Source organism: Bacillus rossius, chromosome 16, assembly GCF_032445375.1.
Source record: "Bacillus rossius redtenbacheri isolate Brsri chromosome 16, Brsri_v3, whole genome shotgun sequence".
In the NCBI taxonomy this organism is placed as follows: Eukaryota; Metazoa; Arthropoda; class Insecta; order Phasmatodea; family Bacillidae; genus Bacillus; species Bacillus rossius.
In genome coordinates this window covers 36,163,324-36,293,828 of record NC_086343.1, presented here as the reverse complement: position 1 = coordinate 36,293,828, position 130,505 = coordinate 36,163,324, and the positions used below count along the sequence as shown (strand labels likewise).

The following is a 130,505-nucleotide window of genomic DNA, read 5'->3' as shown; positions in this document are numbered from 1 at the left end:
TATTCCTTACAACAAACAAATCCGTACAGGTACTTGAGTCACCTAGATAGCCGACTTCATGAAGTATTACTTATATCAATAAATAAGCAAGGCTTATTTGATTATGAATACTTGCGAAACAAGGCAAACTTATTTCATGACTGTGAATTCGTATTGAGCAGTAGGTAGCCTACTTATTTGACGCAGTGCTTCGTGAAGTATTAAGTTACTTGAAGTAGTCCTAATAAGCAGTGCTCTTTTTGTTCGCTATGAATTTAATGCCATACTTAAGCATGCATACTATAAGCTTTACTTTTTTCAAGTATTGCTTATATCACCACTATGAATTCCGCCCTTAGACAATTTTTGAAAAAAAAAAAAAATTAGTAAGTAAAAAAAAAGACACTTTGAAATTTACTTTGTAGAATAGTGGCTTTCATTCAGTATTTATAATGGTTTAATCAACAAAAAAGTTCTAACCAAATACAGCACAGTCCAAGATTTTTTTAATGCTATTAATGGAATTCCAAATTTATATCCTTGACGTGTTGATTTCAGGTAAACAAAGGAAAAAAACCTGTGGAGAAAATATTACGGGAAGCCTACGATGTACGAGGGTTATTTTTTTTTCAACCTCCCATCGGCTGTAATAAAAAAACGGGAATGAATTGGGAAATTATTTTAATGTCAAAAGAAACGTACATATTTACTCTATTTTTCCACATAATCACCGTGCAGATTGAGGCATTTGTCGTACCGATGCACCAGCGTTCCAATACCCTCTGCATAAAATGATGCCTCCTGCCTATTCAGCCACGTTTTAACAGTGCCCTGCAGTGTGATTACAGTTTAATTTCTCCATTACATGCTCATTAATAGATACCCTAATCGCTCGTACACGAATCGACACGTCTCGTAGTGTTTACCCCCTTACACCAACCATGTGGAGCGGCCAACTCACACCTAAATTGAAGCTTGGTTATGGGAATGTCAACATGGCTGCAACGATAAACTGTACGGCTAAATGCGCGCTGCGTGGAGTCATCCGTTTCTTACAGGCAGAAGGGCACACTGCAGCAGAAATCCATCGCCGAATGAGTGTTTTGTACGGTGAAAACATTATGAGCGATGGCGTTGTGTGAGAGTGGTGTCGGAAATTCCGCGAAGGCCGTATTGATGTTCATGATGAAGGTGGCCAAGGAAGAAAGTCGGTAGCAACAGATGAAACAGTTCAGAGAGTTGATGTAGTTGTTCATTGTGACAGGTGATGAAACATGGATTCATTTCAATAATGAAGAAACAAAACTTCAATCACAACAGTGGATGCACACCTATTCTCCAAACAAGCCGAAAAAGTTCAAACGGACATTCAGCACCAAGAAACAGATGGCTACAGTGTTCTGGGATCACCAAGGTGTGCTACTGGTTGATTTCATGGAGCCAGGGACAACAATCAATGCTGCTGCATACTGCGCGACACTACGACGGCTAAGACAGTCGATACGCAACACGCGGAGAGGAATGCTGACATCTGGTGTTGTCTTGCTTCATGACAACGCCCGACCGCATAGTGCCGCCGTAACACAACAACTCCTTGCAAGATTTCGATGGGAAGTGTTTGATCACCCTCCTTACAGTCCGGATTTGGCACCGAGTGACTATCACCTTTTCCCCACGTTGAAAAAGTGGCTTGGAGGACGACGCTTCAACACCAATGATGAACTGCAGAGCACTGTTAAAACGTGGCTGAATAGGCAGGAGGCATCATTTTATGCAGAGGGTATTGGAAAGCTGGTGCATCGGTACGACAAATGCCTCAATCTGCACGATGATTATGTGGAAAAATAGAGTAAAGATGTACGTTTCTTTTGACATTAAAATAATTTCCCAATTCATTCCCGTTTTTTTATTACAGCAGATCGGAGGTTGAAAAAAAAAATAACCCTCGTACGTTCTGTATTGCACAGACCCGAATACTCACGTTGGCAAGCCATCTTTTCACAGACGAGAGAGCCACACCCGAAGTTCCCAGGAGTTCATGCTCGCTTTTTTTTTTTTTCGTTCTATCTCATTGTATAAACAGGCGTGGCATTAAATTTTGCGGTCGATTAGGATAGGTTAGCTACATTATAAATAGGCTACTTTAAAACATTGTGTATAGTTGGTTATACTAGGTAAGTATAGCTACATTAAAAATACTGTAAAATAATTTTATGGTTGCTTAGTAAATAACTTTTTAATATGTAGCTATCCAGGGCTAGGAAACTGTTTACATGATTTCACAGTATCTTTAATGTAGCTATCCTAACCAAATCAACCGTCCACAATGTTTTAAAGTATTTATAATGTAGCTAACCTAACTAAATTGATAATTAGTAGTCATGAATTGTATATTTATTTATTAACAATGAACAAAAAAAAACCGAAGATGCTTGATCGGGAGTTTAGCTCTCTCGTCTGTTGAAAGAAGGCTTGCCAACATGAGTATTCGGGTCTGTGCAATACAGGCTTCCCAAATATTACCGACCACGCCAAAACACAACCACGGAATAAGCAAATGTGAAATTTGGGCTTCCCAAGTGAAAATGATATCACCAAAGAATAAATACTAAAGAAGCGTACGTACACTTATAAATTGTACACTTATAAATTGTATAAACTAAAAAAAAACTATGAACAAAACAATCGAACACTGGTAAATCCACTGCATTGTCCTGCAATAACGCTAATTATACATTCTTCTTTGCAAGAGCGAATTTTGTTATGTGCCACAAGTCAATGTCCTAATTACAGTATAAACTAAAACGCGTGTAAACATTTCAGTGTCAAAATTTTTGAAGTAATATCAATTTCACTATGTTTGGCTTGCAGCGGGTACGTAAGATGAAAATATTCTTATAATAATTAAAATTTTGTTATAAAATCTTGCTTAAAATAATGTGTGATCGGTTTAAATGTTGATATATTTTTTTGTTACAGTAACCTTAAAATCGGGGTTGTTTGCGATACATTTTTTAATTATATGTTTAGTAATTTTCTGGAAAGTAGGAAGGTAAATTACGCAATAATTACAGCTACGTCTTGAATGTTCGCAAAAAAATGTGATATTTAGCAATTTTTATCTAAAGTTAAATACTAGATTGAGAAAAATAAAAATATAGCTGTAAGTCATTGCATTTAATAGTTAATATCAGCGATGGCCGAACAAAATATTTACAAAAAAACATTGAATGAGGATTTATTTTTACAAAATATACCTATAAATAATTTAACAACACCATATTGTAAAAAAATTGTTGAAAATATTTGGGAAAGCTTTTTCCTATAACTGCTACTTCTCCTTTCAAAAATAAGAAAATGTTATTTTTATATAATATTTGTCGTCAAAAACCATGTTAAGTATTGAAATACACTTATTTATCCAAAAACACCACAATAAAAAGCGGTAGTTTGACTGTAGCTAAACTAATCTAATATACTTACTTATAGCTTATAATTTTAATAGTTATTTTATGAAGCTCAAAAAATGCAACCATATTTCTAAAAATTTTGAAGAAATTTAAATATAGCTCAAGTAAAAGAACCAACTTTATAACTATTAAGTACGGGTACACTACATTAACTATAACAAGTAGTTATTAAGAATTATCACAGACGTACATTAAATAGAACACAAAAATAATATTATAATTTATTTTCAAAAGTTAATTTATTGTAAAAAAACCTAAACAGTGACAGCTTAGGCCTGGTATTATTAAAAAAAGGTAAAATATTTATAATATGAAGATTTTAAATTTTATGACATATTACATGTCAGATATTTGCATTTTATTGAATACATAGGGTACAAAACCGATATTTAATGTAAGTCATCTAGCGAAAATTATTAATATTGATGATAATTATGATATATAGAATGTAAAGTAAAATAAGTAAAATAATTTAAGAATTTAATATTCTTGAAGCCAATAATACATTAGTAAAGATCGTAAGCTTTCAAGCCCGTTATCTGGAGTTGCTTGGCTTCTGGGTTGTAGCCGCGTTGAAGGTGAAGACATCACCCGACGATTCGGTCGACTTTTCAGTAGCCATCACCAGGAGGTCAACTACTCCTTGATGATGGCAACTGAAACTTTGACCGAAACGTCGGTGGTGTCTTCGGGTTCGACTCGGCCACAACCCAGAAGCCAAGCAAACCGAATAATAAATAATTATTGTCAAACTCTAAATATTCGATAGAATTAAGAACAATGCTCTCATGCAGAGAAATTACAAAAATGAAAATGAATTGACGGCCATGACCACTAGACGGTCGAGAGAATGAGGGCGTCGCTGATTGGTGGACTTGCTGGCTGCGCAGTGGTCCCTGCGCAGAGGCCAAGGCAAGGCGTCGGCCCGCACGAGGGACCCCTGCTTCTTCGCGGAGTTGGGCGGCTCTGCAGCCCAGGACCTCTGCCGCCAGCCCAAGGCAGGCATTCCAAGACGCAGTGTTTCACAAGCTACACCTGAACCCTTAACGTAATCATAAGGGGCATGTACTTTTCGCAAAATAACCTGACCGCTCATTAGACTGCAGCAAGGTATGCCAGCGCTACGGATAGTTACCTTGTGATTGGCAGCCGTCTGCAAGAGAAGCCATTGTCATGTTGGACCGAGGCCATTCAGGACGCGTTTGCTTCCGCACAGACTGGCTGTAGTTGGTGTGCTGACAGTCGACATGCACCTAAAACAAACCCAGCCAACCACGAATCACAGACAATACTACAAGGTTTTAATTCATGGCTGGTCTGAAAATCTTTTCGCGAAAAGTACATGGCCCTAGTAATCATAGTTAAAGACCGGAAAAATTCGCGTATTCATTTGGCGATATGATAGAATCCAAACAACTGTACCTTTATTTTGCTCCTCTGATTGGCTCATAGTTTATGTGAAGGACTTTGAGCCAATGAAAAACCTTCAACCAAAAATGTATCGACTCGCAAGCGTCCCACTTGACGGGTGTCACGAGTCAGTAGCCAATGAGCGGGTGGCATTTGCCCGAGTGTATAGGGGATTGTGGATTATATCCTAGAGGTCATCCAAAGCGCGAATATTTCCAGTCTCTAATCATAGTGCATGGCAGGACAAGGCCAGTCCTTTTAATTCTCACGTAACGGATTTCGATGGCCCGTCCATTGCCGATTTTCTGCCCAAACTTCCGCGCATGCGCAGAGCTCACTTTATCGGTGACTTCGTGCAGATAACGGACCCACGTCTGACGCCATTAACCCGACCTATATAGACTTTTTTTTTGTGATCATGGGGGTACGTACCAATAGTGTTGGCATGCCAAATGAAACTTTATGTATTGGGATACATTCTGTACATTTAAATGGCTGTAAAAATAAATAATGAGAACTTTGAAAAATACTTGAGAAAATTATAAAGGCGGCTCTATTTTTGTGCGATGGCTAGGGACCGGAAAAATTCGCGGGTTCAATGACCTGCAGGATGAACTCCATAGTTCTACATACACTCGGTCAAATGTCACCCACTCATTGGCTGCTGTCTTGTGAGGCGTCCCAACGTAGCAGCCTGTGATTCGATAAAGCTTTGGTCATACGTTTCTCATTGACCCAGAGTCAGCCAGCTGAGTTTTGAGCCAATAGTAGAGGCAGCACCGAGGTATAACTATTTGTATTTTAGCCTATCACGAAATTAATTCGCGAATTTTTCTGGTCTCTAGCGATGGCGCTGTTGTATCTAGTATTTTTGCCGTAACAGTTGTACTGGTGTTTGCGAAACGTCTGTTAGAATGCGTTGAAACCAGTTTCTAGCCTCGCGCAGGGCGCCGCTTATTGAAACGTTTGCCGATTTGTTCGCTTACTGGGATTTTGTTTTTACACTTTCTGGAATACGTTTCACGAGTTGGGTTACAGTTTTATTCCAACAAGGCCGTGATTATATACTATCTCATCCTTACATCTTGGAATAACATCCTTTAGTGATCACATCATAAAAATATGCCAACCAACTTTTAAGACAAACTGTGTCTTTAAGTCTAATTTTAATAATCTATTAATATGTACCGCTGTGTACACAAATTGTGCTATGGCTTAAAAAACTTTTTTTTTGTTTATTATACTTATATGAGGGTATGCTATTCATCATAAATACGAACAAGTAACGATTAAAGTTATTTTAAGAACCACCAACATGATATTTAGTTTTATTAAAATAAAGCTAAAAATCATAATATTTGTTATCATTCGAAGTTCTTACTGAAAAGTTATCAAATACTGTGTGGCAACCAGTTTTTAAATAATTTTATGTAATTTATAACTACAAAATTATTTTTATATATAACCCTATAAGTAGTATGTTTTGGCCGGAGCTGGCGCAGGGTCCAGGGTGTGGAGCCTGTGGAGCTGACCGCCATCTTGGATTGTGACGTCACGGCGGCCATTTTGGATGGTTGTGACCTTGACCTTTGACCTTGACCTCGGCGGCCATTTTGGATCCGCCATCTTGGATCCGCCATTTTGGATGACGTCATTGTGTTCTCGAAAATTCCGGCATTGTGTTTTCCGCCATATTGGATGATGACGTCACCGTTGCAATTTCCGTTACGGCCGCCATCTTTAACTTTTTTTTTATTATCCGATTTTAATGAAATTTTTTTTAAAAATTATAAAAAAATTCAAAAAATAAAATTTTAATAAATTATTTATAAAAAATATACTTTTACGACACGGAGTTCGGAGTCCTCGGTTCGACCCCGGTGAGGGCAAAAAAATTAAAAATGGCGACCGATACTTCCCTCACAGTGGACGCAGGCAGACTGACCCCCACCAATTCTACCAATGCATATACGAACTTACAAACCCCCCGCCAACCACCCCCCTCCAACCCCCTAAAAAAATTATTTGTTTCGCACATGACCACCAACCCCTCCACCACCACCTCTTTTTTATTTTATTATTATTATTTCATCGTATAACCACCCTCCACCACTACTACTACTCTAGTTTTTTTTTTCCCTCCCTCCCTCACTTTACCGTCATTCCCACCCCTACCCTCCTCCTCACCCCTATTCTACCTTTAAAGTATAAATACCGGCCGCAGGACTGGATAAGGAGACGGAGTTACCTTACCTACCAAAGGAGTTTCTCCTGGTCTACGCCCCTCACGAGATAAGATACGTGTACAAGTTCCTGCCGGTGTACCTGCAGCTAGACCCAGACATCCAAGACTGTCTACCATGCACAGAGTGCGACAGAGGAAGCTCCAGCGTCCCCGACACACCGCACATGAAATCGTGGTGCAAGATGCGACGAGATGCGCGGCGGCGGCAGCAGCAGCCTAGATCCTGAGCGCCGTGCCACAGACATCATCTAGGTACCACTCCAGCATTTCTGCAGAGCCAGCATCTTAGCCACGTCACTCCAGCCTCGTCGTATGCGCAACTGTGAGTAATGACAATATGACACTCTTTCTTGTCAACGTCCAGTGTCTTACATCCCAAAAGGGGCCTGTAGTGAAGCAACTGTCCGTGACGTCCGTCATTGGCGGTGACGAAGTCAAGACTAACGAATACATCTTTAAACCTCCGTGTGACTGGACTAAGCTAGACAGATTCTCTCAACGCGAGAACCGACGTCTAACCTATGAAGTGAACGGACTCTCGTGGAATGAAGGTGATGTGGACTATGAACAACTTACATCCGTGCTACGTGATCTCGTCGAGCCGGAAGACGACGCTGTTTACGTCCGTGGTAATGAACAGAAACGTATTGTGAGTGATCTGTGTAGTGCCAATGTAATTGACCTACGTAAACAAGGCAACTGTCCTGGCTTCAAAACACTGTTAAAAATGTACGGAAACCAAATTGAAAAGTGTGATAAATTTTATAATTGTTTCCACTGTGCACATTGTAATAGCCAGTTACTGAAACTGTGGCTCTATGAACACCCTTATTACTACAGTGAAGATTAAATATATTTCCTATGTAAATGTCTGTTGTGTGTGTAGAATGTCGAATTTTTTATTTGTAAATAAAATATATATATAAACCAATGTAATTGTTTTATTCTTTTCACCTTTATATCATTGTAAAGTCTATTAATTACACTCTTTCGAAAAAAAATTAAAAATATAAAATTAATGTGTACTGTTTTCAGCAATGTAATTTAAAGCATACATTATATAAAAAAACAAGGGTATTAGTAGTATAGAAATAAAAAACAAAGTTCAAAAATTTTACAGATATATTTTCGTTAACATATACAATTAAATATATATATATCCATATTTTATTTGACATGTATGCATGTGTGTAGAATCGCAGGGCTTTCTCTCTTCCCAGCAGACCATTCTCGCCCCGTCGTCTCTCTGCCTCCCCCTCACGTCAAATCTCTCTCTCCATCCCAGCAACCGCTCACCTGCTAAATACTTAAACAGAATATTAGTCATTTAAACAAAAAGCTTGCATCAAAGCTCTCTGCGGGTTTTTAACAGGCTGGAGACCGACACCGCTAAACAGACTAGTCACGCACAAGCCCCTTGCCTCCATATGCAATATACGTCACATATGTAGTCAAGTACTTATGAACAACGTCTCTATTTAGCCGTGGCCCATTACAACGATGCAAGCCTACCAGAAAGAACTAGCATATGATACATTGACACAAAGCACGTGCTTAAATTAGCATATGTCACATACAAACACTGAAATTGACCAGTAACAACGATGTATCAACGCCGAAATCTTGCATGCCAACGACTGTGGAACCCAGCGGCGTAACAGTCCAGCGTTGACACACAACGCCGAAATCTTGCATGTCATCGACTGAGGAACCCAGCGGCGTAACAGTCCAGCGTTGACACACAACGCCGAAATCTTGCATGCCAACGACTGCGGAACCCAGCGGCGTAACAGTCCAGCGTTGACACCATCGACATGACACCATCGATGTAAGGAGCCCAAAGTCATGACCCCATCGATGATAGGAGCCCACCGTAGTGACCCCATCATTAGGACACCATCGATGTTAGGAGCCCATCGTCTTGACACCATCGGCGTAAGGAGCCCATCGATGCATAAAAAAACGCATCGGTGTAAAAAAATGCATTGGTGTCAAACGCATGAGTGTAAAAAAATATATATATATGTATTGCATCACAAACAACGAGGATGCAAAACACCACCACTGCCATCCCAACCAACCAACCAAAAAACGTAGCATCACAAACAACGAGGATGCAAAACACCACCACTTCCATCCCAACCAACCAACCAAAAAACGTAGCATCACAAACAACGAGGATGCAAAACACACCACTTCCATCCCAACCAACCAACCAAGAGAGCGCAGCACCACAAAACAACGTAGGTGCATAAAACCACCACAGCCATCCCAACCAACCAACCAAGAGAGCGCAGCACCACAAATCAATGTAGGTGCATAAAACCACCACTTCCATCCCAACCAACCAACCAAGAAAAAACGTAGCACCACAAAACAACGAGGATGCAAAACACCACCACTGCCATCCCAACCAACCAACCAAAAAATGTAGCATCACAAACAACGAGGATGCAAAACACCACCACTTCCATCCCAACCAACCAACCAAAAAACGTAGCATCACAAACAACGAGGATGCAAAACACCACCACTTCCATCCCAACCAACCAACCAAGAGAGCGCAGCACCACAAAAACATCGTAGGTGCATAAAACCACCACTTCCATCCCAACCAACCAACCAAGTGAGCGCAGCACCACAAATCAACGTAGGTGCATAAAACCACCACCTCCATCCCAACCAACCAACCAAGAAAAAACGTAGCACCACAAAACAACGAGGATGCAAAACACCACCACTGCAATCCCAACCAACCAACCAAGAAAAAACGTAGCACCACAAAAACATCGTAGGTGAATAAAACCACCACTGCCATCCCAAACAACCAACCAAAAAACGTAGCATCACAAACAACGAGGATGCAAATCACCACCACTTCCATACCAACCAACCAACCAAGAAAGCGCAGCACCATAAAACAACGAGGATGCAAAACACCACCACTTCCAACCCAACCCACCAACCAAAAAAAAACAGAACCACAAAAACATCGTAGGTGCATAAAAACCACCACTTCCATCCCAACCAACCAACCAAAAAACGTAGCATCACAAACAACGAGGATGCAAAACACCACCACTTATATCCCAACCAACCAACCAAGAGAGCGCAGCACCACAAAACAACGTAGGTGCATAAAACCACCACAGCCATCCCAACCAACCAACGAAGAGAGCGCAGCACCACAAAACAACGAGGATGCAAAACACCACCACTGCCATCCCAACCAACCAACCAAGAAAATGCTTGCACCAAATATCAACGTAGGTGCAAAACACCACCACTTCCAACCCAACCAACCAAGAGAGCGCACACCACAAATTAACACAGGTGCATAAAACAACAACTTCCAACCCAACCAACCAACCAAGAGAGCGCAGCACCACAAAAATATCGTAGGTGCATAAAAACCACCACTTCCATCCCAACCAACCAACCAAAAAACGTAGCATCACAAACAACGAGGATGCAAAACACCACCACTTATATCCCAACCAACCAACCAAGAGAGCGCAGCACCACAAAACAACGTAGGTGCATAAAACCACCACAGCCATCCCAACCAACCTTCGAAGAGAGCGCAGCACCACAAATCAACGTAGGTGCATAAAACCACCACTTCCATCCCAACCAACCAACCAAGAAAAAACGTAGCACCACAAAACAACGAGGATGCAAAACACCACCACTGCCATCCCAACCAACCAACCAAAAAACGTAGCATCAAAAACAACGAGGATGCAAAACACCACCACTTCCATCCCAACCAACCAACCAAAAAACGTAGCATCACAAACAACGAGGATGCAAAACACCACCACTTCCATCCCAACCAACCAACCAAGAGAGCGCAGCACCACAAAAAAATCGTAGGTGCATAAAACCACCACTTCCATCCCAACCAACCAACCAAGTGAGCGCAGCACCACAAATCAACGTAGGTGCATAAAACCACCACTGCCATCCCAACCAACCAACCAAAAAACGTAGCATCACAAACAACGAGGATGCAAAACACCACCACTGCCATTCCAAACAACCAACCAAAAAACGTAGCATCACAAACAACGAGGATGCAAAACACCCACCACTTCCATCCCAACCAACCAACCAAGAAAATGCTTGCACCACAAACAACGTAAGTGCATAAAAACCACCACTGCCATCCCAACCAACCAACCAAATAAGCACTACGAAATAGTGTGTAGGTGCATGAACAAAACGCATCGCACCACGATACAGAGTGGGTGCAAAAAATTAAGGGAAAATAGCACCACAAAACAGTGTGGGTGCATGAACAAAACAAGGTAAAATAGTACCAGAAAACCAAAAAATCCAGGTGCAAAACAAAAATAAACAAAAAAAGAGTTACACGAAAAAGTGTAGGTGCAACATAATTACAACGAGCGGACTCAGGAAACCAACGATGAAAAATCCAACGGTGAAGGCTATGTACACCAAATCATCAGAGACATGGGTGGCTACCAAGTGGCAAACACTAGTCCCACACTCGTACATTGCGGTTCATATTCCTGAAGGGCCTACTCGGCTACCGTAGCGGCCCGGGGCCCACGAAGTCCCCACCGTGCTTCACCCCTACAGAGAATACTGCGCGAAACGTACGAGTATAGGCACCAATTTCAAGTTATATAAAAATTTTCTTGTATATATATATATATATATATATATATATATATATATATATATATATATATACACATTTTCACATTCTTTTATAGTTTAGTCATTCCGTTCATAACCGTATGGCAAAGTATTTATGCCATCGTCACATATTATGCGTTTATCGTCGTGCCATGATAGTGATATTTTATTTGAGCATTCTGTATATAATATCATATTATGTGATCGTATGGACCGGACTTGCGCGCGCTTCTCCGTGTGTTCTTCCAGGACCTCGAGAAAATCTTTAAACGATATATATAATTTTTTACAACGCACTTCTGTATACCTTTGGCTCTTTTTGTGATATTATTATTGTACTTGTAGGTATACAGTTTTGCCCTTAGGCCGACAAACTCCTCCATCGCCACCCCGTTACACTCATCCTGGAACTTGCCCACCACCTTCTTATTGGTGGGCGAGTAGCAGGGGTGACCAATGGGATAGCTGCTCGTGTCAAATATATCTATGAGCGCAGAGTCGTCGGCCATGTCCTGGTAGAAATTGCGCGTCTTGATGTCATATATGAAGCTGTCCGTGTCCATATACGCCAGCGTGATGTCATCCTTATATTTCTATTTCATCACATCATAGTGGAAATTATACATGAGCGTTTTGGACAAGTCCAGAACCGAGAACCCCGCATATATAGGGCGGTCAAGATAAATTTTCTCATGTTGAAGTTTTACTAGTGATAGATTTTCGTGGAAGATGGTTCGGTCCTGGAACGCTGGCTTGGCAATCACTTTTCTGAGTCTCTTATCGCTGCACACAAGTTCCATACGTTGCCTCAGAAATTTGTTCTCTAAAAGTTTACCGAAAGAAGCATTGTTGGCAAGCTTAAAGAATTCTTTTTCAAAGTCGTTTGTAGCTGCTTGTCTTTTCAATGTGTTTTTCATAATAAATGGCTCCATCCAGTCACGCTGATTGAATTCCAGGACTCTATGTATTTTTTTTATTCGCAGTCCGTGCTGGAGAGCTTGCTTCAAGTTTCTGTAGTGAACTATATAGTGTTCCTTGTGCTCGAGCGTCGTCATCAGTTTTGTCTGACGCGAGCCGGGCGGGCACTGGCTGACGGGCAGGAACGGTAGGTCCTTATGTTCCTCGTGGAGGGCAGACGGATACTCCACATCAACTTCTAGGATGTAGCCCGTCTGCACCTCGTCAGGTATCGACATAACGTCGATATCAGCGACCACCCACTTGAAGCCGTTGGTCGGAAGAGGCAACGACATGGCCCACCCATATAAATTGATGGCGTCAACATACATTATATGATTTGACAGCTGGCTGGGATCGTAGGTGCGGGGAAGGCAGGTGTTGTTTGCCTTACAATGTCGCTTCACCACTTGAGCGACCCCGCCCCTGATCCCAGCCTCTATGAACATATACATATCATAATCGGTCATCAGTTCCAGCCGTACCTGCGTCTCCTTTAACATGGCGTCGAACGTGAACCCTGGCGCGCTGACGTAGTGGCTGCAGTCAAGGCCATACGTTGTCAGACACAGCTGACGAAAGCTCTCAAAAACATCGGCGAGCAGCAGTACGTCGGTCTTGAGATACACATCACTGTAGTCGCCCAGGGTCACGCAGCCGAACATGTCCCATACCGCTTTTGCATGATGATAATCTTCTTCACTTATGTTGCTGTCATTTAATAAATTGTAGAATTTTTCTTTAGGTGGCAGTTGCAGCTCGTCCAGTGTTTCCCAGCTGGAAACATAATCGTAGGGGAAAACACCTTTTATCGTGACGAGGGAAATTTTTTTCGATGTAAAATACTTTGAGGTCTCTTTGAATTGGTCGGCTGGCAGGTACGAGGCAAGGGACGCCAAACTGTGAGCCATGAATCTAAAACTATCGACAAACTGCACTGAAAATTTGTCGCCCAGCTTCTTTGAAAATGTTACCATCTTCTCTTGCATGTGGGGGATGATGAATATTTACTTGTTGTCGAAGCCCAGCTGTTTTATTATGAACTTCTCATCGTATGCAAGATTGTGAAAGTAAACCACCAGTTTCTTGGGCCGCCTACGCAGAAGGTTGTAGCTGTTGCAGGCGGCGCCGAGGTATTTTCCACTGAAGTGGTCGTGGTCCTTGACTTTATAATTATCGGCCGTAAATACCGTATTACAATAGCAGCACTGATAGGCTGCGACGAAGCTGACGTACTCTTGTGCCGTCAGCGTCGACATGGGCAGGCTGGTCTCGTAAATGTCTTTTACCTTATTCCCGATTTCAACAATCGTCTCCACGAACTTCTTCTCAGCATCGGGACCCCTGTAGAGTATAGGTTCTTGTGGCAGCGAGGAAGTGACCGTTGCTGGGATGACGTCATTGTCGGTCTTAACGTGTATACAATAGCTATATGCTTCATGTTTTTGATATGCATAAGTGCCTGATTTCTGGGGGTCCGGCTGGCATGTCTGGATGGGTACTAGCAGGGCTTCAAAATCCGCATAAACAACGATTGGCATTTTTGTCATATGATGATAGTTTTTAAATTTCATGACTGGGGGCTGGCCGTTCTTTTCTGGCTTCGGCATCTCGACGCGCACGGGAGCGTGGGTGTTGCAGAACTTTCTGTGCGCGTCGAGACACTGCTGCCCTGACAGTCCTGAAACATGAGGTCTCTCATCGTAATAGGTGAAGCACCTCTTACACACATGAATTTTATGATCGTGGGCGGTGATCTGAGACTTGACGAGTCTTGAGAAATTTGTTATGTAACAAAAGTGCGAGTTGTTTTCTTCGTTAGTCAGCAGCAGGAGGTCGAAATGATTACGTTTTTCTTCCTTCCCCACACGCACTGGCGCGATCTTGTTGTCCTCGTCAATGTTGTAGACGTTGGCGGACACATCGGGATTGTTCCTCTCGAAGATCTTGATTTGGTGGAGGGGGGTGGGGAACTCAAGCCCTGAAAAATCAAATTTATTTTCAAGCTTGTGGTACCTCTTGTCCACACGTTGCGGATCTCTACCCTCCACGCACCGCGCCAGTATGGCCCACTTGAAACACATGTTGTCACTGAGGTTCTTGGGGTTGGTTACTGCTTTCCTGTTCTTGATGGCGACAGGCAGATCAATGTATGAAGAGACTCTAAGAGGCACAAGCTTGTTGAAGCGGAGCTGGAGTCGCTTCACGGCAGACAAGGTCCATCCAGATCCCTTGCTGGCATAATCTTCCTCTTCTTTACATATTTTCAATATACTTTCATCAATGGCCTCTTCAATATCGCTTACCTCATATATGGGGATATTTTTGGTTTTGAACGCTCTTTTGTCCACGCCTTCATCGAAGGGGGCCGGCTTGATATAGTCACACTCGAGCCAGATGTTGAATTTTACTGGGCCGTTTTCTTGAACTTCATGTGATATCTGATTAATCAGGTTCGTCTTCATATGGGCCATGTAAGTGCAAATATCCTTTGTCGCACCATTGTTGTTTTCCGCCACATATGTCTTCAAGTTGCGGCGGAACGCACTCTCTACCTCAACGAACCCGGTACCGCCTGCCTCCAAGTCAACCTGAGCCTGGTCAGGCGCTTGCGCCTCCAAGTCTCGCTGTGCCTGGTCGGGCACACTCAACACGTATTGCGGACGAGTGCTGGGGCCGGGCTGTTGCAGGCTAGAGGCCGTGTCTACGCGCCGTCTCTTAGCGGCCAGGCCCTTGCACGTCTTGATGTGCGTCAATAAATTATCTTTTCGGGTAAATTCTCCCTGGCATGTAGTGCATGTAAATGTTATGTGGTCGGGATTGAACTGGCACTGACTCTTTTCGTGGCGTCTGGCATGATGACAATGATCAAATACTTGACCACAGAATTTACACCTCGAGCCCAAGTTGTGCTCGACGGTGCCTCCACAAGTTCGCATATGGCGGGCCAAACTGTCCTTGCGGCTAACTATCTTGCCGCAAGTATGGCACTGGCTGGTGGTAGTACAGTCGAGATTAGCTGCGCAGATGCGCTCGTGCCGTCTGGCATTACCAGTAGCAGTAAAACCTTTGCCACAGAAAGCACACCCATTCCCTGGTGGTGTTGGTGCACATACCTGTGCTGGCCCCGATGTCGAGGGCTGGAGGGCTCCGGAGGCGGGCTGGCAGGCTCCCGATGTCGAGGGCTGGCCGGCTGCCACGGGAACACCAGACGCGGTCCTCTTCATGATGAAGTCTGTAACACGAGTGGAAACAATATAGTAATACAATAACAACATAATTATCACACATACACACAAACACACACACACAGACACGTGCATAAAGACAACCACGCGCGCGCGCACACACACACACACGAAAACACACACACAAACACATGCGCGCACAAAAACACATGCACACAAACATGTACGAGCATACACACCAACATGTACGAACATACAAACCAACATTTTCACAAGCACACATACATGTATACAAGTCAAAGTTGAAATTTAAAAAACAATCAACTCACCAGAAGAACACAGGAACGACTCTGTGTGTACTGCACGCACGCACAACGAGGAGGGCTGGAACGCCGCACAGCACACAGGAACCCGTAACACAGAAAGAGACCACCTGGCTTAGCACTCGAAATTTTTTTTCAAGACAGCGCAAAGACACTGACGTCAAAATTTTATGTTTTATGTACTGACCGGAAACGTGGCAGAACCGCACGGAACTCCAGAGAGCAGACAGGCGTTCTCCAAGCGGATCACACTGGAGAGTAGCTCGACGCAAGGAGAAGCACTGAATACCTGCAACACATACAATATTTTTTTTACGAAATGTACTACAATATTAATTTACTCGTTTTTTTTGGGTATATTATTGTATTTAGTTGTGATTGGAAATTCTGTATTTTATTAAGTATAAAAAATTTCTATTTTTTTTTATCAAACAAAATATTTTTTTCTATTTGATTATGAAACAAATTTATTTTTCTATTTGATTATGATAGCAAGTGCGCGTGCATCTGTTATTTATTTATTTGGGCCAGGCGAGGGGGCAGGCAGGTCGACTTGAGCGCTCCATGCGGCGGTGCGTGGTAACTAGTCAGACGTAAGCCGCACGGCACGGCGGAAACATCGCTCCGTGCACCACGGGTGAAGGGGTGAATCAGGGAGGGGGGGAGGGCACGCTCTGCGCGCGCGCTGCCCCGTCGCTAGGACACGGGTGTACACGACATCCATCTTGTCGCAAGCTAAGACGTTCATGCATGAATAATAACTAAAATTTCGTGCCCGGGGAAAAAAAATATTATTATTTCAAGATGTAATATACTGCAACTGATGGCTCTAATAATTTCGACTAGAAGAAAAAATTGTAATAATCACGACTGTAAAATATTAATACTAAACCTAACGCAGACGTAACATATAAACCAGTTCCACTCGCACACATCATCTAAACAGTACCAATCATAGACGTGAAAAAAAATAAATACACTCGAAAAATTACGAGACGGAAATTGTAATAATTTCTTAAAAATTTTTGGAAAACAGGCTATTACTACTTCTCGTGCGTACGCCTTGCTTCTTTCTTTATTATTATTATTATTTCTATTCTCTCTCTGCCGACCGGCTGCCCGGGGAGCCGGCGGGTGTCGCGTCAGCCGTGCGCGCTCGCTCGGGTGTTATCACCACGTCACGTACTAGCTGCCTCAGCAGCGGCCTTCACCCAGTGGCCAGCTGTTAGGCTTGCTGACTGAGTGAAGGACGTAGCGGAGGCGTACACACACGCGAAACCGTAATGTTAAAATAAAATAAAAATTACATTTCAAAAAAATTTCAAAGTTGAAAACGTTCGGAAAAATTTTCAAAGTTGAAAACGTTCGGAAAAATTTCAAAGCTGAAACTTTTCCGAACGTTTTCAACTTTGAAATTTTTTTGAAATGTAATTTTTATTTTATTTTAACATTACGGTTTCGCGTGTGTGTACGCCTCCGCTACGTCCTTCACTCAGTCAGCAAGCCTAACAGCTGGCCACTGGGTGAAGGCCGCTGCTGAGGCAGCTAGTACGTGACGTGGTGATAACACCCAAGCGAGCGCGCACGGCTGACGCGACACCCGCCGGCTCCCCGGGCAACCGGTCGGCAGAGAGAGAGTAGAAATAATAATAATAAAGAAAGAAGCAAGGCGTACGCACGAGGAGTAGTAATCGCCTGTTTTCCAAAAATTTTTAAGAAATTATTACAAATTCCGTCTCGTAATTTTTCGAGTGTATTTATTTTTTTTCACGTCTATGATTGGTACTGTTTAGATGATGTGTGCGAGTGGAACTGGTTTAGATGTTACGTCTGCGTTAGGTTCAGTATTAATATTTTACAGTCGTGATTATTACAATTTTTTCTTCTAGTCGAAATTATTAGAGCCATCAGTTGCAGTATATTACATCTTGAAATAATAATATTTTTTTTCCCCGGGCACGAAATTTTAGTTATTATTCATGCATGAACGTCTTAGCTTGCGACAAGATGGATGTCGTGTACACCCGTGTCCTACCGACGGGGCAGCGCGCGCGCAGAGCGTGCCCTCCCCCCCTCCCTGTTTCACCCCTTCACCCGTGGTGCACGGAGCGATGTTTCCGCCGTGCCGTGCGGCTTACGTCTGACTAGTTACCACGCACCGCCGCATGGAGCGCTCAAGTCGACCTGCCTGCCCCCTCGCCTGGCCCAAATAAATAAATAACAGATGCACGCGCACTTGCTATCATAATCAAATAGAAAAATAAATTTGTTTCATAATCAAATAGAAAAAAAATATTTTATTTGATAAAAAAAATAGACATTTTTTATACTTAATAAAATACAGAATTTACAATCACAACTAAATACAATAATATACCCAAAAAAACGAGTAAATTAATATTGTAGTACATTTCGTAAAAAAAATATTGTATGTGTTGCAGGTATTCAGTGCTTCTCCTTGCGTCGAGCTACTCTCCAGTGTGATCCGCTTGGAGAACGCCTGTCTGCTCTCTGGAGTTCCGTGCGGTTCTGCCACGTTTCCGGTCAGTACATAAAACATAAAATTTTGACGTCAGTGTCTTTGTGCTGTCTTGAAAAAAAATTTCGAGTGCTAAGCCAGGTGGTCTCTTTTCTGTGTTACAGGTTCCTGTGTGCTGTGCGGCGTTCCAGCCCTCCTCGTTGTGCGTGCGTGCAGTACACACAGAGTCGTTCCTGTGTTCTTCTGGTGAGTTGATTGTTTTTTAAATTTCAACTTTAACTTGTATACATGTATGTGTGCTTGTGAACATGTTGGTGTGTATGTTCGTACATGTTGGTGTGTATGCTCGTACATGTTTGTGTGCATGTGTTTTTGTGCGCGCATGTGTTTGTGTGTGTGTTTTCGTGTGTGTGTGTGTGTGTGCGCGCGCGCGTGGTTGTCTTTATGCACATGTCTGTGTGTGTGTGTTTGTGTGTATGTGTGATAATTATGTTGTTATTGTATTACTATATTGTTTCCACTCGTGTTACAGACTTCATCATGAAGAGGACCGCGTCTGGTGTTCCCGTGGCAGCCTACCAGCCCTCGACATCGGGAGCCTGCCAGCCCGCCTCCGGAGCCCTCCAGCCCTCGACATCACGGCCAGCACAGGTATGTGCACCAACACCACCAGGGAATGGGTGTGCTTTCTGTGGCAAAGGTTTTACTGCTACTAGTAATGCCAGACGGCACGAGCGCATCTGCGCAGCTAATCCCGACTGTACTACCACCAGCCAGTGCCATACTTGCGGCAAGATAGCCGCAAGGACAGTTTGGCCCGCCATATGCGAACTTGTGGAGGCACCGTCGAGCACAACTTGGGCTCGAGGTGTAAATTCTGTGGTCAAGTATTTGATCATTGTCGTCATGCCAGACGCCACGAAAAGAGTCAGTGCCAGTTCAATCCCGACCACATAACATTTACATGCACTACATGCCAGGGAGAATTTCCCCGAAAAGATAATTTATTGACGCACATCAAGACGTGCAAGGGCCTGGCCGCTAAGAGACGGCGCGTAGACACGGCCTCTAGCCTGCAACAGCCCGGCCCCAGCACTCGTCCGTAATACGTGACGAGTGTGCCCGACCAGGCACAGTGAGACTTGGAGGCGCAAGCGCCTGACCAGGCTCAGGTTGACTTGGAGGCAGGCGGTACCGGGTTCGTTGAGGTAGAGAGTGCGTTCCGCCGCAACTTGAAGACATATGTGGCGGAAAACAACAATGGTGCGACAAAGGATATTTGCACTTACATGGCCCATATGAAGACGAACCTGATTAATCAGATATCACATGAAGTTCAAGAAAACGGCCCAGTAAAATTCAACATCTGGCTCGAGTGTGACTATATCAAGCCGGCCCCCTTCGATGAAGGCGTGGACAAAAGAGCGTTCAAAACCAAAAATATCCCCATATATGAGGTAAGCGATATTGAAGAGGCCATTGATGAAAGTATGTTGAAAATATGTAAAGAAGAGGAAGATTATGCCAGCAAGGGATCTGGATGGACCTTGTCTGCCGTGAAGTGACTCCAGCTCCGCTTAAACAAGCTAGTGCCTCTTAGAGTCTCTTCATACATTGATCTGCCTGTCGCCATCAAGAACAGGAAAGCAGTAACCAACCCCAAGAACCTCAGTGACAACATGTGTTTCAAGTGGGCCATACTGGCGCGGTGCGTGGAGGGTAGAGATCCGCAACGTGTGGACAAGAGGTACCACGAGCTTGAAAATAAATTTGATTTTTCAGGGCTTGAGTTCCCCACCCCCCTCCACCAAATCAAGATCTTCGAGAGGAACAATCCCGATGTGTCCGTCAACGTCTACAACATTGACGAGGACAACAAGATCGCGCCAGTGCGTGTGGGGAAGGAAGAAAAACGTAATCATTTCGACCTCCTGCTGCTGACTAACGAAGAAAACAACTCGCACTTTTGTTACATAACAAATTTCTCAAGACTCGTCAGGTCCCAGATCACCGCCCACGATCATAAAATTCATATGTGTAAGAGGTGCTTCACCTATTACGATGAGAGACCTCATGTTTCAGGACTGTCAGGGCAGCAGTGTCTCGACGCGCACAGAAAGTTCTGCAACACCCACGCTCCCGTGCGCGTCGAGATGCCGAAGCCAGAAAAGAACGGCCAGCCCCCAGTCATGCAATTTAAAAACTATCATCATATGACAAAAATGCCAATCGTTGTTTATGCGGATTTTGAAGCCCTGCTAGTACCCATCCAGACATGCCAGCCGGACCCCCAGAAATCAGGCACTTATGCATATCAAAAACATGAAGCATATAGCTATTGTATACACGTTAAGACCGACAATGACGTCATCCCAGCAACGCTCACTTCCTCGCTGCCACAAGAACCTATACTCTACAGGGGTCCCGATGCTGAGAAGTTCGTGGAGACGATTGTTGAAATCGGGAATAAGGTAAAGGACATTTACGAGACCAGCCTGCCCATGTCGACGCTGACGGCACAAGAGTACGTCAGCTTCGTCGCAGCCTATCAGTGCTGCTATTGTAATACGGTATTTACGGCCGATAATTATAAAGTCAAGGACCACGACCACTTCAGTGGAAAATACCTCGGCGCCGCCTGCAACAGCTGCAACCTTCTGCGTAGGCGGCCCAAGAAACTGGTGGTTTACTTTCACAATCTTGCATACGATGAGAAGTTCATAATAAAACAGCTGGGCTTCGACAACAAGGAAATATTCATCATCCCCCACACGCAAGAGAAGATGGTAACATTTTCAAAGAAGCTGGGCGACAAATTTTCAGTGCAGTTTGTCGATAGTTTTAGATTCATGGCTCACAGTTTGGCGTCCCTTGCCTCGTACCTGCCAGCCGACCAATTCAAAGAGACCTCAAAGTATTTTACATCGGAAGAAATGTCCCTCGTCACGATAAAAGGTGTTTTCCCCTACGATTATGTTTCCAGCTGGGAAACACTGGACGAGCTGCAACTGCCACCTAAAGAAAAATTCTACAATTTATTAAATGACAGCAACATAAGTGAAGAAGATTATCATCATGCAAAAGCGGTATGGGACAAGTTCGGCTGCGTGACCCTGGGCGACTACAGTGATGTGTATCTCAAGACCGACGTACTGCTGCTCGCCGATGTTTTTGAGAGCTTTCGTCAGCTGTGTCTGACAACGTATGGCCTTGACTGCAGCCACTACGTCAGCGCGCCAGGGTTCACGTTCGACGCCATGTTAAAGGAGACGCAGGTACGGCTGGAACTGATGACCGATTATGATATGTATATGTTCATAGAGGCTGGGATCAGGGGCGGGGTCGCTCAAGTGGTGAAGCGACATTGTAAGGCAAACAACACCTGCCTTCCCCGCACCTACGATCCCAGCCAGCCGTCGAATCATATAATGTATGTTGATGCCAACAATTTATATGGGTGGGCCATGTCGTTGCCTCTTCCGACCAACGGCTTCAAGTGGGTGGTCGCTGATATCGACGTGATGTCGATACCTGACGAGGTGCAGACGGGCTACATCCTAGAAGTTGATGTGGAGTATCCGTCTGCCCTCCACGAGGAACATAAGGACCTACCGTTCCTGCCCGTCAGCCAGTGCCCGCCCGGCTCGCGTCAGACAAAACTGATGAAGACGCTCGAGCACAAGGAACACTATATAGTTCACTACAGAAACTTGAAGCAAGCTCTCCAGCACGGACTGCGAATAAAAAAAATACATAGAGTCCTGGAATTCAATCAGCGTGCCTGGATGGAGCCATTTATTATGAAAAACACGTTGAAAAGACAAGGAGCTACAAACGACTTTGAAAAAGAATTCTTTAAGCTTGCCAACAATGCTTCTTTCGGTAAACTTTTAGAGAACAAATTTCTGAGGCAACGTATGGAACTTGTGTGCAGCGATAAGACACTCAGAAAAGTGATTGCCAAGCCAGCGTTCCAGGACCGAACCATCTTCCACGAAAATCTATCACTAGTAAAACTTCAACATGAGAAAATTTATCTTGACCGCCCTATATATGCGGGGTTCTCGGTTCTGGACTTGTCCAAAACGCTCATGTATAATTTCCACTATGATGTGATGAAACAGAAATATAAGGATGACATCACGCTGGCGTATATGGACACGGACAGCTTCATATATGACATCAAGACACGCAATTTCTACCAGGACCTGGCCGACGACTCTGCGCTCATGGATATATTTGACACGAGCAGCTATCCCATTGGTCACCCCTGCTACTCGCCCACCAATAAGAAGGTGGTGGGCAAGTTCAAGGATGAGTGTAACGGGGTGGCGATGGAGGAGTTTGTCGGCCTAAGGGCAAAACTGTATACCTACAAGTACAATAATAATATCACAAAAAGAGCCAAAGGTATACAGAAGTGCGTTGTAAAAAATAAAATATCGTTTAAAGATTTTCTCGAGGTCCTGGAAGAACACATGGAGAAGCGCGCGCAAGTCCGGTCCATACGATCACATAATATGATATTATATACAGAATGCTCAAATAAAATATCACTATCATGGCACGACGATAAACGCATAATATGTGACGATGGCATAAATACTTTGCCATACGGTTATGAACGGAATGACTCAACTATAGAAGAATGTGAAAATGTATATATATATATATATATATATATATACAAGAAAATTTTTATATAACTTGAAATTGGTGCCTATACTCGTACGTTTCGCGCAGTATTCTCTGTAGGGGTGAAGCACGGTGGGGACTTCGTGGGCCCCGGGCCGCTACGGTAGCCGAGAAGGCCCTTCAGGAATATGAACCGCAATGTACGAGTGTGGGACTAGTGTTTGCCACTTGGTAGCCACCCATGTCTCTGATGATTTGGTGTACATAGCCTTCACCGTTGGATTTTTCATCGTTGGTTTCCTGAGTCCGCTCGTTGTAATTATGTTGCACCTACACTTTTTCGTGGTGCTCTATTTTTTGTTTATTTTTGTTTTGCACCTGGATTTTTTGGTTTTCTGGTGCTATTTTACCTTGTTTTGTTCATGCACCCACACTGTTTTGTGGTGCTATTTTCCCTTAATTTTTTGCACCCACTCTGTATCGTGGTGCGATGCGTTTTGTTCATGCATCTACACACTGTTTCGTGGTGCTTATTTGGTTGTTTGGTTCGGATGGCAGTGGTGGTTTTTATGCACTTATGTTGTTTGTGGTGCAAGCATTTTCTTGATTGGTTGGTTGGGATGGCAGTGGTGGTGTTTTGCATCCACGTTGTTTTGTGGTGCTAAATTTTTTCTTGGTTGGTTGGTTGGGATGGAAGTGGTGGTGTTTTGCACCTACGTTGATTTGTGGTGCTGCGCTCTCTTGGATGGTTGGTTGGGATGGCTGTGGTGGTTTTTATGCACCTACGATGTTTTTGTGGTGCTGCGCTCTCTTGGTTGGTTGGTTGGGTTGGAAGTGGTGGTTTTATGCACCTGTGTTAATTTGTGGTGTGCGCTCTCTTGGTTGGTTGGTTGGGTTGGAAGTGGTGGTGTTTTGCACCTACGTTGATTTGTGGTGCAAGCATTTTCTTGGTTGGTTGGTTGGGATGGCAGTGGTGGTGTTTTATATCCTCGTTGTTTTGTGGTGCTGCGCTCTCTTGGTTGGTTGGTTGGGATGGAGGTGGTGGTTTTATGCACCTACGTTGATTTGTGGTGCTGCGCTCACTTGGTTGGTTGGTTGGGATGGAAGTGGTGGTTTTATGCACCTACAATGTTTTTGTGGTGCTGCGCTCTCTTGGTTGGTTGGTTGGGATGGAAGTGGTGGTGCTTTGCATCCTCGTTGTTTGTGATGCTACGTTTTTTGGTTGGTTGGTTGGGATGGAAGTGGTGGTGTTTTGCATCCTCGTTGTTTGTGATGCTCCATTTTTTGGTTGGTTGGTTGGGATGGCAGTGGTGGTGTTTTGCATCCTCGTTGTTTTGTGGTGCTACGTTTTTTCTTGGTTGGTTGGTTGGGATGGAAGTGGTGGTTTTATGCACCTACGTTGATTTGTGGTGCTGCGCTATCTTGGTTGGTTGGTTGGGATGGCTGTGGTGGTTTTATGCACCTACGTTGTTTTGTGGTGCTGCGCTCTCTTGGTTGGTTGGTTGGGATGGAAGTGGTGGTGTTTTGCATCCTCGTTGTTTGTGATGCTACGTTTTTTGGTTGGTTGGTTGGGATGGAAGTGGTGGTTTTTATGCACCTACGATGTTTTTGTGGTGCTGCGCTCTCTTGGTTGGTTGGTTGGGTTGGAAGTCGTGGTTTTATGCACCTGTGTTAATTTGTGGTCTGCGCTATCTTGGTTGGTTGGTTGGTTGGGTTGGAAGTGGTGGTGTTTTGCACCTACGTTGATTTGTGGTGCAAGCATTTTCTTGGTTGGTTAGTTGGGATGGCAGTGGTGGTGTTTTGCATCCTCGTTGTTTTGTGGTGCTGCGCTCTCTTGGTTGGTTGGTTGGGATGGAGGTGGTGGTTTTATGCACCTACGTTAATTTGTGGTGCTGTGCTCACTTGGTTGGTTGGTTGGGATGGAAGTGGTGGTTTTATGCACCTACGATGTTTTTTTGGTGCTGCGCTCTCTTGGTTGGTTGGTTGGGATGGAAGTGGTGGTGTTTTGCATCCTCGTTGTTTGTGATGCTACGTTTTTTGGTTGGTTGGTTGGGATGGAAGTGGTGGTGTTTTGCATCCTCGTTGTTTGTGATGCTACGTTTTTTGGTTGGTTGGTTGGGATGGCAGTGGTGGTGTTTTGCATCCTCGTTGTTTTGTGGTGCTACATTTTTTCTTGGTTGGTTGGTTGGGATGGAAGTGGTGGTTTTATGCACCTACGTTAATTTGTGGTGCTGTGCTCACTTGGTTGGTTGGTTGGGATGGAGGTGGTGGTGTTTTGCATCCTCGTTGTTTTGTGGTGCTGCGCTCTCTTGGTTGGTTGGTTGGGATGGAGGTGGTGGTTTTATGCACCTACGTTAATTTGTGGTGCTGTGCTCACTTGGTTGGTTGGTTGGGATGGAGGTGGTGGTTTTATGCACCTACGTTAATTTGTGGTGCTGTGCTCACTTGGTTGGTTGGTTGGGATGGAAGTGGTGGTTTTATGCACCTACGATGTTTTTGTGGTGCTGCGCTCTCTTGGTTGGTTGGTTGGGATGGAAGTGGTGGTGTTTTGCATCCTCGTTGTTTGTGATGCTACGTTTTTTGGTTGGTTGGTTGGGATGGAAGTGGTGGTGTTTTGCATCCTCGTTGTTTGTGATGCTACGTTTTTTGGTTGGTTGGTTGGGATGGCAGTGGTGGTGTTTTGCATCCTCGTTGTTTTGTGGTGCTACATTTTTTCTTGGTTGGTTGGTTGGGATGGAAGTGGTGGTTTTATGCACCTACGTTGATTTGTGGTGCTGCGCTCTCTTGGTTGCTTGGTTGGGATGGCTGTGGTGGTTTTATGCACCTACGTTGTTTTGTGGTGCTGCGCTCTCTTGGTTGGTTGGTTGGGATGGAAGTGGTGGTGTTTTGCATCCTTGTTGTTTGTGATGCTACATTTTTTGGTTGGTTGGGATGGAAGTGGTGGTGTTTTGCATCCTCGTTGTTTGTGATCCTACGTTTTTTGGTTGGTTGGTTGGGATGGCAGTGGTGGTGTTTTGCATCCTCGTTGTTTGTGATGCAATACATATATATATATATTTTTACACTCATGCGTTTTACACCAATGCATTTTTTTACACTGATGCGTTTTTTTTATGCATCGATGGGCTCCTTACGCCGATGGTGTCAAGACGATGGGCTCCTAACATCGATGGTGTCCTAATGATGGGGTCACTACGGTGGGCTCCTATCATCGATGGGGTCATGACTTTGGGCTCCTTACATCGATGGTGTCATGTCGATGGTGTCAACGCTGGACTGTTACGCCGCTGGGTTCCGCAGTCGTTGGCATGCAAGATTTCGGCGTTGTGTGTCAACGCTGGACTGTTACGCCGCTGGGTTCCTCAGTCGATGACATGCAAGATTTCGGCGTTGTGTGTCAACGCTGGACTGTTACGCCGCTGGGTTCCACAGTCGTTGGCATGCAAGATTTCGGCGTTGATACATCGTTGTTACTGGTCAATTTCAGTGTTTGTATGTGACATATGCTAATTTAAGCACGTGCTTTGTGTCAATGTATCATATGCTAGTTCTTTCTGGTAGGCTTGCATCGTTGTAATGGGCCACGGCTAAATAGAGACGTTGTTCATAAGTACTTGACTACATATGTGACGTATATTGCATATGGAGGCAAGGGGCTTGTGCGTGACTAGACTGTTTAGCGGTGTCGGTCTCCAGCCCGTTAAAAACCCGCAGAGAGCTGCGATGCAAGCTTTTTGTTTAAATGACTAATATTCTGTTTAAGTATTTAGCAGGTGAGCGGTTGCTGGGATGGAGAGAGAGATTTGACGTGAGGGGGAGGCAGAGAGACGACGGGGCGAGAATGGTCTGCTGGGAAGAGAGAGAGCCCTGCGATTCTACACACATGCATACATGTCAAATAAAATATGGATATATATATATATTTAATTGTATATGTTAACGAAAATATATCTGTAAAATTTTTGAACTTTGAGTTTTATTTCTATACTACTAATACCCTTGTTTTTTTATATAATGTATGTTTTAAATTACATTGCTGAAAACAGTACACATTAATTTTATATTTTTAATTTTTTTTCGAAAGAGTGTAATTAATAGACTTTACAATGATATAAAGGTGAAAAGAATAAAACAAATACATTGGTTTGTATATATATTTTATTTACAAATAAAAAATTCGACATTCTACACACACAACAGACATTTACATAGGAAATATATTTAATCTTCACTGTAGTAATAAGGGTGTTCATAGAGCCACAGTTTCAGTAACTGGCTATTACAATGTGCACAGTGGAAACCATTATAAAATTTATCACATTTTTCAATTTGGTTTCCGTACATTTTTAACAGTGTTTTGAAGCCAGGACAGTTGCCTTGTTTACGTAGGTCAATTACATTGGCACTACACAGATCACTCACAATACGTTTCTGTTCATTACCACGGACGTAAACAGCGTCGTCTTCCGGCTCGACGAGATCACGTAGCACGGATGTAAGTTGTTCATAGTCCACATCACCTTCATTCCACGAGAGTCCGTTCACTTCATAGGTTAGACGTCGGTTCTCGCGTTGAGAGAATCTGTCTAGCTTAGTCCAGTCACACGGAGGTTTAAAGATGTATTCGTTAGTCTTGACTTCGTCACCGCCAATGACGGACGTCACGGACAGTTGCTTCACTACAGGCCCCTTTTGGGACGTAAGACACTGGACGTTGACAAGAAAGAGTGTCATATTGTCATTACTCACAGTTGCGCATACGACGAGGCTGGAGTGACGTGGCTAAGATGCTGGCTCTGCAGAAATGCTGGAGTGGTACCTAGATGATGTCTGTGGCACGGCGCTCAGGATCTAGGCTGCTGCTGCCGCCGCCGCGCATCTCGTCGCATCTTGCACCACGATTTCATGTGCGGTGTGTCGGGGACGCTGGAGCTTCCTCTGTCGCACTCTGTGCATGGTAGACAGTCTTGGATGTCTGGGTCTAGCTGCAGGTACACCGGCAGGAACTTGTACACGTATCTTATCTCGTGAGGGGCGTAGACCAGGAGAAACTCCTTTGGTAGGTAAGGTAACTCCTTCTCCTTATCCAGTCCTGCGGCCGGTATTTATACTTTAAAGGTAGAATAGGGGTGAGGAGGAGGGTAGGGGTGGGAATGACGGTAAAGTGAGGGAGGGAGGGAAAAAAAACTAGAGTAGTAGTAGTGGTGGAGGGTGGTTATTACGATGAAATAATAATAATAAAATAAAAAAGAGGTGGTGGGGGAGGGGTTGGTGGTCATGTGCGAAACAAATACTTTTTTTAGGGGGTTGGAGGGGGGTGGTTGGCGGGGGGTTTGTAAGTTCGTATATGCATTGGTACAAGTGGTGGGGGTCAGTCTGCCTGCGTCCACTGTGAGGGAAGGATCGGTCACCATTTTTAATTTTTTTGCCTTCACCGGGGTCGAACCGAGGACTCCGAACTCCGTGTCGTGAAAGTATATTTTTTATAAATAATTTATTAAAATTTTATTTTTTGAATTTTTTTATAATTTTTAAAAAAAATTTCATTAAAATCTGATAATAAATAAAAAAGTTAAAGATGGCGGCCGTAACGGAAATTGCAACGGTGACGTCATCATCCAATATGGCGGAAAACACAATGCCGGAATTTTCAAGAACACAATGACGTCATCCAAAATGGCGGATCCAAGATGGCGGATCCAAAATGGCCGCCGAGGTCAAGGTCAAAGGTCAAGATCACAACCATCCAAAATGGCCGCCGTGACGTCACAATCCAAGATGGCGGTCAGCTCCACAGGCTCCACACCCTGGACCCTGCGCCAGCTCCGGCCAAAACATACTACTCCTATACATTAACTTATGATATGCGTACATCTTGTTTGGCATCAAATTGGGAAAATTATTACCATAAAAATAGAGAATATAATTTATTTATATATAGGTTATAATAATACATATAATATTTAGTATACATATAATAATACATATATTAATTAATAATGTTAGTATGTGTCAAATATGTGTTAAACTTATTAACGAACATATACACCGCTACAGGAGTAAGTAAATGATAAAACATACAAGTCTGAAACATTTTTACAGCTTCTCTTCAAAGTGCATGAGTACAACTTACAATTCACATAACATATTATATTTGGACAAGCGAATGAACTCTAGAAAGTATCTGAACCAAACCACCAAACTCAAGCTTTTGCAAGTTTTTTATTTAACGCAAGCTCTTCATAAGCACAACTCCAGACCCTACTCAAAGACCTTGAATGTTGGAGTCTGGTACTAATGGTAGCCTCCAAAATATGTTTTAAAAATACGGGTTCCCAAACGTGTCGCGTATTGGGAAATGAACACATTGACAAAGCACAAACGAAATAAGAACTTATTTGGTTAGAATTAGCTAGTATCAGTTTGTTTGAAGCAAAACTAGTGTAGAGTAAGGCCATAACGTCAGATATTTATCGCTACAATTATTCTATTATTTCAGTTAGACGTGCATTCTATAATTGTAGCAATGTGATTTAAAACGCTCCAACCGGAACACATCTAATCATTTATCGCAACAAAATTTTTGTATGTTTCGGAAATAGTGTAGTTTTTTTTTCAATTTCTTCTTTGGCCATCTCAATACTCCTAAGCCTGCATTATTTTCTGTTAGAAAACCCCCAAGAAAGAATATTTAGTTTTGTTGTATAAACAATGTCTGCCCATACTGGTTTGACTGTATATAAGGATAATGGATTTTAAGATAGATTTATATTTAAAATAAAACATGGAACATTTGGAACATGTATATAGTTACTGTAGTCTTTATATATATATATATATATATATATAATCAAGTGCATTCTATCGATACCCTCGTTCATGAAAAATAACGCCACAATAAGAATGTACAAGACAACGGAACAAGTCTACATAACAGACCAAAATTAGGAAATAGAAACTAACGGAAGTAAAGAAAAATTATGTGCATGGCATCCACACGCGGAAGAAGTGAAACTTTTTGTTAGTTAGCTATATTATTTGGTGTAGGAAAAATTATTATCTTTGGCTAAGGCCACAGATCAAAATAATATATGAAATTATGAGAGCGTTTACTATGCTATTGCACAAGTATGTAAGTGCGAAAGTATGCAAGCATACAAGCATAAAAGTGTGCAAGTGTGCAGTTATGCAAGTATGTAAGTGTTACATGTAATCAGTTGTGCGAGTATGAAAATATACAATTATGCGAGTGTACAAGCTTGCGAGTGTGCAATTATGCTGCGTCACTTCTACCTCTCGCCCATGCCAAATCTCCTCTACCGGTTCCCCCACTAAGTACCTAACTATTCCCCTCATGCAATCGGAATTTTTGTAACGCTCGAAAATTTTCGCCCCATCAGCAATGAAGTTTCACTTCAAAACGAACACAGAATTTGCAACCCAAAATTCATGACGGAATTTGAGATATTTTAAGCAAATTATCACATGATCTAGACAGCATTGTTACCCGATAACTCTACCCAATTATCAATAAAATACAGTGCGTCAATGATCGGCCCGCATTCTAACTTAAATAATTGGTTGCCGCCCGCAAAGAACAAAACATTGACACAGTGTTGTGAGAAACTACGAAAAGAGTATTGAATTTTTTACAAAGTCAAATAAACTATCACTCATGTATTTTTGAAAACAAGTACAAGAGCGCGTGATTACTGGAAGTACTACAGAAAACCAAACTATAAACAAAGAAATGTCAAAGTTAACGCAAAGTAATTTTATCATAAAAAAAAAAATTGAACCTATCATCATCACGAAAGTGAAACCATTATTATTGCAATAATAAAGTGAAAAAGTTAAAATACTATTTAATAAAAAATTACAAGTGATTCAAATGGACTTATTCGAACCTAAACTCAACTTCCTAAATATGGCTTTGAGATGACAATGGTTTTGACTACAAGACTATTTAAAAGACAATCACAGTTGCCTTAATATTAAATGAATTGTTTCTGGAAAATTTAGAATTCTAAAAATTCATTACACCTGGCAAACATCTTTTCACAAACTAGGTCGTGTTAGGTCTCTTCGACGTGTGAACGATTTATGGACACAAAGTTAAACCCCTCGGTTCAGCGGGTGATGACTCAGTCGACACCCACCTTGAATATAGTTGAAAGTGAGGGTCCGCTCCAGGGCCTCTCTTCAGTGAGTCGTCTCATAGTCGTGGTGCCTGCCGTGTAGTGCCTTCCGTCCTAGCAACGCTCAACACGGACTTCGCTGGCACGGACCAAGTGCGGAACACCAAGTTCCGTATTGGGCGAAAGAGCAGCCACACCTCGCTCTTCACGACTCGTCGGCACTCGTGACCTGTCACACCCGTGATGGAGGATTACCACCATGCAAACATCTCCACATTGTTAGCATGCCGAAGTTCTCACTGTGACATAAACTCGTCACAACTAGCAGTTTCCACTTGGTCGAACAGCCACGTCCACATTCGTGTTTGAAAGTCAAAGTCGGGTTCTTATTGCACTGCCCTTAAGTGTCAGCCACTGCCCCAGTCACACACACTAAGTTCTCTTTATAGCCTTCGATGACATGTGCCCTTCTAGCATAGATACGGTCTTTCACTCACCCAGTCGCACTCGCTGGACGAGTAAGGAATAAAAAAAGAAGAAAGTCGTTGGCGAATATTTTCGTACGTTGAGGACAAAATTTCTCTTACCCAAAGTTATTATTTCAACTGAGCAGTTTTCAGAAATTACTCTCTCAGCGAGTAGCAACATGCTCCGTGAGTCACATCGCCAAGTATCTGAACGAGTGATCAGTTTCCTCTTCTGCGGCTATCTCCTGTTGGCACCTCGACAGAGTTCGGGCTAAGTGTCCCAACTCACTTGCGAAAAAGTCAAAGTCCAGCTTACTCACTTCTGAGGCTAAGTCCAACATGCAGCTCGGTGTAGCATCGGGAAAAGTGACGTTCCTGGTAACGTAGTGACGGGCAGCGTGACGTCAGGGTGACATAGTCAAGTGTGAGAGCTCCTTCTTTCGCTTCTCCAGAGACTTTGATGACTGCAGCCCAACCCAGTGCCATATATACTCCTTGGGCTGATACCGACTTCGTGGTAGAACCATCCAGAAGCATGGAGTTGTTTCCCAGCCTCGTAGCGAGGAAGGAGGGGTGGTGAAGTCAGGTTACGAACCACGTGGTCCCCCTCCACTCACATGGCTTGGGCGTAACCTTGAAGTAGCTGGTGTCGAAGCATGCCTGAGGAGTAGGCTACCATAGATGATTCGCTATTCTGCCGGTAACATTCAAAACATCGTTGCCATCAAGATTACTTTGTTGGCAATGAAAACCAATCGCAATAACTCAACATAGCGACAATTATGGAGAGGAAAGGCTTTCACACTGCACCTAATGGGTCAGTCTTGCACACGAACCTCGTATGTCCAGAAACGCCACAGGCTTAGAGGGAAGATGCAAGCCTTCGTGATCAGAAGGAAAAGAATTGAGGGAAGGAAAATGGAGAAAATCGAAAGAAAAACCGCACCATATAGTTCCCGAATTCGAAGTCTCCAAATGACTGGCACGTGGCATCGGTCCTTATGTGACCGCTACAATTCGGGCTTCAAACTGGCAGTTAGCTAGCAATAAACGTCATACACTAAAATAAACAAATATCTCTATGTTTTTTAACCCACCTTTATGAAACATATCTTTCTTGATCACGTGAATATTTTGACGTGAAGTTTTCTTTATTGTAGCCACAATGATTGGCAATGGGCAAATTAGAGCAATAAGGTTTTAAAGAAATTTCATTCTATATAATTGACTTTGTTGCTAATGAATTAAAATATTTTGAGAACGTGAATTTAGGAAAAGTATTTTATGTCTTTGACTTCAAGGTAACTTGTTAAATAATTCTCCTAGTACAGTTATGCTACATTAACCAGCATCCAAGATATATTCTTCACTCATCACAATCAAAATTTTCATTAACAAATAACTATTTTTACCTTTGTTAGGAAAATACTTTAGTAAACACTTAAAGGGTGTGTATTTGTTTCTATTCTATAATAAATTATGTGAATTTTAATGTAGAGCTTAGTGATGTGATTTTTTAAGTGACTAAACAAATATGTCGCATCAAAAACTGTAAATCTCAATATTAAAAGAAAAAAAGTGTATTTATTAACAGTAGTTAATAACAATCAAGCGAATGCGTTCCATAATTTACAAAAAAATTATAATTTTATGCAATAACATAAAGTATAATATTAAACTCGAATCTAGGTAAGGAAAGTATATATCTGCAATTGTAGTGTAGAAAAAAATAATAATTTTGCGCTCCACTAAAATATGCACTGGCTGCAATTGTTTGAGAGTCAAATACCAGTTGGATGATTAGGAGATATTTGATCACGTCAGCTACAGCTTTTTTTTCGAAATGGCTGGCATGAATTCTGACCAAATAAAATTATTTGATGACACACGTGTACATGTTATGCTCAAACTATTAATGCGTTGCCCTCCCTGCGAGGTATGACGTGCTCACGAGGTGACCTTTTCTGCCTGCAGGTGTCGGACAGACTGATCCTGATGTCCGGCTTGCTGGCGACCTTCGTGGTTGCCTTCATCGCGGTGGGAGTGTGTCTCTGGGTTCGGAGGTGTAGGAGGATCCTGGCCGAACATACCGGTACCCTGGTTGAAGCTCTCAATGTGTGATTAGGACATGAATTTTACTTATCATAGGAAATAATATGGCTAAATGATAAATTTATGAATAAGATCCCAAACACAATTACATATTTTAATTTTTAGCAAAAGAAATAATGCAAAGGTTTTTTCAGAAATATTGACCAATGAAAGAAAAAAAAATCAGTTGATAGAAACGTAAATTTTAATAATATACTGTGGTATGTTATTAAATTTTCTTTGCGTTACCTAATTCACACACAAACATGTACGTTTACATATTTCTTCAAAAGTGGTCTTAACATTCTTCTTTTAACTACATGAATTCAAATTCCAATGCGAAATCTGGGAGAGTACGAAAATCAAATAAATACTGAGTGTAGATTGGTTACTCTATGCTAGAGGAAGGTTGGACCTGCCATCTGGATAGTAGTACAACTGTATAGCGCGTCTCGTTTTCAGATTGCAGCGTGGATTTTAATGGTCATTTCCAATGCACGATATCTGATATTAGCAGTAGCACTGTCCTTGTTTCAGCCTACTCTGTTGCCAGATACACCCAAAGAGCGCAACATTTTCAGAAATTACTTAAAACATTTGCATTTTATATTTAATTGAAACCATAATTAGATATTCGCTTAGTATTTATAATTATTAAAAACATTTCTAAGCTTTGTAGGGAAATATAAACAATCATTAAACTCTCTTTAAGTCCTAGATTAGTTTTCTGTTTTATAAAGAGTCATTTACAAAACTACCTGAATTGTAAAGATAACCTGAACTGTCAGAACGTGACAACAAACTTAGTATATAACAATTGATTTAAAGACCATAATCCCAATTTTGTGGATATTATTTGCAAATAATGAATTTTTACTAACTTTTACTGAAATTGGGTGATTCAAATATTTAAAGTATTTTCATGCTAAATTATTATTACCTGTTTATGTAATATCTGATTGTCTGACTTTGCATAAAATATAACATTAGGTTCCTGAAATAGCTGTCTTAAACATTTGCTTCAGCTATGTTTATGACTAGCCACTTCAGTTGTCATCCTCCCTTTCCTTGCATACATCTGGAATTGTGGATATTTCTAACTATTGGATATTCAAACAAATAGCTTGACTTTTTTTAAATCCAAATTTTCTCCTTATTGCAGGAAAAAGCGACTACCCATCACCTGCAGAAATCCTTTGGAGTTAAAGAGACCACTGCCTAGACTAGCAACCGCAGCCAAGCAATGTGCACCTATGAAAGCTCAGTATACAAGGTCTGCTGTGATGGATGCGAGAAAAGTTTTAACTTCGTCTAATACTCCCGACAAGAACACCGTCCTCGAAACCGCCCACAAGTGGTGTCGCCCATTAAAACGGCCTCAAAAATTCCCAGAGCGGCGTCCCTCACCAAAGCAGTGTCCCCCGCCGAAGCAAAGTTCATCTTCGGAGCAGTGTCATCAATTCTCCGAGCGATGTCCCTCACCAAAGGAATATAAATATTCCCCAGAGCGGGGTCATTTATTGAAACCATGTCCTTCTTGGAAGCAATGCGAGCGATTCTCCGAGCATAGACCCTCACCAAAGCAGGACCAACAATATGCTGAGCAGGGTCCCAAGTGGAAATTGTATAAACAATCCCTAGACCAGTGTCACCCATCAGAGCAGTGTAAACGATCCCCTGAGCAGCGTCCCTCACCGAAGCAGTGTCCCTCGCCGAAGCAATGTCTCTTTTCGGAGCAGTGTCATCAACTCTCCGAGCTAAGTCCCTCTCCAAAGGAATGTAAACATTCCCCAGAGCGGGGTCGTTCATTGAACCTGTGTCCTTCATGGAAGCAATGCGAGCGATTCTCTGAGCCTAGGCCCTCACCAAAGCATGACCAACAATATGCTGAGCAGGGTCCCAAGTGGAAATTGTATAAACAATCCCTAGACCAGTGTCACCAATCAGAGCAGTGTAAACGATCCCCTGAGCAGCATTCCTCACCGAAGCAGTGTCCCTCGCCGAAGCAATGTCTCTTTTCGGAGCAGTGTCATCAACTCTCCGAGCTAAGTCCCTCTCCAAAGCAATGTAAACATTCCCCAGAGCGGGGTCGTTCATTGAAAACATGTCCTTCATGGAAGCAATGCGAGGGATTCTCCGAGCGAAGTCCCTCACCAAAGCAGGACCAACAATATGCTGAGCAAGGTCCAAAGTTGAAATTGTATAAACAATCCTTAGACCAGTGTCACCCATCAGAACAGTGTAAACAATCCCCTGAGAGGTGTCAAGAATCCCCCGATAGGACAAGGGATATGGGAACTGCTGGTGACCAGCGGCTTGCCAGAGACACCTGCGAGGCGTGGCATAGTCCTCGAGAGGAGGTCGTGGACCCGAAGACAGCGCTGCTGAGGACGGTGCCCATGCCACAGGTCGGGGAGTCCATGTACCTCGCGCTAGCGCACCAGCTTACAGGTGCGCGCGCAGGGTCTGGTTTCCATAAGGCGGACGCCATCATACTCCGCTCGCAGCTGCTGAAGCACCTCTGGTTGCAGAGGGACCAATACCGGGAGCTCATCCTGAAGTCGGCTGCTAGCCACCACCCAAGGTACAAAGATAGTGACTACATAACCAGATTCTGTTCTTCTGCCTGTGAGACATTAATCTTTTATGTTTTTTTAAAAAAATCTTGATATAGACATAGTATTTGTAATTTGCGAGGCATGCACTTATTAGTTGGTAAGGAATTACAAAACTATCAATTTTTCTTAATGAACATATGTACGGAAACAAAATCTTGCAATGTTACAGGTTTCGAGCAGTGACACTAATATTTGCATTCCAGTGTAGCAACTGAGAGGATGCATGATTGCAATATAATGACGTTCAACGGCTCCACACTAAGTAGGCGATAAGTGGGATGCAGACATTTAGAGTTGACCTAAGATAATAGTAACAAGCATTCTAGTGGACATCATCCTTCGCGGATAAAAAAAGAACTTCCAGTTTCCGGCAGTTGCTGGTTAAAACATGTGAAAGTCTTACTATTCGGTTCATATTTGTTGGCAAAGCATTCTTGTTAAGGGTTACCTGGTTACACTTACTAAGTGCAAAGCTTCGAAATAAACTACATTATTCAAATCTGCTCAAGATATTCTAGAGAAATCTGTTTACGTAAAATATATAATAATACCTTGATGTCAAAATAAGGACATTTATTTCAGAATTTCGTTTCCGAACAGTATTTTTGGAGAGAGAAATGTGGAATAAGTCTAGTTTTCATAATAATATTTAAGTATATAAGTCCCACTGAAGATATAAAGAATCAGTCAAGACACTTATAATAAAACTTTTTTCATCATATATATTTGTATAATCATATTTTTTGAATGATTACAACAGAAATCATGTATTTGTCCTTTACCTGATAAGCTCTTAGGGGCTCTACTAAGCTAAATGGAACAGCACGAGTCGCTCTAATCAGTACGCTTGACTAACACAAATACATCCACAAATACATTACCACTGCTTCTGCTGCTATTTATCACACCACCATGCCACCTTTATTAATTTCAGCTATCTCTGCAAATATTTGTCTGTTTACATTATGTTATATCAGATCTGTTCTCGCAGCGCCATACTTACTGAACCATCAACACTGTGCTAATCGCACAAATCCAAATGACTAAAATACCATAACCAACCACCCATTGTGTTGTACACTATAATTCTGTTTGATATTGCATTTCACTAACTTTAAATGTCTTCGCCTGGCTTATCGTTGCTTCCCGAAAATCTTTTGAACAGCATGGCGCAGTGATGGTGCATCTTCTCACACATTAAATTTATGCCTTTTACAATCTAATTTTAAATGTATTGTACCGATACACGGCCCACATATAAATATATATTGTCAATATGGCTTATTTAATTAAATATAAACTGTGTTTGAAGGGATATAGTCAACAATGGTCCGCGGCAATGGTAAATATTTGACTCTTGAAGTGCTATTGTGACGGCGCATGCGCGCCAGCGCCAGGAGAATTAGCGGCAATCGGCAACCGACTGAACTTAAAAACGAGCCAATAGGAGAGGCCGCTGGGGACGCTCGGCGGAGGTATAAAAGAGCCTCCTGGCGATTTCTCGGGGAGTCGGTCCGCTGCACTGAGTCGGAGCACGTATCGCTTCGCTTAAGAGTTTTCGCCATCCGCGATTCCGGGCTGCGAAATCGCGACTTGAAGTAGAACTTTCGGTATTATCAACATTTGGGACGGTAATTATCGAATTCATCAACGCGTCCGCGGTCCGGGAAACGACTTCGCGCGCGCCGGAACTTCGCCTGTGTGAGTGCTCTGGTGACTAAAAGTGTGTGGTTCCTACTGGTGCATCTCAACGCACTTTCTGGGACAGCCTTCACGCAGTCTGGAGACTGTGGAGCCAGCGCAGCATTCGCAAGGTAAGGCGCGGTCGCCTTGGGTCGGCGCCAGCGCATTGTTGGACTGCAAACTCCCCTCATCTTACACGGTGATTCCTGCTACGAGACGTTATCGCAGAGACTGTGCCTCCTAATAGTAACTGTCCGCGGTCCCCCCAGAGGTCCTGGGGGTAGGAATAGCCTACCGACAGAGTTTTAGCCCGGAGCAAACCCCACCCTTATTTAATGTATAGACGGCATCTACGTGTTGTGTAGGATACCAACAATAGAGACTGAACGTGAATTGGACTTTTGTCGAGCCGGGTGCCCTTCGTAACGTCCTGCAGTTTCAATAACATTATTATTTTTGCTAGTCACATTGTGCCTCAGAGAACTTTAGCCATTGTCAAGTATAAGTTCAATGTTATGTTATTGTTTTGCCTCAAATTCATCAATGTTATTAAAATTTCTTTGAAAATCATATATTGTTTATTTGTATTACAGGTTAGTCTCCTTGATAATATTTTAAAGTTATGGCAAACAGGGATAAGTAATGTTAGGCACTCGTGTATTGACAAATATCATCTACCATTTAGTCAGTCCTGTGTTTGTAAACAAACTAGGTGTTTGTTGGGTCACTCCAATCCCGCATAACAGTTGTCTGTCGTCATATTATTATTAGTGTGTGTATGTTATATCTGCACAGTATTCACTAGTGCCAGCAAATTTAAATCTGTGATGTTGCATTTCTGGTTACATATTTCTTTAAAAATTTTCTTGTTTTGCATTTTTGACCACCATTTAAATTTATATCCCACAAATTCCATAACTTTTGTAAATATATTTCCATCCAACTCAAAATAAATTGCACATAATTTGAAACCAAATACTTAATAAACAGATATTACATTTTTAAAGTAAAAATAATCATTAATATGCATCTAAAATAGCAATTTTAATCTTTAATTTTGGAGCATTTGAAAATATACCTTAAATAAATGGGGAAAGTGTGTCATTTTGATTATTCGAGTGGGTTGCTGGTGTCAGCCATGATGAGTGTATGGCATAGGGGTCTTGTCCTTGCACAATGTTACTTTCAGGTGAGTGGATCTGGTTTGGTTATCTCTTATATTGCAAGTTTCAGTGATTATGGGGGGAAATGTGGGTTCAAAAATATCTTTCACTGTGAGGGTGTCAGCTTAAGTTTCCATACCACTGGCATCCCTTTTAACTTATTAGATACTGAAATAAAAATTCTGGGATAACTGGTGTATTAGGTTGTAACTTGTTAAAATCAATAATTGACGAATTTATTGTCTTTGTCAGGAAGTGTCAGGACATCAAACAAGGTTATGGTGGCAGTATGCCAATGTTTTTTTTTTCCAGAGCTGTGTTTGTGGATGTATCGTAGTTGGTAATTTTCAAATGTGTCTTCTGGGTCTACTTGTTCTGTGACTGTGATACTGTCGGATTCAGGTCAGTAGGCCATCCCAAACAAAAGTCAATGGGCCAGCATGGTCGCACCCATCGTTTGGCTGCCACACCACTGGCATTGCATCTACATTGTTTCCCTGATCCTCCATCCTAGCAAGTGATGCCAGAGTAGGAAGTTGAGGGACAGTCAGGCCATTCAGCACCATAAGAATTCTTGTGCATACCCATACTCTTGATAGGTGCTTTGAGATCCACATCTGTCATTCAGTTAGTTAAACCTTGGGTGAAACAGGAAGTATTCCACTAGCGAACTATGTATGTGGTAGTAACGATGATACCAAAGATGTAGTGACGATGTAGCAAAAATGATACCAGGCACTTGCCTGGATACATTGTTGCTGTACTTGGGTACCTCTTCACAATCTGCCCCCACTGGTGTGGAGTTAGATTTGCCAACATATAGGTTTATGGAGATCCCCTGTTAAGCCATAAATTGCCATGGTTGATATTAGCCATCCACACAAATCGCACTCAAATAATGAAGGTGGAGAGTCCATGTGGAATTATAAGCTCTCGAGTTAAGCCTACACACCTGTATAGTTTTCCAGTTGAGAGGGTTAATTCATTCACACATATTTTATGGCTCAAAAATGGGAGGTGACTGGTTGGTTTGTGTCGTCTTAGGGGTGAGGTATAGTTGTAGTGGGACTGGTTCAGTCTCTTTGGCATTTATTGCAGCTACACAGTGGTAGCTTGGTAAGGCTGGGTGGTCGACTTGCAGCAGATCTGCGGAAGAATGACAGTGTTAGTATGTTACTGCAGGCAATATACATAATTTGAAAAGTCTGTGTTTTAATCGGAATGGACTTCAATCAAGTAACTTTAGCATTAATTACATTGTTGTCTCAATCTTTAGGTTTGGCCTGTGGCTTTCAATAAGGAAAAGGGAGATGGTCGAATCTCCAGTCGTCACAGTCAGTGTCCAAAACTCACCAGAGAATTGGGTGGAGGGGTGTGATACATATGTGGATATAATTCAAAAATTATTATCATTATTGGAGAAACATCTCTATGTCCAGCATATTAGAAATTGTCCCATATCAAACAGAAAATACAATCTAGTGAACAAGTTCATCAGCGGGTCACCACTGGGAGGAAGCCCTTGCCCTATGTTGTGCAGTGTTAATGGCCAATAATATCAATAGGTAGAAATTGTGAAGAGTAAATCTAGCAGTTTTTGCAGACGAAGCTGCTTAACACCATTAGTTGCTCTACTAATATTGGCGACAGATATATGTGTCTTATATGGCTTTATCGACTCCTGGGCAGTGAAACATGTTATGCAGATCGCGCAGGAGTTTTGCGGAAAATAGTTCACATGCGAGTGTAAGAAGTGAATCTTTAGACTCATTCTGCAACCTTGTTGTTAAAACGCATGCAACATGAATTCCACGATACTTCTGTAGTTCGGATCCTTCACGTTACCGAGGAACTTCTCTACAACCTCCTTGAAACAATTCCAGGCTTCCTTCTCCATCTCATCCATGGTCAGAACAAATTGGGCATCTGCGAAAGGTTTTCTGATGTCTGGACCTACAAAGATCCCTTCTTTCAGTTTGGCGTCACTTAAACCAGGAAACACGGAGCATAAGTACTTGAAACATGCACCTGCTTGATTGAGAGACTTAGCGAATTGTTTGTACCACAAGCGAAGTTTTTCTATGCAGCTATGGCATACTTTGTGAGGAGCCCACACTTTATCTTGATCACCTATTCTCAACCCGAAATATGCATAATATACCTTATTGACGAAATAGTTTATATTTCGTTGGTATTTCTTGATTGTGTACTCACCACAGATAAAACAGAAGTAGTCTGGACTGGTAACACAACGACGATGAGACATCTGCGACAATTACAGTTTGAAACGCACAAACTTTTGTAACCATTTGCACGCAACTACGTGTATTCACTTCACTAACACAACTCGACTGGCTGACTGTGAGAATGAGCAGCCACATGGGCTCCAAAGTCCAGATATAACAAGTTTAAACCGGTTTAGCTTCCAGCACTGACTGATGAGGACAGATAAGTACATTCCTGTCTGTACAGGTTGTGCCTGGAGCTTCAGGCCTGCACCACCCACTGCGAAAGTGTAATGAAATGTAGAAAACATTTAATGACAAACAAACACTAGTAGTTACAAGTGTAAAAACTATTTTTGACACTTTTTTATATATCATTTTTTTCATTCATTTTAATTAGCAGCATTTACGTAAAAAAACATACACTTTTAGTTACAAGTTAACGAAATACACCATCTTATTTTTTATTTATGTTTATTAATATTTATTTCATTGTTTACTCCCTTATTTATAATTTAATTTATCAATTGAGTAGTCCAGTTCCAAAACTCGCCTTGTCCATCACCAAGGAAAATTGAGTTATTTATTGTTTTGTGCAGCTTTTATAAGTGCGCAATAGATAGCATTATAACACGTTCCCCAACTTCCCATGTCTAATAACAGACACAATTTGAAAACCAGGTACTGTTCCAAAACTCTTCTTGTCCACAAGGTTTTGTGTTACAAAACTCTCCTTGTCCATATATATAAAAACTGTTTCAAAAGTCGCCTTGTCCTATAAGCAGCCATGGACAAACTAACTGCATTAATCAAAAGTGGTTATGTCCACATAATATAAAGTCTAATGTAACATTGTTTTAGAAGGTAAAAACTATTTTTTTATAATCACATAAACATATTCATATTTTGGTATAACTGTATATAAGTATTATTAATTGTTGTAAAAAAATTTTGACAATGATTACAATGTCAGCTGTCGTAGTCCAGCTACAGATAAGTGCTCTCGTTGCATTGAACTTGAAGGTAAAATAAAACTGAAAACAATGAGCATGTGAAACAAGGGTTGAGAGTCGAATTTAGGGTTCACAAACTCCGTTCGAAAGCTTTCTATGATATGTTGAAAGTAAATCATGATAATACCATCACATTTTCTTTTGATTGCCAAAAAAATATGGTACTACCAAAGGTACCAGATCAAAGTGCCTATTTTAGCAGACAATTCTATGTGTATAATTTTACTGTTTGTCAAGGATCGTCTAAAACAGAACAAACGCGTTTATTTACACATGGACAGAACTTGATACACACAAAGGCTCTAATGAAATTTCATCATGTGTTCACCACTACTTGCAGAATACTGGAATCGATTACACAATAACAACTATAAGGCTTTTTGCTGACGGCTGCGGAGGCCAAAATAAAAATAGTATGATGGTAGGTATGGTATCAAAATGGTTAAAGTGTGAAGCACCACAACACATCAAGGAAGTACACATCATTTTCCCCGTACCTGGACACTCATTCCTGCCAGCAGACCGTGTTTTTGGTCGTATTGAAAAGCGGGTAAAAGCAAAGGAAGTGATAGTGTCACCCCAATAATATTTTGATATATTTGGAGAGTTCGGAACTGTAATCAAGCCTGGCAATGCTGGTTTTGCTTTCTACGATTGGAAATCAGCTATTGCAGAAGTTGTGCGACCTACCAGTTCATGGCACTTCAAATTTTGTAACACGAAGCGGTTCATTTTGAAGAAATCAAAAGAAAGTAAAGTACTTGTTCGAGGGGAACCCAATTACTGAACTGACCTTATGGAAAGTAAAGGTATTTGCAGACGTGGCAAGTGTTTCCAACAAATTAACCCAGTAATAGTTCCACTAGGACTCCACCCAAATGCTGCCAAAGCCAATGATGTGAATAAGCTACTGTCGAAGCACTATGGGTCTAAATGGAAGGAGAATGCAAGTTTGGCATTTTATAGAGATGTTATTGCCAGACAATACATAACTGTGCATGAAGAGGATGATGATGAACCAATGGTGGATGAAGATTTGAGAGTATGATGTTTTAAAATAGTTCAACATATTTTTTAGTTGACAATATTGAGAAAATAAGGAGAAACTTCAGTCAGTGTAGGATCTTAATATGCACTAGAAAAAATATTATTTTTTGTTAAAAAAATGTATTTTGTATCATTATTAAAATACGAGATGTAATCAAAGAGTTGGTTACTGGTTTTCCTTACGAAAAAATTCATTTTGTATTATATACTGTTCCAAAATTCACCTTGTCCAAAGTATTGCTCCAAAACTCGTCTTGTCCAATTTATTTTAACAGTTTTAATATTTGTGTATACTGTTACATTTCAAAGACCTTAAGAAACATATTTCAATTCAATTTTTGAAATGATTCATACCTACTGTGTGTTGGCTATGTCACAACCTCTTTGCATATCAGTTTTTCTCGATTTGCTCTGTTCCAGTGAAAGAGGACAAGGCGAGTTTTGGAACTGGACTACTCAATTAAATTTATAATAATCATAAACAAACACAATCTGACACAAGTGAATTTATTCATATATGTATGTATGCATGCATGCTATACAACTGCTATTATGTAATATGGTTTTAAAAAAAAACTGTACGTGATGGAGAAAAACTACTGATTTATTTTCGGTTTCAGCACACCCAAGAACATAAAGATAAGTCACTTTCATAAAATCAAAATCAAAATTTTTTTGTAGCCCTGTGTTATCTGTGCTGCTATATGGAATCGAGCCAAAGCAGACACTGTCTATACATGCTGAGTGTTGAAGAACCATTTACCGAGGAGGACCATTATCACTCGAGTGCCCTCATCAACCACGAGCACAACTACTGGCCCGAAATTTATGATACCCTATTAAATGATCTTTTTTTCTCCTTCATAATCCAGCTGTTAGAGGCTGTCCTCCTGTGAGCCATTATTTGCACACACATGTGTAAACTAAGCTGAAGTCAGAAAATTAAAAAACATTTTAAATGCAACAGTTTATTCATTTGAAAAGAAAATTCATTGGCATTTTTTTACATATATGTTTGATCTTGTAGCAATGCAGTGGTGTTTTAATGAGAGTGGCAAAGTTCAGTACGAATTATCTCAACCTAGTAAGCCCTTATGCAGCCTCATGATCGAGAAACATTGTCCATATTTGTGTGTCCTGTTCCCATTTTCATGATCATATAATCACAGTACATAAGTATTTGGTGGCAAATTGTGCAATTTAGTCATCGTAAACTCTTACTAATATGGTTTGAAGAGTGGCTGGAACATCCATGAGTCCAAATGACATTCCACAGAACTGTTAACTGATTTCAGCCAGGTCTTGAAAGTTTGGAATATATATTCATTTTGGACGTCATGTAAGAGAATTTTTTGAGTATTCTCCAAATTAGCTATGGCAGTTGCTATGATAATAAGAAGGGATGGTAAGGGTAGTGTTTGATCAAGTTAACAAAGCCATCCTTCTTGTTGGCATGTCTGGCAATTATGTGGACTCTAACATATTACCAAAACACCATTCCTCATATTCTCTGTCAGTTTTCATGAATATCTGAGTTCTTGAGGTCCAAAACCCATGTATTAATGAGGTGTGTGTGTGGTACTGTATCAATGTTATGCTAAATATTGGCTGTGCAACATAACAGGTAGGCTGCAGCAGACACCTGTACCTGCTGATACAGGACCACCTCGATGAAGTATTATGCTCAGGAGGCATGCTAGTGTGGAGGTCAGCCAAATGAGATGAGCTTCCAGTTGGGGAGGGGTGGAGGTGGCTTAGTTATTGTTACGATTTACCGCGAGTTCGTAAAGGATAGTCCAATTAAAGATTTTATTACACACACAGTTTTATTGATAGCCACTACTTATGTCACTTACAAATAAGCCTCCAAAATGGCAAATAATCAATTGCACTTAAAAATAATGTTGCTTTCCTTTTCACTCGGTTCTTACACACCGCACACCTCTCTGGGCCGCACCTCTGGCGCAACTCTCGCCGCAGCACCCCTCGTGGATCTCCGCCGCGGGACTCCTTCGCCGCCGACGCACTTGACTTCGCCGAGCATCCGCTCGACACCTTGCTCGGAACTTCGCTCGGAACTCCACCGCGGGAAAACTCCCGACTTCACTCACTCACTCTCTTCCCTGGAACCTTCGTCCAAGGACTTCGCCACTCTGCCGCACCCACGGCACTATCACCCCGGAAACTCCGCCACGGGAAAGCTTCCACCTGAACTCTCTCTACACACTCTCTCAAGGCCGGCGTCCCGGGCACATATATAGGCCCAGAAACCTTCCAGAAATCCCGAGCGCGGCTGGGGCCAGTCACGTAATTCCGTGCCGACCCGACGGCAGAAATCTCTCGAAACACGTGTCGGCGGCTCGCGTATCTCCGCAGCTGTCCGGTGTCAGTTACGTTTCAAAGGCAGACGCCGCGCTGGGAGTGGTGGGAAGGAGGGGGGAAGGTGACTATCCTTGTTATCTTTCAGGCGCGCACGGCGCATAACATGTTGCGGCAGCCGCCAGCCAGCTCTACAACTGCACGTGTCACGGCCTTGCTCACGTTCGTAACAATATTACAGGTTACAGAAACTTATTGTACTAACATGCAACTTCCCCTTACGCTCCTTAATTGTGGCATTTTTCTGGATGATCCAGGAAAGAACCAAGACACGACCTTCCCTCGGGTTATCTACAACAAATTTACTTCTGAAACTGACCTGATCATGGACGCTGATGCCTAGCAATAAACTTCCTGCGGTGGTGACATGAATTTCGAGCGTTGCCAGCAGTAGTATCCTAACGTCGGGCACCATTTACAACCTGAGAATGAGTCGTCACCTTGTCCAGATACGCTTTAATGTGTCTGCCTTTTAGTAGGAAAGAGACCAGGTTGAGTAACTTCGCCTAAGTCCCTAGCCAACTCAAGCATAGCATAGACATGTCTTGAACCTCCCATTGAGGTTGCCCATGACCATGGGAAGTTCAAGGCCGACGGTTGTAAGCCCGTCGCGACTGTCAGGAGTGGGTGGCTGAGTGTGCCTGGATGTGAAACTATTCCATTCTTACTCCTAAGGAAATGTTACTCCGAGACGCCATTTTGGATTCAATAGTTTTTGTCACTTAAAAATTTTTCACATCGTTTTTATCTCTGTTTGACCGTATGACATAGTTATTAAATACCTGCTTTTTAACTGCAACCGACTGCTACAAATAGTTCCTCCTGTGAACTAGTAATTACATTTGTATAGTTGAAAAGAAATAATATCATTTTAAATATACATAAAAATAATTATTTTCAAAATTATTCAACATAAGAAAAAAAATTGGTTGTCTGTAAAGTCGGTTTACGGACGATAGTTTAACGTGACAACGTCATAACCAAATATTGATGAAATGATAGATGCGACGCAAGCGTACAATGAGCGTAACGGGACAATGAGCGTAACGACACACAGCGTAACGGCACAATGTGCGTAACGGGACACATTTTCGTGCGTGCAGCCGGCGTTCATCGATTTATTAGACGTCACGTCAAAAATATTTTTTTTTTTAAGTACACAATCTGTCCACAACAAGGCAACACGAGCGTAAAGCGGACTGCAGTCCTCGGCCCGTGTGTGCAGGTACTCGGGGCTGGCGAGCCAGCAAGCCAAGCTGGAGCGGTATCTGAACGACCTCCGCAGCCTGCAGTTCCCTCCAGGGGACGAGGTACTGCAGGCGGCCGCCGACTCGCAGGGAGTCGACGTGCTGGTGCTGGCACACCAGGGGTCCGCTTCGCACGGGTACGAGCTTGCACGTGTTCCCAGTCACTAACTTGAAATTACAAGCAAACTTTAAGGGGTCCGCCTCGTCAGGGGTGTATGTGTGTTAGCGAGGTGGGATGATGAGCGCGACGCTCGTTGGTGCTTCTAGCGCGGTGTTTCCTCTGAACTGGCGCGCAGTCTTCTCGTCGTCACAGGACAATTGTGAAATTTAAGCGGTGACCGTAACATTATATTGCGGAGAAAGGAAGATAAAGGTGTAATGCAAGTCCCTTAAGTCCCTTGAATCTGTACCAATTGTTTTACGCCTAAAAATAACTCTGAAAACATACGTTTTAGCCATTATAACTCTTATAAAAAATACAGTTTAAAAAATTAATCCGAAATCAAAAGTACTTTTCGGCCCTCAGCGAACTCTTAAATGCTTTTCGTAAGCAGACCCCACCCGGATATCTTGAGTAGTTTTGAAATCGCGTTGTTTTTCCTAAAGCTCTGCGCACAGTATGTGTGCCCGGGTAGGCGGAGCCTTTAACAGGTTTACAAGTGATTTAAATGTGCCTCCACTAAAAAATTATGGGTTATTTTTATTTCTTGCTTACAGACGTGCAGCTGATATTTGTAGTTTACTACTAATCTAGTGCGTAGGCACGAGGGAAAATATATGGAGATACATCCCTCTCACAAAAATCCTAATTAATATTAACTGCTCAATAATTTTCACCAATAACAGACCATAATTAGAAAGCAAACATTACTCAAAGAGGTTCTATCTAAACCCCCTACCTCCTTCTGGCGAAATTATATTCAGCATTTGTTCCTGCTAATAAATATAGTAAAGTTAGCTCAAGTTATGTGAAAGATAAAATTAAAGTTTCTCAATAGCTCTCTTGTAAAGATTTTTGTGTCCCAGTTCTTCCTTAGATACCGATAATGATATAGTGATGCACCTGCAAAGACATACAAGAACGTTTGGGGTGATAATAAAAAATTTAGTAACCGTTAGTAGTATAGGAATGACGGACCTGGGACAGGGTCCAGGGTGAGGAGGAGGATTGTGCCGACCGTCATCTTGGATTCAGACGTCACGTCCATATGTAACGTCACGGCGGCCATCTTGGATGAGTGTAACGGGACACCGCGTAACGGGACATAACGTAACGGGACAAGTAGATCACGGCGGCCATTTTGGATCTGCCATCTTGGATCCGCCATTTTGGATGACGTCATTGTGTTCTAGAAAATTCCGGCGATGTGTTTTCCGCCATATTGGATGATGACGTCACTGTTGCAATTTCCGTTACCGTCGCCATCTTTAACTTTTTTATTTATTATCCGATTTTAACGAAATTTTTTTAAAAAATTATAAAAAAAATCAAATAATAAAATTTTAATAAAATATTTATTAAAAATATACATTAACGACACGGAGTTCGGAGTCCACGGTTCAAACCCGACGAGTGCAAAAAAAAAATTAAAAATGGCGACAGGCTCCTTCCTTAATGGTGTCTGCAGGCAGACTGACTCCCACCACTTTTCTTAAAGCATATATATCGTCACCTAGTATGACGTCATGTCCGCCATCTTGTCTTCGTTGCTGGAGACCACCATTTTGTTTTCGGCCACTAGAGTGCGCTGACACCATGTTAGTTTAGTTCTTATCCGCTAGAGTGCAGTAATCATTTATAACTGTGACACCCGCCATCTTGAAATTTGGACGCCATCTTGAAAATCCGTAATTATTTAGCTAGAAATTCGGGAAAAATTCCAAAATTCATTAAATAAATCACTCATTAATTTACATATTGATTCGATGGTTCCCCGTCTTTGGTTCGATACCCGACCGATGCAATAATGTTTAATTTATGTAAAAAAAAATAATAATTTCCATAAACCATGTTCAAAATTCATTAAATAAATTTGTAATCCATATAATGATTGATTAGATCGACTAAGATCCTTGGTTCGATCCCTGGCCGATACAAAACAACTTTAATATTTTAAAAAAAGTATCACTAAAGTGTAAGGTTTGAGAAAATAAAAACACCACAAGTTCTTTTAAAAAAACTTTTATTACATACATACTACACTACTACAAGTACAAAAAAAAATACACAGACAAATTACTAAAGTCTTGTGGATTTCTCGATTTCCGCATCAGCCACCCACGAATTAAAGCGAGGTGGAAAGCCCCACCACTTGACGTAGGACCGTCCATTTCTTCGTTTTATAATCTTCTCCACCAAGTACGTATCGGGATACAACGTAGGCTGAATCTCTTCGGCATAGAAGCCTCCATGGATAGGTTTGTGGTCCAAATCTTCGAGGTAGTAGGTCCTAGGCTCTGATTCACGAACATGTGTCACACAGAAAAGTTCGGGACTCCAGTTTGCAGTGAAACCTTTCTCGAAGATACCTTTCTGCTTGGAGATTCGCACAATGTCACCGACGTTAGCTTAACGCTTTCGTGGATCTTTCTTCTTCGTGTTGGAAAGCACTGTTTGAAGCAAGCGATTGTCCGTTACGTCCTTTGGCTTCATTTTCGTGGTAGAATGCACCGTGGAATTATACTCGCACTTAACTTTCTCGATAGCATTTTTTATAATGATGATGTAAGCTATCGAGATGTGAAATTAGTTTATTACATTTTATACACTGAAATTGTATTCTTTGAGCATTATTCTGACAGCTGCTTCTTTCATGTCTGCGCGCATTCGTAGGTTTAGTAAAAGATGCGTCACAATATTTTCATTGATGCGCTGTACGCTCTTCATTAATTGATGTCTGGAATGTAGATGGTGAAACTTCAGCTGATGGTGGAACAGCACGTATCGTTGTCTCCTCTGCAGCAGGTATCGGGATCTCCGACGCCATCATCGTTGCTGCCATCGAGGTCCCCGCTGCTGATGGTAAACAGTCTATCCCGGACGACATTGGAACAGTAACTAAATCTCACGAAACTTACTGGAGAGAGCACGTCCGTACTGCACCGCGGCCAGAGGTGAACTGCGGGTCCAGTCGTCCGAACCTCGCTTATATACCCGTGGTCTACTGGTATACTACATGAGTCAAAATATCGTCTGTATTTAAAAATTTTTTATTAGGTACCTAAAAATTGTAGAAATAAAAACCACACGAGTTCAAGTTTAACACATTTATTTATAAAAAGTACACAAATACATATTAGGTTAAGGAATTAAGCATTTTCACAAGCAAAGTCTTTAATGCCGCACGAACTGACTCGTCGACTCCGGTTCCAACTGGTTCGTTGACTCCGGTTCCAACTGGTTCGCCGGTCACGCGATCAGGAACACAGGTTTCCAGCTGCTCATCTTCTGCAACGTCGACCACTCCGACAAGACATGGTCGGTGACGTCTGTGACCACGTCTACGCCTGGGCTTAGGCTCAGTGATAGTTGGGACAGATTCACTGCCTGAACTGCGACGATGAGACGCACACCGTTTGGACGTCTGCGTAGAAGCATCACAGGTCGCAACAGGTTGCAACACGTCCATGTTTGGTGTTGCACGGGCAGACGAGGCGACTACCTCAGCGATGCTGGCAGGAAGGATTGTGTGTGGTCTCATGTGATAGACGGCACAGTTTCCAGGTTCGCAACAATCTACCAGCTGCTGGGTCGGTTCGTAGGACACAGGAAAGTGCGCAAACCGCCAATGCTGAGCGCCTCCATCACAGGTTTCTGTATATGTACGTAGATACCCGGAATCCCAGTAGCTGTACTCGACACTGCTGAAGCTAGGTCTTGCGCTCACGTACACGTTAGCAGGATGAAACGTAAACATCTTCTTGCGGGTAGAACATCAACTGATGGCACGTACGTAGGTACGCCATTTATATATATGCAGGCTCCTACTAACATTGAGTGTACCATTTCTGCATTAACTGCGAGTTTGTGCAGGCACAGACACGTTCAAACTTGTGACGTGGCTGCACGTCGTATATTGCACTAAGCTTGCGCAGGGAAGGACAGCCGTATTCGGTCTGTATATCTACGATTTCAGCTGCTCCGTCGTCACACAACTTGCTCATCCATTTCTTCTGTTCAGGTCCGGCAACGTAGATTATTTCGTTTAGCAGTAGTAAATCTTGAAGTGTGTTTTTCACTTGGTGGTACGGAATTTTTCCTTCGTCCCACTCTAGTCCGTGATAATATTTACATAGCCATTCGTTCGACCGTTTACTTTTTTCGTCTAGTAGTTTCCACGGATACGGAGGTCGGAAGCTGCGGGTTCAAGTCCAGCCGTCGTGAGTGACGGCAATTTCCTTGAGCACGAACCCATTTTGACACTGGAAACCTTGCAGGTTGCAGTTCATGTTGTCGCTAGCAATGCTCGGTCGTAACTAAATTATTATCGAAAACGAAACAGTATTTATGTCAGGATTTTCACAAGTTTGTCTCGACAATTGTACGATGCAAGCCGATCGTGAAGTATCAGACAAAAAGCATAGGTGTTTGGCGGAATATTTCCGCTAGTCGTTATCTCGATCCTACAGTCGATGATGTTTGAATTTATTCGATCATCCTGTTTGGAAACATCAAACACCATTAACGGTGCCTTGTTCTTGAAACTGTAAGGACTCAGTATCGGTGACTGTATCCGCCCGTAGTAAGCTTGCTGAAACTTGGCATACATTTGATATGCGAGAAGAAATCTTCCACTTTCAAAGTCCATGTTCATGTCAACGTACAGATAACTTTCGCTGTTTAAAAATATTTTTACATTACGTATATGACAGTTATCGAATACGGAGCGACTTACTCTTGCATTGAGCTGTCTTCCGGTCTGAAGCCCGACGATGATGTATCTTGGTTTTTCCGTAGCGAAGCTGGACTTTACTATCCAATTGATACGCTGACTATGAGGCAAGCCAGGATAAGTTTCCAGGCTCCAGGATCAGAATGGCACATCGAAGTTCTTGCCATTTTCTATGTTCTTCAACATCTTGACTCGCTCAACGGTGCTAACTTGGATGTGGGGCAGCATCCACTCGATAGACTGTAGTGTTAGCGAGACATCTTGAGGGTTTTCTGCAGCGGCGACAATTGCATTAATGTGCGTGTTGGCTAGAAGCAGTACGAGCTCTTGTTTCGAATTAATGATTATATGCTTGTAGTCCTCAGCGAATCCGAGAAGCATGGACAGAGGAACACAAACTTCGAACTTCCCTTCGGCATAAACCGGAAGCTTATATTCATCCTCGAGAGCCCAACCGGCCATCTTTGCAGCAGACAGTTCATTTGGAGTGAGCGAAAGGTAATTTTTCATAGCAGATGTTATGCCTACATCTCTCGTCTGGTCTACCTCGACGCCATTGAGTACATATGTAATGCGCTCGATTAGGTGAAGAATACCATTGCAGGATATTGTCGTCGTTGTCGGGTGCGTACCATCCGCTTTTGTAAGCGTGCCTCTTATACGTAGAAATGACTGCGAAGGTAAAGTACAAATATCTTGGTGTTGTACTGCAATGCGTACTTCCGATGGTAGTGCGTACGGTCCGAGCAGGAAAGGCTGGTACTCGTGCAATTCCATTTTCGTAATGCTGTCTTCAAAAATGACCGGATCTTCCACGTTGAGGATTTCGTCTTCCATATTTATTCGGCACTTGTCCAATACTGAGAAGATACTTTATGTTGTCAGGTGTTAATGCACCGATGTCTGGTAGAGAACTGTTCTTATTCACGGCAATACGATTTCTTTTATAACTGTTCGGTGTTACGAACTTTATGCCCATCGCTTCAAGTGCAGACGTAATGTAATTTCTTCGTCTTGAAAATTCACCAATCGTCCTCGCTGGTCAACGATTCTGACGACGACTTCGTGTGCGCACTTCACGACGACTGGAACGTAAATGATAATTTGAGGTACTTCGACCAGTTTATATCCTGGCGGGACCATCGGCGAAAACTCGTGCAGCATGTTGCTTAGTCTTCCGTTGAGATACGTTCCACTTGCCAAATTACAGTTTATTCTTATGACATTCACAGGCAAAATGTTTACTGCGCGCGTAGATTCGTACGTTCTTCCCGTATCATAAACCTTTGATTCGAATCCGAGCATCGTACCTATGGTCCCAGGTTTCGTAAAGTCGACATTTTCACTGCATGTTAGAATGCTTTTTTGAGTGTTTGGATTTCCACGCAGTTGAAAGTCTACATCCTGTGGTAACATATCCCTGATGTAATTTGCAATGTCGTCAATTTCATAAGAGCCAACAGGTAACCATATTTCATGAGCGGTCCCATCGCTTTTCAGGAAGCAAATCTTGCAATTTTCCTCGTCGATATTAGGTATGGCATTATACGTTTGAAAGTCTACGAGTCCGATACACCATTCTCCGTCTAAATCCAGGGGCGGGAAATGAACCGCCCGCAGCTCAGATGCGTGACCTGTCAAGGTAAGTGTTATCGACATGACTAATAAATTATCATCACTGCACAACCTTTAAGTAGCAATTTTTTTTATTTGTCAGCTAATTTTTGTTTGTTAAAAAGCGAAGACACAAGTGTCCGCAGTTTGTTTGATTAGGCTTCTGTTCCGTTTCGTAATTGTAAAACAATGTAGTGGACTGGCCCAGGTACTGTCGCAGTTCTGACGGAGGCCGTAAATTACCGAAACTATCGTAGTACTCGGCCATGTTTCCAGACTTTACATAAGCCACCCAGTGCGTGCCGCGACCCAACGACGTGTCTAAATTAATTATGGCGCGCTCACGTGTCTTTGGCTTGCTGGGCAAAGTGTCTCGCATAAACACGCCACGGAAATTTGGTATTTTCAGTTTGCGTGTGTACTTTATTAAATCTACGTTGGTGAGCGGACGTTTCGGCAATGAACTTAGGATTTTCTCTTTACACGTTTCTTCCTCATGCCTCGGCCTGTCTTGTGAGGTTGCAAGTAGAGTCCTGCACCGTTTTTTTTACCGATGGCAATGGCTTCCATGTTGGCATTGTGTCGCTGTGCTTCTTTTAACTGCTTGCGCTCATTCTTCGAAGTGTTGACTGCCCGCACTATACCGCTCGTTGCACCGATGAGGCCGCCGAGAGCGCCCAATGCAGGCAAAAACAAAGGAAGAAATCCTCCTATAATCTTCTTGTCGAGAGTCTGTAATTTTTGCTTGGCTTTTTGCACGCCTGCACCAGTCTTGCGTTTGGTCTTGCGCGAGTTAGTCTTTGACTTGATGGAGCCGGCTCGACGAGCGCCCAGTCCTAATTTCGTCTTTGCCTTCATGATTTTGGAAACGCCCCACGCTGCGATTTTCTCTCCTAGTCCCGCGTTCGACGATTTACTTATATCTTCGGCTTCCTGTGCCAATATCTCGTCGGCACGGTGCCTAGATTCCAGATCCTTGCTTAATGAATATGCGATATCGTGCTGCTTGCACTTTTCGTCGAGTGAATTAATGCCCACGTCACCGCGAGCTAACCTTTTCGCTAGTTTAGTCCCGGGGCCGCAAAATCTGTAGCCAGGAATGTGTAGCTCGAATGGTAGATTGTTTATCAGCGAGTTAACGAGTCCCGCGCCGATGTGTTGTTTGTTCTTACCTCTTCGAGACATTACGCACAACTGACCAGAAAGTATATATACGCTTCTTTTATACAATTACTTTAGTACAATGCAGGTCGTCAAGCAAGACGTGTGTTTGCCCGTGCGCATTACGCAAGACGATGTATTTAGTGCACGTGAATCACGACATGGCTTACTGTTGCCTTCCGCCGTACGATGCATAATGGCGGGTCCGTCAAACTGTGGCAAGACGTGTGTTTTACTGAGTTTACTGGAGGAGCCAAACGGTCTTCGGTTCGAGAACGTTTACTTGTATTCCAAGTCGTTGCAACAGCCAAAGTACCAGCGCCTAGCAACTGTTCTACGCTCGGTGGATGGTCTGGAGTATTTTCCGTTTAGCGATAATACCGATGTTGTACCTCCAAGCGAAACAAAAGCCAATTCCGTGTTTGTGTTTGACGATGTGATGTGCGAGAAACAAGGCATAATACAAGAGTACTTTTCCATGGGTAGACACGCCAAGGTAGACTGCGTATACCTGTGTCAGACGTACAGTCGTATTCCGAAACATCTCCTACGAGACAACGCAAACGTCATAGTTTTGTTTCGCATGGACGAACTTAATTTACGCCACGCTTATGACGATCACGTAAACACCGACATGTCGTTTCAGGAATTTAAAGACATGTGTTCCTTGTGTTGGAAAGACGATCACGGATTTCTAGTCATCGTAAAGGACTGGCCTCTATATAAGGGCAGGTACAGACGAGGTTTCGATCAGTTTATCGCCAAACATGAGTCATAGCATTTCGAAATTCGGTCGTAGCAGTCGAGACTTACGTACTGCTCTCAAGTCTCATGACGACGTTATCCGCAAATACATTTCGCTACTGGCTCAAAAAGTAGACAGTGTGAAAAAGGAATTACTAGAGTATCTCGTTGCCATCGACCAGCATGTGAAAGCCTCGGATTCTCGCATTCGCGACATGATAGAAGTATCGAATGCACAAAGACGTGACAATCTGAGAACTTTTCAAAGTAGTCTGAAAGCATCACTATCTCACTTGTCAACAAATTCAGATTTGGCCAAACACAAGAACGAAGTTTCTGCGATCGAATAAAAAAGTATATAAGGAGGTCTTGCAATAAGTTTTCAGCCAGTACAATGTCGGACCTGGCCAGTGACCTTCATCAAGCTATACAGTCTGTTCGTGAAAAATATTTACTTGCTAGACGAACCAGACTTGCACGTGAGATGGAAAATGAGGAGATATTTAAACCAATCACTAGTCGCCTCGACGAACTTAAAAACAAGGAAGAACCAGTCATCATTGTGAAGACAGAAGTTGAAGATGAAATGCCGACTGTAAAGAAGAGAAAGTATGAACCGGATCGAGAAGAAGAGGACTTAACAAGTACAGAGTCCATGCACAAGAAAAAAATACCGAAAAAGGGACATCAAGTTAATGCAATGGTCCAACCATACCTGATATCGTTTACGAGCCGGAATAATGACACGACCTACGGAGTGTACAGAAAATATAATAAGTGGTTCCTCGGTGCTAAAGAAATAGACTTTCTACCAGGAAACATCGTACGCGTAGCAGAGTACAAAACGCGCGGGACTCCGGGTCTGTACGAATTGCTGTTTCGCAGGGAGCCTAAAGGATATTCTCACAAAGACTTACAAGAGTACAAAAAACTGCTAGAGCTAACCAATGCACATTTTCGCGATAACGATCCAGATAGTGGTGTATATAAAGACGTAGATCATGAAAAAATCGACATTCTCGCTAATCTCTTCAGTGAACTAACAATACATGGCGAAGGTTTAAAAAAGCTAGAAAGTGGTCAGATATTTGACTATGTATATTGGGACGACCCTAATGAATTAGTTGATCGCCTTAGAATTCTACATGCTTCGCTTAGCGTAGGAAACTATTCGCACATCAACGAATTAGTCTCCATACTTGAAGAACTGAGGGAAGCCGGCTACATACAATGAGTCGAACCGGAATCGCTCGCGAACTTCATGCTCCTGCTAGACGGAAATACCTTCGTCGCAAAGTCATAGTTCGTGGAATTGACGATTTATTCCAGGCGGACCTTGTTGAGATGATACCGTATTCCCGATTGAATAAAGGTTTCAAGTACATGTTGACAGTCATCGATGTTTATAGCAAGTTCGCTGGGCTAGACCTGTCAAATCAAAGACTGCATCTGACGTAGCCAAGGCCATGAACAATATTTTGCGTGATGGACGTGTACCGTCGCACCTGCAAACGGACCTCGGGAAAGAATTCTACAATGCAACCTTCAAGGCTTTGATGAAGAACATTAAACACTACTCTACATTTAGTAATGTCAAAGCCTCCGTTGTCGAAAGGTTTAACAGAACTTTGCGTTCCAAGATGTGGCAGCAGTTCACGGCTAACGGAAATTACAAGTGGCTTGACATCTTGCCGAAACTAATAAGCGACTATAATTCCACGGTGCATTCTACCACGAAAATGAAGCCAAAGGACGTAACGGACAATCGCTTGCTTCAAACAGTGTTTTCCAACACGAAGAAGAAAGATCCACGAAAGCGTAAAGCTAACGTCGGTGACATTGTGCGAATCTCCAAGCAGAAAGATATCTTCGAGAAAGGTTTCACTGCAAACTGGAGTCCCGAACTTTTCCGTGTGACACATGTTCGTGAATCAGAGCCTAGGACCTACTACCTCGAAGATTTGGACCACAAACCTATCCATGAAGGCTTCTATGCCGAAGAGATTCAGCCTACGTTGTATCCCGATACGTACTTGGTGGAGAAGATTATAAAACGAAGAAATGGACGGTCCTACGTCAAGTGGTGGGGCTTTCCACCTCGCTTTAATTCGTGGGTGGCTGATGCGGAAATCGAGAAATCCACAAGACTTTAGTAATTTGTCTGTGTATTTTTTTTGTACTTGTAGTTGTGTAGTATGTATGTAATAAAAGTTTTTTTAAAAGAACTTGTGGTGTTTTTATTTTCTCAAACCTTACACTTTAGTGATACTTTTTTAAAATATTAAAGTTGTTTTGTATCGGCCAGGGATCGAACCAAGGATCTTAGTCGATCTAATCAATCATTATATGGATTACAAATTTATTTAATGAATTTTGAACATGGTTTATGGAAATTATTATTTTTTTTACATAAAATTAAACATTATTGCATCGGTCGGGTATCGAACCAAAGACGGGGAACCATCGAATCAATATGCAAATTAATAAGTGATTTATTTAATGAATTTTGGAATTTTTCCCGAATTTCTAGCTAAATAATTACGGATTTTCAAGATGGCGTCCAAATTTCAAGATGGCGGGTGTCACAGTAATAAATGATTACTGCACTCTAGCGGATAAGAACTAAACTAACATGGTGTCAGCGCACTATAGCGGCCGAAAACCAGATGGTGGTCTCCAGCAACGAAGACAAGATGGCGGACATGACGTCATACTAGGTGACGATATATATGCTTTAAGAAAAGTGGTGGGAGTCAGTCTGCCTGCAGACACCATTAAGGAAGGAGCCTGTCGCCATTTTTAATTTTTTTTGCTCTCGTTGGGTTCGAACCGTGGACTCCGAACTCCGTGTCGTTTATGTATATTTTTTATAAATATTTTATTAAAATTTTATTATTTGAATTTTTTTATAATTTTTAAAAAAAAATTTCGTTAAAATCGGATAATAAATAAAAAAGTTAAAGATGGTGACGGTAATGGAAATTGCAACAGTGACGTCATCATCCAATATGGCGGAAAACACATCGCCGGAATTTTCTAGAACACAATGACGTCATCCAAAATGGCGGATCCAAGATGGCGGATCCAAAATGGCCGCCGTGATCTACTTGTCCCGTTACATTATGTCCCGTTACGCGGTGTCCCGTTACACTCATCCAAGATGGCCGCCGTGACGTCACAGATGGACGTGACGTCAGAATCCAAGATGACGGTCGGCACAATCCTCCTCCTCACCCTGGACCCTGTCCCAGGTCCGTCATTCCTATACTACTATCGTTAATGGTACTATAATTAAAAAAGTTTAAGTGTCCAAATGTAATTAGTTGTGAGTGTGCACATGTCACAACTGTTATTTGTTTCTTCTCACACTCAGGTGAAACTTTGAATTGTTTGTAAGAACTAATGGGAAGTCTACAGAATCTGCCATAACTCAATGTCAACCGAAAATTTTACAGGCCAGTAAATTACGGTTCTAAACCAAGAAAAACGAAATCCATGAAGTATCGTAGATATTAAAGTTGTAGACATCTTTTTAGAAGGTTTTCTCATCCATACCCTGCATAAATTTTTTAGATGATTTCAATAAAACATTTAACTACGCAATTATAACCAAAGCTACTATTTATAACAATTCATAATAAAATCAAACAAAAAAACTTTAAAGATAAAAATTTATTTGAAAGACTTATGTTCGCAAAATATTTATAATCGGATATATTTGCCTATTCCTTTTTTTATAGAACTTTGTTAACATAGAATTTCTATAAAAAGATAGCTAAGTAAAGCAAATAACTTGCTTGGTAGCCAAGTAAGTTTTTGTGAATAATTAATCATTTGTGCTACATAAATTGTGAAAATAAAATTTTCTTTACAAAAATAAAGGACTTTTACATTCTTTGGAGTTTTTATCAATATTATTTTGGTTTGGGATTGGGTACAAAAATATTTTAACTGACACTATCTAATAATTTGGTGCAGGGTGGGGATATAAAAACGACACATATTTTAATTAGTTTAATTTTTTTTATCAGAACCGTAATTTTCTTGCCTGCCAGTTGTTCTCGACTGGAGCCTGCTTCATGGGACATTCTGTACACATTGGTTACGTGTGTGCTAGAAGTGAGGCTTGCGCCCTTAGGCTGAAACGAAACAAATGGTTACGAAATATCAACCAAATGAAACAATATGATTTGAAAACTAATGTATCAAACAAAATGGATGGCTAAAATAAAATAATTTAATGTATAGATGTAATGTATAGAAATAAATGCGATGAAGTGAAAATACACATTAAACACCATAAAAAGAAACCCAATGTATAGAGACCTGTAAAATTCGCGATTTCAAATCCCTAAAGGATAGACTCCATGATCCTCTATGCACTCATGCAAATTACATCTGCTGATTGGTTACCGACTCGTAACACCTGTTGACTGGAATGATCGTGATTCGCTAATTATTCTGTTAAAGATTTTTCATTGGCCCAGAGTCCTTCAGATAAACCGTGGCCCAATCAGTGAAGCAAAATAATGTCAAAAGTATTTGGACTCGATCCTATCGCGAAATGAATCCGCGAATTTTACAGGTCTCTACCAATGTAATAAAATAAAAGTATTTAAATTAAATCGTATTTCAAGGAATCAAATGTTTGAATTTTAACCAAATAAACAAAGGGAAAGAACTGAAATGTGTGGAAATGTAACCTATCTGTACATATCAATGTGTGGGGCCATGCATATTTAGCGAAAAGATTCTGAGAGTAGTTATAATTTAAAACACTGTAGCACCGTCTGTGTTTCGTGATTGGGTGAGTTTCTCCCAGGTACATGTTGATTGATACAGCACCAATCACAGTGATTCAGTGAGGAAGTAAACGCGTCCTGAGTGGCTGAGTCAAAAAAGGAAACGACTTCTCTCGCTAGACGGCCGCCAATCGCAAGGAAGAAACCGCTGTTGCGGGTACACCTTGTTGCAGTCTAATAGGCGTTCAGATTTATTCACGAAAAATGCCTGCCCCTACAATGTGTAATGATTGTGCACAGGCGGGTCGGACGCGCGCTGCGGTTCGCTAGCCGCTGCGGAGACGCAGGGAGGGCGGTGGTCGTCAGACGTCGACTGCTCGAGGGCCACGCCCTCCGCGCCAGCCGCTACCACTACGACAGCGTCGAGGCGCCCTGCGTCGCCCCGGGGTGACGCCTAGCGCACACGTCACACGTCTTCGTCACCAACCGTTCCCCCTTCTTCCCATGTCGCATTTGAGTGTGTAACCTTCTCCGTCTAATAAATTTCTTGTCAAATTTGAAAATTTTTTACTTTCACAGTCGGCGAGGTCATATCGTCAAAAGCTCTAACGAAAAATCCATATAAAGTCACCTTCTGAACAAAACTGTGCTTGTGGTGGATTTTAGATATACCATTTTGAGCGCATATGTATTAAATGACGTAAAAACCCCTTCTACAAACAGCGCAATGTGGCGTTGGTTTTAACCGCCCCGCATAAGTCACTGAACTATGCAAGGAAAATAGTGGACTTGTCTTGAGAACTCTGCTTCGCTGTGCTCTGATTCGACGACGCAATATGTGTTGTTTCTTGTGTGCTTCGTAATCATTTACATTTTTACCTTTTACAGTGGTGGATGGAAATATTGGTTAATGTTTTTTGCTATTTTAATGTCACGCTTTTATTGCTTATGGAATATAATATGCTATAAAATATCATTGGTGACTTAAATATGTATATTGTAATAAAAAAAAACGTAAAAATACATAACTATTGGTGTATTATTTTTACATATTTTTTTAGTTTTGATTTTGTAAAAATTTAATTCACTTGATGAAATTTTAGTCTAATATTTCTAAAAAAAACTATAAAAAAACAAATTTTGCAACAGGCTTCGGTAAAATAAACGGAATGGAGGTACACCTGTTATTTTTTTTTCAATAGCAAAAGTTTTAAATAACGCACTTGGATTGTAAGATTAAATAACATCTACAGAAAAACTTAAAGTATAAGTAGTGTTCCCTTAGTTTCAGTAGTTTGTACTTGTAGGCACGCCTATAGGTAATTGAAAATGAAAAAATACTCGTCAGAGTGAATTTACAACAATCTAGAAACTGCAACAAAAAAAATATTTTGCAAGTTATAATGATAAAACCCTATTTAATATAATAAGTTATGTAATTGGAATTCCATTAGACAACTGTTGATTAGTGTGCACGATGGCGAAGCTAGACTATTAACAATTAGGTGGTGGGTTAGATACTCAGTTAAGTCACTCAGATTACAAATAGTATTTTATTGATGATTTAAGTGATACATAAAAAAACTCTGAATTCAACGTTCTTCACTAACAGGTAAAAGCTACAAAAAATTAAGTACCAGGTACAATTTAAATATTCGTCGTTATCGTTGTGGAGAAAATTTACATACGCAGTCACTTGGAAATACACATCACAAAGTATAAATACACCAAAGCTATGCCATTATTACCAAACCATATTTTAATATGTACTTTTACACTTTCGATACTATTTTAACTTGAGTACAAGTTTAACAATGCACCAACACGTGTGAGTATAATATTAAACTAACAACGGTGGAGACTTCGCTAAACATTGTTTTTTTTTTTTTTAAACCTTTTTGACGTGACAACGTCTAATAAATAGATGAACGCCGGCTGCACGCACGAAAAAGGATGACTCATTGTCCCGATACGCACATTGTCCCGTTACGCTTTGTCCCGTAACGCTCATTGTACGCTTGCGCCGCATCTATCTCTCTTCCACTCGATTGGAACAACCATTGATTTGACTTTTTCGAGGCACATTAAACTTGAAACACTCCCATTCGTTTCCTACTTTTCCTATCATCGTCCTATCCTTAACAGAATAACACAGATTGGAAGAAGTTAAATAGCAAACATGTATAAAAGTTATAGTTAAAATAATCTCTTCGTTAAAGTAATAAACATATTTGAATTAATGAGTATAAATAAAATTAAAAATTAATCAATTCAATTGTATATTTCATTTCACTCCTTCTTTGTATCCAAACCAAATGGTGATAATTCAATAAAAATTATTCAATTTTATTCATAAAAGTATGCAATCATTTCATCAATGATTTATTATGATGATTTCACGTTAAAATATCGTCCGTAAACCGACTTTACATACAACAAATTTTTTTAAGCAAATTTTTCAGCCGATACGGAAACAAAAACTACTACAGAAGTTTATCAAATCATGAGAAAAATTTTATTGCTGTTATAAACATGCTTTCGGTTTTTGAGGATTAGAAATATAGGCCCCTTTTTTTTTTGTAATATGACTTACCCAACAACCCAATTTCACTACATGTGAGTAAATAATTACGTACCATTAATATGTACGCTGCTGTGTTTGATATTAAAAAAACAAACGTAAACCTAGGATAAACGTTCAGATAGGCAATACAGCCAATTAAAGTTTTTTTATTTTCAAGCATTGTTATTAAATATATTGAAATTTTTACGATCTAACTATTTTTAAAACCATAAAAACCAATTTTTTAAATTTTATATATTTGCAAATAAATTTGTTGTATTTGGTTTACACATATTATTTGTTTTCATTTTTATGTAAAATAAATTATTTCCGTTACTGTTATATTTATGGAAAACGAACGTGAAAAAATAAAATTTCTTTATCAAATATATTATTGCTAATCAATTTTATTTTCAAAGATTTTAAAACTGGATAGCGGAACACATTTTTCTTTTGACTTGATATAAGTTTTTGGACATACACCATTGCTAAGAACTTTTTCTGTTGAAGAAAAACTAAAAACTAAAAATAAAGAAATAAATACTGATTTTGTTACCACAGATCAATATACAAAACTGGTAAAAGACCCCACAGCCAGCATTGAAAGAAAAGTGTACCAAACTTTAAAAAAACATCAGAATCACATCCCAGAAAAAACAAGATCAGAACTGACACCACACAGCAGTAAAGCACCCCACATTTACGGTCTTCCAAAAATTCATAAACCCGACATGCCTCTGCGCCCGATCATCAGTTGTTGTAATTCCCCATGCCAGAAACTATCAAAATATCTCCTGAAAATTGTTGAGGCACTAGCAGGACAGACAGATACCTTTGTCAAAGATTCTAATCATTTTATTTCCATAGTAAAAACACTGAAAATAGAAAACAATGATACCCTGGTGAGTTTTGATGTCCAATGCCTCTTCACTAATGTGCCAGTAGCCGAAACACTCAGCATTGTCAAGGCCAATTTGGAAGCTGATCCAACCCTAAAGGACAGAACTATAATACCAATCCCATCCATCATGGAAATGATTACCCTCTGTGTCACCACAACATATTTACAGTTCAAGGATATTTTCTACAAACAGACCGATGGCATGGCCAATATATTTATGGAAAACTTTGAGCAAGAAGCACTTAGCAAAAGTAATAGCCCTCCTAAAATCTGGCTCCGTTATAAGGACGACACCTTCACTGTCTGGCAACATGGACCTGAAACTTTGGAGGAATTTGTGAACCACCTCAACTCTCTGAGGCCATCAATAAAATTCACATATGAAAAAGAAACCAAAGGGAGAATTCCTTTCCTGGATGTACTTGTCAGCATAAAAAAACAACAGCCTGGAAACTAAAGTATACAGGAAACCTACGCACACAGGCCAATACCTTAATTTTGCATCCAGCCATACCAAAACAACAAAAACTGGCATAATTCACACACTAACCAACCAAGCTGAGATTATTTGTTCTGATGAGAAATCTATTGCGGTTGAACACAACCATATAAAAAGAGAACTCATAGCCAATGGTTACCCAGTCAACACCATCAAACAGCATATTAAATACAACAAAACACTCAAATCCACAGAAACTGAGAAACCTGAAGGAACCCTAGTCATTCCGTATGTTCAAGGGCTTTCAGAAAAAAATAAGACGTCTGGGAAACAAATATGGACTTCAAACAGCATTCGGTTCTAAATCTACTATTAAAAGTATTGTTACCAAGGTGAAACCAGCCACAGAAAAATTACAAACTCACAACTGTGTGTATCAGATCCCCTGTGAATGTGGCCACATGTACATAGGTGAAACTGGCAGAGCTCTATCCACCCGAATCAAAGAACACAAAAACAACTGCAAGAAGGGTGAAACCATAAAATACAGAATTGCTGAACATACATGGGAAAATAGCCACAAAATTCTCTGGGAAGACTCCACAACACTCATACAGGAATCCGATAGAATAAAAAGGAAAATCAAAAAATCAGCCTTCATTATTAGCAATAAAAATATTTTCAGCCAACAGAGCATTGAGTTAAAAAAATATGTGGATTCCTTTGATATTGAGAGAAACATCCCTGCAGCACAAAACAATAGCCAATACTCAACCTACCATAACCAATCCACTTTAACTCCATGGTGCACAGTCAATGGGGGGAGAGCTCTTCTGCCATTGGCTGAGCAAGGTGTACCCCTTTCTCTGATAAATACCCTCATTTTTCCAGCCCCTACTCAGTCGCACCTGTGTTTCCGTACCATGTCCGTCTCTGCCTGAGGACGGGAGCAGATTGCAGTTCCCGAAACGTCGCTTGTTTCTGTTTTGGTAAAACTATTGTGTTCGTTTCGTCTTTTCGTTTTGTCGTGTTTTTGTCTCGTTTCTACTGTTGTGCTGAATTATTTTGGGTTCAATATTTTTGTGTTGTCATCATTTGTGGGTTTTTTTTATCGTCCTATTCTGTTTTGGAAAAGTATTGTGTTTGTTTCGTCTTTTTGTTTTGTCTTGTTTTTGTTTCGTTTCAGCCGTTGTGCTGATATTTTTCTTCAATATTTCTGTGTCATCATCATTTGTGGGTTTTTTTTTCGTTCTCTTAGTACATTTTTCTTTGTTTTTCTTTGTTTGTTGACCATATTCCTGTTACGGAATATTTTGTGGTTTTTTTATCCTTGTTGACAACAGCAATTTTTGCTTAATTTTGTGTTTTTTTTGTCTTTTTTGGGTATTATATTTATTTATTTCTTTATTTTTATTTTTTAGTTTTTCTTCAACAGAAATAGTTATAAGCAATGGCGTATGACCAAAAACTTATATCAAGTCATGCACTCCCATTGCACGAATCTTTCAAAGATAACAAAATTTTCTTTTATTTTTCACTCAAATTTCTCCTTGGAGGCTGTCATTATAAAATGTGAGTGACACATGTTTGAAATTTCTTTCGCACCTATGATGTAAACATTACATACACACGTGGAAGATTGAAAAATAGTCATGTAAATCCTCAGTGTTCCGTTTACAAAACTGTGCATTTTTCTTAACAGTACGTACAAAATATTTTATATAGTAAGTTAATGCTGCTAAAATAAGTGTTATCCATTTCTAAGTTGAAACGCGCATTGTTTAAATTTGTGTTGTTGATTACTAGCAAGCATGACTAGATTCTGAGTTAGTTCAGGTTATTAGGAATTCAATAAGTACAATTTATACATTAAAAATTACTTAATACATTTTGAATATCACTCTGCAATGATTTTATAGTAATAAAAATATATATATATATAGCATTTGGATAACGTAAAGATACATTTATTTTTCAAATAACTTATGGCATATGGGTGTATTTGGAACTGTGTGTTAGGTTTCTTACATCTTACATAAAAATTTATTATGGAGAAAGTATAATCTACTTAATATTCCCTATATAGAGCATTTAAAACTATTGAAAATCAGAGAAATTTCACTAGAAAACTGTTAAAATTATTCCATTTGAAAGTTGTTGGAAACAAAACATTTCCCAATGAAATCTCACTATTTTGTAGTAATTTTAGGACTTTATTGTTTAAATAAAATATGTTTATAAAAAAGTACAATCATTCTAAATCCTAGAAGAAGTTACAATGACACTCGTACAAGTGCAATTGTGTAGAATCATTATAGACGTCGTTAAAAATTTTTATCCATAAATGTTAAAATGTATGTAGAATCATGGGTTTAATGAAATTGAAGAACAAACACTAAAATATGAAATATAGGTAATCCATTTTTGTAGAAATTAATTACATGCAAAAATATAACACAAATATTAAAATTTTTTCTTAAATATGTACTAAATTGTATTCGTGTATTTCAGTACATGAAATATTTCCATCTTCTTATTGTATTGATTAATATAAATGTTGAAGTATCAATTTGGTATTTGAAATATATTTTGAAATTACAAGTTCAGTGAGAGGTCCAGGCTTATGAATAATCATGTATGTGTTACAAGCAATAGATATATTGAGTCCAATATAATACTTATTACTAGAGGCAGGCAATTTTCGCGAAAAGATCTGAACACTTATTAGACTGCAACAAGGTATAACAGCACCTGTGGTTTCTTCCTTGTTATTGGCGGCCGTGTTCGAGAGAAGTCGTTGCTTTATTTGGCCGAGCCACTCAGGACTCTTTTGCTTCAGCACTGAATCACTGTGATTGGTGTTGTAACACTCGATATGTACCTGGGAGAAACTCACCCAATCACGAAACACAGACAAAGCTATAGTGTTTTAACTTTCATCTAGTCTCAAAATCTTTTCGCGAAATTTGCATGCCCCTACTTATTACATGATTTTACAAATATTTGTGATAATGTTAAACACCAATAGCTACGTATGTTTCCTAGATTTCTTTAGAATATATATTTGTTTAAAATAATTTAGTATTTGCAAATATGTTCAAGTTTATCCGTTACTTTGAGATTTACGCAGGACTCCCAATTATCCTTCCCATTCATTCATAACGCGTCCGTCCGTTAATCACATGGCCTGCAGCTTTAACTTGCACTGGACGAACGGGTGAAGGGATAATTTTTAAAATGCCTGAGGCCAGAAGGATTAACTTTATTTGTTGGGATTTTATTTAGGTTTTTTTAAATATTTTTTAGCTTCTTTCATATTGTATTTTTAATTGCACTTGAACAAGTTTTAAAACTGAATGTAAGAAACAAAAAGTAAAACAATATTAAGGAGAGGACAATAGGGTGATACATTCTTCATGTTTGCGAGAGATTTGAAATGGAGGAGGGAGGTGTCATTAAAATGCAAACGAGTGTTGTACTACACCAACTAGGTGCCCATAGTCACTAACGAAGAAGGCTTGGACTGTGGACCAGAGAAACGTCGGGAAGATCAGAGCAATAGAAATGCAGTTTATGAGGAGTATGTTGTCAGTTACGAGGCGAGACAGGATCAGAAATGGGATGTTGCAAGCTAGAGCCGGAGTACAGGACTCGAATGATATCATGGAATAAGCAAAAATGAAATGGTATGGCCATGTCCAGATAATTGAAATGGAGAGTCCGTTTAGAAAAACCAAGAAGGACTAAGAATGAGGTGGGAAGTGGAGATATTTTTAAGAATTGCAGGAGTCAGGAGAAGATATGAAATAATTGAAGCAGGAAGATTTGTAGAGTAACAGAGGAAGTTGTAGGCATTTTGCTGATCCAGCCGTAGGCTAGAAGCAGTTCAACATAATAATGATGATGATTTGAAAAAAAAAATTTTGAAACACACAAACGCATCTAAAAATCTACGGTAAATTTTAAATAAACTTATAGTTCTATAAAAGGTGAAGCTTTATTTTATTGTTTAATTGGATTTTAGCGAACAATCGTCGCGCTAATAAAACTTTACATGTGAAATTTTCGGAAATGTTTTAAGCATTTTAGTCATTTGGCCACGTCAAAGAGGAAAAAAAAAATCTTATGACGGACTAGCGTTCTTTTGTCAAACAAACAGCTTGTAGACGGACGGACAGTTAAGGGATGGACGCAAACGATAGTTGACAAACTACTGTGAGTTAAATCGCTGTTTTGTTAAACTTTACAATTCAACATTATTAATTGTAAATTAAAATTTATTAATATAATCACACAAAACATACAGTATTCAAAACAATAATATAATATTTTAGAGCTTTTATACTGTAATAAGTGTTTTTCTGTGTCTAAATATACGTGCTGTGTCTAAATATTGTGCTATGTCCGATTGTTCAGACAAATATCCTAAGTTAACTTATCATGGACAGCGATGAGGATGGATATGCCATGCATTTCTTGGAAGATACAAGCTGGAACAGGCATATAGAGTCAGTGAGTATCATTTAAACCTATTTAAGCTTTAAATATGATTTTGTTTTAAATCTTAAAAACATTTCGCGGAGATATATAACTTCTTTAATCCTAAGATAGTTACCTTGGAAACAAAATAGTCATCAATTATAGCCAGAAAAGTGTTCTTTGGACGCCAATTTTTGGCAATGTAGTGCCTTCACGTGTTCTCGGGGTTTCTCTCCCAGTAACTGCAAGGACCAATTTTGAAAGTTTTTATATATGTACTGGACGTAGATTCTGGCTGGTGATTTATCACTGGGAAATAAAATTGCCTTGAAAAGTGTCTTCTGTAATTTTTGTACATTTACCGGAATTTTACAACCCATCATAGCCGGGTGTATTGGTTTCGTAAATCTTAAATATCAGTACGTTTCAGTTATCCCTGCTAAAGGACTTACCATGTGTCTACATACTATTATTATTTTTTTCAGATCTATTTCCTTTGCATTTTTATTTCCACGTTATTTTAAATTTGGCAACATAAAAGTAGTGTAGATGAGATATTTTCTGAGGCGCAAACATAAAGGGCTTGATAACTAGCAAGCGCATCTTTAAGAAAATATGTCTTAAAGAAAAGATGCATTAAGTAAAATTATTTTCTCACTACCTTCACACTCATTATACTATATCTACTGCTATCATCTAGACTAAAAATACAAACCTTTTTGCAAAACAACTATTAAAACCGATACTCTAAACTATACTTTATTGTTTCCCTGAGTTTTCAGCTAAGACATGTATGGGGACAAGCGAAAATTATTATTATTTCAATCAGAGTCACCAAAAGCTCTTATATGTTCTGTTATCAAAAAAGTCTTAACTTATATTTTTTTAACTTTAATAACATTTTTTTTATGTTAAATATTAAAGCTAACTAAATATTTAAAACAAATTTTCAAGTTTGCTGAAACTTTAGTAAAAAAAATATATGTAAAAGATATTTTATTCGGTAATTGCATTACAGTTAAGAATTTTAAACGTAACAACGTCTAATAAATCGATGAATGCCGGCTGCACGCACGAAAAACTGTCCCATTACGCACATTGTCCCGTTTCGCTGTGTCCCGTTACGCTCATTTTATATTGCTCTTTGCTAACCTGAACCTCCTAGCATTGCGACCGAGTCCGTGGAGTAATTCTGTTTTCATGCATTTCAATGTAACATTTTCATTGCTATTTGCTAACCTGTTCCTCCTAGCATTGCTGCAGAGTCCGTGGTGCAAATATCTCTCTTCCAATCGATTGGCACAACCATCGATTTGACTTTTTCGAGGCACATTAAACTTGAAACACTCCCATTCGTTTCCTACTTTTCCTATCATCGTCCTATCCTTAACAGAATAACACAAATTCGAAGAAGTTAAATAGCAAACATGTATAAAAGTTATAGTTAAAATAATCTCTTCGTTAAAGTAATAAACAAATTTGAATTAATTAGTGCAAATAAAAGTAAATTTATCAATTCAATTGTATATTTCATTTCACTCCTTCTTTGTATCCATACAAAATAGTGATAATTCAATAAAATAATTCAATTTTATTCATAAAATTATGCAATCATTGCATCAATGTTTTGTTATGACGTTGTCACGTTAAACTATCGTCCGTAAACCAACTTTACAGACAACCATTTTTTTTTTTTCACAGTAAGAAAACAGAAAGTTTTTTCATATATTCCTAACACTTTATTTTTCAAAGATATTATGAAGTGGCTATTAAATTAATAAAGTGTATTTTGTTGCATTGTTTCAGAGTGACGGACTCCACAGTCAAACGTCACTCTCAGAGAGCCGACGTGAAGTCCATCCTGCGGTCTCGTCCAACAGCTCCGATTTCCTGGAAGGACAGATAAATGTACTGAATGATATATTTTATGTTGAAAACTTAATTTCCTAATATTTAGTTACCTTCATGCATCTATATGTGTCTAGTCTGGGATTACACTAGTCTTTATAACGTTCCAAATAATATATGGAAGCTTGCTCTATATACGGGAAGCCTTCTTTTCACAGGTGAGAGAGCCAAACGCCCGATTGTGCATCTTCGGTTTTTTTTGTTCATTGTAAATAATAAATGGCGGTGTTGATAAAAGGATACTAATGCTCAATTAGGTTAGGTTAGATACATAATAAATACTTTAAAACATTGTGGACGGTTGATTTTGTTAGGATAGCTACATTAAATATACGGAAAAGAAATGAACTTCGGGGGACTTCGGGTATGGCTCTCTCGTCAGTGAAAAGAAGGCTTCCCCTATATACCACAGAAAATTTATAGAAGTCATAAAAAATGCAACATACACCGACAAATTTGAACTATCTAAATTAATAAGTTATATATTTAACCATTCATTATGTAGTAACAATCAAAAAAAATTTATGAGGATTATAATAAAACAAATGCTTGATGATTTGTTAATATCATTCAAAAAAAGTATCTTATCCATTTACGGAAAACCAAATATTTTGGATATCAATGTAGTTGTATTTTTCGCTAAGTAGATAACGATTATATAGGTGGATTGTTCAGGAAGTTTACGAAATCACTTGGAAGGCAATATGGTTGAGACTGGTCTTATTCGATTATATGCGTAAAACTATAATCTTCCAAACAGGGCTTTTCTGAGGATGATTTAGCATTTATGACTGAATCCATAACATGCATAAAGAATCAATTATTATCGAAGTTTAAAGCGCATGCAAATATTTGTACGTACAACATGATGATTGCTTCAAATGTACGAATGATAACATATCTGCATTGTAAATTTTCCATAAAATAAAGTTAAAATGATTTAAATCAAATGTTCATAAACCTAAAATTTCTAGTGTAATGACTCAAACAAACACATAGGACGGTCAGTTGGCTATCGTAAATATCACGACAATTTTTTTTAATTTCATTGCCTAATCAATTAAATGGTGATAGAAAGATTTATGAGGTTCAGAGAACCAATACCTAGTGGTCACAATTTGTTTGCATTTGCTGTGTGCCTATCATATGACAGATTTATTGTAAGAGGGGGAAGACGGTTTGCATAGTTTCTAATTTGCAGTATCACGGGAGAGAAGGGGGCATAGAACAACTTTTCCCGTTATGTGCCTTCAATTTTTTTTGTTGGTGTAAGTAATAGATTTTTTTTTATTTCGAAGGGATGAGGATATGTCGCCACATCTCACCCCACCCTAGAAATTTCCTAGTATAGTGGGGAAGTGGAAATACCCTGGATAATCCTAAATGCTTTTGGCAACAACCGCAAGGTTTTCTACTTCCATGAAATCAGGGTTACCACGCCAGTAGTATAGGAATGGGCATACTGGGACATGGCTTCTGGCTGAGGAGCCTGAGGAGACGATCCGCCATATTGGATCGTGACGTCACGGCGGCCATCTTGGAGGAGTGTAACGGGACATAGCGTAACGGGACAAGTTTGACCTTGACCTTTGACCCTCAAAATTTGCCAAAATTGGGCAAAAATTTCCCAAAATTCCTCAAAATTCGTCAAAATTTCCTTTTATGTGGAAAAAAATTCTGCCAAAAAATCGCAAAAAATTCCACAATCCAAAAATTAGAATTTCGAAAAATCCTCAAAAGTCGTTTTGCCCTAGAAAGAACCCAAATTCCTAAAAGCGGCTTAAAACTCCTAAGAGCTAGCCGCTCTAAGCCGCCGTGGTCATGACCTTGAAAACTAGGATGTCATGACAGCCATATTGGATGATGTCGTCACCGTTGAAATTTCCGTTACGGCCGCCATCTTTAAAATCTTTATTTATTATCCGATTTTAATGAATTTTTTTTTAAATTTATAAAAAACTTCAATTAATAAAAATTTAATAAAAAATATTTAAAAATCATACATTAAGGACACGGAGCTCGGAGTTCTCAGTTCGAACCCGACGAGCGCAAAAAAAAAATGGCGACCGATCCTTCCCCCGTGGTGACTTTTGGCAGACTGACTCCCACCACTTTTCTTAAAGCATATATATCCTCACCTAGTATGACGTCATGTCCGCCATCTTGTCTTCGTTGCTGGAGACCACCATCTTGTTTTCGTCGGTGAGAGTGCGCTGACGCCATGTTAGTTTAGTTCTTATCCGCTAGAGTGCAGTAATAATTTATTACTGTGACACCCGCCATCTTGAAATTTGGACGTCATCTTGAAAATCCGTAATTATTTAGCTAGAAATTCGGGAAAAGTTACAAAATTCATTAAATAAATCGCCCATTAATTTACATATTGATTCGATGGATTCCCGTCTTTGGTTCGATACCCGACCGATGCAATAATGTTCAATTTATGTAAAGAAATAATAATTTCCATAAACCATGTTCAAAATTCATTAAATAAATTTGTAATATATATATACTGATTGATTGGATCGACTAAGGTCCTTAATTCGATCCCAGGATGATACAAAACAACTTTAATTTTAAAAAATACCACAAAAGCGACAGGTTTGAGAAAATAAAAACACCACAAGTTCTTTTAAAAAAATTTATTACATAAATTCAATACACTACTACAAATACAAAAAAAAACACTGACAAATTACCAAAGCCTTTTGGATTACACGTTTCAAACAGTCTTCTTATTGTACGGACTAAGTCTTTTACATGACTTTAAATGTCTATCCGATCCGTTCATTACCTCAGCCAGAGACGGACTGAAGTCCATATCACCAGGGTCTCACTTATATAGACTCATCAGTCGGTACAACACATGAGTCAAAACAAGAACCATGTTCATTATACTCACACTTAACTTTCTCGGAGCATTTTACATAATGAAGATGTAAGCTATCAAGACGTGAAATTAGTTTTTTGCACTTATTGCACTGAAATTGTATTCTTTTAACATTATTAGAACAACTGCTTCTTTCATGTCTGCGAGCATTTGAGGTGATAGTAAATGATGCGTCACAGTATTTGCACTGACGCAATGTACGCTCTTCATTAGTTGAAGAATCCATTGCTGACGATGAAACTTCGGATGATGGTGGTATCACGTCTGTTGAAATCACCTCCAATGTTGACATCGTCGGTGCACACGAGATCTGCTCCTTCTCCGTCGTAGCTGTCGTCAAGGTTCCCGTAGTCGATGGTAAAACCTCCGAGTTCAACGTTAAAGACGGTAAAGATGCCATCGAGGTCTCAAGAACAGCTAATTGAAACGACTTATGCACCAGAAGAAACAAACTAGGTGATCCTTACACCGCTGTCGTCAGAAACAAACTGAGCGTCCTGCTGTCTAGGACTCGCTTATATACATGCACCGTATGGAATAATACGATAGTCAAATCAAGAACCAATTACTAAAATACTAGAGTCAAATTTACAAATTAAAAAAGAGGATCATTTGATCAAAAAAAAACTCGATCTCTCCAATATACGCCAGGCTCCAAGAGCTACAATTCACGTCATCAGATCCATCTACATTTTGCTCCTATGCTTCAATAGACCATTAGCTGCAAGTGCTCCAACAGCTCCATCAGCTCCAACACGTAATGTACGCAATGTACACGCAATACATGCAATTTACACGCAATAAATGTAATGATTACACAGTACACACAGGAAACGGACCTACACACAGTACACACACAGGAAACTAAACGTACACACAGTACACACAGGAAACGGAACGTACACACAGTACACACAGGAAACGGAACGTACACACAGTACACACAGGAAACTGAACGTACCCACAGTACACACAGGAAACTGAACGTACACACAGTACACACAGGAAACGGACCTACACACAGTACACACAGGAAACTAAACGTACACACAGTACACACAGGAAACGGAACGTACACACAGTACACACAGGAAACGGAACGTACACACAGTACACACAGGAAACGGAACGTACACACACTACACACAGAAAATGGAATGTACACACAATACACACAGGAAATTGAACGTACACACAGTACACACAGGAAACGGAACGTTCACACAGTACACACAGGAAACGGAACGTACACACAGTACACACAGGAAACGGAACGCACACACAGTACATACAGAAAACGGAACGTACACACAGTACACACAGGAAACGTAATGATCACACATACAGTAGCGGAAACACACACTGACTTAGTTGGAAATCATAATACAAGAAATAAAAACATTAAATTTTTACTTTCAATATTTTATTACTTCTCAACATTACACAAATACAAGTAAAAGAAGCCATTATTGTATGTAGCCAGCTTTCCTCAGTTCTTTGAGTATGAAGGATATTTCTTTGATGCACGGATAGTTTCCTGCACAAAGCGAGCCATGTAGAAGTCTTAGCCGGTCAACCAATATGTTTGGATCTTTCAATGATGTGTAATCAATCTCTTCTACCACCATCTTACTTGCTTGTTTATTATAAATACTTTTAATATCACAATCGTCCCAGTGATTATAATAAGCATTATCAGCTTTATTTAATATATCACGTCGTTTCCATCGTTTCGGTCTCAGGACACCGTCACATTCTTCGATCTTGTCAGCTTTAGGTGCTTCATCATAGTCTATGTCTTTGTCAACAGCCTCAGAGTCACTGTAACAATCACCGTAGAAGGAATCGTCTTCACCTAATTTACCGTAATAATTCGTTGTTGATGATTTTGAAGTGTCTTCATCGTCTTCATGCTTCCTTTTTAGGAGTCCATCATTTTTACAAAGAAGGAAAGATCTACTTGAATTCGGCTGGAATATATTCTCACTTTTTACGTTAAGGATTCTTCCATTGTCTTCATTCTTCCGTAAATCATCAACCTCCTTCAATTTATGTTCTTTCTCACGATCGGGTGAGCTAATACCATCACGCTCAGGACAAGGAAAATTATTGTCATAATGCAGATCACTCTTCTTTAGTCTAGTGGATCCATCGGTGTCGTCCATGCCGTAAGTAGTCTTGACTTTAAATGTTCTACCATGTCTTTTTAAGCTGTCAATTCGTGTTAACAACCTGCTGCAACGATTACAGCTTAACATGTTGCGTAGTGGGTTTCTAGCACAATCATTCTTCTCATGACGTCTAGCATTCCTTCTCATGACAAAATCCTTGCCACAGTATCTACAGCGGCTTCCTTCCGATTCAGCTATAGATAACAAACCACGATCCATGGTAGCTTCTGTGACTAATTTTAGATACAAACTGTCAGTTTTCTCCAATTGGAACCATTTCTTAAATAGAGTATTTGAAATATTACATCAGCGAGAGTTAAGTTATCTAATGCAAAGCCAATTGATGCAAGTAGTTCCGGCTGTCGTCAACAGATGGCGCCACGTGTTGCTTGCAGGTAAATAATATTTAGTTCTTTTATGCGGGATGCGGGATGCTCACTAACGATCGCAAAAGAAGGATGGCTTCGCTAGACTCCAAGGAGAAGGAAGTCCATCCTTCCTGTTAGTGCTTCTTAGATATCTCAGAGATAATTTGACTAAAAAATGATTTTTTTTATTTTCCACCTGATAAAAATATTACAAGTGTTGATTAAGTAGCAGAAATTCACTAATTAAATATAACCTTAAATAAATTAACATGACTCATTACATAGAAAAAATCCTTCATGAAGAGATCAATTGCTCGTCTGTAACCAGAAGCACTTGCAGAAAACCATCAAAATATTGCCAAGTATAATCAGGAGCACACGGAGAATACTATCATAATATTGTCAAGAATAAACGGGAGCACACGGAGAAATCCACCATAATATTGACAAGAATAATCAGGAGCACATGGAGAAAACTACCATAATATTGTCAAGAATTAACGGGAGCACACGGAGAAAACCATCAAAATATTGACAAGAATATTCAGGAGCACACGGAGAAAACCGCCGCAAGTTTTCTTTGATATCATAAAATTTCAGGAATAAAATAATACTAAAAATAAAAATAAATTAATAAAAAATTGAAAAAATAAAAAAATACATAAATATATTCTGCTAGCTTGTGAACTTCTCATTGTTGAACAAAGATAAAGTTCTAGTACAAGCCAGAATTTTATGTATTGTTTTTTTTAATTTTTTATTAATTTATTTTTATTTTTAGTATTATTTTTTTCCTAAAATTTTATGATATCAAAGAAAACTTGCGGCGGTTTTCTCCGTGTGCTCCTGAATATTCTTGTTAATATTTTGATGGTTTTCTCCGTGTGCTCCCGTTTATTCTTGATAATATTATGGTAGTTTTCTCCGTGTGCTCCTGATTATTCTTGTCAATATAATGGTGGATTTTTCCCTGTGCTCCCGTTTATTCTTGACAATATTATGATAGTTTTCTCCGTGTGCTCCTGATTATACTTGGCAATATTTTGATGGTTTTCTGCAAGTGCTTCTGGTTACAGACGAGCAATTGATCTCTTCATGAAGGATTTTTTCTATGTAATGAGTCATGTTAATTTATTTAAGGTTATATTTAATTAGTGAATTTCTGCTACTTAAACAACACTTGTAACATTTTTATCAGGTGGAAAATAAAAAAAATCATTTTTTAGTCAAATAATCTCTGAGATATCTAAGAAGCACTAACAGGAAGGACGGACTTCCTTCTCCTTGGAGTCTAGCGAAGCCATCCTTCTTTTGCGATCGTTAGTGAGCATCCCGCATCCCGCATAAAAGAACTAAATATTATTTACCTGCAAGCAACACGTGGCGCCATCTGTTGACGACAGCCGGAACTACTTGCATCAATTTGCTTTGCATTAGATAACTTAACACTCGCTGATGTAATATTTCAAAAACTCTATTTAAGAAATGGTTCCAATTGGAGAAAACTGACAGTTTGTATCTAAAATTAGTCACAGAAGCTACCATGGATCGTGGTTTGTTATCTATAGCTGAATCGGAAGGAAGCCGCTGTAGATACTGTGGCAAGGATTTTGTCATGAGAAGGAATGCTAGACGTCATGAGAAGAATGATTGTGCTAGAAACCCACTACGCAACATGTTAAGCAGTAATCGTTGTAGCAGGTTGTTAACACGAATTGACAGCTTAAAAAGACATGGTAGAACATGTAAAGTCAAGACTACTTATGGCATAGAGGACACCGATGGATCCACTAGACTAAAGAAGAGTGATCTGCATTATGACAATAATTTTCCTTGTCCTGAGCGTGATGGTATTAGCTCACCCGATCGTGAGGAAGAACATAAATTGAAGGAGGTTGATGATTTACGGAAGAATGAAGACAATGGAAGAATCCTTAACGTAAAAAGTGAGAATATATTCCAGCCGAATTCAAGTAGATCTTTCCTTCTTTGTAAAAATGGTGGACTCCTAAAAAGGAAGCATGAAGACGATGAAGACACTTCGAAATCATCAACAACGAATTATTACGTAAAATTGGGTGAAGACGATTCCTTCTACGGTGATTGTTACAGTGACTCTGAGGCTGTTGACAAAGACATAGACTATGATGAAGCACCTAAAGCTGACAAGATCGAAGAATGTGACGGTGTCCTGAGACCGAAACGATGGAAACGACGTGATATATTAAATAAATCTGATAATGCTTATTATGATCACTGGTACGATTGTGATATTAAAAGTATTTATAATAAACAAGCAAGTAAGATGGTGGTAGAAGAGATTGATTACACATCATGGAAAGATCCAAACATATTGGTTGACCGGCTAAGACTTCTACATGGCTCGCTTTGTGCAGGAAACTATCCGTGCATCAAAGAAATATCCTTCATACTTAAAGAACTGAGGAAAGCTGGCTACATACAATAATGGCTTCTTTTACTTGTATTTGTGTAATGTTGAGAAGTAATAAAATACTGAAAGTAAAAATTTAATGTTTTTATTTCTTGTATTATGATTTCCAACTAAGCCTGTGTTTGTTTCTGCTACTGTATGTGTGATCATTACGTTTCCTGTGTGTACTGTGTGTACGTTCCGTTTTCTGTATGTACTGTGTGTGCGTTCAGTTTTCTGTGTGTACTATGTGTACGTTCCGTTTCCTGTGTGTACTGTGTGTACGTTCCGTTTCTTGTGTGTACTGTGTGTACGTTCCGTTTCCTGTGTGAACTGTGTGTACGTTTAGTTTCCTGTGTGTACTCTGTGTAGGTCCGTTTCCTGTGTGTACTGTGTGTACGTTCAGTTTCCTGTGTGTACTGTGGGTACGTTCAGTTTCCTGTGTGTACTGTGTGTACGTTCCGTTTCCTGTGTGTACTGTGTGTACGTTCCGTTTCCTGTGTGTACTGTGTGTACGTTTAGTTTCCTGTGTGTGTACTGTGTGTAGGTCCGTTTCCTGTGTGTACTGTGTAATCATTACATTTATTGCGTGTAAATTGCATGTATTGCGCGTACATTGCGTACATTACGTGTTGGAGCTGATGGAGCTGTTGGAGCACTTGCAGCTAATGGTCAATTGAAGCATAGGAGTAAAATGTAGATGGATCTGATGACGTGAATTGTAGCTCTTGGAGCCTGGCGTATATTGGAGAGATCGAGTTTTTTTTTGATCAAATGATCCTCTTTTTGAATTTGTAGATTTGTCTCTAGTATTTTAGTAATTGGTTCTTGATTTGACTATTCCATACGGTGCATGTATATAAGCGAGTCCTAGACAGCAGGACGCTCAGTTTGTTTCTGACGACAGCGGTGTAAGGATCACCTAGTTTGTTTCTTCTGGTGCATAAGTCATGTCAATTAGCTGTTCTTGAGACCTCGATGGCATCTTTACCGTCTTTAACGTTGAACTCGGAGGTTGTACCATCGACTACGGGAACCTTGACGACAGCTACGACGGAGAAGGAGCAGATCCCGTGTGCACCGACGATGTCAACATTGGAGGAGATTTCAACAGACGTGATACCACAATCATCCGAAGTTTCATCGTCAGCAATGGATTCTTCAACTAATGAAGAGCGTACATTGCGTCAGTGCAAATACTGTGACGCATCATTTACTATCACCTCAAATGCTCGCAGACATGAAAGAAGCAGTTGTTCTAATAATGTTAAAAGAATACAATTTTAGTGCAATAAGTGCAAAAAACTAATTTCACGTCTTGATAGCTTACATCTTCATTATGTAAAATGCTCCGAGAAAGTTAAGTGTGAGTATAATGAACATGGTTCTTGTTTTGACTCATGTGTTGTACCGACTGATGAGTCTATATAAGTGAGACCCTGGTGATATGGACTTCAGTCCGTCTCTGGCTGAGGTAATGAACGGATCGGATAGACATTTAAAGTCATGTAAAAGGCATAGTCCGTACAATAAGAAGACTGTTTGAAACGTGGAATCCAAAAGGCTTTGGTAATTTGTCAGTGTTTTTTTTTGTACTTGAAGTAGTGTATTGAATTTATTTAATAAATTTTTTTAAAAGAACTTGTGGTGTTTTATTTTCTCAAACCTGTCGCTTGTGTGGTATTTTTTGAAATTAAAGTTGTTTTGTATCATACTGGGATCGAATTAAGGACCTTAGTCGATCTAATCAATCAGTATGTATATATATATTACAAATTTATTTAATGAATTTTGAACATGGTTTATGGAAATTATTATTTCTTTACATAAATTGAACATTATTGCATCGGTCGGGTATCGAACCAAAGACAGGAATCCATCGAATCAATATGTAAATTAATGAATGATTTATTTAATGAATTTTGTAACTTTTCCCGAATTTCTAGCTAAATAATTATGGATTTTCAAGATGACGTCCAAATTTCAAGATGGCGGGTGTCACAGTAATAAATTATTACTGCACTCTAGCGGATAAGAACTAAACTAACATGGCGTCAGCGCACTCTCGCCGACGAAAACAAGATGGTGGTCTCCAGCAACGAAGACAAGATGGCGGACATGTCATACTAGGTGAGGATATATATGCTTTAAGAAAAGTGGTGGGAGTCAGTCTGCCAAAAGTCACCACGGGGGAAGGATCGGTCGCCATTTTTTTTTTTTTTTGCGCTCGTCGGGTTCGAACTGAAAACTCCGAGCTCCGTGTCGTTAATGTATGATTTTTAAATATTTTTTATTAAATTTTTATTAATTGAAGTTTTTTATAAATTTAAAAAAAAAATTCTTAAAAATCGGATAATAAATAAAGATTTTAAAGATGGCGGCCGTAACGGAAATTGCAACGGTGACGACATCATCCAATATGGCTGTCATGACATCCTAGTTTTCAAGGTCATGACCTCGGCGGCTTAGAGCGGCTAGCTCTTAGGAGTTTTAAGCCGCTTTTAGGAATTTGGGTTCTTTCTAGGGCAAAACGTCTTTTGAAGATTTTTCGAAATTCTAATTTTTGGATTGTGGAATTTTTTGCGATTTTTTGGCAGAATTTTTTTCCACATAAAAGGAAATTTTGACGAATTTTGAGGAATTTTGGGCAATTTTTGCCCAATTTTGGCAAATTTTGAGGGTCAAAGGTCAAGGTCAAACTTGTCCCGTTACGCTATGTCCCGTTACACTCCTCCAAGATGGCCGCCGTGACATCACGATCCAATATGGCGGATCGTCTCTTCAGACTCCTCAGCCAGAAGCCATGTCCCAGTATGCCCATTCCTATACTACTCACGCCAAAGATTTATCATTGACCGCTTTGGTGTGAGGCACATAGCGAGACCAAGCAACACCTGTGGCCCAGGTTAAAAATAAAAATTGACAGTGCTGTAGTTGTTGTTGTACTTCCAGAAAGGTGATGTGAGTAAACAAATTGTCCCACAGCCGCTGCACGACCCTCACCTGATCTCCGGCGTGCTGTTGATGCTGCTGCTGTACTTGGCGGTGATGCTGTGGAGAGCCCAAGCCCGGAGCGGTGGACATACCGGTACCCGGGTCGCGGCTGCCACACAGTGATTAGGCCCTGCTCAGTTTACACTCTCCTGCCCATATCTGCATGACTTCTGTCACTCACATTGCTGGTGTACATGATGTTGGTGCTAACAGGAGGCCACTCTTGCAGCAGTGGACATAGCGGTACCCGGGTCGCGGCTGCCACACAATGGTTATGCCCTGCTCAGTTAACTGTCTGCTCCATGTTGTCAGTATGTTGGGTCGGTTCTGATGAGGCATAAGTCCTTGACCCGGTCTAGAAATCCCCTTTCGAGACTACTATGCATGGGCCGTACTGGCTCCGTGGAAGAGGAGATGAAGCATTCGCTGCACCTTCATAACCTTTATCAACAAAGTGCTTACTGCTGGTTTCACATACCACTCTCGTGTTATGTAAAATATGTATAAGCCAGTGCGACATAGCTCTATAACCTTCTACACATAATTAAGTGATATATGCCTTTGAGTCTGCTTAGGAGCACGCTTTGTCTCTCAGGTAGTGTATAAAATTTCAGAGCACTCTGAACATCACATCCTAAAGATATGTAATCACTTTGAAATAAACAATAACCTATAGTAATAGTCAGAGCTGTTAATCTGGCCCTGGCGGAGGTATTTCCTAGCTATGTTTGGGTACCGTGATGTCTCAGGCGCTCCCGGGTAAGCTCCCCAGCTTCCGACGGGACCAAAATGTTGTTAACTATCTTCCTTCGTCATAATATTTGAAGCAAGCACTGCGGGTTGTTTAACATAGTTCTTCACAAAGAAATGCTGACCAAGAATGATAGTGACTTGAACAAATCTCTTGAGTACGAACCGGGTAAAAATTGCCGGAGAACATTTTTTTTCGTCCATAAGTTTTCGTGGCCCCGAAATTGTTATAAGGTCGATGAGTTAGCTTAAAAGTGATATGCCTGTGACATAGTATGTTCGGAACAGCATGCATAGGACCATTGAGAAAAGGGATAACCATGGAACAATTTTGTGACCTAAAAGGTTCATGCTGAATTTCTCTTATGCAAACCATGGATTGCATTGGTGTCATAATATTGGAATTAGTGTTTAGTCCAACTTTCTGGGATAAGTCCTGAGAAATCCTTGCCTCCCTGCGGAGTTTTGACGTGAAAATGGCGATCGATACTTAATTCGTTGTATCTGTCCAAAAAGGAATCAGGGTTATGGATAGCAATACAACTATACCAGATGTTTGTCTGAGTGGAGTATCTCAATTCGGTAGGGCCACCAGGTGAATTACAATGACTGTCTATAGCTTGGTGCGTTTCAACTGTAATGGTAGCCTTCGGATCTCCTGGTTGGGTGGGCCTTTTCCATTCTCCTTGTCTCATGGGTGACCACGCGTAGTGAGACATACATAGGTACAATGTACGTGCGTGTAACTTGCAGCCATGCCGCTTAATACTTGCCTGCAGTCGGCAGATAGAATACTGGCTGCATATTTTGCAACTACATTACGAAATAACATGGCCTGATTTTCTATAAATACAAGGGGAGTCTGCATTTTACTGACAAACTTATGCAGGTTTAGCAAGACAAAACCATTATGAAAACTAGCCTTCCTAAGGCTGTTACACGTCTTTGAAGTAGAAACGGAACAACACTTTTGTAGTAAATATTAAAGAAAGTATTTAATATGGAATACTAAGCGTGTAGATTATGTTTAGTTGAATGAAGTTCTACAACCACCACAAATTTGGTCGCTGTTACGTAAACATTTCTTTGAAATAATGGAGGGCAGTAACATAACAAAAAATAAAAAAAATAAAAGTATTGTCACGAATTATTTCAATGAAGCATTATTATGCCAACAGTGCCAAGTTTCGCTGTGGTTGTAGAACTGCATTCAATACAACATAATAAAGATTTTAATGTTCCATCTTAAATTTTCACTATTATTTACAATGAAAATGTTGTTCAGCTGTAAATTCAAAGATGTATATCAGCCTTAAGAAGCACTATAGACCATAAGTTTTTTAAATTTTATCAACTTATTGTGAATATGAATCTGCAGCCAAAGTTTGTCGGTCGAATCCAGATTCAGTCTGTGTTTACCGATTCACTAACATTACGCAAGTCAATTTTATTTGCTGTCTTTTTAAATAAGAAACACAAACCTTTTATACTTCTATGGTTTTCATGACTAAAGAAAATGAAATGCATCACATTAGCATTTTTGGTAATGCAATGCCAAAGATGCTTTATTATAGCTGAATATTTATTGTCCTTAAATTACATATTACTTTTAATCCCTATCTTATCAAAACTACATTATAATAATTTCAATAATTTTTTTAATATTTTTAATAAAATAAATGGTCTCGTTCTGTTGCGGACTAGTAGACAAAAACGCTTTTTCATCAAAAACGCTTAACACAAACGATCAAACTACTCTTATCGTTAAAATAATCGAGGTCTCCGTCTCTACTCTGAAGGAGGCCACTAACTCTTTAATGCAATTTTTTCTATGTAGAGCAAAATATTAAACACAACACACTTGTTATTGCTCTTACTTATGAGTTCATCTAATATTTCTATGAAGATTTATGCCTGTGTTATAAGTGTCTGCCTTGAACCATAATAGTGGTAGTTAGCCACTGGCTTACTAAACAAACTGTAGCTGAATGAAAGCTAACCACAAAAGTATATTTAATACCGTAAAAGAAGTTTGCAAGAGAAATTGTAATTATTGAGTATTATTAAAATATTATGTTAACAACATAAATACGAAGAATTAGAGTTTCAATTCAAAACCACTGCAAATCTTTTGCCATCAAATAGGAATAGTGAGGTGGAGATAGTTCCATTTTAATACTTTTAGATCTAAAATATTGAGCGGTGCCTAGTAATTTTTTTCTTACCTCTGCCTTTGATTCATATTTTAGTCTGGTTTTAGTTAACATAGCCCCTAATGACTTTTTTTTAATCAAGTTAATGCTGTTAAGAGCCTGTGTTCTTATAATATTATCAGTAATTTTACTACTTACTTCGAGTAATGACTGGTTAAAATATTAGGAAGGCTATAATTTTAAATATGTTTGCCCATGCTATAAAAGCGATTTTGGTAACGAAGATGATTCCTTAATATTATTGTTCCATTACCATGACACCATATAACTCCACAGAAGGCCCAGCTGAGTACTTCATGACAAGCTTATTGTTTGATTGTTTTCTATTGCCAACCTTAGAATGGGGAGGGAATTTCCCGTGACTTTTGTCTCATCAAGCAGTAGCTCTAGGTATAACCTAACGGGTCGGAAAAGTAAATTTAATCATATTAATTATGTTTTGAAGTGTAAGGCTGTAAATTATTCTTGTAGAAAAAATATTGATGTATCAGTGAATATGAACAAATCGATTGAAAAATTACTCATAATCGTATGAACTTTTAAGTTTTAAACTAGTAAAATATTGTAATGAAAAGTGAATAACTTCAAAACTCTAAACTATTTCATTCACATAATTTAACTTTTTAAAATTAGATTTTAAATTTTTTTACCACATATTCGTTTCAATTTTACCTTTATGTGAATATGAAAAAATATAATAAATATAATTAACTATGATTTATCGATGCTGCAAAATATTCTGTTTCGTACTCACCCGTGCAATGTATTTCGTAATGACGACGAAGTAGTTCTAAAATATTAACCTATTACTTTAAAAAATTTAACTTTACATGCGTTATTAAAGTAAAAGTTTTGTTTTAAAATAATCTGAATATACGAGACAGGTTTATCAATACGTATAATTTATATTATGGCATATTATTATTTATATATTATGACATATTATTTATATTATGGCATATTATGGCATGTCCAATCGTGAATGTCCCAGTTATTTTTAAAGTATGAAATTAGAGTCTTGGTTCAAAGCCATAATTAAAGAGTAAAACAATAGTTTTAGGTAAGCACATGCGTGAGTACTGTTTTTTTTTTTTTTTGTTTTCTCGCTTACAGTGCTACCTAAGCCAAACGGCGGCTCCTGAACATAAAGCGTTTTGCGATCTGAAATTTGCTAAGAATAAATCTGTAATTTCAGTTTAACGCGTGTTTCGTTCAAAGTTTAATTGTGATTCCCAGTGTGGCAAAAACCTCCGCCGATGGTAAAGGCATTGCGAAACGAGCATGGGACGAGCATGGGACGACCAAAAGTGCCTGTACAGGATACTGACCGTGTCAGATGATCTTACCTGGGCAGTCCTAAGAAATCTGATCAGAAAGCAAAGTTTATAACTTCAGTTGCCAAAGAAAGTGGAAAGTTATAAGAACAAGTTTATAAATTCTTCCAAACGTGCTTTAAAACAAGATGACTATTGTGTACGTAATAACTTTGCACTTAAAGTGTTCGAGCCGGGAAGATGAATTTTTTGATCGTTTGGTGTTCAGCGATGAGTCAACTTTTCATCTGAGTTGGAAGATTAATACCCGTAATGATCGTATCTGGGAATGTGTTTCGTGTAACCAAAGGTGCACATATTGGACATTTGTGAGAAAAATAAGGGTAGTTTATCTTCAATTTGATGTTACGATCTGTTGTAAATAATCTAAATTAAACTGTCATAATATACCATTGAATATGGGACATTCTTTTATCGACATTCGGTATAATTTTTGGTATTTTTTTATTTATGAACATAATTTTAGTTATGCTTCCAAATGTAATTAATTTGTGAAAAAAATATATATTTAGGTCTATGTTATTAATTGTTAATTATTAATTCCAGCATAAAAAATGCTTGAAACGTTAATTTCAAATAGAAAATTAGTGAACAAATATGAATTATATATATATATATATATATATATATATATATATATATTCAAAATTTATTTACTTAATCGATCACGGATCTAAGTTTAGTACTTGGAAGTGTAAAAATGTAATTTGTGTTTAAAAATAAAAGAATTAGAAATTTATTAAAATCTTTATAAAAAACGCACTGACATTTGGGGTTTTAGAGTACTCAGATAAAATCCCAGCAATGTCATTCAATTAACAGGTATGACAGGTCTTTACTCACTGATATCTTCAATTATACTATCCCCCACCACTAATATATATTATAAAAACTAGTATGACATCAAAGCGGCTATATTGGATGCTGCAATATTGTTTTCGTCTGCTAGAAATCGCTGCCGCCATATTGTTTTATTTTTACCCACAAAAGAACACTAGCCTCAATCATCATATCGTTAGCTGTCGTAGCATCTGCCATCTTGCCAGCCATAATGACGGCAATATTGAAAATCTGTAGTTATTAACCTAGAAATTCTAAAAAGAATTCTAAAAATCATTTTTAAAAATACTTTTCAATAAAGTGATTGATTAGATCGATTCCTGTCCTTCTTTTAACCTTGGCTGAGGTAACCATATTTTTTTTTAAATAATAATATATTTAATTAATTTTGATGTAAAAATCTAAAGGAGATTTAAATTCCACATCTACCAACTGCCAGTAATCTGCTGAGTTCATATTGTCCGTCATCGTGAAAATCTGTAATTATTACCGTAAAAATTAATTTTTAAAATTTGTTTTAATCAATAAGCTGTTTTATTCGAGTGCTTGTGTACTTCCTGGTTAAAGCAAACAATTTATATTTTCTCAAAAATACTTTTTATTTTTATTATTATTTATATATTATTTATATATAACATTTTACTTTTACAATCCAAGTTCAAGAAACAAAAAAAAATACAAAGTAAAATTTATTAATTTAATTTAACACTACTACAACAACACACCTACGAGCAATAATAGAGGTTATTTATTCAGTGAGCAGAATCTACTTGTCCTCTTTTGTTATCGATCCACATGGCTAGGTTTACATCCGCTACCTTTTCTACCTTTTCTCTGGTATTAATCTTATTCGCGACATATATTTTTCAATACCATCATTGACACTTTTATGCCGTGTAGTAGGTAAAGAGCAGAACCATCGTCATTAATGCTCGTTTCTAAGTCTCGTCTAAAAATAGACAAGTTTACCATATGAAAATTCCAGCCACAAATTATTCTTCACAAGATCGATCATGTTCCAAATTTCTTCAACAATCCTTCTTGTCATCAGTTAGGAAGTTCCATAAAGCTCTTGTCACAAGAGAGCCTTTCGGGTAATAATAGTCTTTTAACCACGGAATGCTGATTTCACCTTTTTTCATTAGCAAAGGTTCCAAGAAAACAGAGAAAAACACATTCGGAAACAAGAAAAAACCTTCCATAGAATCAAAAACGATATTAAAATTATTTGTTTGGTTTGTTTTAGAACTATATTTTCGAATTAATATGTTAATAACTACACATTTTCAATATTGCTATTAATATGGCTAACAAAATGGCGTATGCCACGACAGCTGCCGATATTTTGATTAAAGTAAGTATGCTCTAGCGAGTATAAATTAAACCAATATGGCGACAGCGAAAACTATCAGTAGAAAACTATATGTTAGCATTCAATATGGCCGCTATGACTGGTTTGTGTAATTTATATTACCTGGTATTAATGGTGGTGATAATTCTAAATGAGGCCATCAATGAGGAAGAACTTGACTCCATTTTTAATCGAATGACCTTATTGCGATTTGAATGAGGACTTAAAGACCCGTGATCTAATGTGTGTTGTATTAAAATTCTATTTAAATGGTAATTAAAGATTTTTCTCTCATTTTTTTTAAATTACGTATTTACTCTCAAGGAGGATAATAATTAGAGCCATGAACGATCAAGAAATTAGTTTTTGAAAACATATAATTTTTCATATTATTTGTAATTGTTTTTTTACATTTTTGGCAAATTTAGAGATATTCAAGTTTACTGTCATGACCTATGATGGGGCTTTTGGGAAAAATTGTTCTCTCAGGAAAATTGCACCTTTTTGAGAAAAATTGAGTAAAATTACCACTCCTGATTTTTTGAGAAAAAATGCGAGAAATTTACCGTAAATTGGCAATTTTTCTTTTGAAATAGAGAACTTTTTATAATTTAAAAGATTTTTGGTTTGTGACAATTTTTAAGGTTATTTGACAACAAAATTGCCGCTTTACGTAACAATACAAGAGGCGACCGACATCACCATACCACAAAAAAGATCCAGGCACAAGAAATACATGCGTATACACTCGCAAATCCGCAAAAATTAAATAACGTAAATTAACAATTTCTAAAATACATTATTTATAATGTCACTTTGTTTTTTTTTGTTATTTGTGAATGGTATACTTCTACAAAGAAGTTAATTAATTAATTTTACCGATGGAGAATAAAAGCTTTACATTTTACTAAATAAATTTATTTCGAAATTTCACAAAAATAAAAATAGATAACACTAAATGAAGTTTAAATTAGTACTGTTCTAATAATCTGATCATATTGAGAGCTTAAATTTAACTGGTTTTCGCGGCAAACAAATAAACAAACAGATCAAATCAAAAATATAATATTATGTTTATAGTAGTAAATAATAAACGCTACAGAAATATTATACGTACAGAGCGTACAAGATTAAATCAAAATTTTAAAAAAACTATATTTAAAACCAATTTTTTCAGCCTTTTACAAGCAAGGGTAAACTTTCTCTGAATTAAGTATGTGATCCATTGTTGATACCATTGTAGCCTATAAGTCGTTAATGTAAAAGTTTTATCACTTTAAAAATTGATATTAATTGTTTAATCCCCAAACTGCCATATAAAAGGTAAAGAAAGTTATATGTTGGTCGAAATAATTATAAAAAGATTATTGCGAAATGTAGTTTTTAGTGTATTTTATTTATTAATATGAGTGAGTTTCATTAATGAGTTTTATTAAATTATTAATTTTTTTTTGACTACTTACAGTATCAAAGCACGAAATCACGGTATATGTTAACAACAAGTGTTAAAAATAAAATATATATAACAGTTATAAATATTTTAGGAACAAAGTTGTTTGGTTTAATGCGTAATATCTGAGCTCCCGTTATGCGGCATTTGGTGGCAGTAATTTCGTGACTGGAACAGAAGTCTCATGGGACGGAAATGTGTGACTACGGTGCTGCCACCTGTCGAGGATGGCGCGAACCAAAGTTCACAAGGCCAAAGAGAAGCTTTAAAGCAATAACTGTTTTATGAATTGGCAATATTTAAATAAAATTACTTGTCGAAAATCAGGGTTAAAGCTTGTAATGTCTATTTTAAATTGTACCGCAGCCTTTTAATTATGCAGTTTTAAATTTTGGCATGCTAGGCAAATAATACAACAGTCCATATAACTGCCACGGCAACGAATTCTAGCTGTGGGTGCAGAGATTACGTAGTAGGCACATCAATAAATGTTGCTCAAATCGCATGTATCACGTCCATAACATTATTTTTAACAATTATATGTTAAATTTCGTGCCTGAGTTTCGTATTAAAATTTTATTTGCGATACGAGAACTCATGAGTTTGCTCGTTATCGAGGAGACTAGATGTTACATATCTATGGAGAGTACTGAAAAACCAACTTATATATATATATATATTAATATTCTAAAGTTTATTAATGCAATGTCCAATTTGATAAACTGAACCAAATCACGTTATATTTTATATTTTGTTTTGTGCATTCTTCAAACTTAACTGTTCAAACTACTGCCACAAATAATTACATCCACGATGACAAAGCTACGACGCTCTGGTCTCTTCATTGCAGGGAAGTGGTTGAAGATCAGCTCCAAGTGCGAAGTGTGACGACATCGCAGCAGAAAGAGGCGCACGTGAAACCCCAGGACGAGATAATACCAGCTTATAAGTCCGTAGACCTCACAGCTGCACTACCACTGTCTTCCAAACAAGACGACAACCTTTTACAGAACACACCCAGGTGTGAAAAATAATTTGGCTAATGTGCCGTGTCCAAATTTTACATCAATTAAAACATTACATGAAGCAGGAATTATTTACTTGCGAGCAACAAATGTTGTGTAAGCAACTGTTATGACCAAAAAGCCTTTATGTTTAACAAGATTCGTTTGAGTTTTATTCTGCGGAACGTACATAAATACATCTCTCACCAATTAGTGTGTATAGTGAAGTTTTATTGGAAATGGGTACATAGCTTTAATTATAGTAAAGGCTTCAGATCAAACACTATTTGTAAGATTCTAAGTAAGTAATTAGCAAATGAATATTAAGTCAGATTTTTGCACTGCCGCGTTACATAATATCATAATATTTTAATGTATTAAATTAAGTTAATATACACCAATTTTTAATTTTTTTAATTTAATAAACGAGTTATGTCCTATAGCTTGTTTTGTTCCTTAAGTGAAATGTCAAGTTATTATAAGGAATTAGATTTTTAAATTTTATAATTATTTTGGCTTTACCAGGATTAATTACCAACGGCTTTACTGCTTCCAAGAAAAATGACCCACAATCAATCTGGTAATTGCAGTTTAATTGAAAGTTAAAACTTGCTGAATGCAGTATTTAAATTCAGTAGGACATCTAGATTACTTACTTCAACTTATGTTCAGTTCAACCATGGCTGCCAGTCACATTTTCTGTTTCTTGGTTAGCCATAGAAGGATAAAATTATACATTTTTAAAAGTTCATCTTACGTTGTAGGTACATAAATTGTACTCAATGGTAATTCACTTCAATATACGTTTTTATTACAGACACGGTAGCGAAGATGTGATACCTCAAAAACGAAGTGTAAGCCTGACCTCGCAGTCAAATTTGGATCAGGTGGCATTCCTGGACGAAATGGTTCCAGCGCCCAAGTCTATGGCTCTCAGCGCTGCAGTACCACAACCTTCCAAGCAAGAGAATAACGTTCAACATAAGACACCCAGGTACATAAATACATGTCGGGTGAATATCATATTTGGCTAACAGACCATATATCAAATAATTAATTTCGAATCTTAGATATTACATAACTATTTCCCTTTGAACTACATTTGGTTGAAGCGCCTTTTTAAAATCTCAAAACTGTTCCATTTACAATGTTGTAACTAAATTGGTTGTTCCTAAACACTTTTAATTACTATTTTGAGCAGTTTTTATTTATAACTTTCATTATTATGCGTATTACATATTTCTATACAATGTATATAAAATCATACAGAAACAAACTGCATATCCACTTTTAACGTACAATAAGTAAACGGAATTTCACCTGGTTACAAAAGAAAACATTTTTTAACTTGTATATAATAAAGGAGAAAACAGATAATTATTAAATACTTTTATGTGTAATATCTTTGATATTTTCAAATAAAAATATCTTAAGATATATTTGACTGAAGTTACCTCTGATTATAAATTTTTCATTGTTTTTTTCGTAAAAATTAAGTGTAACTAAAGGAGCAATATTACACTAGTATGCATACTAAAAGATGTGATTGTAAATACCAAAAAAATTATCCTCTCAAATAACTGAGAAGTACTTCAAGATACGTTATCTAAAAAGCTAAGAATGGCGACTACCATGCCTTAAATAAAGCAAAGCAACTTTCCAAGATGAGATAATTCCTGCTCCAATGACTATCGGCCACACCGCTTCAGCACCACTGTCCTCCAAAGAAGTCGAAAAGACTACCGGGTATGAGAAACGTAAACAGTGTGCAGTCAGCCGTTAGTTATTTAGCAAACAGGAATTAACCATTTCAGTCTATTCGCCCACTAAAGTGCACAATTTATATCTCAATGATTCCTAGAGTTTATCAAACTTTGAATGTGTGGGTTAAGGCGTATCTACATTTAAGTAGATATGGCTATGAAGTAATTTTTATTTTATTCCATTGATTATTTTAAAATAAATATACGTTAATATTATGATTATTGCTTAAGATTACTAACAAACAAAAATTACGAAAACTAGTTTAGTAGAAAATAAAATATTTTATTAAGGTATATATTGGAAATTCATAAAGTGACACTGAAAGGGTTTACCAGGAAACCTAAATTTAATGATTAGATTTTAAAAATTTAGAACCTTTTATATAATCACAAACATAAAAACCGTTCAGGTACCAAGGTTCTTACTTACGTAAATGTGGCCTCAAACTCTTTCAAGTACTCTCTTAAGCGGCTCTGATTAAGTTCTTCCATAATTATGTTTTATTAACTATGGTTGGACCGCTATCTATAAAATCATACATAATAAATCTTTTCAGTGTAGAATCATGAAATGGCAATTTTGGGTGCCTGCTCACTCCACAGAAAATATTTTTAAAAATAATTTGTAACAAAATGGGTTACAAAAATCCTATTTTCATTTAGTAATTTCTGATTTTCATAATAGCTGATTTTGATCAGTAAAATTATCATCGACAAATTATTAATATTTTTTAATATTTTGATGTTAGTTGTGTAACTGACTTTTCTATGGCAATTTTTTGTGAACTTTAAAAGTAAATGTTAAAATATGACAAAATTTAATGTTATAATTAATAAACACACGTGATTATGATGCACTTTTAATGATATTCTCACAAATTTCAGTGCTAGCGTTGAAGATGAGTTATCTGAAGACCGGAGTGCGATTTCGACCGCGGAACCAAGCGAGATGTGGGTAGTGTTCCGAGACGAGGTTTTTCCAGCGCCGAGCTCCGTCGGCCTCGTCGACACGACTCCGCCGCGCTCCGGAGGAGAGGATGTCGTCGTCCACAGAATCCCCAGGTGGGGGAACTAACTAGTATTGTATCATCGCTTCTCTACGGGGACGCACCACAACGCCGAACGTACAATAACGCCGAAAACCATAACGCCGAATGCCAAATTGACTACAAAGCAGACAGCTAGAAAACTGCTGTGTACCACAAAGCCGAATTACCACAACGCCGAAATACATTAACGCCGAAAAATGTCATTGCAGGACTGCCACAAAGGTTAAGTTAGGTAAGGTTAGCACACAAATTCATTCAGTTGTTTTTCATTTTGCTCCCCGCAGCAACATTTTTCGGCATTGTAGTACACAGCAATTTTTTAGCTGTCGCTTTGCGGTCAATTTGGCATTTGGCGTTATGGTATTCGGCGTTATTGTATGTTCGGCGTTGTGGTATTTTGGCGTTGTGGTAACGACCCCTCCTCTACGTGTCCGGCTATTCACATGCTCGCTCGCCGTGGCCAAACTACTCCAATTCCAACATCGAATGCTGCATGGTCATCTTAAATGCGAGCCACGTAGTTTCTCCAGCACATTTTATCACACAAAAACTTGTTTTCTCACAAATAGATCGCATCTGGAACATTGTATACTTAAATCTGTATCATTGACACATCTGAAAGATATATTTTTATACTGGAACTACCCGTTGTGATAAACTTCACAAACCCCTTTTTTTAATTTAATCTTTGGTGTAAGCTCTTTTTATTTGATTTTGTGAGAACATATATATTTTAATGTTTATTGAACGCGTCAACAGGTCCGCTATGTAGTTGCTAATGATTTTTAATATGTTATGAGTTATTTAAGAGGGTTCATCTTGTAATGATAAGAGGTTGTAAGAAAACTATTCTTTAAAATATGCATTAAAATGGCTTCGTTCTTAACCCATATTTTGAGGTAAAGATAAATAACCCTGCATTGATAAGGTGGAACTGGTTTACAATACTGATCACAAACTAGATCACTCATAAAGTTTGCTGGTGAGTAAATGTATTTGGTATGTATGGGAACAGGGGAGGGGGGAGAGGGATTCGGGGATTATGTCACTTCCTTCGACCATGCACACACGAAAAAGTGTCCCGTTATGTTCATCAGCCATGTACGCACGAAAAAATGTCCCGTTACAGTAGTTGGAAAAAGGGGGTTCAAGAACAGGCGCAGGAGCCAGGATCCGACCTTGACCTTGAACCTTGACCTTGAAATTTGACCTTGACCTTTAACATTGACCTTGAACCTTGACCTTGACATTTGACCTTGACATTTGACCTTGAAATTTGACCTTGACCTTTAACATTGCGACCATCTATGCTAACCTAACCTAACCTAACCTAACCTAATCCATATGCTAATCTATGCTAACCTAACCTAACCTAACCTAATCCATATGCTAATCTATGCTAACCAAACCTAACCTAACCTAACCTAACCTAATCCATATGCTAATTTATGCTAACCTAACCTAACCCATATGCTAATCTATGCTAACCTAACCTAACCTAACCTAACCTAACCTAATCCATATGCTAATCTATGCTAACCTAACCTAACCTAACCTAACCTAACCTAATCCATATGCTAATCTATGCTAACCTAACCTAATCCATATGCTAATCTATGCTAACCTAACCTAACCTAACCTAACCTAATCCATATGCTAATCTATGCTAACCTAACATAACCTAATCCATATGCTAACCTATGCTAACCTAACCTAACCTAACCTAACCTAACCCATGCCAATCTATGCTAATCCATGCCAATCTATGCTATTCAGTATGCCAATCTATGCTAATCTGTATACCAATCTATGCTAATTCGTATGCCAATCTATACTTATCTGTATGCCAAACCATGCTAATCCATGCTAATCTATCCGCCATTTTGTATTTCTAGAAATTTCCACCAACTTCGAATCGTGACGTCACCGTTGCACTTTTCGTCACGGCCGCCATCTTGGATTCGAATATTTTTTTTCGAACTTCAACTTTTCGAAATTCGATGTAATCATCAGCCGCCATCTTGTTTCGTCTGCTGGTGGCCGCCATCTTGTTTTCGTCTTCTGGAGGCAACCATCTTGGTTCTCAAGTTGGCTGGTAGATGTCGCTAGTATCGCGCGCAAAATTCAAAAAATTGTTGTCAGAGGCGCCGCCATCTTGGTTCTCAAGTTGGCTGGTAGATGGCACCACCGTCGCCATATTTTAGTTCATATAATCGATACCAGATGATGCCACCGTCGCCATCTTTAGTTCCTAATGTTGCTACCAGAGTGTGCCACCGCCGCCATCTTTAATTCTTAAAGTTACCGCCGGAGTGCACCACCGACACCATCTTTAATTCTTAAAGTTACTGCCGGATGGCGCCAAGTGTTATGTAGTCAGTCGAGACAAGTCGGGAACGAGTCGAGACAAGTCTAGACAGTCGAGACAAGTCGAGATAAGTTTGGAACATGAAGCCATATTCTAAACTACGTTTATTATATATATGTATGCCTTTATATGTTTAGGTTTGATGATAGAGTAATGCAAGGGAATGGCTTTTCATTTATATTTGTGACAAACAAACCATCCATCCGATTACATTATTCCAAGTGACCACATTGGATGATGACATCACCGTTGCAATTTCCGTTACGGCCGCCATCTTTAAATATATTATCCGAGTTTAATGAAAAAAAATTTAAATTTATAAAAAAACAAACTTTTACGACACGGAGCTCGGAGTCCTCGGTTCGAACCTGGTGAGGGAAAAAAAAATGGCGACCGATCCTTCCCTCGTGGTGGCTGCAGGCAGACTGACTCCCACCACTTTTTTTTTTCAAAGTATATATAAAGTCATCTAGTATGACGACATGTCCGCCATCCTGTCTTAAATGCTGGAAGCCATCATCATTGTATCGTCAGCGAAAGTACGCTGACGCCATGTTAGTTTGGTTCTTATCTGCTACAGTGCAGTAATCATTTTTTACCGAGGTGCCCCCGCCATCTTGAAATTCGAACGCCATCTTGAAATCATGTAATAATGTAGCTAGAAAAGCGGGAAAAAAATCCAAAATTCATTAAATAAATCACTCATTAACTTACATATTGATTCGATTCGCTCCAGTCCTTGGTTCGATCCCTGAATGATGCAAAACATTTAATTTTATATAAAAAATAATAATTACAATAAACCATGTTCAAAATTCTTAAAGGAACTTTAAATCCTCTACTACCATCATCATATCAGACATCAAGACCACCATATTGGAAATTCTTAATTGTAATGCTAGAGATTCGGGAAAAAGTTCAAAATTCATTAAATAAATTTGTAATATATATACTGATTGATTAGATCGACTAAGGTCCTTGGTTCGATCCCTGGACGATATAAATCAACTTTAAATTTAAAAAAAGTACCAGAAAAGTGTAAGGTTCGAGAAATAAAACACCTCAAAGTCTTTTACAAACATAATATTTATTACTCGATTTCTATCCTATTGCAGAATCACTTGCGAAAGCCAGCAAACTTATAATCATTTAGCCATGCATAGAAGTGCAACAACTACTTCTTAGCTCCAAATGGCTCCAAATGCTCCAAACGACCTTCAAATGGCTCCAACAGCTCCAACAACCTCCAAATGCTTGACAGCTCCAAATGACTCCAAATGCTTGACAGCCTCCAAATGCTTGACAGCTCCAAATGGCCCCAAATGCTCCAAACAGCTCCAAATGTTCCTAATGTCTCCAAATGGCTCCAAATGCTCCAAACGGCTCCAAATGCTCCAACAGCTCCAAAAAAAGGCTCCAAATGGTTGACAGCTCCAAATGGCTCCAAAATGCTCCAAACGGCTCCAAATGGTTGACAGCTCCAAATGGCTCCAAATGCTCCAAACGGCTCCAAACGGCTCCAAATGGTTGACAGCTCCAAATGGCTCCAAATGCTCCAAATGTCTCCAAATTGCTCCAAATGTCTCCAAATGGCTCCAAATGCTCCATCAGCTCCAAAAAAAGGCTCCAAATGCTTAACACAGCTCCAAATGGCTCCAAATGCTCCAAATGGCTCCAACAGCTCCAAAAGGCTCCAAATGCTTCAAAAGGCTCCAATTGTTCCAAGAGCTCCATCTTCTATAGGTTCCAACTGATTCAAATTACTTTTCTTATTGAACTTGGCATGATTAATAACATGTCTTTATTAGTATACATTTTGACTGGCAGCGGTAACGTATTTTGCACCTTTAAGTTATAAGTTTTATTTAGAAATCAGATTTCGATAAATCGTAGATATCATTTGGAAAGAAAATATATTAATTAATCTTCAAGTTTATACACATACATTTAATTTAAGCCATTATTGTATGCAACCAGCTTCCCTCAGTTCTTTCAGTATGAAGGATATTTCTGTAATGTTCGAATAGTTTCCTGCACAAAGCGATCCATGTAGTAGTCGTAGCCTGTCAACCAATATGTTAGGATCTTCCCATGAGGTATAATCAAACTCTTCTGCTGCGTTCATCATCCTTGCATGTTTATAATAAATATTATTATCTCTGGTGTCTATCGTTTTAACACCAACCTCAAGGTCACTTTCGTCATCGTGCCAGTGATTATCACAAGCTTGATCAGGATAATTTATTTTATTACGACGTTTCCATCGTTTTGGTCTCAAACCACCATCACAGTCTTCACCCTTGCATGCTTTTGGTGCTTCAGCACAGTACTCAATCATGTCAGCCTTAGATGTGTCAGCACAGTCTTCGTTCACGCCAGCTTCTGATGTGTCACCACAGTCTTCAATCATGTCAACACCACAAACTTGATCAGGACAATTAATTTTATTAGAACGTTTCCATCGTTTTGTTCTCAGACCGCCATCACAGTCTTCGATCTTGCCTGCTTTAGGTGCTTCAGTACAGTACTCAATCATGTCAGCCTCAGATGTGTCACCACAATCTTCAATCATGCACGCTTCAGATGATTCATCAAAGTCTTCGACCTTGTAAGCTTCAGATGGTTCTCTATCTTTCTCATTTTCATGGAGACGACTAGATATTGGAGTAAATATATTTTCATTTCTAATGTGGTTACAACTACCTTCGTTTGTTTTAAATTTTAAATTATTATCTTGATCTAGATCAGTAATTTTAGCATTAGCTTTTTCGCCTTCGTTCCTTATCCGCGATGTTGTAGCCCAGTCTTCGTTATCTTTATTCATCTTAATTGTACAGGTCTTGTACTGTCTATCCAAGTAATATTTTCTACCAAAGGATTTCTGACACTGACTGCAATGAAACGGTTTTTGACAAGGACCCAAATTACACTCGCTTCTCTCATGTCGTTTAGCATTCTTTCTCAAGGTAAACACCTTGCTACAGTATCTACAGTGATGACGTTTCGATACAGCGTCAGATCCTAAATCGGAATTCATATTAGTTACCGAGACTAATTCCAGATGCAAACAAAGAGTTTTAAATTAGATATACTACTTAAATAGAATTTTTTAATTATTTTATCAGCGAGAATTAATTTATCTCATTCAAAGGTACTTGTTGCAAGTAGTTCTGCTTTTCAACAACAGATGTCGACACATGTTACTTTCAGGTAAATAATATTTAGTTCTTTTATGTGGGATGCGGGATTCTCACTAACGATCGCAATAGAACGATGGCTTCGCTAGACTCCAAGGAGAAGGAAGTTCATCCATCCTGTTAGTGCTTCTTAGATTTCTCAGAGATTATTTGACTGAGTAATGATTTTTTTTTAATTTCCACCTGATAAAAATATTACCAGTGATGATTAAGTAGCAGAAGTTCACAAATTATATGCAACCTTGAATAAAAAATGACATGCTTCATTAAGTAAAAAAATCCTTCACGCAGAGATAAATTCCTCATCAGTAACCAGAAGCACTCGGAGAAAACCATCAGATGTCTATTCAGGAATAATCAGAAGTACCCAGTGAAAACCATCAAAATATTGTCAAGAATAATCAGGAGCACACGGAGAAATCCACCATAATACTGTGCCGAAGGTGCACCAGTGCCAGACTGTGATCATAGACTGTGTAGTCCTTGAAGGTGGGGCGAGCCACAAGCTTGCGGAGGCGCTCTTCACAACACACTAGTTGAATTGCTTGCCTCCTACGTTTCGCTTCCATCAATTTCCCAAAAGTAGCATTATTAGCTAGTTTGAAAAAGTCTTTCTCAAAGTCGTTCTGTGCGAGTAAAGTTATTATTTTTTAAATCCACCTGATAAAAATATTGTATGTTCTGATTTATTGACAGAATTTCACTGATTAAATGTAACTCTGAATAAAAATGACATGACTCAGTAAGAAAAAAATTCTTCATGCAGAGATAGATCTCTAACAAATAATCAGGAGCACTCGGTGAAAACCATCAGATGTCTAGCCAGGAATAATCAGAAACACTTGGAGAAAGCTATCAATATAATATCAAGATTAATCAGAAGCACTCGGAGAAAACCATCAGATGTCTAGTTAGGTATAATCAGAAGCACACGGAGTAAACCGCCATAATATTGTCAAGAATAATCGCAAGCTCACGGAGTAAACCGCCATAATATTGTCAAGAATAATCAGGAGCACACGGAGAAAACCACCATAATATTAACAATAATAATCGGAAGCACACGGAGAAAATCATAATATTGACAAGAATAATCGGAAGCACACGGAGAAAACCATCACAAGTTTTCTTTGATATCATAAAAATACAGAAAAAATATTTAATAAATAACAAAAAAAAATTAATAAAAAATTTTAAATGACAAAATAAAATACAAAAATACATAAACAGATTCTGCTAGCTTGTGAACTTCTCATTGTTGAGCAAAGATATAGTTCTAGTACAAGCCAGAATTTTATGTATTTTTGTATTTTATTTTGTCATTTAAAATTTTTTATTAATTTTTTTTTTGTTATTTATTAAATATTTTTTCTGTATTTTTATGATATCAAAGAAAACTTGTGATGGTTTTCTCCGTGTGCTTAGTGTTATTCTTGTCAATATTATGATTTTCTCCGTGTGCTTCCGATTATTATTGTTAATATTATGGTGGTTTTCTCCGTGTGCTCCTGATTATTCTTGACAATATTATGGCGGTTTACTCCGTGAGCTTGCGATTATTCTTGACAATATTATGGCGGTTTACTCCGTGTGCTTCTGATTATACCTAACTAGACATCTGATGGTTTTCTCCGAGTGCTTCTGATTAATCTTGATATTATATTGATAGCTTTCTCCAAGTGTTTCTGATTATTCCTGGCTAGACATCTGATGGTTTTGACCGAGTGCTCCTGATTATTTGTTAGAGATCTATCTCTGCGTGAAGAGTTTTTTTCTTACTGAGTCATGTCATTTTTATTCAGAGTTACATTTAATCAGTGAAATTCTGTCAATAAATCAGAACATACAATATTTTTATCAGGTGGATTTAAAAAATAATAACTTTACTCGCACAGAACGACTTTGAGAAAGACTTTTTCAAACTAGCTAATAATGCTACTTTTGGGAAATTGATGGAGGCGAAACGTAGGAAGCAAGCAATGTAACTAGTGTGTTGTGAAGAGCGCCTCTGCAAGCTTGTGGCTCGCCCCACCTTCAAGGACTACACAGTCTATGATCATAGTCTGGCACTGGTGCACCTTCGGCACAGTATTATGGTGGATTTCTCCGTGTGCTCCTGATTATTCTTGACAATATTTTGATGGTTTTCACTGGGTACTTCTGATTATTCCTGACTAGACATCTGATGGTTTTCTCCGAGTGCTTCTGGTTACTGATGAGGAATTTATCTCTGCGTGAAGGATTTTTTTACTTAATGAAGCATGTCATTTTTTATTCAAGGTTGCATATAATTAGTGAACTTCTGCTACTTAATCATCACTTGTAATATTTTTATCAGGTGGAAATTAAAAAAAAATCATTACTCAGTCAAATAATCTCTGAGAAATCTAAGAAGCACTAACAGGATGGATGAACTTCCTTCTCCTTGGAGTCTAGCGAAGCCATCGTTCTATTGCGATCGTTAGTGAGCATCCCGCATCCCGCATAAAAGAACTAAATATTATTTACCTGAAAGTAACATGTGTCGACATCTGTTGTTGAAAAGCAGAACTACTTGCAACAAGTACCTTTGAATGAGATAAATTAATTCTCGCTGATAAAATAATTAAAAAATTCTATTTAAGTAGTATATCTAATTTAAAACTCTTAGTTTGCATCTGGAATTAGTCTCGGTAACTAATATGAATTCCGATTAAGGATCTGACGCTGTATCGAAACGTCATCACTGTAGATACTGTAGCAAGGTTTTTACCTTGAGAAAGAATGCTAAACGACATGAGAGAAGCGAGTGTAATTTGGGTCCTTGTCAAAAACCGTTTCATTGCAGTCAGGTCAGAAATCCTTTGGTAGAAAATATTACTTGGATAGACATTACAAGACCTGTACAATTAAGATGAATAAAGATAACGAAGACTGGGCTACAACATCGCGGATAAGGAACGAAGGCGAAAAAGCTAATGCTAAAATTACTGATCTAGATCAAGATAATAATTTAAAATTTAAAACAAACGAAGGTAGTTGTAACCACATTAGAAATGAAACTATATTTACTCCAATATCTAGTCGTCTCCATGAAAATGAGAAAGATAGAGAACCATCTGAAGCTTACAAGGTCGAAGACTTTGATGAATCATCTGAAGCGTGCATGATTGAAGATTGTGGTGACACATCTGAGGCTGACATGATTGAGTACTGTACTGAAGCACCTAAAGCAGGCAAGATCGAAGACTGTGATGGCGGTCTGAGACCAAAACGATGGAAACGTTCTAATAAAATAAATTATCCTGATCAAGTTTGTGGTGCTGACATGATTGAAGACTGTGGTGACACATCAGAAGCTGGCGTGAACGAAGACTGTGCTGACACATCTAAGGCTGACATGATTGAGTACTGTGCTGAAGCACCAAAAGCATGCAAGAGTGAAGACTGTGATGGTGGTTTGAGACCAAAACGATGGAAACGTCGTAATAAAATAAATTATCCTGATCAAGCTTGTGATAATCACTGGCACGATGACGAAAGTGACCTTGAGGTTGGTGTTAAAACGATAGACACCAGAGATAATAATATTTATTATAAACATGCAAGGATGATGAACGCAGCGGAAGAGTTTTATTATACCTCATGGGAAGATCCTAACATATTGGTTGACAGGCTACGACTACTACATGGATCGCTTTGTGCAGGAAACTATTCGAACATTAAAGAAATATCCTTCATACTGAAAGAACTGAGGGAAGCTGGTTACATACAATAATGGCTTAAATTAAATGTATCTGTATAAACTTGAAGATAAATTAATATATTTTCTTTTCAAATGATATCTACGATTTATCGAAATCTGATTTCTAAATAAAACTTATAACTTAAAGGTGCAAAATACGTTACCGCTGCCAGTCAAAATGTATACTAATAAAGACATGTTATTAATCATGCCAAGTTCAATAAGATAAGTAATTTGAATCAGTTGGAACCTATAGAAGATGGAGCTCTTGGAACAATTGGAGCCTTTTGAAGCATTTGGAGCCTTTTGGAGCTGTTGGAGCCATTTGGAGCATTTGGAGCCATTTGGAGCTGTGTTAAGCATTTGGAGCCTTTTTTTGGAGCTGTTGGAGCATTTGGAGTCTTTTGGAGTCTTTTGAAGCATTTGGAGCTGTTGGAGCCGTTTGGAGCATTTGGAGCCATTTGGAGACATTGGAGCATTTGGAGCCATTTGGAGCTGTCAACCATTTGGAGCCGTTTGGAGCCGTTTGGAGCATTTGGAGCCATTTAGAGCTGTCAACCATTTGGAGCCGTTTGGAGCATTTTGGAGCCATTTGGAGCTGTCAACCATTTGGAGCCTTTTTTGGAGCTTTTGGAGCATTTGGAGCCGTTTGGAGCATTTGGAGCCATTTGGAGCTGTCAACCATTTGGAGCCTTTTTTTGGAGCTGTTGGAGCATTTGGAGCATTTAGAGCCATTTGGAGACATTAGGAACATTTGGAGCTGTTTGGAGCATTTGGGGCCATTTGGAGCTGTCAAGCATTTGGAGGCTGTCAAGCATTTTGAGGCTGTCAAGCATTTGGAGTCATTTGGAGCTGTCAAGCATTTGGAGGTTGTTGGAGCTGTTGGAGCCATTTGAAGTTCGTTTGGAGCATTTGGAGCCATTTGGAGCTAAGAAGTAGTTGTTGCACGTCTATGCATGGCTAAATGATTATAAGATTGCTGGCTTTCGCAAGTGATTCTGCAGTAGGATAGAAATCGAGTAATAAATATTATGTTTGTAAAAGACTTTGAGGTGTTTTATTTCTCGAACCTTACACTTTTCTGGTACTTTTTTAAATTTAAAGTTGATTTATATCGTCTAGGGATCGAACCTAGGACCTTAGACGATCTAATCATTCAGTATATAGATTACAAATTTATTTAATGAATTTTGAACTTTTTCCCGAATCTCTAGCATTACAATTACGAATTTCTAATATGGTGGTCTTGATGTCTGATATGATGATGGTAGTAGAGGATTTAAAGTTTCTTTAAGAATTTTGAACATGGTTTATTGAAATTATTATTTTTTATATAAAATTAAATGTTTTGCATCATTCAGGGATCGAACTAAGGACTGGAGCGAATCGAATCAATATGTAAGTTAATGAGTGATTTATTTAATGAATTTTGGATTTTTTCCCGCTTTTCTAGCTACATTATTACATGATTTCAAGATGGCGGTCGAATTTCAAGATGGCGGGGGCACCTCGGTAAAAAATGATTACTGCACTGTAGCAGATAAGAACTAAACTAACATGGCGTCAGCGTACTCTCGCTGACGATACAATGATGATGGCTTCCAGCATCGAAGACATGATGGCGGACATGTCGTCATACTAGATGACTTTATATATACTTTGAAAAAAAAGTGGTGGGAGTCAGTCTGCCTGCAGCCACCACGAGGGAAGGATCGGTCGCCATTTTTTTTGCCCTCACCAGGTTCGAACCGAGGACTCCGAGCTCCGTGTCGTAAAAGTTTGTTTTTTTATAAATTTTAATTTTTTTTTCATTAAACTCGGATAATATATTTAAAGATGGCGGCCGTAACGGAAATTGCAACGGTGATGTCATCATCCAATGTGGTCACTTGGAATAATGTAATCGGATGGATGGTTTGTTTGTCACAAATATAAATGAAAAGCCATTCCCTTGCATTACTCTATCATCAAACCTAAACATATAAAGGCATACATATATATAATAAACGTAGTTTAGAATATGGCTTTATGTTCCAAACTTATCTCGACTTGTCTCGACTGTCTAGACTTGTCTCGACTCGTTCCCGACTTGTCTCGACTGACTACATAACACTTGGCGCCATCCGGAAGTAACTTTAAGAATTAAAGATGGTGTCGGTGGTGCACTCCGGCGGTAACTTTAAGAATTAAAGATGGCGGCGGTGGCACACTCTGGTAGCAACACTAGGAACTAAAGATGGCGACGGTGGCATCATCTGGTATCGATTATATGAACTAAAATATGGCGACGGTGGTGCCATCTACCAGCCAACTTGAGAACCAAGATGGTTGCCTCCAGCAGACGAAAACAAGATGGCGGCCACCAGCAGACGAAACAAGATGGCGGCTGATGATTACATCGAATTTCGAAAAGTTGAAGTTCGAAAAAATAAAATTCGAATCCAAGATGGCGGCCGTGACGAAAAGTGCAACGGTGACGTCACGATTCGAAGTTGGTGGAAATTTCTAGAAATACAAAATGGCGGATGGATTAGCATGGATTAGCATGGATTGGCATACAGATAAGTATAGATTGGCATACGAATTAGCATAGATTGGTATACAGATTAGCATAGATTGGCATACTGAATAGCATAGATTGGCATGGATTAGCATAGATTGGCATGGTTTAGGTTAGGTTAGGTTAGGTTAGCATAGGTTAGCATATGGATTAGGTTAGGTTAGGTTAGCATAGATTAGCATATGGATTAGGTTAGGTTAGGTTAGGTTAGGTTAGCATAGATTAGCATATGGATTAGGTTAGGTTAGGTTAGCATAGATTAGCATATGGATTAGGTTAGGATAGGTTAGCATAGATTAGCATATGGATTAGGTTAGGTTAGGTTAGGTTAGCATAGATTAGCATATGGATTAGGTTAGGTTAGGTTAGCATAGATTAGCATATGGATTAGGTTAGGTTAGGTTAGGTTAGGTTAGCATAGATTAGCATATGGATTAGGTTAGGTTTTGGTTAGGTTAGCATAGATTAGCATATGGATTAGGTTAGGTTAGGTTAGGTTAGGTTAGCATAGATTAGCATATGGATTAGGTTAGGTTAGGTTAGGTTAGGTTAGCATAGATTAGCATATGGATTAGGTTAGGTTAGGTTAGGTTAGGTTAGCATAGATTAGCATATGGATTAGGTTAGGTTAGGTTAGGTTAGGTAAGCATAGATTAGCATATGGATTAGGTTAGGTTAGGTTAGGTTAGGTTAGCATAGATGGTCGCAATGTTAAAGGTCAAGGTCAAATTTCAAGGTCAAGGTCAAAGGTCAAGGTCAAATTTCAACGGTCAAGGTTCAAGGTCAATGTTAAAGGTCAAGGTCAAATTTCAAGGTCAAGGTTCAAGGTCAAGGTTGGATCCTGGCTCCTGCGCCTGTTCTTGAACCCCCTATTTCCAACTACTGTAACGGGACATTTTTTTGTGCGTACATGGCTGATGAACATAACGGGACACTTTTTCGTGTGTGCATGGTCGAAGGAAGTGACATAATCCCCGAATCCCCCTCCCCCCCCCCTGTCACAATACATACCAAATACATTTACTCTGGTGTTGCCGAGTGACATTACGAGCATTGTGACGGTCGTCCCACGTCCTGCCTGCCCGCACTGACTGTCCCACCTCATGTCATCGACGTCACGACCACATGCTTGATCACGAGGTTCCGGCCTCGGCTGCATGGCAACACTGCGTGTCTCGCCGGGAAGCCATCTTTTCACAGATGAGAGAGCCAAACATCCGATCGTGCATCTTCGGTTTTTTTGTTTCATTGTAAATAAATATGGCGGTGTTGATAAAAGGAAAAACCATAAACAAGGCAACGGTATTTATTTGTACGCCGCCATATTTTTCGTTTGCCGTGTGTCCGTGAATGTTTATTTAGGGCAACTCATGATAACTAATGGTCAATTAGGTAAGGTTAGCTACAATATAAATACTTTAAAACATTTTGGACGGTTGATTTTGTCAGAATAGCTACATTAAAGATACTGTGAAATCGTGTAAACGGTTTCTTAGCGCTGGATAGCTACATATTAAAAATTTATTTGCTAAGCAACCATAAAATTATTTTACAGTATTTTTAATGCAGCTATACTTACCTAATATAACGAACCATCCACAATGTTTTAAAATATTTATAATGTAGCTAACCTATTCTAATCGACAGCAAAATTTAATGCCACACCGGTTTATACAATGAGATAGAACGGAAAAAAAAGCGAGCATGAACTTCGGGGAACTTCGGGGAACTTCAGGTGTGGCTCTCTCGTCTGTGAAAAGAAGACTTCCCGTCTCGGCCGGCCGTTGGCCGCAGACTGCAAGCACGAGGACGGAACACCGTGCGTCGTGTGTGTCGACTCCAGAATGTCCCACTAGCGCCGGGTGGCGGCTGGGCGAAGCTTCACCGCGCGCTGCGCTGGTGGGTGTGCACAGACTGATCTCGGCATCGCACTAGACCAGTGCTGGCACTGGCAACCAGGCACGCTGGGATTCTTCGTTATGTAGATACGTGTTTGTAAAATTGTTAAGTTAATTTTAAACCAGGAAACGTTAATGTTTAGACAACTTGTAAAGTTTTAACAAAATTTTGAACGTAATATGACTGTATAGTGTTATTTTTATGTAAAATTGTTTATAAAATCTGGTATTAATCATAAATATTTCTAAAGCAAAACAAGAAAAGTGATGTTTTTAGTTTTTTTTTAAGAAAATGTATTTTTTGACAAAGTAATCGCACAGTATATGTCGTGAGAAGCAAATATTTCTTTTGTAAATGGCGAAGCGAAAATGTGTTTCTTTCTTAATGTTGTGAGGTGCCAATTTTTTTGTAAGCACAACAACCTTTCGATTAGGTATGTTTGAATGAAGTAATAAATAACCTTACTTCAACTTAAATTAGAGTCAACTGTTTCACATGAAAAGTTTGTTAGGAAAAAAATATGTATACCTTAAAATTGTTTTAAGGCCAAATTACCTGCCCGCAAGTCTGGTATACGCCCGGCCACAATGTTCTAGGCGCGACTGTACTCTCCCTAATGCCGTCCTCTTCCACCCCGCATCCTACCTCCAGCAACCCCACCAAACCTCCATCATCCGCTCACACCCTTCCTCCAGAACTACCTGCAGAGTTTCTAGGAACTGAGGGACAACCGAAACGCCAAAGCGAAGAGGACAGAGAAAATATGGCACGCAATCACTTCCTTGACAAGGAGTCCCTTAGCTCCATTGGCGTTTCCTCTGAAAATCTCAGTTGAAACACAGCATCGCGCAGGGCAGTCCCATCACCTCTGTATGTAATTCGAAGGAACAACACTAAAAATACAGGTATTTTCAAATATAGAATAACAGTTAACTAGCATGAAAAAATAGCACTCATTAACACCGAAAAGGATCGTGGTCACACGAAAAAGAGATCGAGACAAAATGATTACTTTGAGTTCGGCAGACCAACAATTCAGTAAACGTTATTAACTGTTCAATCATGAATTTGCGGCAAATTTTCACAAAATCTCGTTCAGATATGAACGAATATTGTGCAGGGCAACTGAATCATGGGTTTGAAGAAAAAAAGCATAGGAAATTTACACAATCAAATTATGTAACCCTGCATATTGAGTTTCAGCAAATATGATCTAATATAATATATAAACTAAACTGACATTTGAAAAAAAACTTAGGATATTAGTGTGCATTCTAAGATAAGCAACTTCTGATAAAATATTTTTTTTACTCTGATAATGCTTGGGGGCGGCTTTTGGAGAAGTATTAGAAAAAACAAAAAAACTCGTCGTGATAAAAGCTTGACGGTAAGAAAGAGAAATGCAGAAGAAAGAGGTATAATTTCTAACTTAGTTCAAGTATAACTTTAACATATAGCATATTTTGTACCGGCACAGAAAAATGATTAACTGCAACGGTAATTTCTGCAAAAGAATGATAGAGAACCATTAGCTGGCTTGTAACTTTGTATATTAATTAATTAATTTATAGCCCATATATATTTAATAAAAAATAGAATGTCTCCTGCATTTTTAATAGTAAGTTTAACGTATTTGCATGTAAATAAAACCCTAATACAAAAAAAATGGTCAAATTGTTTCCATACCATATAATGACTCTTAGGCTTTTGAATATTTAAGAATGCGCAAGAATTTGAAATTGCGAGAACACACACTGAAAGTATTTTATATGCAGCATTTTATTTTGGGAACTACTAAGATGCGAAACATTTTTTTTACAGTAGACAAGCATAATTTGGTTCATTTTAAACTTATTTGTGAGATTTCTATTTTCCAAGTTCGCAAAACATTTCCTTTCCAGTAACATATTTATTTTGTAGAATTGTATCGTAATATCTATAATAGGTTTCTACATAGATTTTTACTGTGAGGGTGCATACAATATATAAACACTCGGAATACTTTCCATATGAATTTCTGAATCCTCGAAATAAACAGTAACGTTTCCTTACAAATTACTCATATATATTTATTAGAAATTTAAATGGCACGTACATTAAGTACCAAGATTCCAGCACTTACAAAAATGTTTTGCAAATTCAGATAAAAAAATTAAATAATTTAAATGTTTACTACTTTCAGTGCTAAAATCCCAAAACGAAACAATTTCCGTCATAGTCATACTAAGACAGATCAAGCATACTTTATGAAACCTCTGTAATAATCATCTCGTACATGTTGTATCTAATATTAAAAAAATTTCTTATATAAATTGAAGAGAAAACACATTTTCGCTACTGAAAACACTTCTGCTTATAACGTAATTCATTTATGCAATATATTTAATTGTGAAAACAAACAAAACTAGTGTTAATTAAAATAACTATATGCCAAAATATATGTATGGAATGTTTATGGCAGCAGATGAAAAAATACATACAAATTCTTGCAATAGTTCGAAACACTTCTAACAAATGATTGTATATAACAAAAAACTCTATGATTTTAGGATAAAGCAGTCGCCTTTTAATATTACTATTATTTAACTTTTATAAAGTACTAGGCCTAATATAGCATATTAGTTTGTTATCAAAGCCTTATGTTGAGTTATTTATAGAAAAAACTAATCATTTTTAAATTTTGATTTACTTGCCATTTGTTTCTTTTCTTGTGCTTCTGAAATATATTTAGGGTCTCTGCATTTCATTTTCCTCTTTATGCGGATATCTATTATTTCAGGTATCATCTTGTCAAACCAAAATTGTTCATCTTTAAAAATTCTTTGACCAAAGAAGTTATTGCTGCTGTAGGCAATGAAATCGCAATACTTTTTGTTTTAAATGTTAAGCTGTCCCTGAATTTGGTAATGAAAACGGTGAGTTTTCTTGAGATGCCGACTAGCGTCTTGTTCTTCTAAAAAATTCAAGCGCTTTCCTTTAAGTACATCTAAAAATTTATTTTCACCAATAGAAGGAAAACACTTTACCTCTACAATGCTATCACTGCCTACTAGAGCGTCTGGAGAAGCACCGAGGTAGGGCACTGTCTGAGACACAAATATTCCACACTTTTCTGTAGTCACACCAGTGATATATTCATATTTGCGCAGTGCGGTTTTTTTAAGTAGCCTTCCAAATTTAACCGCCTCAGTATGTAGTTCTTTCTTGAAGAGAATGTTATTCACAAGATTGTGGCAAGAAGTATGATGTAATCTTTGAATCACTAATCCAAAACTGGATGCTGTAAAACGATTCAGTCGTGTTGTTCTCCAAAGTGCGTTGACGTGCTGGCCTTGCGTATTCCTTTCTAAAGCGAACAGCTTATCATGAGTACAGATATCGTAGACATCGTCACGTAATTTATTTAGTATTTCTCCCGCCTTCTTCTGCATTTCAACTTCAGGTATGTCTGGCTAGCTTTCTGCCCCGTAATCGTTATCTAAAGCAATTGTAACTTTCTTCTTCTTAGGCCATTTGGACTTAATGAACTTGTTCAGACATTTTCTGATTTTTTCACGCCTAGAACACAATATTTTCAAAGTTTTTCCTGGACTTCTTCCGCACCTTTTTTTTCCACGCAATGGTGTGCCACGATGGACCTGATGAATGAGAGATTCTTGCTCGAATCACAACTGCAAGGAGTTGAAAAACAAGGGTTGGTGGACAAAAAAAAAATCATAACTCTGTTCGTAGGCATAACATCGAATTCGTACAAATTATTATTTTTTTCTAATAATTTGTATCTAAAACTTTTGTCTGAAACAAGGTTTGATTAGACAAACCATTATGGAAGGGGTTGAAAAAATAAGGGTTAAAATTTAAACAAAAATTCATAACTCCCTCAATAGAGACAATATTCAATCCTTTCAAATTGTTAGTAAATCTTATAATTTTTGTCTAAAACTTTTGTCTGAAACAATTTTTGATAAGATGAACCATTGTTGCAGGGGGTTGAAAAAATAAAGGGGTCAAATTAAAAAAAAATCACAATTAATGTACCATGTACTCTGTTAAATTCTCTGTGTTTTAGTGTGAAACCGTAAATTATTATGTACATTTTTCATCTGAAATAATTTTTTATACCACCAACCGCAACTGCAAGGGGTGGAAAAAAAAGGGTTGGCGAACAAAAAAAAATCAAAACTTCCTTCGAAGTCACAACATCGAATTCGTAAATACTGTATAATAATTTTATAATTTTTACCTAAAACTTTTGTCTGAAAGAATTTTCGATCGGACGAACCATTGCTGCAAGCGGTTGAATATAAGGGAAAGAATTTTAAAAAATTCATAACTCTCTCAGTAGATACACTATTACATCCATTCAATGAGTTTATAGAAGTTAAAAAAATATTTACAGAAATAATAGTTACTTTGAAATCTACCTATGCCTGTAGGCTGTGCCAAAAGGGATTTTTTGTTCTTCAACCCCTGTTTTTTTTTCATCCTTTGCAATAATTATAGTTGGCTGTATAAAATATTAGTTTAGACCAAACAAAAAAAAATCATATTTTCACTACAATTTATTAGACGCTCTAGCGAATGTGATATTCATCATATTATGGGAGTTATTGCGGTTTTTCTGTTTTTCGGAAACTCTTCCCCATTTCTACCCATTGGGTCGGATTTTACCCATTAACTATATTTTATGTATCATTTTGTAAGTTATTTGTAAAAATTGTGGCTGTTATCGTGTCCATAAAAATTTTATGTGTGTATATATATATATATATATATATATATATATATATATATATATATATACATATATATATATATATATATATAAAACAACTTTTGAGTTGACTATGGTTTTGGGGTCTGTGGACCATAAAACGAAAAACTATGTAAAATTTTTCCGGAAGTCGCACCGTCAGAACGGCTACAATAGGTAGCCATTATTCTAAAGCTACCTAATCATGGCAGGCGGGTAATATCAATGATACAATGTCATACTCAGTAATATGGACAAATGTTAAATAATGACTTAAAAATATATTTGAAATATTATTATACATATAAATATATTTGAAATATTATTATACAATTTAAGGCAATCTTAGATAAAATATGTTTGTTTGTTTTGAGAAAATAATTTATTATGTTGTGAAACTTTGTGCGTTGAGTTTTTTGGAGACTCGTTGTAAAAAGCACTTGACACTATGAATGTATTCAGAGCAGGAACTTGATGCTATAGTATTTCTATACTTCTAAATACAGTCCCAGTTATATGATTTATAATTTTACTCACTCTGTGATTGAGGAAAAAAAATTAACTAAGTTAAATGTACTGCTCAAAAGCTATAAAAACAGTATAGAAAATTTCCCGCGATATTTACTAACATAAATAGCCAGATTGTTTAAGCATAACTGAAATCAAGATTCACCTGACCTTTACATTATCTAACTGTAATACTTGGGTTTATAAGCTGCATTGCTAATGGGAACGGCTAAAGTAACTTAAATTTATGACCACAAAGAACTAACCCTGGCCGTTGTTCAAACCCGCAACCTCTTGCACCATTAGCTGGCAATCTACTGAGTACGCAATGATAGCTAGTTTCAGTACCTATGTTTAAAAAATTGCGTTTATTAAATGTAAAACTCAACATACATAACGACCATAAACAACAAAGTAAAATACCAATTAAAAATTAGAATTGAACACTTTTTAAAATCCGTATGGGAAAATAGGTTTCCACCTTTAAGGGGATTGGTGCACCAGCATCGTATTAAAAAAAACAATATATTTGTTAATGATTCAGCTGCTAGAGAAGATTTGAACCATTCTGCTGTAAAATTTATTTTTTTATTTTAATTAAGTTATTGCTGATTTTCGGGAATTTTTTTAATTCAATCTTTATTAAAAAACTATAAAGAATTCAGTGGTAAGATTTTCCCAGATAAATTTTCAGACACGGGAGATATGACTGTGACCATTATTTTATCTGTAATCATTATTAATTTAACGTATTTACAATTTGAATTTTAATGAATGAGCTGCTACGAAATTGCGTGATATTCATTTGCGAATTTAATAACATTCGCGTTTTCATTTATAATTCAAACGCCTACATATATGTCGGCTGAATGATTGACTTTATTTTAGTCTTTATCTTATTGCAGTCGGACCTAAAGTAAAAACGTAGCTGTAGAAATTTGAGCCGCGTGCAAGCTCGGATACGAGGAATTATGGAGCGCGCTGGACAGTAGTGACACCTTCCGACAGTTTTCCAAACTTTTTGCAGCTCGTTCCCACTCTGCCACAGCTGTCTGCTGTTTACGAAGGGGAGACGGGATTTCGCGGGAAACTGATATGAAGGTCAACGTACTCAATTTCAGTAGATAAGAGAACGTGTTTGGTTTAGCTCGGCGTATAATTGAATGGTTATTCTCTGTTATTATTTAGCACAGTGATTTAGCTAGATGTTTTTTGTTGCAAGCGTAAGATTTATTCAGGAATAAAATGCAGAAGAAACCTCCACCAAGCAGAGAACACAAAAGAACAAAACTATCGAAAGCTATTAGAGCGCTTAGAAAAAGGAATAAAGAAAGATAACAGATTATTTTATTATAGCTTTTTTTAACATATATTTATTTTTCAGAGTTGCGTATGTACAACGCGATGGACGCGATGCGACAACAAAAAGATATGTAAAATTGTAAACATGTTTTCTTTTTCAGCAATGCGTGAACTATTCATAAACTATACTCAACATGTATCCGTATAATTACGTTTGATTTTTTTTTTATGACAGGCATCAATGTTAAAAAGTTTATTAAGCCATAATAGACTTTTTTTCAGAAAACTGAGTGTAGCAGAAAACACTCAACATAGTCTCACACAAAATCAGTTTACATGAATGCAGTTTTAAGAAGTAAGCTACGTAAATAAAATTTAAACATTATTTAATATCTGCTGGTAACGTTTCCAAAGTATCAGCTTCGCCTTCATTCACGAACAATATTCGTGAGCTTATTTATGTATTTTGCTGGCTATTCGTTGGTGACTGTTAGGACTGCAAAATTAGTAAATATTTTTCACCCTATCCTGAGTTAAATCTAAGTGTGCGCGGTTAGATGAGGACCTAGATGTGTCTCAGGCTTACGCCTTTACACTCAACTCATGCGGGGTATTAACCATGCACGTAAGGGCGCGTTGCCATTGACCTGTAGGATAGTCTCAACAATCCTTTACGGACTCGAAAAATGTCACCTGCTCATTGGCTACTTGACTTGTGACAACTGTTTGTTGTAATACCTGTGATTCATCGTTGATTTGGTTGAGGAGTTTTCAGTGATTCAGAGCCTCCCATTTAACTGTGGCCGAATTGAAGAAGCAGTACACATGTTACATGCTTGAATTCATAGCGAATGGAAACCACAAATATTTACTGATGTAGTGGTTGGTAAAAAAAAATATTATTCGTATCGCGTCCATCGCTTCGCGCCATGTTGGCTCCTATATTATATGGATTTACAAAATATAACGATTCATTTACGACACTTAAGATAGTGTGTGTAGGATTTTAAGAATTCACTTGAATTAATATTTAAGAACATATTTCAGGATAACTTGTGAAGACGCTCGTACAGACGGCACCGGTTGTGATGACTCATACACGAAGTGACATGTGAAACCTCAACATAACTCGAAAATCAATAAGTGTTACATTGAAATGTGTCCGCTTCAAATGTTCAGGAATTATAATTTTGAAATCAAGTCGAAATATTCCTGCAGTTAACATTAGGTATATTTTAATAGACATTGAAAGCGAATCATTAAGTAGCTTCAAAATCCAAATACCAGAATACAGATAGTCTGTAACAATACAGACCTCACCGACTAGATATGGTCCAGATTGTTAATAATAACACATTTGAAAAAACTGACTAGTTACTGAATATGTTGAAATTTTGTAAACCTGTTACTTTAGATGATTGGTGATGTAATAATGTCTCTTGGAAACTACATAAGATTTTAACTGCTTTTATTTCTCCATAAATTCGCAAATCACCATGGCGGCGATTTTACGATCACGATTTAGTTCTTAAATTTTAAATTAGTTTATTTGTTGAGAGCCTGGTACAATGTGTCTGGCCACTAAAGCGATCCGAGCCGCGTAGTGTATACTACTGCGAGGTTGCCGAAGTAGGCTCGGGTCGGGACGAATTTCGCTGTGAAGAAACAAATGTTTTTAATACATGGAAAATTATCCCAAGGCCTAAAATTTGTACAGTAGTAGAATGAACATTTCTTAGTAACACGTCAAAAGTTTAAGTACTGCCGCAAACCTTGTGCGTCACACCAAAAACGAGCAGTTAAGTCCAAAATGACAATTTTTTGCAACGATCCACAATAATGGATATTGCAAATGCAGTTTATGTAGTAGACCGTCAGTATGGAACCCAAAATAATCTAGAAACATTGCCCCATCTGAGGATAGTGATAAAAAGCACAAAGTTTAAACATGTTTCTATAAAATAGACCTTTTAAATCATTAAAGTTAACCAATTTACTTTCATTCAATTTTAAGGAAATATAAATACATTTTACATAAACTTAAAGAGCCCAACGTGGAAATCGCTAAAAGTAAACGTTATTGCATATTTATTCATCTTTAAATTGGTATATTTTTTAAGTGTCTCATACAATTAGTCTGACCACTAAAGCGATCCGAGCCGCATAGTGTATACTACTGCGAGGTTGTCGAAGTAGGCTCGAGTCGGGACGAATTTCGCTGTTAAGAAACAAAAATTTTTAATACATGGAAGATTATCCCAAAGCAAAAATTTTGTACAGTAATAGAATGAACATTTCTTAGTAACACGTCAAAAGTTTACCGATGAAACCTTGTGATCACACCAATAATGAGCAGTTGAGTCCTTAATGATAATTTCTACAATGATCCACAAAAATGTTTTGTAAATTTAATAACTTTAATACTTTTTTTAAGCCGGTTCTCATTATGGAACCAAATTAATATAAAAGAATGTCCTACATGGTAAATGTGATAAACACCTCAAAGTTTAAACGTCCTATTATTAAATTGGTAATTTTAATCATAAAAGGTAAGAAATATATATATTTTTTATAGAAATTTGACTACATGTTACATAAATATGTTGAGCGTAGCGTCAAAATCACTTCATAAATATTGTCTGTGTTTTTTTGTAAGGTTTAAATGTGTATATTTTGAGTGTCTGTATACAATAGTCTGACCACTGATGCATTTCAAGCTGCGTAGTGTGTGTGCAGCAGTGTTAAAGTCGCTCATGCTGGGACGTTTTTTGCTCCAGAAAACTAAGGTTTTTAATGTATAGTAATTCCATACTGAATTTTACTCTGAAAGAATAAAAGTTTCCTAACTGCAAGTGATTTTTGCTGCAAACGTAGATAAAAATCTTCCAGGATGCGATTTGCTTAGGTAAAAATATTAGTATGATCGACTCTTTAATTTCTAAATTATAAATAACCATAGAACTTCCCGGAAAGTTGTGATAAACTGACGATATTACGCGAGTAGCAGACCCGTACGTGACTACAGAGAAAGGCTATTTTCCTTGACCGTTAGGATTTCTGGGACGAACACCCTCTCACAGCTGGGGTCATAAAATACGGTCAAACTCTTGCAAAAACATCCACCACCGCTCTTTGCCACTAGCAATTCAACGAAGTAAGCTAGGCGCAGCACTCCAATGAATTAACTTAGAAAAAAAAATACTAAATATGTAATTATATCGATACATTTTACAACACAACTTATGTTTAATTTATTTTCTGGAAAACAATAATATTATCATACGAATTATGTTATAAAAGTGACAAAACTCAATAAGCACATTTACTGTGTATCGTTTTCTTCAATTGTTATGTAGTAAACTAATTTCATACAATTTAATATATATATTTTATAATATAGGCTACATTAAAATTTTGCACAGTTCTTATCTAAAATAATATAATGTATTAGAAATAAAAAATAATTATATTTTTTGTTATTAAAATAATTTTTAATAATAAAATTTTTGTAACAAAATACGAACACACATATATAAAACCAGAGGTCCTCTAGAATTTTGATTTACAAGTTCCAATCAGAAATTGTTTATTGTTAATTTTATTGTATCAAAAATCATTCATATAAGAAAAAAAGAATATGTATATCTCAATAGATGTAACATGAATACACCCTATCATATGCATTAAATATATTTTAAGTAATCCCTAAATAATACCAAGTTTATTGAGTGTCGCAGTACGCAGCGTGTTTCAAAGCCCGCCGGCCGTGAAAGATCAGTACGGCCGCAGTACACTGCAACGCTCGGGCAGCTTTAATGAGGCAACTAATTATGCTAGACTCATCTTAAAGCTAAAAGTATAATTTAAAAACATTTATTTAGACATTTTTTCGCATTGGGCTCTTCAAATCGGTGTAAATCGTATTTTTATCTGGGTGGCAAAAATAATAAAAAAAATATGTCGTGAATTAATCGCTTTATATCATATCTTAAATATTAAAAATTTAGATTTTTTCTAACATTATAGGGGGAGTTAAAAATTTCTAGATTATTTTGGTAAGTTTACGGACAGTCAAAATTAAATCTGTATAAATGGGTAGCATTTAAATGGACTGATGCAAGTTGCTGTCACCTAGGACTTGAATTCAAATTTTCGGTGATAACGCACAAGGTCTACAGCGGTAAGCTTTCGGTATGTTATTAAGCATAGTCAACTCTACCACAGTACAAAAATTCAGCTTTGGAAAAATTTTTCACAGGTTGTCTTGGTTTCCTGGAGTAACACGAAAATCTACGCGGGGAAGGACGGCTACCTGATCCGAGAATGAAGGATAGGGCGAGATGGGAAGCGAAGATAAGAGCTGGTTGGGTGTCCGTGTTGGAGAGAGAGAGAGAGAGAGAGAGAGAGAGAGAGAAAGGCGATATTGTGGAAGACCTTCAAAAGATTCCCGCTAGATGGCAGGCCTCAGAGCTGCAACATTCGACAACCTCCCCGCACGGAAGCTCTCTCGCCACTAACTTGCCAAATCTCACCCGTTAGCTTACATATGTGCTGGCTGGCCGTACAGTAGTAATAAACAGTGGCGTAGCGTGGGTGGGGCGGAGGGGGAGGCCCGCCCCAGGCGGCAGCCCGCAGGGGCGGGTCGCCGGTGAAGCGGGTTGAGATCTCATCTATGATTCATTCATTACATGTGTCAGACACACTATAATGTTCCATTTTTATCTACAATTTTGCGCACCAACTATTTTTTGATATTTATTTAAAAGAAAAACTGCGAAATCACTGACAGAGCTCTTTATAACATTTGTTTGTTTACATACGAACGGCAACATCGCATCACGCCGCGCCGCCCGGCGCGCGCGAGCCGAGTTGAGCGGCACTCATTATGTTAATTACTCATACAAAATCTTTTGTTTCACGCGTCGGCCCGTGTCGATGCCTCTCTTTCGCACTCATTGAATTTAGTACTACGCATTGTACTGTAAAGTTTGACCTTAACCCAGGGCAAACCAAACAACTTCCGCAAACCGGCACACAGTAAAACTCCTATATTGCCCCGTACCGCGAGCGCAGGTAAACCCAAAAAAATATTAAAACCCAAACTAATAGCAGGCTTAAAAAATACTAATAAGGTTGCGAACAGTGAGAGGAGGCAGCAAGTTAAAAAGACGCAAAATATATATGACAACATTTAAAAAAAATATATATATATCATAAAATCGTTTCATCACAAATCGACGCATTTATCATAAAATACATACCCTATTACTACTTATAAAAATATAGCTATATAATAATACTAAAAATTACTTTAACAATTTCCCCAAAAAATTATAATTTGATCATATATTTCGGAGCTCCGAAAATTAAATATAATTACCAAAAAGGCATTAAAAATATATAAGAACATATTAATACAAATACAAATACAAATATAGATACGCACCGGGCGTATCACCGCTGTAAATATCAATTACCATAGGCGAAACCTAGCAAAAAATTGACACACCTTAACATGCAAATAAACATACCTAAAATTTAGCAAATTACAAATTATGGGTTTACAAGCATTCTCAGTTAAGTCATTTTTTAACGGTCGACGCTTTTTTTCTTCTAGGTCTGGCAGGGATTGGGTGAAACACGCTGAACGTAACGTTTCAGTTTTATTAGTTGTTCGCTCAGGGACTTCAACGAAAGGCGGTACCCGAAAACTAACCAAAGAGTGGTTCTACAAACCATTATCTAACGGCGAAAAGGTTCTCCGAACATGGATGGTGTACTCGCCTTTGAAGCAATCCTTGTATTGTTTTTCTTGCAAGCTGTTTGGCAATTCCGGCTCTAACTTAGCATCTGAAGAAGGATTCAACAAATGGTGGAAGCTAAATCCATGAAAATAGCCTGGGCCATGAACAGAGCTTCTTGAAATGGAAGGAGTTGGAAGTTCGCCTGAACTGTAAAGCAACCATCGATCAGAAACAACAAGAAGTTTTCGAAAGTGTGGAGAAGAAGTGGAGGGATGTACTGTACCGGTTGCTGAATATTATCCAGTTCTTAGCCAAACAGAATCTGGCCTTCAGAGGACATCGAGAAGACATTCGAGGAGATGATAGTGACAATCGCGGGAACTTTCTGGAGTTAGTGCACCTCCTAGCTAAATACGACCCTCTTCTAATGGAACACCTGACAAAGATAAAGCTGGGAGCAAGAGTCTCAGTTACGTATCTATCTCCAGAAACCCAGAATGAATTTATAAACTTACTGGGACAGCAAGTTCGATCCACCATCATCCGTCGTATTCAAGAAGCTAAATATTATTGCGTAATCTTCGACAGTACACCAGACATCTCCCACAATGACCAAATGAGCCAAGTTCTGCGATACGTACATATCGAAGGAGAAAAAGTCGCCGTGGTAGAATCTTTCATTGACTTCTTCGAACCAAAAGGAAAAAATGCAGAAGATCTCAGCAACGATATAATCGCGAAGATAACATCAGACGGACTGGACATACAGAATCTGAGAGGACAGGCTTATGACAATGCTGCCACAATGTCTGGGATCCACAATGGAGTTCAAGCCCGGATTAAAGCACTGAATCCGAAAGCTATATTCGTTGCATGCACAAACCACTCACTAAACTTGGCTGGGGTACACGCTGCTTCTGAATCAGTGGATTCCGTGACGTTTTTTGGAACTCTGGAGAAGCTGTTTGCCTTCTTTTCCGCATCAACTGTTCGATGGAACGCTTTGGTTGCCGTCACAGGTCAAGCAGTAAAACGAGTCACTGAAACGCGCTGGAGCGCTAGACATGTAGCTGTCAAGATACTTAAAAATAAGTTTGAGGTAGTTCTTGAGGTACTGAAACAATTAACAGATTCATCTCAAACTTCCGAAACAAGATCGGGAGCCAGTCTTCTCCTGACAGCCATGCAGTCATTTAACTTCCTAACTTTTCTTGGATTTTGGGCTGCAGTGCTACCTGATGTAGATGACGCACAGATTTACCTGCAGCAACGAGGACTAAGTGCGGATAAGTGTGCTCAGAAACTCTGCGCTTGAAAACCCTCTTAGTGCAAAGTAGAGACCGTTTCGTGCAAGAAGCAATTGACTTTGCTAAGGCTCTCTGCGAAAAACTCGGATTCGAACTCAAAACGAGAAGAATTCGCAGGAAAAAACGCATGCATGGCGATGAATCTTCTGAAGATGCAGCTTTGTCTCACTAACAGGAAATCCGTCGAGAGATTATCGCATCATTTGACAAGATCATTCTAGAAATGACGACTCGATTCCAGCAAATTCAAGAAATATCGGACAGTTCGGATTTTTGATGCCAGCGAAACTTTTGGACAACAAGTTCGAGTGTGATCTTTCCCATGTATTAGAAGACATCGACAAGGACGAGTTTCAGATGGAGCGGAAGCGTCTTCAGTAGTTTGTTGTTGTTGCCTGTTCTGAATGAGAGGAAGATATAAGTGGTAAAGGACCACTGGTGCTCCTCCAGTTCATTCAAAAACTGAATCTCGGAATTTCGGTTCCAAATATAGTCATCTTGATTCGTATATATTTGACTTTGGCGATTAGTGTTGCAAGTTGTGAGAGAAGATTTTCGAAGTTGAAGCTAATAAAAAATCACCTCAGATCTACTATGAGCTCCGCTAGACTATCAAACTTGAATATATTGTCGATTGAACAAGAATTGGCTGCTAATATTGATTTTGACAAAGTTATTTCTGACTTCGCTGCTCATAAGGCCCGTAGAATCCGCTTGTAAAACCGCTCATCCTATTTTAACTTCAATAAAAGGTACCTCATTGCATGTGAAATTTAATTTTAATTAAGCACCTATGGAATGGGGGCGGCAAAATGGGTCTCCCGCCCCAGGCGCCAAGATGGCACGCTACGCCACTGGTAATAAACAAGCATTTATAAAACACTTATGCTCATTTCCAACAAATTCTGACGAATGACTGTTTTTTGTCCTGCACCAATCCCCTTAAGTTTGAAGCAACATATTGCAATACTCAATTTGCAAAAAATGCGCTTAATTTTACATTTTCTAATCAAATTCGCAATGGGGCTGACATTAACTTTAATATATATCCAATTCTAAACTTCGACACAACTCAATTCAATAGAAATGTATTTATTACTTCAAATATGTAATTATATTATTTCATGTTAAAGTAATTGTTATTCTATTCCGATTAAACTCAGATTATTAATATATATATATATATATATATATATATATATATATATTTGCTTGCCCCTCTTCCTCATTATCAATGTTACTTGCTTTTCTTCTTTTCCTCCATATCTCGTTCGCAGCTTTCGTGTGTTTATTTCGTTTCCGTGGACGAGAAGCCCGAGGTTTGCCCATCAATATTAGCATTTTAAAAAAACTCTATGAGCAAGTTTAATACATAAAGCTAAAATAGTATTTATTTCCACAAAGTTCACTTCACTTTACGTCTTCCAGCCGATGCTCACTCAGCCAGTTGAATCTTGGAAAGTGTCATTGTTTGTGTGACTATTCTTCAAGGTCAAAGACCAGCCTACTGCTGCCCGAGGGGGGCAGACAGTTCCGCGCGCCATGGGTGTCAGCGGGTGGTCGGGTGCGTGCAACACAGGCTCAACTACTGTACAGTCCAAGAGAAGAGTGTTGAAGACAACTGACTTATAACAAATTCAGTGTTGCAAAACGGGATGTTTTTTGGGAGCTGCAAATTACTAAGAAATTCGAAACAGATTTTATTTCACAGATTAAGTTTCAAACTACCGATTAAAAAAATCTGAAAATTTTCCGATGAGAGATAAATAATAATTTTTACCAAAATATTTGCGCTTATTTAAGCATCACTTAAGACTACAACAGACATTCGGCAACTTGCTTTATCGCTTTCATAATATGTTATTTTGTTGTGCAGATGGTACAGATCACATCAAATACAATTTAGTAGGGAAAAAAAGATAGTCAATTAAAGTATACGGTACACAAAAACCCTAAATTATCAACTTAGAAGTGAAATATATTGAAAATTATGGTTCTTAAACAAAAACCGACTACAGTTTTAAAGTATCCATGAACAACACTTTTACATATAAAAATAAAAACATCTGTGAAATATGGCCTTAAGTCTAGTGACTCTAGCTGTTGCACTAAGGCAGGGTACTTTAAACTTGTTTGAAGTCTAGTGACTCTAGCTGTTGCTCGAAGGCAGGAAACTTTAAACTTGTTTGCAGTCTAGTGACTCTAGATGTTGCACGAATGCAGGAAACTTTAAACTTGTTTGAAGTCTACTGACTCTAGCTGTTGCACGAAGGCAGGAAACTTTAAACTTGTTTGAAGTCTAGTGACTCTAGCTGTAGCACGACGGCAGGACACTTTAAACTTGTTTGAAGTCTAGTGACTCTAGTTGTAGCACGAAGGCAGGACACTTTAAACTTGTTTAAAGTCTAGTGACTCTAGATGTTGCACGAAGGCAGACACTTTAAACTTGTTTGAAGTCTAGTGACTCTAGTTGTTGTACGAAGGCAGGACACTTTAAACTGGTTTGAAGTCTAGTGACTCTAGTTTTAGCACGAAGGCAGGATACCTTAAACTTTTTAGAATTCTTTTGACTCTAGTTGTAGCACGATGGCAGGTACTTTAAAACATTTTTGAAGATTAGTAACACTAGTTTGTTGCACGAAGGCAGGAAACTTTAAACCTGTTTGAAGTCTAGTAACACTAGTTTGTTGCACGAAGGCAGTGTGAAGTTTAGTGACTCTAGTTGTAGCACGAAGGCGGCGGTCTCCGTAGGTACGGGGACTCGCTGTACTACGCGCTGGCGCACCAGCTGGGGCGCGCGCGCGTGGGCTCACCCGACCACAAGCAGGACACCACCATCCTGCGCGCGCAGGTCCTGCAGAGACTGCGCGAGGACACGCCGCGCTACCGCGAGCTGCTGCTGCGCTCCGCCGAGGCGCGCGAGCCGCGCTACTCGGGGCTGCCCTCGGCGGAGGCCCGCCTGGCGCGCTACCTCGCCGACCTGGACAAGTTCCGCTTCCAGCCGGGCGACGAGGTGCTGCAGGCGGCCGCCGACGTGCTCGCCGTCGACGTGCACGTGCTGGACGAGGCGGGCCGCGAGCAGGAGTCCTTCCGCAGCGGCGCTCCCGGCGGCGCCAAGGACCTGGTGCGCGTGCGCAGGACCTCCCAGGCCGGCGGCTGCCACTTCGACAGCGTGGACCTGGCGACACCTCCCTCTTCATGAGCCCGCCAGCTGAAGCATCTGCCGACACTCTCATTGATTCACTCTTCATACAAATAAACTTTCGTGCCATAAAACAACCAATTTAATAAAATAAAAGTAATATGCGAAATCATCTTTTATATTGTAAGTAATACCTTTATACTTTTTTTTCTATCTCGAAGAAGCTGATTTTCCCCTACGAACCACCAACTGAAACTCACATCTCTCTTATCAGACAACACTTAAATGAATACACTCTTTATACAAATAAACTTCGATGCCATAAAATAACCAATATAATAAAATAAAAGTACTATGCGAAATCATCTTTTATATTGTAAGTAACACCTTTATACTTTTTTTTCTATCTCAAATAAGCTGAATCTCCCCTACGAGTTCTTAAAATTAAATGGCAAATTAGGCGTTTAAAGATATCCTTAGCTTGGGTTTCAAACAATTGGAATTCCTTATACCTAGTTTCGATGTATTGTGATGTTAATTCTAACGACCTCTTTTAGTCTCTGTGATAAACACACCCTAATATAAACTAGAAATTTAAAATTTCCATGCGTATGGACATAGTATGTCCGTGGACAACCTGCACTTTTTTTTTTTTGTTCAGAAAACACAAATTTCAAAATTTAAGAAATAATTCTTCCAATTGTCCTGCACTAAACAAACAATCATTGTGTGTTTCGTTTTTTTTTTTACTTTCCCGCTTCGCATGGTAAAACACTCGGATCATTATTTGGATAAACTTTTTGCTACAAATTTAAAAATATTTTAAATACACATATCTGCCTTAGAAAAAAAAATACAATTTTCAATGTTACAGAAAACATTTAAATATAAGACATAAATAATAGTGCACTTCTGTTTCACTACACATAGTGCAAATGGGATTAAAAGTGAACACATGGTAGAAAATTAGAAATTAGATATTAAATTTTTACTGACGTGTTTATAAGAAGCTATAAACTTTGCTATTATTAAAACAAAACATTATATTAGTAAACTCATTAGTAGTATAGATTGGTTCCTCCGGAAACAGGCTTCAGGCTGTGGAGCCGGGAGCCGGTGTCCACCATCTTGGATTGTGACGTCACGGCGGCCATCTTGGATGGTTGTGACTTTGACCTTTGACCTTGACCTTGAATTTGATCCTCAATAATCGCCCAAATCCACCAAAATTGAGCAAAATTTGCCCAAAATTCCTCAAAAATCGCCAAAATTTCCATTTCTGTGGAAAAAAAGTTCCGCCAAAAAATCTCAAAAAATTCCACAAATTAAAAATTTCTCTTTTCGAGGGAAAAATTCCCGTTTTTAGTCCTTAACAATCCCAGCGGCTGAAAATTCCTAAAACTGGCTTAAGCATCCTTAACTCAAGCCTCAGTTAGGCCATTACTAGGAATAAGGATAACATGACCGCCATCTTGGATTATGTCGTCACCGTTGCAATTTTCGTTATGGTCGCCATCTTTAACTTTTTTATTTATTATCCGATTTTAATAAAAAAATTAAAATTAATAAAAAAAAAATCAAATAATAAAAATTTAATAAAAATATTTAAAAAGCATACTTTGTCGACACGGAGCTCGGAGTCCTCGGTTCGAACCCGACGAGTGCAAAAAAATAAAAATGACGACCGATCCTTCCCTCGTGGTGGGTGCTGGCAGACTGACTCCAACCACTTTTTATCATCATCTAGTATGACGTCATGTCCGCCATCTTGTCGTCGATGCTGGAAGCCATCATCAATGTATCGTCTGCGAGAGTGCGCTGACGCCATGTTAGTTTAATTCTTACCCGCTAGAGTGCAGTAATCATTTATTACTGTGACACCCGCTATCTTGTCATTTGGCCGCCATCTTGAAAATCCGCGATTATTTAGCTAGAAATTCGGGAAAAGTTCCAAAATTCATTAAATAAATCACTCATTAATTTACATATTGATTCGATCGATTCCCGTCCTCGGTTCGATTCTCGATCGTTGCAATAATGTTTAATCTTAAATAAAAAAAATAATAATTTCCATAAATAATGTTCAACATTCGTAAAGAGACTCTAAATCCTCTACGACCACCATCCAATCAGACATCAAGACCACCATATTGGAAATGGGTAATTTTAATGCAAGAGATCCGGGAAAAAGTTCAAAATTCGTTAAATAAATTTCCGATCAATATACTGATTAATTAGATCGACTAAGGTCCTTGGTACGATCTAGGATGATGCAAAACAAATTAAATATAACACAGTGGCGTAGGGTGGGTGGGGCGGAGGGGGCGGCCCGCCCCAGGCGGCAGCCCGCAGGGGCGGGTCGCCGGTGAAGCGGGTTGAGATCTCATCTATGATTCATTCATTACATGTGTCAGACACACTATAATGTTCCATTTTTATCTACAATTTTGCGCACCAACTATTTTTTGATATTTATTTAAAAGAAAAACTGCGAAATCACTGACAGAGCTCTTTATAACATTTGTTTGTTTACATACGAACGGCAACATCGCATCACGCCGCGCCGCCCGGCGCGCGCGAGCCGAGTTGAGCGGCACTCATTATGTTAATTACTCATACAAAATCTTTTGTTTCACGCGTCGGCCCGTGTCGATGCCTTTCTTTCGCACTCATTGAATTTAGTACTACGCATTGTACTGTAAAGTTTGACCTTAACCCAGGGCAAACCAAACAACTTCCGCAAACCGGCACACAGTAAAACTCCTATATTGCCCCGTACCGCGAGCGCAGGTAAACCCAAAAAAATATTAAAACCCAAACTAATAGCAGGCTTAAAAAATACTAATAAGGTTGCGAACAGTGAGAGGAGGCAGCAAGTTAAAAAGACGCAAAATTTATATGACAACATTTAATAAATATATATATATATCATAAAATAGTTTCATCACAAATCGACGCATTTATCATAAAATACATACCCTATTACTACTTATAAAAATATAGCTATATAATAATACTAAAAATTACTTTAACAATTTCCCCAAAAAATTATAATTTGATCATATATTTCGGAGCTACGAAAATTAAATATAATTACCAAAAAGGCATTAAAAATATATAAGAACATATTAATACAAATACAAATACAAATATAGATACGCACCGGGCGTATCACCGCTGTAAATATCAATTAACATAGGCGAAACCTAGCAAAAAATTGACACACCTTAACATGCAAATAAACATACCTAAAATTTAGCAAATTACAAATTATGGGTTTACAAGCATTCTCAGTTAAGTCATTTTCTAACGGTCGACGCTTTTTTTCTTCTAGGTCTGGCAGGGATTGGGTGAAACACGCTGAACGTAACGTTTCAGTTTTATTAGTTGTTCGCTCAGGGACTTCAACGAAAGGCGGTACCCGAAAACTAACCAAAGAGTGGTTCTACAAACCATTATCTAACGGCGAAAAGGTTCTCCGAACATGGATGGTGTACTCGCCTTTGAAGCAATCCTTGTATTGTTTTTCTTGCAAGCTGTTTGGCAATTCCGGCTCTAACTTAGCATCTGAAGGAGGATTCAACAAATGGTGGAAGCTAAATCCAAGAATAGGAGACCATGAAAATAGCCTGGGCCATGAACAGAGCTTCTTGAAATGGAAGGAGTTGGAAGTTCGCCTGAACTGTAAAGCAATTATCGATCAGAAACAACAAGAAGTTTTCGAAAGTGTGGAGAAGAAGTGGAGGGATGTACTGTACCGGTTGCTGAATATTATCCAGTTCTTAGCCAAACAGAATCTGGCCTTCAGAGGACATCGAGAAGACATTCGAGGAGATGATAGTGTCAATCGCGGGAACTTTCTGGAGTTAGTGCACCTCCTAGCTAAATACGACCCTCTTCTAATGGAACACCTGACAAAGATAAAGCTGGGAGCAAGAGTCTCAGTTTCGTATCTATCTCCAGAAACCCAGAATGAATTTATAAACTTACTGGGACAGCAAGTTCGATCCACCATCATCCGTCGTATTCAAGAAGCTAAATATTATTGCGTAATCTTCGACAGTACACCAGACATCTCCCACAAAGACCAAATGAGCCAAGTTCTGCGATACGTACATATCGAAGGAGAAAAAGTCGCCGTGGTAGAATCTTTCATTGACTTCTTCGAACCAAAAGGAAAAAATGCAGAAAATCTCAGCAACGATATAATCGCGAAGATAACATCAGACGGACTGGACATACAGAATCTGAGAGGACAGGCTTATGACAATGCTGCCACAATGTCAGGGATCCACAATGGAGTTCAAGCCCGGATTAAAGCACTGAATCCGAAAGCTATATTCGTTGCATGCACAAACCACTCACTAAACTTGGCTGGGGTACACGCTGCTTCTGAATCAGTGGATTCCGTGACGTTTTTTGGAACTCTGGAGAAGCTGTTTGCCTTCTTTTCCGCATCAACTGTTCGATGGAACGCTTTGGTTGCCGTCACAGGTCAAGCAGTAAAACGAGTCACTGAAACGCGCTGGAGCGCTAGACATGTAGCTGTCAAGATGCTTAAAAATAAGTTTGAGGTAGTTCTTGAGGTACTGAAACAATTAACAGATTCATCTCAAACTTCCGAAACAAGATCGGGAGCCAGTCTTCTCCTGACAGCCATGCAGTCATTTAACTTCCTAACTTTTCTTGGATTTTGGGCTGCAGTGCTACCTGATGTAGATGACGCACAGATTTACCTGCAGCAACGAGGACTAAGTGCGGATAAGTGTGCTCAGAAACTCTGCGCTTGAAAACCCTCTTAGTGCAAAGTAGAGACCGTTTCGTGCAAGAAGCAATTGACTTTGCTAAGGCTCTCTGCGAAAAACTCGGATTCGAACTCAAAACGAGAAGAATTCGCAGGAAAAAACGCATGCATGGCGATGAATCTTCTGAAGATGCAGCTTTGTCTCACTAACAGGAAATCCGTCGAGAGATTATCGCATCATTCGACAAGATCATTCAAGAAATGACGACTCGATTCCAGCAAATTCAAGAAATATCGGACAGTTCGGATTTTTGATGCCAGCGAAACTTTTGGACAACAAGTTCGAGTGTGATCTTTCCCATGTATTAGAAGACATCGACAAGGACGAGTTTCAGATGGAGCCGAAGCGTCTTCAGTAGTTTGTTGTTGTTGCCTGTTCTGAATCAGAAGAAGATATAAGTGGTAAAGGACCACTGGTGCTCCTCCAGTTCATTCAAAAACTGAATCTCGGAATTTCGGTTCCAAATATAGTCATCTTGATTCGTATATATTTGACTTTGGCGATTAGTGTTGCAAGTTGTGAGAGAAGATTTTCGAAGTTGAAGCTAATAAAAAATCACCTCAGATCTACTATGAGCTCCGCTAGACTATCAAACTTGGCTATATTGTCGATTGAACAAGAATTGGCTGCTAATATTGATTTTGACAAAGTTATTTCTGACTTCGCTGCTCATAAGGCCCGTAGAATCCGCTTGTAAAACCGCTCATCCTATTTTAACTTCAATAAAAGGTACCTCATTGCATGTGAAATTTAATTTAAATAAGCACCTATGGAATGGGGGCGGCAAAATGGGTCTCCCGCCTTAGGCGCCAAGATGGCACGCTACGCCACTGATATAACATCAATTTAACATAATAGTAATAGGTTCGAGGAATTAAACACCGCAAGTTCTTTTACAAACATAATATTTATTACATAATTTCTATTCTACTACAGGATCACTTACGAAAGCCAGCAATCTTATAATCATTTAGTTCCGCAGCGGTGTGAAATGACTATTTCTTAGCTCCAATCGGTTTGTACTAGACAGAGTCCAGCCAGAACCTTTACAGACATAGTCCACCTCTTCTTGACAGAGATTCTGGATACCGTTTTTAACAGTTTGCTTCACATCGTTAGAACTGTAAATTACTGCAGCCGATGTCTTGAATGCACACTTCTTCACTTTGTCATCGAACGGATATGGCTTTCCATATATACAGCCCAACCACAAGTTATATTTCAAAGGTCCGTTTGTTGCAACATCATCAGTAAGCTGATTGATTATGTTCTGTCTTATATCGTCAAGAAAATTACATATGTCTTTCATCTCACTAAGTGTATTTAGATAATAGTAGTCCTTCAATGTTCTACGACATGCAGACTGCACCAAGTAGAAGCCAATATCGTTCACTTGTAATGCTCCGAACACAGTCTTAGGTTTAGTTCCATGTTCAGACGTCATAACAATCGGTTGCTGGGAATCTGTTTTTTTGGTTGTACGCTTTCGTGTCTCCAATCTAAAGGAAGGAGTCGAATTGTTGGCAGGTAGTTCAGCAGTAGGAGCACAGACTCCACCTTTACATTTTTTCGTATGATGTCGCAAACTGTCAATTCGAGTAAACCATTTAAGGCACTCATCACATCGAAACTTCATGCGAGAAGGATTCTTCGTGCATTTGCTCCGCTCATGTCTTCGTGCATCATGGGAAAATGCGAACGACGTATCACAGTAGCTGCATGGA

General features: G+C 38.8%; 2 protein-coding genes across 4 annotated transcripts; both read left to right on the top strand.

The window, feature by feature from the left end:
- The first annotated feature begins 2,714 nt into the window (after positions 1–2,714).
- LOC134540001 (spermatogenesis-associated protein 31H1-like) lies at positions 2,715–61,600 on the top strand. 2 transcript variants are annotated; one of them, XM_063382415.1, is made up of 6 exons: positions 2,715–2,853; positions 4,340–4,447; positions 33,931–34,048; positions 35,210–36,631; positions 47,401–47,559; positions 60,876–61,600. In XM_063382415.1, exons 4-6 carry the CDS (start codon positions 35,301–35,303, stop codon positions 61,024–61,026), a joined length of 1,641 nt encoding a protein of 546 aa, XP_063238485.1. In that variant the 5' UTR covers positions 2,715–2,853; positions 4,340–4,447; positions 33,931–34,048; positions 35,210–35,300; the 3' UTR covers positions 61,027–61,600. The 2 variants fall into 2 exon arrangements, with proteins under 2 accessions (XP_063238485.1, XP_063238486.1); XM_063382416.1 differs by having other exon boundaries at positions 33,931–34,073; positions 60,876–61,138.
- Positions 61,601–66,081: 4,481 nt separating this feature from the next.
- On the top strand, positions 66,082–124,150 carry LOC134540012 (uncharacterized). 2 transcript variants are annotated; one of them, XM_063382435.1, is made up of 8 exons: positions 66,082–66,179; positions 68,895–68,990; positions 70,764–70,865; positions 81,711–81,838; positions 90,508–90,678; positions 91,479–91,655; positions 93,310–93,486; positions 123,586–124,150. In XM_063382435.1, the coding sequence occupies exons 2-8, from the start codon at positions 68,919–68,921 to the stop codon at positions 124,034–124,036; spliced, it is 1,278 nt and encodes a 425-aa protein (XP_063238505.1). In that variant the 5' UTR covers positions 66,082–66,179; positions 68,895–68,918; the 3' UTR covers positions 124,037–124,150. The 2 variants fall into 2 exon arrangements, with proteins under 2 accessions (XP_063238505.1, XP_063238506.1); XM_063382436.1 differs by having other exon boundaries at positions 66,102–66,202; positions 123,586–124,145.
- The last annotated feature ends 6,355 nt before the right edge of the window (positions 124,151–130,505 follow it).

What these genes read in the sequence shown, in the direction of transcription:
- LOC134540001 (XM_063382416.1), top strand. An exon ending in ACCTCTGCCGCCAGCCCAAG is followed by an intron (nt 4,448 to 33,930) that starts GCAGGCATTCCA and finishes TTCTGCCTGCAG; the next exon opens with GTGTCGGACAGACTGATCCT. An exon ending in GCTGCTAGCCACCACCCAAG is followed by an intron (nt 36,632 to 47,400) that starts GTACAAAGATAG and finishes CCGTGTGTGCAG; the next exon opens with GTACTCGGGGCTGGCGAGCC.
- LOC134540012 (XM_063382435.1), top strand. Translation starts at nt 68,919, where the DNA reads ATGGACAGCGATGAGGATGGATATGCCATGCATTTCTTGGAAGATACA. An exon ending in CTTTTACAGAACACACCCAG is followed by an intron (nt 90,679 to 91,478) that starts GTGTGAAAAATA and finishes TTTTTATTACAG; the next exon opens with ACACGGTAGCGAAGATGTGA. An exon ending in GTTCAACATAAGACACCCAG is followed by an intron (nt 91,656 to 93,309) that starts GTACATAAATAC and finishes CACAAATTTCAG; the next exon opens with TGCTAGCGTTGAAGATGAGT.